At 42.4% G+C, this 144179-nt stretch overlaps 1 long non-coding RNA gene across 1 annotated transcript; it reads right to left on the bottom strand.

The window, feature by feature from the left end:
* Positions 1-44855: 44855 nt before the first annotated feature.
* On the bottom strand, positions 44856-136141 carry LOC140068884 (uncharacterized). Its single transcript, XR_011848610.1, has 3 exons — positions 135955-136141; positions 89936-90003; positions 44856-45576 (listed from the first exon to the last, which is right to left on the bottom strand). It is a non-coding gene; the product is annotated as an uncharacterized lncRNA (long non-coding RNA).
* Positions 136142-144179: the final 8038 nt, after the last annotated feature.

Genomic DNA, 144179 nt, shown 5'->3' with positions numbered 1-144179 from the left:
AGAAAAGTTCATCTCATGTGGCAAAAACAAAAAACAAACAAAAAAATTATAGCCTGTACAATGTGACAATGCAGATCTGCTCTGGATGGCGCCTTCTTCCCTTCTATGCCCGGCCGTGCGCCCATACAGCAGGATACCACCACATACGGGGGATCAGTGTACTCAGGAGAAATTGGGTATCAAACTTTGTGGAGCCTTTTTTCATTTGATCCATTTCAAATGTTTAATTTTCCACCCAAAATGAATGTATGATTTTGTTTCAACCCCTAAAGAAAACCTAAAGGGTTAAACAAACTTCTTAAAACTGCTTTTTCATACATTGAGGGGTGTAGTTTCCATAATGGGGTAATTTACCAGTCTAGTTATTATTTAGGTCTCTCACAGTCACACAGTTACAATTTCAGCAGGTCAATCCAAATACGGGTTTTGGTGGCCCCAAATTCGGAGCCTCATAACATTCTAGTAAAATATGTGGAATCTTAAAATACCATGCAGACATAAAGCAGACATTTGGGAAATGTAAGTTATGAATTTATTTGAGCGTTATGACTAGCTGCATCAAAAGTAAAGGATTTAGAACTTTGAAAATAAAGATTTTTTCGAAATTTTTGCCAAATTTTGTTTTTTTCATAACTAAACAGAAAAGATTTCATCCAAATTTTTTAACTAATTTGAAGTACAATGTGTCATGAGAAAACAATCTAAAAATCCCCTGAATATCTTAATGCGTTCTAAAGCTATAACCACTTATAGTGACACAGGACACAGTCCCGAAGAGGTTAAGTTAATATTACATAGATGGTAGCATGGTAAAATTTCAAGATTTCTTACAGCCAACTTAAGACAAAGTAATACTGCTAAACTATAATGGATAAAAGTATTTAATAAAGCAAATTCCTTCTTTATTAAAGTCACTTTATAATTAAAAGGGCAGACAAATGGATTAATTGATCGTTATCTTCCATTATTAACATTTTACTTTTCCTCTTCATTAAAACAACATCACACCTCTTGACCATTCACTTACATAAAAGGACACATGCATTAGGGGATTAGACAACACAGGGATAAAATGAAGTGAAAATAAATCCCATAAATTCTGGATTAAATCTATGGAGTCTATGTCTATTGTTATATATTAGATGACGCTAAAACATATTAGGGGAGATATATCAATCTATCTATTCCAGAATTCAAGAGTGATTTGCACCTGAAATGCTGTGCATGACGATTATTTATTAGACCATTTAAAGGCAGTTTTTTGTCTGAAAAAGGAGTATGGCCACCAGAAAAGGGTGCTTGGTGGCCGAAAAATCAGTTGATGCACCTAGTGATGTTTACACAATAAAGATCATTTTTAACCCCTTACTTTACAATTTTATTCAGTTTTATTGCTGTTTTAACTCATATCAATCAGTGATGGTCATTGTAAAATTCCAGAGTGTGGGTGGGGATTCTCTAAGCAGACACTTCATGATTCCCCTGTGCTGTGAGATGTTGTGTGCTGACAATGTGCTTAGATTATCAGGGTTCAAGGTTCCTGTACACTTTTATTTAGCTAATGAACATTCTACTGGTATCTGATACATAGAAAAATAGAGATTAGACCAATCAGCGGTGACAGATGATGAGATCTATGAGATGGATATAAAACACAATGACACTCTCAGCCCTGCTAACTCACCTAATTAATAAAACACACAGTCAGAAGCTATGCATGATAAGAATCTGACCAAAGTCAAAAGATTTACAGTTGTAAACCACCAGGACTCATAAAAGAATTGGAATAATTTGACTAATAAGTTTGGAATTATATCTGTAAAATGCAGTATTTTTGTTAATAACAGTGAATGGGGGGAGATTTATTAATTCTGCCGCAACCTTGACAGTGGGCATATGAGATGCGACAGTGGAAATCATAGCCCTATGTATTAAAGTAGCACACAGCATTAAGTAAGTAATGCGCAGACGGAACTAATCAGTCGGGCGCCATAAAAATGCAGACACAAATGAGATGTGCGCCAAAATCTAACATGGGTTGCGCCTGTTTTTCTTTTTCTTTTGATTTCAGAACATTTTTTTCCTGGTCTGTTCTGCGCCAAAAATTGTGCCTAAAAAAGCAGCCAAACTAAACATGAATGTGGCAGATGTGGAAAATCTAGGCCACACCCACTTGCGTCAAAAAAAGACGGACGAGTCGGAAAAAACTGGCGCAAACGCATTATAAATGATCCATAACACTTTGGCGCTTAAAAAAACTAGAGTTCCCGACACTTTTTTGGCTCATATATAATACATCTGCCCCAATGTGTTATTTTGTTATTCTGAGAATATTAAAGAATCTTATTTTTGTGGGACTATGCCTTTATTTAGTCTTACTCCACAGCACCAAACTAATCCAGAACCCTCAATATTTGTGTAATATTTTCATATGGTTAAATACTGGGATTCTGTAATTTTCGGTACTGAGTGACTTCAGCTTCTGTACAGACTCTTAGTAGCTGTCTGCAGGGGAATTCCCATAGGAGACATCAGGCAGGGAATACTTTGTATATATGTGTGGGGTCAGGGAATCATTTTAATGGATGTGTCAGGTAGAGGTAGTACAGGAGCCATTCATAAGGGAAATGCCATGAACTGTCCAAATATGGTGTTTCTACATCTCCCATGGCTTCCCCAGACACAAGGCTCCAAATTATTTCATGTTAATCAATTAAATAACTTTTTGCCCAGTCAGGCATTTTAACTCACAACCTCTACTATCTACCATGCCATAGATATACAGAACCTCTACCCACTAGACTATGGACTTACTGGTTATTAATGGGGAGGATTTTTTCTAACTACAGCTTCCTTAGAATTACACTGTGACACAAGCCCAATTTATTGGTATATAGAGATTTATCTTCTCAGAGATCTCTGTATACCGGTATCACTACATGACTTTTTTAACATAGAATTAATGCGGTTAATGTAAAGTAATAAAAATGTAGATGACACAAAATAAATGATACATTTTATATTACCATTACCGGGACAACCTTCACCTTGATCGTTAGTGATCGCATGCGTTTCATTGGAAGCACATATGTGTTTGGGTTGAGCCCACCCCAGACATTTGCATTGCGTTTCTAAATGTAATGTAAACACACCCATTAGATCGAATGCATATAATACTTTTTTCTTTTTTTTTAAAGTATCATATTGCATTTTGAGTATTGTGATACTTCTGCGAATATCAGTATCGTACTCAAAATTCTGGTATCGGTACAACCATACTGTGGATTCTGGCTTTGCTCTGGTCTGTTCACCAACACTTTTTTGTGCAACTGAAATTATTATTGTGTTATCTTTTTTATATACAAATTGTGGCTAATCATTTTCCGTGATTGAAGAGCTTTACGTGGGTTTGTGCTGACGTGAATTGTACATACTTTTCATACATATGTCTTTTTAAAGAAAATCTACTATATGAATTTTACATATTGCTGTGTGCCTCCTGGATCTGTACCCATTCCTCTTTTCACTTCTAATACCTTAGGTTTTGAGAAAAACATATTTTTAGATTAGGCATGGGCCTCAGCATTTGTGTATCCAGGCCATCATAACTTCCCTAACAAGCCATTTCACCTAGCAATGTCAAGGCAGAGATTTCTCCCAACTATGTTGCACTGATACTTTACTATTGGATCCCTTGTTTGTGCCCATCCTGGCATTTAAAAGTCAGTCCTGAGCACCTATCAACGATATTCTCCCAGACCTTTGATCAATTAGAAGCTACCTCAAGGAGAAGCAAAGAGGGTCACCTCAAATGTCACTTGAACATAATGGACCAAGATATTTTGCTCTTTGGCGAATTTCTGTTTTTACACGTTACATTAGGACTGAAGAAGGAAAGGTTAGCACATTTATAAGACATCAAATTATATGTGAAAGTAACAGCTCCTGCAGTACACTGCTTACCAAAAAATAAAATGCCAAAGGTCAAGCAATAACATAAATGTCTACACACAGACAAAATACACCTGTTACTCCAGAGGGCAAGAAACTAGAGGTCTTAATGTAACTGAATGATCCACCAAGTGTTAGACACAACATCACTCTATCAGGGTTTGTTATTACATTTACTCCTAGGACACCTTAAGAGTACTTAAACTAGAAGGAAGACATTTTATGTTTCAAATGGTGGTGGCCTTCAGGAAATAAAGAGTTTTAAAAAGGTTAAGAAAACCATGTATGGTCTATTATATAGAGAGGTAAAATCTTTTTTATGCCGTTAATATAGTTTTTCTATTTATACAGTAAATGGAATCAATTTACCCTATACATGGTGTGACTGGCCCATGAGAGGAAGAGGGGTAGAGAGGTAGAGGGTCTAGGCTCTGACATTAAAATGGAATTAAAGATTTTTATTTTTTTTTGGCTCGCCATTATTTTTTTTTTATTTGAAAATGATTGCATACAAAAAAAAAACAAACAAGGGTAAAGGCTCCAGTTGTACAGTATCTATATAATCACATTTTTATATGAAACAGGCTTCTTTTCCCGAACAGCCTTATACAACTTATACATATCATTCCCTCCCTCCCCACCCACCCCATCCAATCCCAAGATTACACATTACACCGATCTATCTATCTGTTTTTTTTTTCATTCCTTCCATATTGCCCCTTCTTTCTCATCTATTTTGCTAGATTCATATCTCCGGATTTTTTCAACCAAATTACACCAGTTGCAAATATCCGTTTTTTTTAACCCCCTTCCAATTTTTTACCAAAATCAGTCGTCCTAAGAATAACAATTTAGTTGCTAATCTTTTTTTTATTGTTATTTCCACCATCTTCTATGATATGTATCCCAGGACTCCCAGAATAGGGTCAAAGGGAAGATCCAGTCCCACATTTCTCTAGATGTCCCCAAATATTTCATGCCATTACTCCATTACATTTGGGCAAAACCACATAATGTGCGCAATATAGGCAGACTCTTTCTTGAATCTGCTTTCAGTCCTGCTTTCCATAATATATATGGTGAATAGTACACTCTGTAGAGAATATTTAATTGTATTACCTTAAAATTGTCATTCATTGGTACCCATTTAACCTCATTACAAATCTTATCCCAGTGTTTTTTGCTTAACCCATTTATACATCTCTCCCATTTCTCTTGACTCACGTGCACCACCTCTTTATTAACTTCATTCAAAATATCCTTATATATTCTCGATTTATTCTTCTTCCTATATTTCATAGCATATATATTAGATATTTTAGTGTGAGTTGTAATAGTGAATAAACTTATATTAACTTCTGCCTGTATGGTGTGTTTTAATTGTATATATCTAAAGTAATCTACATCTCTTAGTGCAAGTTTGTGTTTCAGTTCTTCAAAACCTTTTATTTTCCCTTCGTGAAATAATTGTGTACCGTACTTTAATCCTTTTTTTACCCAAAACCTGGCCGCTTCAAATTTCAATAATTCTCCCAAGTGTATGTTTCCCCATAACGGAGTCCATTCAGTTGATCCGTAGACCCCTAATATGGCCTTATATTTATACCACACCCGATGGAGCATTACCACTGTGGGGGTGAGCTTTCTCTCTTCTTTTGTTCAATATGCCAGACTCTAATGCAGAGAAAATATTCTTGTAAAGAAAAGGAAAACACGGTCCAGCCAGGCTCCAGACACCGAAAACTTCTTTATTTAGTGCATATTAAAAGTTTTGCACTCCACTCAGATAGACAAAATGCCTACGCGTTTCGGACGGTGGTCCCGTCCTTAATCATGGCTACATTACAAAGACATGGTCACACATTTAAAGCCCAGTGCTAACAACGGCACCTCCCCTCCCCCAACACCCCAAACACTTCCGTTACCGGACATTAAGTTATACAACAATAATTAATCGGGTTATAGAATAACCAAAGATATCTTATCTTGTCACACAAGTTTAGGAGTCCGAAAAGGTGAATAAGACAATCCCGGCATCACAGACAAATCGTATTCGGTCACGTGGCTTGAATCACGTGACGCGCCCGGGTCACATGGTCTTGTCATGTGTCACGCTATAGGTTGCTTGGTAACCCGTAGATACATGCGTCTGATTGGATTCTTCTTTCACAAAATATTCTTGTAGCCTCCCTCCTGATATTCTAATATCCTTTTGATATAATTTGATTCCCTACATTCACCAATGAACCGAATCTGTGATGCAATGTAGTAATGAAAAACGGATTGTAGGGCTACTCCTCCCTATCTTTCCACAGAAATTCCTGTTTTATCCGGACTCTTGACCTCCCCCAAAGGAGTTTATTCAGCATTGATCTCAATGTTCTAAACCATTTGTCCTCCACCCAGCAAGGGCAGTTAGATATGACATAAAGGACCTGCGGCAGGACCACAATTTTGACCAATCCAATCCTGTCCCCTTTACTCAGGGGAAGTTTCCCGCATGTTCGAACTCTCTCTCCCAGTTTGTTAATTAAAGAGGCTATATTTAATTTAGGGAAGTCTGCGACTCTTGTACTAACCTTAATCCGCAGATATTCAAATTCACCCTTCTATTATCTATTAAAATCAAATCTACAGTGATAGGCTCCGGGAAGTAATCGATTTTACACATAATAGACTTCCTCCAGTTAATTTGAAGTCCTGAAACTCTAGAGAAAAGCTCTATTAAGTTCATGACTTTGGGAACCCACGTAATCGAATCCTTCAGGGTCAACAAGACGTCATCTGCATACAGAAGGATCTTGTCATCGGGACCCCCACAGCCACAACCTGATATTTCCTTTTCCCCCCTAATTACAGGTGCTAATGGTTCTATGAAAAGAGTCTCCCGTTAATTTTTACCTTAGGGTTCTCATAGAAGAGCTTCACGTTGTCAATAAATTTACTTCTCAGATTGAATTGCTCCATTACCTTCCAGAGGAAGGCCCAAATTGGATAGCACCATATAACCTTTTTAGATTATTCTTAATACAGCGGCCTGGGAAAAACCCTGATTGGTCCTCGTGTATTATGTCTGTTACTACTTTACTCAACCGATTGGCTAACAATGGAATTAAAGATTTTAATGGTGTTACAAATTAAAGCAAGTCCATTAGAGAAAGGAAGTGTAGAGAGAAGAACACAAGTGCATCAGAAGTAAGGGCTCCATGAAATCACAAGGAAAAGGTTTGAAAAGTCTGCAAAACGTATGAAGTGTCCAACACAATGTTGTTTTACTTTTGGCATGATATGAGACAAAGAACTTTGTATCTAAGTTTTGTATTTACCACAAGGCATTGCTGACACAGTCCCTAGAGGGGCCATCAGAGGGGACAGCTGTGCAGTGAGGACATTTAATTCTGTATAAAAAAAAACTTGGTGACCCCAAAACAAGATCGAGAGAGCTGCACAGGACTGTTACTCCAAGGTCCCATGTGTCGCCTCTCCTTGACTTATCATCATTCCTATGTCTATAGAAGAAGTCAGAATGCTGTCAGCAGAGAATGCGGAAGACTCGGACATAGTGCACGCACGGGATAGGTAAGTGGCTTTATTAATTTTAAATGTGGGCACTGTATATGTCTTAATTAGGACATATGCAGTGTCTCCATGATTGCTTAGGTTATTGTCTTAGGGTTAGTGGGTAGGGCTAGTGATCTAGGGTTAGTGTCTTAGGGTTAGAGGTCTAAGGTTATTGGCTTAATCAGGTTAGTGGCCTCAAGTTAGAGGGTTAGGAAAATGTCTTTGAGTTAGTAGCTTCAGTTTAATGGCCTCGAGGAAGTGGCTAGGGTTATTTGCTTTGGGTAAGCGGATTAGGGTTAGTGGCTGAAGTTATTGCTTTAGGGTTAGAAGGCCTAGAGTTAGTGATTTTTGCATTGGCAGACTAGGGTTACTGATTTAGACTTAATAGGCCAGGGATAGTAACTTAGGGTTAGAAAGCTAGGGTTAGTAGCTTAGTACAACACAGCATTCATTTGTGTTTTGTAAGTGGCAACATTGTTTACCCTTTAACAATTACAGTAAATACTAATATTACCATACACATTTTGCTATTTAGCAAATGCATGTGATGCATAAGATGATGTGTTTTGTCCAATGTGTTGCAAATGATACTCCTTATCTTTCACAACCATCTCAGATTTTGGCTTTAAAAACCATGTAAAGCCTCCTGAACGTGTTTGCATATGTTCAACAATTTTAGGCCCAACCAAGCATTTTTAATTAAAGAGTTAATTCTTTTTTCTTTAACATACCAGTATATACTCATGGTTGAGATTTTTTATTAATTTTTTTTGACCAGACTGTGATTTGTGAATTTCACTTTTGTAATGTTGCTGTATAATAACTTACATACTTTACTAAGGCCAGGGCTTAGGGTGAGCTGGTAAAAAAGGCTAACCCTAACTGCTTTACCCACAATCCATTACCAGCCACCACCAGAGGGGTGGGTAAGAACCAGGTACAAATACAATACAAATATTGCGAAGAGAGAACCTGTTTTGGGCTTTCCTAGTCCAATGATACTAGCCTGCAGCCTCCAAAATTCCAAATCCATGTATAGATGATCAGGTACTGAATTGTACTGTAACAGGGTGGGTTTTTGGCCTTATTACCAGCTACCACTAAGCTCTGGGTGTAGTAATGAGCACCGGTGCAAAAGTAAACTGATTAACCATCCTATTTAAAAAATTCTATGACATCTATGTAGTCCACTGCAATTTTATTCCCCTGCCTTCATCCAGTACTGCTCTTTTTGAGTAACATGCCAGTGAAATGTAGTAACTCCATATAATATCTGATACACACTAGCCACACATCTGATACACCCTAGCCAGGGTACAGGGACTTCTATCTAATTATAGACCCTGCACTGTACCGAGATGTGCGGCTATAAATAATTGTGGCAGATCTACAGTCTCCCCTTAGATGTGGAAGGGTCTCTGCACTTTAAGCGTTAGTTTATTGCACAGATGACCATTTGTAACCCAGACAATTCAAAAGAATGGCTGGATGGATCTTACATTTACATTAAGCATAGAGATGAGCGAGCACTAAAATGCTCGGGTACTCGTTATTCGAGACGAACTTTTCCCGATGCTCGAGTGCTCGTCTCGAATAACGAGCCCCATTGAAGTCAATGGGAGACTCGAGCATTTTTCAAGGGGACCAAGGCTCTGCACAGGGAAGCTTGGCCAAACACCTGGGAACCTCAGAAAAGGATGGAAACACCACGGAAATGGACAGGAAACAGCAGGGGCAGCATGCATGGATGCCTCTGAGGCTGCTTAATCGCACCATTATGCCAAAATTATGGGCAACAGCATGGCCATGACAGAGTGACCGAATGAGGCTAGATAGCATCTAAAACATGCAATAATTGACCCTGACACTATAGGGGACGGCATGCAGAGGCAGCGGCAGCAGTGGCAGGCTAGAGAGTCTCATGGCGACATACCCTAAATGGACTCAGGTTTCACCAAAGGAGGTGAAATGATTTCCTATGTGAACAAAAGGTTGACGGTATATTTAGTCGATAACACAGCATGGTGGCGACATAGTGACCAAGTTCCATAACGTATCTGGTGAAACACCCGAAAAATGAGCCTGACACAGCTCTTTTGATAAGGGGACGACATGTGGAGGCAGCCATGGAGACGACTTCCATGATTAAGAGCGACAGTATGGGGCATTCATATTGCGCTGCTATGATTGCAACTTCAGGTCTCCAGCATGGCGGCGACAGAAGGGCCGAGTTCCACTATGTATCTGGTGAAACACCTGAAAATTCTGCCTGACACAGCTCGTTTGATAAGGGGATGATGTGCTGCATATCCTCTCGTGCTCCAGCATCTGGGGTATAGAGAGTTGAAATGAGACATTGGTGGACGCTGTGGAGGATCATGGAGGCAAAATGGACAGGAAACAGCAGGGGCAGCATGCATGGATGCCTCTGAGGCTGCCTAATCCTGGGATGGAGCTGGCGGTCCACTGCCAGGCGAGCTTTCGCCTGTCCAAGCCCCTGTCTCTCGGCTCCTCCCCACCCAAAATGGGCCTGGGGGCCAGAAGCGTTTACTTTGAAAAAATTATAATTTTAAAAGCAGGCCGGGTCGTTTGAATATTTCACCTAGGAAAAATGGAATAGCATAGTGGTTCTACTTTTAATTGTTTTTACGGAAATGGTTCCATGATTAAGAGCGACAGTATGGGGCATCCATATTGCGCTGCTATGATTGCAACTTCAGGTCTCCAGCATGGCGGCGACAGATGGGCCGAGTTCCACTATGTATCTGGTGAAACACCTGAAAATTCTGCCTGACACAGCTCGTTTGATAAGGGGACGATGTATGGAGGCAGTGAACTAGTAGTAGATTAAAGGTGCTGCAGTTAAAACTATGTTAGTTGGATATTGAGATGGAGCTGGCGCTCCGCTGCCAGGCGAGCTTTCGCCAATCCAAGCCCCTGTCTCTAGGCTACTCCCCAAACAGCACTTCTAAGAACCTTTTGTATAAGATCAAGTGTAGTAGCGTTCTTATAAGTTTAGGATATGGCGGGTGAGGGGAATGTAAACAGATGCGCAAGAAGCGCTGAAATAATATTGGTAAATGATAAAAGTTTGCCAGTATATTTTGTGGATTACACAGCAGGGTGGCGACAAAGTTAACAAGTTTGATGTGGAAGCCATGAAAACAACCCGAAATTCTGCCTGACACAGCTCGTTTGATAAGGGGACGGTGTATGGAGGCAGTGAACTAGTAGTAGATTAAAGGTGCTGCAGTTAAAACTATGTTAGTTGGATCTTGAGATGGAGCTGGCGCTCCGCTGCCAGGCGAGCTTTCACCAATCCAAGCCCCTGTCTCTAGGCTACTCCCCAAACAGCACTTCTAAGAACTTTTTGTATAAGATCAAGTGTAGTAGCGTTCTTATAAGTTTGGGATATGGCGGGTGAGGGGAATGTAAACAGATGCGTAAGAAGCGCTGAAATAATATCGGTAAATGATAAAAGTTTGCCAGTATATTTTGTGGATTACACAGCAGGGTGGCAACAAAGTTAACAAGTTTGATGTGGAATCCATGAAAACAACCCAAAATTCTGCCTGACACAGTTTGTTTTATAAGGAGACAATGTATGGAGGCAGCTATATGGACGACTTTTGGAGGCAGCTATGGCGATGACGTGTGGAGGTAGCAATGGAGACAACGTGTGGAGCCAGCTAAAAAGACGACATGTGGAGGCTGCTATGGAGACAATTTAATTTGGATAGTGCCTGTATGTGGCAGTCCAAAAAAGTTTTCAAACCAGAGGAGCAGGTAGGTGGTCCTCCAGAAAAATTAAATAAATTGATTGCCTGTATGTGGCAGTCCAAAAAAGTTTTCAAACCAGAGGAGCAGGTAGGTGGTCTTCCAGAAAAATTAAATAGATTGAGTGCCTGTATGTGGCACTCCCAAAAATTGCTTAAAACAGAGGACCGGGTAGGTGGCCCTCCAGAAAAATTAAATACATAGAGTACTATAGCTAGAGCCAGTTGGCCCTGGCAAAAAATAGCCAGTTTCCTATGCTTTAGTGTACAAAGAGGAGGAGAAGGAGGACAATGAGGAGGAGGAGTGCATACATTATTCAGGTTGAGCTTCTTTCACCTGGTGGAGAATGAAAATCCGGAGAAATCCAGGCTTTATTCATCTTGATAAGCGTCAGCCTGTCAGCGCTGTCAGTCGACAGGCGTGTACACTTATCGGTGATGATGCCACCAGCTGCACTGAAAACCCGCTCGGACAACACGCTAGCGGCAGGGCAGGCAAGAACCTCCAAGGCGTACAGCGCCAGTTCGTGCCACATGTCCAGCTTTGAAACCCAGTAGTTGTAGGGAGCTGTGTGATCATTTAGGACGATGGTATGGTCAGCTACGTACTCCCTCACCATCTTTCTGTAAAGATCAGCCCTACTCTGCCGAGACTGGGGACAGGTGACAGTGTCTTGCAGGGGTGACATAAAACTGGCAAAGGCCTTGTAAAGCGTACCCCTGCCAGTGCGGGAAAAGCTGCCTGCTCGCCTACTCTCCCTCGCTACTTGTCCCGCAGAAGTACGCCCTCTGCCGCTAGCGCTGTCAGAAGGGAAATACTGTTTCAGCTTGTGCACCAGGGCCTGCTGGTATTCATGCATTCTCACACTCCTTTCCTCTCCAGGGATGAGAGTGGAAAGATTTTGTTTGTACCGTGGGTCCAGGAGAGTGAATACCCAGTAATCGGTGCTGGAATAAATTCTTTGAACGCGAGGGTCACGGGATAGGCAGCCTAGCATGAAATCTGCCATATGCGCCAGAGTCCCAACGCGCAAGAATTCACTCCCCTCACTGGCCTGACTGCCCATTTCCTCCTCCTCCAACTCCTCTTCTTCTGCCCATACACGCTGAACAGTGAAGGACTGAACAATAGTCCCCTCTTCTGTCTCGCCAACATTCTCCTCCTCTTCCTCCTCATCCTCCTCCACCTCCTCCGATATGCGCTGAGAAACAGACCTAAGGGTGCTTTGGCTGTCAACAAGGGAATCTTCTTCCCCCGTCTCTTGTGACGAGCACAAAGCTTCCGACTTCATGCTGACCAGAGAGTTTTTCAACAGGCCAAGCAGCGGGATGGTGAGGCTGATGATGGCGGCATCGCCACTGACCATCTGTGTTGACTCCTCAAAGTTACTCAGCACCTGACAGATATCAGACATCCACGTCCACTCCTCATTGTAGACTTGAGGAAGCTGACTGACCTGACTACCAGTTCTGGTGGAAGTTGACATCTGGCAGTCTACAATCGCTCTGCGCTGCTGATAAACTCTGGATAACATGGTTAATGTTGAATTCCACCTCGTGGGCACGTCGCACAACAGTCGGTGAGCGGGCAGTTGGAGGCGGCGCTGCGCTGCCCTGAGAGTGGCAGCATCTGTGCTGGACTTCCTGAAATGCGCACAGATGCGGCGCACCTTCGTGAGCAAATCAGACAGATTGGGGTATGTCTTGAGGAAACGCTGAACTATGAGATTTAACACATGGGCCAGGCATGGCACATGTCTCAGTCTGCCGAGTTGCAGAGCCGCCACCAGGTTACGGCCGTTGTCACACACAACCATGCCTGGCTTCAGGTTCAGCGGTGCCAGCCACAGATCAGTCTGCGCCGTGATGCCCTGTAATAGCTCTTGGGCGGTGTGCCTTTTATCGCCTAGGCTCAGCAGTTTGAGCACCGCCTGCTGTCGCTTAGCGATGGCACTGCTGCTGTGCCTAGAGCTACCGACTGATGGCGCCATGCCCACGGATGGTAATTCGGAGGAGGTGGAGGAGGAGTGGGAGGAGGAGGAGGCATAGTAGGCCTTTGAGACCTGGACCGAGGTAGGCCCCGCAATCCTCGGCGTCGGCAGTATATGAGCAGCCCCAGGGTCAGACTCGGTCCCAGCCTCCACCAAGTTAACCCAATGTGCCGTCAGCGATATATAGTGGCCCTGCCCGGCAGCACTCGTCCACGTGTCCGTGGTCAGGTGGACCTTTTCAGAAACAGCATTGGTCAGGGCACGGATGATGTTCTCTGACACGTGCTTGTGCAGGGCTGGGACGGCACATCGGGAAAAGTAGTGGCGGCTGGGGACCGAATACCGAGGGGCGGCCGCCGCCATGAGGTTTCGAAAGGCCTTGGTCTCTACCAGCCTATAGGGCAGCATCTCCAGGCTAAGCAACTTGGAGATGTGGACGTTGAGGGCTTGGGCGTGTGGGTGGGTTGCGCTATACTTCCTTTTGCGCTCCAGCATCTGGGGTATGGAGAGCTGAACGCTGGTGGATGCTGTGGAGGATCATGGAGGCGAAGATGGGGTTTTCGCACGGGAGGTGTTTGGGCCGTGGTCCTAGCAAGGGGGCTGACTAGCAGATGACACAGGGGAAGGAGCAGTGGTGTGCCCGGCCGGAGGTGAACGGGCTTGGTGCCATTGAGTGGGGTGTTTAGCATTCATATGCCTGCGCATACTGGTAGTAGTTAAGCTAGTAGTGGTGGAACCCCTGCTGATCCTGGTTTGGCAAAGGTTGCACACCACAGTCCGTCGGTCATCCGGTGTTTCTTTAAAGAACCTCCAGACTTCTGAAAATCTAGCCCTCGCCACGGGAGCTTGACTACGGGCAACATTTGGCGCTGATGCACCAGCTCTGGCCCTGCCTCTCCGTCTGGCCCCACCACTGCCTCTTCCAACCTGTTCTGCTATAGGACTCGCCTCCGTCTCAGAAGCACTGTGTTCACCCGGCCTATCAACCCAGCTTGGGTCTGTCACCTCATCATCCTCCGATCCCTCAGTCTGCTCCCCCCTCGGACTTCCTGCCCTGACAACAACTTCACCACTGTCTGACAACCGTGTCTCCTCATCGTCCGACACCTCTTTACACACTTCTTCCACTACGTCAATAATGTCATCATCACCCACAGACTGCGACTGGTGGAAAACCTGGGCATCGGAAAATTGCTCAGCAGCAACCGGACAAGTGGTTTGTGACTGTGGGAAGGGTCCAGAAAACTGTTCCTCAGAGTATGCTGGTTCAAATGCCAAATTTTGCTGGGAGGGGGCAGACTGGGGGGAAGGAGGCTGAGGTGGAGGAGCTGGAGGAGTGCTGATTTCGGTGACATGGGTGGACTGTGTGGAAGACTGACTGGTGGACAAATGGCTAGAAGCATTGTCCGCAATCCACGACATCACCTCTTCGCACTGTTCTGGCCTCAACAGTGCTCTACCACGAGTCCCAGTAACTTGAGACATGATGAACCTAGGGAGTGTAGCTCTGCGGCGTTCCCCTGCTCCCTCATCAGCAGGTGGTGTCTCACCCCGCCCAGGACCACGGCCTCTGACCCCTGCAGTAGTTGGAGGCCCATGTCCACGCCCTCGTCCTCTACCCCTAGCCCTCGGGTTAAACATTTTCCAAATTAAAGTGTAAACTTTTAATTTTTTTTTTTTTTTGTGTTTATTTTTTTTTATTTTAATTTTTTTTTCAACAAAACGATGCTATCCTATTGATATGGCTAGTTTCTAACCTACACTGACAGCACACAACTGGATTTTGTGCTGTGCCAGATGACTTTGAGCTATAAAATGAAATAAAGGTAAAAAAATAAATAAATCAGCAGACTCTGCCTAATTCTAATCAAACCCCTAATAAATTGTCCCACTTCGGTGTTTGAGGTGGATATGCGTGTCACTAAGAGCTAAACACAGCGGTCGCAGGTCTCCCAGCAAATTCCTCACAATATGGTACTAGCTGCACTACTAATGCCAGCAAGCCCAGCCACAAGCAAACAAAAAAAGGAAAATATAATGCTATTGTAGGCCTAAGTAAGCCGTTGGGGTTCTCCTATGGCTATTTTGTAGCCTACACTGAAAGCACACTGCTTTGCAAGATGAGTTTGAGCTATAAAATGAAATAAAGGTAAAAAAAAAAAAAAAATCAGCAGACTCTGCCTAATTCTACTCAAACCCCTAATAAATTGTCCCACTTCGGTGTTTGAGGTGGATATGCGTGTCACTAAGAGCTAAACACAACGGTCGCAGGTCTCCCAGCAAATTCCTCACAATATGGTACTAGCTTCACTACTAATGCCAGCAAGCCCAGCCACAAGCAAACAAAAAAAAAGAAAATATAACGCTATTGTAGGCCTAAGTAAGCCGTTGGGGTTCTCCTATGGCTATTTTGTAGCCTACACTGAAAGCACACTGCTTTGCAAGATGAGTTTGAGCTATAAAATGAAATAAAGGTAAAAAAAAAAAAATCAGCAGACTTTGCCTAATTCTACTCAAACCCCTAATAAATTGTCCCACTTCGGTGTTTGAGGTGGATATGCGTGTCACTAAGAGCTAAACACAACGGTCGCAGGTCTCCCAGCAAATTCCTCACAATATGGTACTAGCTTCACTACTAATGCCAGCAAGCCCAGCCACAAGCAAACAAAAAAAAAGAAAATATAACGCTATTGTAGGCCTAAGTAAGCCGTTGGGGTTCTCCTATGGCTATTTTGTAGCCTACAATGAGAGCACACTGCTTTGCAAGATGAGTTTGAGCTATAAAATGAAATAAAGGTAAAAAAAAAATAAATCAGCAGACTCTGCCTAATTCTAATCAAACCCCTAATAAATTGTCCCACTACGGTGTTTGAGGTGGATATGCGTGTCACTAAGAGCTAAACACAACGGTCGCAGGTCTCCCAGCAAATTCCTCACAATATGGTACTAGCTGCACTACTAATGCCAGCAAGCCCAGCCACAAGCAAACAAAAAAAAGGAAAATATAACGCTATTGTAGGCCTAAGTAAGCCGTTGGGGTTCTCCTATGGCTATTTTGTAGGCTACAGTGAAAGCACACTGCTTTGCAAGATGAGTTTGAGCTATAAAATGAAATAAAGGTAAAAAAAAAAAAAATCAGCAGACTCTGCCTAATTCTACTCAAACCCCTAATAAATTGTCCCACTTTGGTGTTTGAGGTGGATATGTGTGTCACTAAGAGCTAAACACAACGGTAGCAAGTCCCCCAGCAAATTCCTCACAATATGGTACTAGCTGCACTACTAGTGCCAGCAAGCCCAGCCACAAGCAAATAAAAAAAAAATGTATAACGTTATTGTAGCCCTAAGAAGGGCTGTTGGGTTCTTGTAGAATCACTCCTGCCTAACACTATTCTAATAGAACACCCTAACGCTTTCCCTGACCAGCAGCAGCTCTCTCCCTAGCGGCATCCAGACACAGAATGATCCGAGCAGCGCAGGCAGGGGCTAGTCTATTCCAGGGTCACCTGATCTGGCCAGCCAACCACTGCTATCGACGTGTAAGGGTACCACGTCATGCTGGGTGGAGTGCAGAGTCTCCTGGCTTGTGATTGGCTCTGTTTCTGGCCGCCAAAAAGCAAAACGGCGGGAGATGCCATTTTCTCGAGCAGGCGAAGTATTCGTCCGAGCAACGAGCAGTTTCGAGTACGCTAATGCTCGAACGAGCATCAAGCTCGGACGAGTATGTTCGCTCATCTCTAATTAAGCACCATTCGGCCATTCATTTCTATTGACTGCCACAAGGAATGATGACAGGTGTGATATTGCCATGAAATCCCACATCAGTTAGTATGGGGGATGGCCTCATCTGAACACTGACAGAAAAATAAAAGAAAATGATAACAAAATAATGATGAAGCTGATGTTCTCTTCTTCAAAATTAACAGTGACATCTGAGAGCCAGAAACTTAGCTAGGGCCATGACCCTTCATTTCCCTGCATGGTACAATAGAAAATCCTCTGATCCAAATACAGTTAATGAGGTTTTTTTTAAGATACTTTGTTGGAATTCAGAAGTTTCACTGAATATTTCAGCATTGTTAAAAATAGAGTAGTGTTCTTTCCGAGTTGTGTTTCCAGAGAACCAGAAAGTAAGTTATAGCCCATCATTGCTACAGCTCTAGAAACTGAGACTAGCGGACTGGACAATAGCATGCAAATCCTAGTGTCTTCTAAATTTAAAATGGTGAAGAATTTTATAGAAAGTTCCGTTTGCTCTCATTTGTAAGCCTGGTAATCTCACTCTATCTATACAGTAAGCTTGGTTTTGTTACCATTTCTATACAGTTAGCTTGTTACTGTTACCATTAGAGATGAGCGAGCACTAAAATGCTCGGGTACTCGTTATTCGAGACGAACTTTTCCCGATGCTCGAGTGCTCGTCTCGAATAACGAGCCCCATTGAAGTCAATGGGAGACTCGAGCATTTTTCAAGGGGACCAAGGCTCTGCACAGGGAAGCTTGGCCAAACACCTGGGAACCTCAGAAAAGGATGGAAACACCATAGAAATGGACAGGAAACAGCAGGGGCAGCATGCATGGATGCCTCTGAGGCTGCTTAATCGCACCATTATGCCAAAACTATGGGCAACAGCATGGCCATGACAGAGTGACAGAATGAAGCTAGATAGCATGTAAAACATCCAATAATTGACCCTGACACTATAGGGGACGGCATGCAGAGGCAGCGGCAGCAGCGGCAGGCTAGAGAGTGGCATGGCGACATACTCTAAATGGACTCAGGCTTCAAACCAATGGGTGGCAGAGAGGAACCAAAGGAGGTGAGCAAGAAGCGCTCAAATAATATCGGTACATGATAAAAGTTTGCCAGTATATTTTGTGGATTACACAGCAGGGTGGCGACAAAGTTAACATGGAAGCCATGAAAACAACCCAAAATTCTGCCTGACACAGCTCGTTTGATAAGGGGACCATGTATGGAGGCAGTGAACTAGTAGTAGATTAAAGGTGCTGCAGTTAAAACTATGTTAGTTGGATCTTGGCATGGAGCTGGCGCTCCGCTGCCAGGCGAGCTTTCACCAATCCAAGCCCCTGTCTCTAGGCTACTCCCCAAACAGCACTTCTAAGAACCTTTTGTATAAGATCGAGTGATGTAGCGTTCTTATAAGTTTGGGATATGGCGGGTGAGGGGAATGTAAACAGATGCGCAAGAAGCGCTGAAATAATATTGGTAAATGATAAAAGTTTGCCAGTATATTTTGTGGATAACACAGCAGGGTGGCGACAAAGTTAACAACTTTGATGTGGAATCCATGAAAACAACCCAAATTTCTGCCTGACACACCTCGTTTGATAAGGGGACGATGTATGGAGGCAGCTATATGGACGACTTTTGGAGGTAGCAATGGAGACAACGTGTGGAGGCTGCTATGGAGACAATTTAATTTGGATAGTGCCTGTATGTGGCAGTCCAAAAAAGTTTTCAAACCAGAGGAGCAGGTAGGTGGCCCTCCAGAAAAATGAAATAGATTGAGTGCCTGTATGTGGCAGTCCAAAAAAGTTTTCAAACCAGAGGAGCGGGTAGGTGGCCCTCCAGAAAAATGAAATAGATTGAGTGCCTGTATGTGGCAGTCCAAAAAAGTTTTCAAACCAGAGGAGCGGGTAGGTGGCCCTCCAGAAAAATTGAATAGATTGAGTGCCTGTATGTGGCAGTCCAAAAAACTTTTCAAACCAGAGGAGCAGGTAGGTGGCCCTCCAGTAAAATGGAATAGATTGAGTGCCTGTATGTGGCAGTCCAAAAAAGTTTTCAAACCAGAGGAGCAGGTAGGAGGCCCGCCAGAAAAATTGAATAGATTTAGTGCCTGTATGTGGCACTCCCAAAAATTGTTTAAAACAGAGGACCGGGTAGGTGGCCCTCCAGAAAAATTGAATAGATTGAGTGCCTGTATGTGGCACTCCCAAAAATTGTTTAAAACAGAGGACCGGGTAGGTGGCCCTCCAGAAAAATTAAATGCATAAAGTACTATAGCTAGAGCCAGTGGGCCCTGTCAAAATATAGCCAGTTTCCTCTGCTTTACTGTACAAAGAGGAGGAGAAGGAGGAAAATGAGGAGGAGGAGGAGTGGATAAATTATTCAGGTTGAGCTTCCTTCACCTGGTGGAGATTGGAAATTATGAGAAATCCAGGCTTTATTCATCTTAATAAGCGTCAGCCTGTCAGCGCTGTCAGTCGACAGGCGTGTACGCTTATCGGTGATGATGCCACCAGCTGCACTGAAAACCCGCTCGGACAAGACGCTAGCGGCAGGGCAGGCAAGAACCTCCAAGGCGTACAGCGCCAGTTCGTGCCACATGTCCAGCTTTGAAACCCAGTAGTTGTAGGGAGCTGTGTGATCATTTAGGACGATGGTATGGTCAGCTACGTACTCCCTCACCATCTTTCTGTAAAGATCAGACCTACTCTGCCGAGACTGGGGACAGGTGACAGTGTCTTGCTGGGGTGACATAAAGCTGGCAATAGCCTTGTAAAGCGTACCCTTGCCAGTGCTGGACAAGCTGCCTGCTCGCCTACTCTCCCTCGCTACTTGTCCCGCAGAACTACGCACTCTGCCGCTAGCGCTGTCAGAAGGGAAATACTGTTTCAGCTTGTGAACCAGGGCCTGCTGGTATTCATGCATTCTCACACTCCTTTCCTCTCCAGGGATGAGAGTGGAAAGATTTTGCTTGTACCGTGGGTCCAGGAGAGTGAACACCCAGTAATCGGTGCTGGAATAAATTCTTTGAACGCGAGGGTCACGGGATAGGCAGCCTAGCATGAAATCTGCCATATGCGCCAGAGTACCAACGCGTAAGAATTCACTCCCCTCAGTGGCCTGACTGTCCATTTCCTCCTCCTCCAACTCCTCCAACTCCTCTTCTTCTGCCCATACACGCTGAACAGTGAAGGACTCAACAATGGTCCCCTCTTGTGTCTCGCCAACATTCTCCTCCTCTTCCTCCTCATCCTCCTCCACCTCCACCTCCTCCGATATGCGCTGAGAAACAGACCTAAGGGTGCTTTGGCTATCAACAAGGGAATCTTCTTCCCCCATCTCTTGTGACGAGCGCAAAGCTTCCGACTTCATGCTGATCAGAGAGTTTTTCAACAGGCCAAGCAGCGGGATGGTGAGGCTGATGATGGCGGCATCGCCACTGACCATCTGTGTTGACTCCTCAAAGTTACTCAGCACCTGACAGATACCAGACATCCACGTCCACTCCTCATTGTAGACTTGAGGAAGCTGACTGACCTGACTACCAGTTCTGGTGGAAGTTGACATCTGGCAGTCTACAATCACTCGGAGCTGCTGGTAAACTCTGGATAACATGGTCAGTGTTGAATTCCACCTCGTGGGCACGTCGCACAACAGTCGGTGAGCGGGCAGTTGGAGGCGGCGCTGCGCTGCCCTGAGAGTGGCAGCATCTGTGCTGGACTTCCTGAAATGCGCACAGATGCGGCGCACCTTCGTGAGCAAATCAGACAGATTGGGGTATGTCTTGAGGAAACGCTGAACTATGAGATTTAACACATGGGCCAGGCATGGCACATGTCTCAGTCTGCCGAGTTGCAGATCCGCCACCAGGTTACGGCCGTTGTCACACACAACCATGCCTGGCTTCAGGTTCAGCGGTGCCAGCCACAGATCAGTCTGCGCCGTGATGCCCTGTAATAGCTCTTGGGCGGTGTGCCTTTTATCGCCTAGGCTCAGCAGTTTGAGCACCGCCTGCTGTCGCTTAGCGACGGCACTGCTGCTGTGCCTAGAGCTACCGACTGATGGCGCCATGCCCACGGATGGTAATTCGGAGGAGGTGGAGGAGGGGTGGGAGGAGGAGGAGGCATAGTAGGCCTGAAACACCTGGACCGAGGTAGGCCCCGCAATCCTCGGCGTCGGCAGTATATGACCAGCCGCAGGGTCAGACTCGGTCCCAGCCTCCACCAAGTTAACCCAATGTGCCGTCAGCGATATATAGTGGCCCTGCCCGGCAGCACTCGTCCACGTGTCCGTGGTCAGGTGGACCTTGTCAGAAACGGCGTTGGTCAGGGCACGGATGATGTTGTCTGACACGTGCTGGTGCAGGGCTGGGACGGCACATCGGGAAAAGTAGTGACGGCTGGGGACCGAATACCGAGGGGCGGCCGCCGCCATGAGGTTGCGAAAGGCCTCGGTCTCTACTAGCCTATAGGGCAGCATCTCCAGGCTAAGCAATCTGGAGATGTGGACATTAAGGGCTTGGGCGTGCGGGTGGTTTGCACTATATTTGCGTTTCCGCTCCAGCGTCTGGGGTATGGAGAGCTGAACGCTGGTGGATGCTGTGGAGGATCGTGGAGGCGACGATGGGGTTTTTGTGGCAGGGTCCTGGGCAGGGGGCTGACTATCAGCTGACACAGGGGAAGGAGCAGTGGTGTGCATGGCCAGAGGTGAACGGGCTTGTTGCCACTGAGTGGGGTGTTTAGCATTCATATGCCTGCGCATACTGGTGGTAGTTAAGCTAGTAGTGGTGGAACCCCTGCTGATCCTGGTTTGGCAAATGTTGCACACCACAGTCCGTCGGTCATCCGGTGTTTCCTTAAAGAACCTCCAGACTTCTGAAAATCTAGCCCTCGCCGCAGGAGCCCTCGCCACGGGAGCTTCACTAGTTGACACATTTGGCGCTGATGCACCAGCTCTGGCCCTGCCTCTCCGTCTGGCCCCACCACTGCCTCTTCCAACCTGTTCTGGTCGAGGACTCTCCTCTGTCTCAGAAGCACTGTGTTCACCCGGCCTATCAACCCAGCTTGGGTCTGTCACCTCATCATCCTCCGATCCCTCAGTCTGCTCCCCCCTCGGACTTCCTGCCCTGACAACAACTTCCCCATTGTCTGACAACCGTGTCTCCTCATCGTCGGACACCTCTTTAGACACTTCTTCCACTACATCAAGAAGGTCATCATCACCCACAGACTGCGACTGGTGGAAAACCTGGGCATCGGAAAATTGCTCAGCAGCAACCGGACAAGTGGTTTGTGACTGTGGGAAGGGTCCAGAAAACAGTTCCTCAGAGTATGCCGGTTCAAATGCCAAATTTTCCTTGGAGGGGGCAGACTGGGGGGGAGGAGGCTGAGGTGCAGGAGCTGGAGGAGTGCCGATTTCGGTGACATGGGTGGACTGCGTGGAAGACTGACTGGTGGACAAATTGCTCGAAGCATTGTCGGCAATCCACGACATCACCTGTTCGCACTGTTCTGGCCTCAACAGTGCTCTACCACGAGTCCCAGTAACTTCAGACATGAACCTAGGGAGTGTAGCTCTGCGGCGTTCCCCTGCTCCCTCATAAGCAGGTGGTGTCTCACCCCGCCCAGGACCACGGCCTCTGACCCCTGCAGTAGTTGGACGCCCACGTCCCCGCCCTCGTCCTCTACCCCTAGCCCTCGGGTTAAACATTTTGAAAATGAGAGTTATAACTTTAATTTTTTTTAAACTTTTTTTTGTGTTTTTTTGTTTTTTTTTGTGTTTTTTAGTTTTTAAAACCAAACGATGCTATCCTATTGCTATGGCTATTTTCTAGCCAAGTATGAAAGCACACTACTATGCCAGATGAGATGACGCTGAGTTATTAAACAAAATAAACGTAAAATAAAAAAGGAAATGGCAGACTGTGCCTAATTGAAATCCAACCCCTAATAAATTTTCCCACTTCGGTCTTTGCAATGGATATGTGCGTCACTAAGCGCAAAACACAGCGGTCGCAAGTCTCACTACAAATTGATCACAATTTGCTAGTAGATGCACTGCAGCAAGTACAGCTACCAGCAGATCAACCAGAAATCAAATATATATAACGCTACTGTAGGCGTAAGTAAGCCGTTTGGATTCTCCTATGGCTATTTTCTAGCCAAGTATGAAAGCACACTACTATGCAAGATGAGATGACACTGAGTTATTAAAAAAATAAACGTAAAATAAAAAGTAAATGGCAGACTGTGCCTAATTGAAATCAAACCCCTAATAAATTTTCCCACTTTGGTGTTTGAGGTGGATATGTGTGTCACTAAGAGCTAAACACAACGGTAGCAAGTCCCCCTGCAAATTACTCACAATATGGTACTAGCTGCAAATAAAAAAAAAAAAGTATAACGTTATTGTAGCCCTAAAAAGGGCTGTTGGGTTCTTGGAGAATCACTCCTGCCTAACAGTAAGCTAATAGAACACCCTAACGCTTTCCCTGACCAGCAGCAGCTCTCTCCCTAGCGGCATCCAGACACAGAATGATCCGAGCAGCGCGGGCAGCGGCTAGTCTATCCCAGGGTCACCTGATCTGGCCAGCCAACCACTGCTATCGACGTGTAAGGGTACTACGTCATGCTGGGTGGAGTGCAGAGTCTCCTGGCTTGTGATTGGCTCTGTTTCTGGCCGCCAAAAAGCAAAACGGCGGGAGCTGCCATTCTCTCGAGCGGGCGAAGTATTCGTCCGAGCAACGAGCAGTTTCGAGTACGCTAATGCTCGACCGAGCATCAAGCTCGGACGAGCATGTTCGCTCATCTCTAGTTACCATATCTATACAGTAAGCTTGTTACTGTTACCATAGCTAAACAGTAAATGTGGTTCTGATATCATCTATACAGTTAATTTGTTTTTGATATTGTATAAATACAGTTTGCTTCTGTATAAATACTAACAAGTATTTGGCCAACAGTGTTCTAAAGATTATAGGCAGAGGTATTAGCTTGATGGCACCAATATGGCGCAAAAGTGGATAGTACCGAGAAATGTTCACTTATTCTATGCTATTTGTGTACAACTGTCGCTTGAAAATTGGAGAGGGTTCCTGCGTGTTCCTTATCAACTATTCTTGAACATACTTGTAAAGTTGAGTTACTTAATAAAAACTTTTTAAAATCCAAAAAAAAAGTGGGTAGTACCAACACTAAATATGGCCATGCCCACAGCAGCAACCACCAACCTGGTGTAGCAAACGGTCCTTATTAGAGATGAGCGAACCATTCAAGATTTGATTTGCTAAAGTTTCACCACATTTTTCAAAATATTTTGTTCTGGTCTGAGTAGAATGGATCAAGCTCATGTTGCTCTAATTGTTCTGGAAATTGGTAAATCACCTCATCAACTCCTCTATAACACCTCTACAGAAGTTCTCCTTAAGGCTCATTAAGACCACCTTGTAGCTGTGTGGAGACTTTTAGCCATTGATGCTCCACTCTGGGATTCTGTAAAATATGCAAATAAGCTTTCCACGATGGGACATGGGAAAACCATACCAAAGGTAGCAAAAGAGGCACGGTTTGCCTGTCCCATCCTGGAAAGCTTATATTAGAGTTCTAACCCGGGTGCTGACCCAAACCCTAACACTGATCCTAACAATAATGATAAAAATTAGTAGACAATTTATGAAACTTTTTATAATATATACAAATTTCCAGGACAATTGGAGCAACATTGGTTCCTTCAAAGTGAATCCGAAAAAATTTGGATTTTGTTTGCAAACTAGGCAGATCTCCGAATCTACAATTCGACATAAAGATTCGCTCATCTCTAGTCCTTACATTCACATAAATTTGTCCATGGAACCTGAGAACACAAAGAAAGTGAACGCTGTATTATGCCAAGGCTAAATTAGAAGTTAAGGGTGGAAAAACTGCCACAGAGGTTGGTACAAAGCCACCATATGTACCAATATACATCACATTTATTTGCCATATTCCTCATTTTGCTGTGGTCTCTTATGTTGTGTTTGGCTTTATCATCACCCTTCATAGACGCACAGAGATGCCCTTCAAGTACTTTATTTTCTTACGGTATTTGATGTCATGCGTTTGAGTAACATAATATAAAATGTAAATGGTATTATGGTGGGCACACATGTGAGCCTGCCATCAGAACAAGCAGATAAGGCAGTGATTTATCAGAACCATGCAGATGAGGCCTGATGGGAATTTAAGCTGTCACCGTGCAGATTTGTCCTGTATGCAGCAATGCTATTACCTCTGTCTGTGCCTAATTCCTCCTGTGTATTTCATGTGCATCGCTGCCTTTGTTTATTTTCCCTATAAACCTCTGTAGTGATTTTCATGCTCCCTGACAAGTCCTGTTTTTAGCATAACTGGGATATTTTAATACAAGCGAAAGAGCTCAGATTGATGGCTCACTGGATTTCTTGTGACATTCCTGTATAGGAAGAAAATCATCTTTTGAATGCTAACCTAACTATATCATTACAGGTCATATTCTGGCTTCAGTAGGGATGAGGCTAATGGCTTTATTGATGCAGATGCATTATTTTTTTTCTGCTGGTTGGAATAAACCAATATAACTTGCCGCCAACCAATTCTATGAGTTCTGCTAGGTAATGCAGCCGACATGAACCGGTTCCCTACAACTGTACTGTTTTGAAGGGGTTGCTCATAACTTTTTTTTCATATGCCCATTGTAATTTATGAAAATACTTTTTCTGACCAACTTACTATGTATTACAGTCTGTGCATTATCTTTGTGGTGTGGCAAATTTTAAGTCTACATTCACACTTGAGACATCTGAAATTACCTTGCCAGGTCAGAAAATCAGGCAACAAAATTTGTGCAAAACCATTGAACTTCGAGAGGATAGTGGAACTTTTCATTTGATTTATGCAAAATTCTGTAGAAATTTGTGCAAATTTACCAATATACTTGTCTACATTTTGAGTAACAGCAGTTGACCATCAAAAACCAAGAATGAGTGAAACAACGCAAACACTTGAATAAAATGTGTTAAATGTCCCCCAGAGATGTTGTTTTTTTTTAATATCTTTTTACCAAACTTACTGTACTTTTAGAAAGCTTTAAAGGGGAATTCCCACAAAGACAAGTTTCTTATATGTACTCAGGGTAACAAAATACAACATTCTCTAATTCACTGTTATTAACAAAAATACAGCATTTCACAGATATAATTCCATCCTGTCTCTATCAGTCCTGGTGTACAAAATTTCAGTTGCCCCTAGACACGACCCTGTAACTTCTGACTAAAGGTCAGGGGAGCCATCTTAGATTTCTGTGTGACGGGGTGGAGCTGAGTTTCTCTCTGTCTCTCTGCTTCCTGCACTCTACCCCTGCAGTCCAGGACAGAGCTCACTCACACAGCAGGTCTAGTGTGTGGTGTAATAGCAGAGATGTAGGAGAGCTGTGTCTTGTGTGCAATAGGGATCTAAAGGATCTCATCATCTCTGATCTGTCCCATCTCTCTTTCTATGTGTTGGATACTAATACAATGTTCAGAAGCTAAATTATAGTGTATATAAACCTGTACCCTGATAATACTGGATAACGACACTGTCAGCTCACAGTTGAATCGTAATGTGTCTGCTTAGAGAGTCCCCGCCCACACCCTGGAATCTTACAATCAGTGATAGGAGCTAAAAGAGCAATAAAACTGAGTAAAATTAAAGGGTTAAAATGGTCTTTATTGTATAAACATCATTAGGGGATTGAAATTTGAGGATTTTCTCTCATGGGAAAACCCCTTCAAGCCTTTAACAGCCCAGGTGGGATAGGCACTACTCTGTATAAGATACAGGGTCACATCCCAGTGGCATTCCATATAGATAGGCTAGAGAGGGAGAAGCTGCAGCAGGAGATAGGGACAGTCCGAGGAGAAGGCTACCATAGTGATTGACAGTTAGAAATTTTAAGGGAAATTACTGTGTATACCCCTCTTCTAGTGCAGTGTCAATAACTGCCTGTGTATAGCCATACAATCTTATAGCTTAGTGCCAGTAACTGTGTATGTATACCCATTCAGTCTCATAGCGCAGTGAAGGTAACTGTATAAGTATACTCATACCATCTTATAGTGCGGTAACATCACACTCATACAAAGTTATAGCGCAGAGACAGTAACTGCATGTATACACTCATACCATCTTATGACAGTAACTGGCTGTATATACCCCTACCATAGTGCAATGATAGTAACTGTGTGTATATACTTCATACTCATACTCATAGTGCAGTGACATATACATGTGTATATCCCTCTTATCTTCTGGTGCAGTGACAGAAACTGCATGTGTATACCCATACCATCATATAGCACAGTGACAGTAACTGCGTGTATATACTCATACCATCTTACAGTGCAATGACAGTAACTGCGTGTATATACTCTTACCATCTTACAGTGCAATGGCAGTAACTGCGTGTGTATACTCATACCATCTTATAGTGCAGTGAAAGGAAACTGTGTGTATATACTCATACCATCTTATGACAGTAACTGTGTGTATATACTCATACCATCTTACAGTGCAATGACGATAACTGCGTGTATATACTCATACCATCTTACAGTGCAATGATACTAACTGTGTGTATATACTCATACCATCTTACAGTGCAATGACGATAACTGCGTGTATATACTCATACCATCTTATGACAGTAACTGGGTGTATATACCCCTACCATCATATAGTGCAATGATAGTAACTGTGTGTATATACTCTTACCATCTTACAGTGCAATGATACTAACTGTGTGTATATACTCATACCATCTTACAGTGCAATGACGATAACTGTGTGTATACACTCATACCATCTTATGACAGTAACTGGGTGTATATACCCCTACCATCATATAGTGCAATGATAGTAACTGTGTGTATATACTCTTACCATCTTACAGTGCAATGACAGTAACTGTGTGTATATACTCTTACCTTTTTATAGTACAGTGATAGTAACTACCTGTGTAATCCCATAACGTTTTACACTGCAGTGACAGTAACTGTGTGTATATATCCATACCAATTTTTTACAATTTTTTAAAGTACTTTCCTTACCCCATTTTTTTGCATGTCAGTTATCCCTATTTTGCAGCCCTCTACCCCTTACTACCCTCATTTTAGAGCCATTTGGGGTCACAAATCTAGTCAAACCTAAAGGTTAAATATATATATATATATATATATATATATATATATATATATATATATATATATTAATATATTTCTCAGTATCTTTAATACATAGCTCTAAATTCCTTGCCTATGCACATCATTCAGTGATACAATTCTCGCAGCATGCATCCACCAGTAGGATGAATGTAGGAGCTTATTTATTCTGATGTACAATAAGGGGTGTCTGAGATTTTTTTCTAAATTGATCAACTGGAGGAACAAAGAAATACCCTATTCAGTTTCCATCTGCTTGAGTCGACGCCAGTCTGGTCACCATAGAATGGTGCTCAGCCAATCTCTTTAAATAAATCATTCTTACTCATATATATTAAGATATAAAGGGGCTCTACAGGGGGCACTAAAATAAAATACAGTCATTTGTAGCTCCCTGCTTACCCACCGCTATTGTAACAACATTCTTAGTCCCTGCTGTGCTGAACTACCTGTGTGTCATCTATGTGGCGCTCATTCAATAAGTGTAGAGTTTATGTAAGTATAAAAATTTCCTTTTAAGCTCCTTACATACTGTCACTGAACAAATTATTCATAGACTAATCATTCTCAATGTTTTAATTTTTTTTTTTCCCAATCCTGATGATGCAAATTCAGTTACAACGTCCTAAAATCTCAGACAGAAGTCCACGTCATGTGTATTGGATGCCTGGAGCTACCAGCCCCATTAGATAATGTTAGTGCAAAAACCTGTTCTAAATAGTCAAAGCGTTTCCCAGCTATTACTCAGCATCATTTACTATATAGTTACAGCATGTAATAGTCCAGTTGGAAATGGAGCATCTAGTGCCTTATGATCTGTTATGGAATAAGCATTAAGAACCTAGTACGTGGTAATGTGCTCTTCTCAGGGGGCTCATCATAGTCCCTCTGAACCAGCTCTTTCATCTTTGACATATTTAATCAGTGCACTCCACAGCCATCATGATGACTGAGATGTCTTGGGGGGTTAAAAGCACATTTCCCTTTTAAAGCCTAATTCAACTGGGAGTGTGCGAGAATTGGATTTCTTGAACGGTTGTTTGAATGTTTACATGTTCTGAGTTGGTTTCATGGGTATTTCCTTGTATAAATCCATATGATGCCCTATGCAGACCTCTGGGTAATGATGCAAATCAGTATTCAAATGCTGGGGAATTAGTGATCCAATATCACAGTCTAACTTCTAAAACATTGTATATATTAAATGGTCCCTGAAGTACCAAGGAAAGCGTCAGAAGTTACTTAACTCAAAAATGTCTTATTTAGTTTGGCGGGACATGTAATGCAGCCATAAATGCCAAAAGAGATAAAGGTCACATGAGACGTAGTTATTCAGTAACTGGTACACACACCATGCCACTCTGTTAAGTATAATGGCACAAATAGCACATACATGAACAAAATTAACTTAAAGGGAAACTATCATCAGAAGAAACAAGTTTTCAAATGACCGGTGCTCATAATCCCAACATCAATTAATGCACAGTTCCTCCTTATTTGTACACCACTCCAAACACGAAAGATCACTTTCGGGAATAAGTCACCATTCAGACAAGAAACCGCTATATGTTCACTTCTGTCCCAGTCTCCTCCTTTCACTGTGTATAAGAGACATATGCAGACATAGTGTAGACAGTTTCAGAATTTTAAAAACTTTTATTACAAGTTCTACTCACATAGAAAGGTAAAAATGCGCATATCAAATTTTTTCTCCACGAGGACGCCAATCTTTGCCCGTCCCAGAGTTTCGCCTCTCAGCTTCTTTGGGGGCATCAGAAGACCCTATCATCAGACGACCCTTTTTCTGCCTCCCCCTTGTCCACATCGAGAATCGTGTACACATTGCTGAAGAGTTTTTATAGTAAAACTGTCTTTTTTGGAAAAAAAATATAAGTTGGATGAAAGTTTACTTTTCTGTATGCAGAGCTGTGTTCCTAGTCCCATGAGAGTGGCCAGTGAGGAGTGGTACTCTCCCCACCCTCAGGAAATGGCTCTGTCATGCATCGATTTCCAATTTTAAAAAACCTTCATGTCCCCCATATTTTCCCCCCTCCCCTGTCGCTTCCCCCATCAGGAGATCATATACATCTTCCCCACTCCTCACTGGCTACTCCCATGGGACTAGGAACACAGCTTTGCATACAGAAAGGTAAACTTTCATCTAACTTATCTTTTTTACTGAAAAAGTCAGTTTTATCATGAGAACTCTTTGGCAATGTGTACATTATTCTCTATGGCAGTGATTGCAAACATTTTAGAGACCGAGTGCTCAAACTATAACCAAACTCCCCTTATTTACCATGAAGTGCCAACATGGAATTTTAAGCAGTAACTTATTGCTATCTGTTCTTCCACATCTCTATATCGAGGCTACACATACAGTCGAAAGAAGGAGGGCAAATTCAGACTCTCATTGTAGCTTCTCTCTAGGGTCTCTCTGTAGAGGAAGAATGAAGGGTCCAGCAGGAGGACCTCCAAAGATAATGCAGCCCTTTCCACACCTTCTCACTTTTCCCGCTTTTCCAAACAGCCAATGAAGTGTCGCTTTAAAATAGCGCTTAAGTTGCAAGGGGCTGCAGGAAGATTTGGTGGATTTGTTCCTGTCTGGTGAGTGCCCACAGAAATGGCTCAGAGTGCCACCTCTGGCACCCGTGCCATAGGTTCGCCACCACTGCTCTATGGGAACATGGGGGAGCCAAAAAAAGGGCTCTTGATGACAGGTTCCCTTTAAAAGGAACCTGTCACCAGATTTTACCCCACTAAACTACTAGTCCCCTCAGAGTATGAAATATCCTTTCTAGAATTCCCACTTCTAGAAATCTCACACATTCATCTATAACAAATCTCCCCTAAAGTCAGGCAAACACGACTCTTTTCATCCCATTTTCACCTGAGATGAGTCAGGTATAGTTTTTTGTGTCATATTATAGATAAGAATTTCTTCTTTCAGATCCCATCAAGCTTATAGTTCTATGAGATACAGAACTGGACATGCAGGCAGGTAAATAATAGGTGAGAACTGGATCTTTATCTTCGGCTCACATTTCCAACATTGGGGGTCATTTACTAAGGGTCCGATTCGCGTTTTCCCGACGTGTTACCCGAATATTTCCGATTTGTGCCGATTGTACCTGAATTGCCCCGGGATTTTGGCGCACGCGATCGGATTGTGGCGCATCGGCGCTGGCATGCACGCGATGGAAAACGGGAGGCGTGGCCGAACGAAAACCCGACGTATTTGGAAAAAACGCCGCATTTAAAAACCGAAAATGTGTCGCTTGGGACGCACTTACCTTCACCTGGTCCAGCTCGGTGTATTCCGGCGCGTTCAGATGATTTTCAGCGCAGCAGCGCCACCTGGTGGACGGCGTAGGAACTACCTTCATAAATCCCGTCCGGACCCGAATCCTGTTCAGAGAACGCGCCGCTGGATCGCGAATGGGCCGGGTAAGTAAATCTGCCCCTATGTCTTTAGCTCAGGTCCCTCTGTAACTAAGAGTCATCTATAAGTCGGGTGTTCCTAAGTCAGAGACTGCCGTATTGTAAAATAATGCTATACAAAATAGAAGTAAAGTGGCACACATGCTTAAAGAGAAACTATAATTTCAAAACAATAATAATTTGGTTGGAGGGGCGATGAGCTGGGTGTGTAGTATACCATTAGCAACACTCAATTTGGAAGTTTCAAGTCTGTATAACATGTGCTACACAGAGTGTAAACACAGCTTCAATAGCAGCAGTGGTTGTCTTCTGTAAGCTACCTCTGCACTACATGTCACATGAATATGCATATTATCTAATTTGCTAAATGCTAAACAGCTATACTCTCCCTGCCTTCTAACTATGCAATACACGTGTCACAGTGAGAGCCCCTGTAGTTAATACTAGCTGTTCTCTGTTCAAGGCACATGTCAAGCAGACTGCATATAGACCTTCCTTAGCAATGCTCAGCACAAGTGGTGCTAAGGAGAAACATTTGATACTTTAAAGGAAATGTGCCATCCAAATCTATCATGGATAAACCAGGGACACTTACTCATAGATCCAGGAAACATAACTGTGGTCATCTCCACAAACTAATATGTGCTATGTTATCCGGATAATGCATACTGTGTGCTCAGCCCAACAAGTGAAATAGTAATTATTTACTAGACCTCTAGGCTAAGTGGATGACTACAGTGCTCTCAAAGCATATCCAAAGCCCATAACTCCACTAGGGAGGATAAAGTTGCAGTCCTGGAATAGGCAAAGCATTATCATGGAAAGTACAGCTTTGTCATTTTATAAGATATCCTGTCTTATCTAAACAACAGCTCTCCAAAACTAGTAGATTAAACATACAACTTTATTTTAACTTGATTAAAATAATTATTAGATGCACATCTACATGAAAGAAGGACAGATCAGTCCCTTTTCCGGTAGATGTACATCTAATAATTTTTTTAATCATATTAAAATAAAATTTTATTGTTAATCTACTATTTTTGGAGCACTGGAGACACCATCCACTTTGTTTGCTTCATCTTCTGCTGCTGACATGGTAATCCTTTCCTCCTCCTCCTCTCCTTGTACAGCATTACAGATTATGAAGATTACTGGTGAGCTGAATATTATATTTTTATGAAAAATATTTGTTGTCTTGGTCTTATCTTAAAAAACTCCTTTAAGATATCTAATTCATAAGATTTCCCTAAATATCAGAATGCCAGGAATCATGAAAAATAAAGGGCAAAAATCTTAATGTACAGTAAATGTTAAGGTGAATAGATTTTTTTCCATAAAACCTGTGATTATCATTAGTAATGCTTTCTGCCTCTGTAGCTGTAGTCTATGGGGCCTCCTATGGCAGCTTTTTAAGGCTCATCAGCTTCTGAGATGCGTTTTTAGGTCAAATATTTGCAAATGACACTGCTATGTAAAACATGCGATGAACCAGACACTGAAACAGCAATAAACTGTGATTATGAAAATGATATTCATAATCACAGATGCATTTTATTTTTCATATTCAGCGGCTCTTCTGGAAATTACATAACACAGACTTTCTAGGATGATTGGCTGCAGTTTATAACATATAATCAACAGTACCCATAAAAAATTGAAGAATTCAGAAGAAAATAATCTGATCATTTTTGAACGATTGAATTAAATGTCTTTTTTATCTTTAAAGAATTTACATCAAAAGCATGGACACACAGCCCGATTGGCCCACACATGGGCTCAGGCTTTAATATAAAACATAGTTAATCCTGTACTGTCAGTATATAGATTTAGAGTAGAAGCTCCCCTTTTTCGTGGTAAAGCTTTCATAACTATATGCAGTCCCCGACTTAAGGACATCCAACTTACAGTTGACATGTACCATATATACTTGAGTATAAGCCAACCAGAGTATAAGCTGAAGTACCTAATTTAAAACAAAAAACAAAAACAAAAAAAAAAATGGAAAACCTATTGAATCGAGCATAAGCCTAGGGGGGGAAATGAATTGGTCTTAGCCTCCAGTCAGTCTAAAGCTGACCAGTCCATATCCCCAGTATATAGCCTATCAGCTTCTGCCCCTCCAGTATATAGCCTGCCAGCTCCTGCCCCCCCAAGTATATAGCCTGCCAGCCCCTGACTCCCAGTATATTGGCTTCCAGCTCCTGTAATATATAGCCTTGCCAGCCCTTGCAGTCTATAGCCATCCAGCAGCATGTAGTATACAGCCAGCCAGCCCCTGTAGTATACTGCCTGTCCATTCTCCCAGTGTATAGCCTGCTAGCCCCATAGTATATAACCAGCCAACCCCTGTAGTATATAGCCTGACAACCCCTGTAGTATATAGCCTTCCCATATACCCAGTATATAGCCTGCCAGCCCCCATAATATATAGCCTTGTACATAGCGAGTCCCTGTAGTATATAGCCTGCCAATTCCCCCCCCCCGTGTATAGCCAACCCATTCCCCCCAGTATGCCAAACCTGTAATTTAAAAAAATTAACACTGTACTCACCTTTACGACGCCCCCGAAGGTCCTCTTCTTGCATCCGATGCCTCTTCGGGTCCTTTTTGGGTCCTTCGGCTCCTCTTCGGGTCCCCACGCTCGGCCGGCACACAGAATGATGTCTGCTGCTTGCCAATGTCATTGTTTTTGAGCCACTTGCATTGCAAGGGGACCAGATGAGGAGCCGAATTTTTTGTGTGGCATTAAACGTACAAAATATACTTTTACCGGCTTACATACAAATTGAACTTAAGGACAAACCTACAGAACCAGAATTGTGTACTTGATTTGGGAATTGCCTGTACAAGAAATGCGATACGGTTGGATTTTTGTGATTATTGCAGATCATGGGGGCCATTTACTAAGGGCCCGAATCGCATTTTTCTGCTGGGTTACTCGAATTTTACCGTTTTGCACTGATTTTCCCTGAATCGCCCCTTGTTTTTGGCGCATGCGATCAGATTGTGGCGCATCGGTGAACCCCGCTGCTGGGTCGCGAATGGACCGGGTAAGTAAATCTGTCCCCATATGTTTAAATTTATCCCAATGGAGAAATATTGCATGATGGCCTCACTAATTGATTTTACCTCCAATACAAGATATTATAATACAAAGTCTAATCTTTGCTTTCCAGAAGATTATTTTTGCTGATAATATTGTATGGCAGTGGCCATATTGTAAAAATTAGACAGCGTAACTGAGCTGCATCTGATTCTAATCCATAACAGTTGGTAGTTTGTCCCATCATTTCTTCATATCTCACCTTCTGGAAAGAGTCTTGGTTGTTTTTTTATCTTGTGAAAGTACACGCAGAGTGGATAAGCATGGGTTTACGACACAGGTAATGAAACTGGTTCAGCATAATTTTAGCAGATCTCTCTGTGCCTCTATAGCATTTAATATAAACATTGAGTATTATTTGGTCCATTGCATTTATATTGCCCTTTTGGACATCTTGAGTAAATATCCCCAGCACGTACATCCATTCCGTACCTGGATTTGTACTCCTGCTTTAATAACAGTTTCTACAGTACATTGTCTTACATAGCAACCAAAGCCTAAAATAGAATGACATAAAATCACATCCAAAGTCGTTTATTTCCATTAAAGAAAATTCAACTGACTTCAGAAAGCAAGTTCTTCTATTTTTATTTACTGTGGTGATGTGAATTCAACAACCAACAGGGTCGAGTTTTATAATTATCTTTCCGGAAATACATAAAGTGACACAAAATCATGGTGTAGTAATTACAATGGCCGTTTCTGTGAACACTTGTCTAAAGGTGAAAAAATACTAAAAAAAATAACAAAAAAACATTACATGATGTCTTATTTTATCATTCAAGTGAATTGTACATGGGTTATTTAAAGTGGAAACATAATTCTTCTTTCGTTTTCATCCCAACCTATATTGTGCTTTATGCCAAATATGAGGGGAATTTATAAAAACAAAATAATACCGCCATTTTTCTCTAAAGTTTGTGTGTGGTATTTCCTTTGTGCTTTATATAGTATAGTAAAGACCTAAATATCAAAAATGTAAAATCTTTTTTTATACACCTGATGTAAAAATGTTGTAACTCCATAACTAAAGAAAGAGACCAGTCCAGTGCACTTAACTACCAAGCAGTCTCTAATCTCTCTTTCATTTCCAAACTCCTGGAATGCCTGATCTATTCTTTACTAACCCGTTACCTCTCAGCTAACTCCCTCTTCGACCCCTTGCAATCTGGTTTCTGCACTGTACACTCCACTCAAATGGCTCTTTCCACAGTCTCCAATGATTTCTATGCTGCAAAATCCAAAACTGACTACTCACTCCTCATTCTTCTGGATCTCTCGGCAGTGTTTGACACTGTTGACCACCAGCTCCTCCTTAGGATACTCTTAGGATACTTAACTCCATTGGCCTGAAAAACACTGTACTCGCTTGGTTTTCTTTCTAGCTCTATGACTGCACTTTCAGTGCATTCTTATCTGGATCTCTTTCTTCCCCTCTTCCTCGTACTGTCCTCGGTGCTCATTCCTAGGTTATGTCTCTAGCTGAAACTTTCTGAAACTGAACTTCTCGTCTTTCTGCCATTTATTAACCAACCCAACACTGACCTCTCCAATTTTGTTTGTGGTATTAGCTTAATCTCTAGGCAGAAAGCCACCATCTTAGGGTTTGGTTGAACTTGCAATGTGGAAATCATTTGCATGCTCTTTCTGCATGCACCTCAAAAATATTTCCAGAAAGACCAATTTCTTAGAATGGAAACTTCTGCAATTATTATTGCTGTTGTCTAGTCTACTGTAACTCCTGCAGACAGGTCTTTAAAAATAATCGCTACATGGATCCCTCCAGTCTGTGCCTTTCACCACCCTACTATCCTTTCTCATCTCAGTCTATTACCTAACCCATGCTTTTTCATCTGCCAGTGATCTAAGATTATTCTCATCTTGAATTCAAACCTCCTACTCACGTCTCGAGGAATTCTCTCGAGCTGCACCAATTCTCTGGAATGACCTAACATGGACTATCAACTAACACTTAGCTATCATAGCTTCAAATGTGCTCTTAAAAACCCATCTCTGGGTTTAGTTTATAATAAAGAAATGACTTACATCTTCCATCCTGCTAAACTCCCCTGGCAAAGGACAGCAAAATATGCCCCTCTAACAAGCAACAAGAACTCTTTGTATCCGGCTTTCAAGGGTATTAGACTAAAAGGGCATTGAAATCCAGGAGGGTCTGAAACCTGTTAACCCTACTGATCAGCTGATTTCCCCTTTAAGCCTGTAACACAGTAGGTGACTGGGACAATTTTCCTTACCTTCACACTATGAAAAAGCTTATCTGAGATTGCTGTCCCGAATTTTCGTCTACCTGATAAAATGTGATTGGCGGTAATTGGTGCGGCTGGGCAGAAAGAAAGCTCTGCATGCTAATGAGCTCATGTGCATTGATTAATATCAAGAGGGTTGTACGTATTGAATAGTAACTTTGTTTATTTTCTTCTTTGTCATGAGGATGTGATTTTCTTCTTCAATAACTCACTAAAGTAATGATGCCGCTTGATGGGAAATGTATGAGGTTCTAAAAGATCATTTATTCTCAGAGAGTGCACCAGTGAATAAAAGAGCCAAGAATACATTACTCCATGGTGGAAGTTGTCTCTGCTCTCTGCTCTTCTTGTATGAACCATGGTGAGTCCTATAACCAGCTAAACTATTCAGTAATCACCATCTTCATTGTCAGGGAATGTTAACCACTATCTATTTATCATTGTACAGCAAATATGGAACAGTAAACCTGTACATTATTTGCAGCCATAATCGGTTCATATATTAGGTCTGGAATTGTGTGCTGTCATCAAGTATTGCTGGAAATAGCCACAAATGGAGATATCGTTCACAGGAATGGATGAGGTAAAAATCCTAATATTGATTGCAACCCAATTTACAGCACATAAAAATAGTAGATTACTTATTACTTAAACTTTCACTGCCAATTTTCTATTGCAATTGTGGATTTTTGAAGTGATTCTCCTCTTGTAAAAGTGGTCTTCAGATGGTAAAATGATAACATGGAATAACTAGGCTAATTGGGGAGGAGGACTACACAAGCCCCTAGCACCCAAAAGCCTCTGTTTGCTGTGTAGACACATAAACTGTTGGCTGTATTATCCTGCAGTGATTGGAATTGTAACTACAGTCACAGCTTGCATTCACTTTAAATGGGATCTGCAGTTGAAGCTCCACCACTACATGGACACTGCATATTCCACATCAAGCGTTTGTGCACAAGTAGAGTATATGTAAAGCAGTAATCACAGTGAGAGAAGACTTTTCAATATTCACTTAACACATAAAGGAAATGTACCATTAGAACCACTGCCTGTGTTCTGCACCCTACACTGTCCTTATCTAATCTTTTTGCCCCGCACTTTTCTTCTATGTAAATTAACTTCAGAGAATACTGGGTCATAGAGTAGCTCAGCTACTCCATGCCCCTGTAGCCTCTGAAGTGCTGCCTTTCTTTGTATCCCCAAAGGCTCTTCAGCCTGTGCCCAAGCAAAAAACTTCTGGCTCGTTGTCGTCTCACCGCCCTCTCCTTTGAAGCATGTGCACGGCATGGGAATAAAAGAAAGATATAGTTTTAGTTTAGTTAGATAATTTGATAAAGACAGTGTAGGGCTTAGAATGGTGGTAGGTTTCCTTTAATGTCAAGTTTTAATATATGAAATAAAGTGAAAGATTGGGTCATTCTGTAGTTCAGATGGATAAAGATATTGGGGAGAATTTATAAAGACTGGCATATAGAATTCCAGTCTTAAAATTTCCCCTGCTGGTGTTCTGGCACTCATATCCACTAAGAGGCACCGGCCTTTTAGTGGATACAGGCACAAATCGGACCTAGTAGAGTTTTCTACCAAATTAGTGGGGGCAGGGAGATTCCTATGGGCATAATGAATATCCCCCATTCTCCCAATTACAGACATGTACTGAATGATGTTCTGCAGAACTGATTTCAACAACAAATTGACTTACTTACAAAAAAGTCTCCTATAGCAACCTATTCCTCACTAGGATTCTTTTTTTACAGCTATATTCTAACACTTTTTATAATAAAACAATAGTTTGTTTTTAATTTAGTGTTTTCTTTTTGTGATCTTAAGTAGTAATCTTCTGGAAATTAGTGAAAAAATAATACCAGCGTCCCCTATGGAACAGTACAAGGAGAAAGCAAATGGTGGACCGGGAAATTAAAGTAGTCCTGGAAAAAAATCTAGAAGTGACAGCATTCTTTGGGTGAAGTCAAAACAATTAGAAAGGGTCAAATAATGTAGGTGATGTTAGAAAACTCCAACTCCACTACAGATGCTCTTAATACAAAACAGGCACAATTGTTTTCCAGTAAGTATGAATAATGTACAATCTTGCTGCCTCACCACATAAACAATGCTTCTTACAACCATATTCAGATCTACTTGACAAAGGTCGATATGTCCTCATATCAACCTGCATTAAGAATCCTACATGTATACCTCCAACTACCTATGAGTGTTTGGTACCTCCATTTCTACCTTCCTTTCCTCCATTTCCTCCTTAATACTGAGAACTTTGTATAGATAAGAGCTGAAGGTGCTTTCCCCTCATCTATAAGAGCTTTCCCCTCATCAATGACTGGCAGGGTGACACTAGAAGTAGAGCCGGAGGTGAGACAGGGTTGAGTCCACTGCTGTACGTGCATGCCATAGACTTGTTTCAGCGGTCATTGCATGGGTGTAGTTTTTCAGGGGCTGCCAAGCCCCACTCCTTGCCTTTACATGTGGTCCCCTATGCAGTTGATGTAACTGGTGATATCTGAGCCTTATCATATGGAGATGTTGGCTGCAGCCATTAGAACTTACTAAGAAGCCTTTGTTTCTCTTTTCAACCTTGAAAAGAGCTGAGCTCTCTGAACTTTGAGCACTGTTCCTCATTTTGATCTGCCACAGTTAATCCAAGTCAGATAACTTCCCAAAACCCATAATAAATGTAGCACACAGCATTGCAGGCAGAAGTAAGTAACACCAGAATTCTGGTATAGACAGGTTTATGAATCTTCCCAAAACAGTTTTCCTACACTGATAAAGTGGAGCTGGAGGGTTCAAAGCAGTAATGGCCGTCATTTTTTAGACAAAGTGCCCAAACCGTAACCGAAAACCTAGAGAAGACTAAAGGCAATACTTTTTTAGAAGGCATTTTAAGGAATTCACGGATTGATTGATTTATATATAATACAAAAGCTGTATCCATTGATTAGGGTTTAAAAAAGGCTCTCAATGCCTATCACATCAAGTGTTAATCTATTGTCATAGGATCAATTGTCATTTCTTTTGGAATTGTAATTTCTTCTGGAATTGTACCCTCCCTAGTTGTGTCAAAAAGGTATTGAACTATCAGTTTAGGTTCAGCTGATTATGACCTTCTGTGAATCAATCAGTGGAACTGAAATGCAATATTGATTGATTTTCCATCAATCCATAGATAGAATGGGTCCATTACTCTCAACAAGTGTTTTGCTGAAGCATGGCAGCTAATGGGTTCCACTCAATATAAAAGTCTTGCATGATGAGAGGAGGTAAATGAACTGTGCCAAATGAGTTCTACAGTAAAAGATCTATCTCCTGAATATCTTATAGTCCACTTCTCCAGCCATGTAACTCAGTTTCTTCAGAATCATATTACATATCACAGTGCTAAGTACAAAATACACATTTTAAATATATATTTAGTGACTGCAAACTATGTTGAAGGTAACAATATTGCACATAATGGTTATCCTACCTCAGGCAGTTACACCTGCCTGATTAATTAAAATGATTACAGGTAGATTAGCATTAGATAATAACATTAGTATTAGTGGGTCAGTTTAATTAAGATGCTGTTCCTCACACAGCTTTTATCACCTCAGTGTTAGCACAATATGGATATGGGTATAGAGGATATGATTTCTGTCCTTATTTGGGGAGGAAATGGAGAAACCCTGATTAAAGTTATTTCATCTTTAATATCCCAAAGAGAAAGGAAAACTTGCCATTCCAGACTTTTTTTTCTTTATTTTCTAGCTGATCACCTTACTTTTTAATTACACATTTAGGCACCTTTAGGATATATCAATTGTATCATGCTTTGCAATCTATTAATTATAGATTGAATATGATATGATAATTATAGATTGAAAATAGAGTACCGTATTTTTCGGATTATAAGGCGCACAAAAATCCTTTGATTTTCTCAGAAATCAAAGGTGCGCTTTAGTAGTCCAGTGTGCCTTATATATGAACCATATTTACAGTCAATAGATGCCTTGAACAGTGCACAGGTCTGCCACCTGCTGGCCAATCATCCTTATAATTAGGTGCGACTTATAATCCGGTGCACCTTATATATGAACCTAGACGTTTTAGCAGGCATTTATTGATGGTCTGCCTTATACTTTGGTGCACCTTATAGTCCGAAAAATACTGTAGCTTGAATGTTTGGAATATATCATGAGATATCAAACACAAAAATATAATGTTTCAGGGTTATATACATATTCAAACATTAAAGGGTGCAGGAATGGCAAGTTCCCTGCTAGAAGGAGTTGGGATTCTGACAATGGGTTTATGCCAGGTAACATTTGGGATAAAATATATCAGAATATACGTTATTCTTCCGTAAGTGATAATCACAGTTTAACATCATACAGGCTATACTTTACTATTTCTAGATTAAAAATGGATGCGGGTCGTAGTAGTGCTTGTAAAAGATGTTACACAGAGGAGGCAGTCCTAGCTTGGGCGGAATTTGGTCTAGGGTAATTGGGCAAACAATCTATTTAAGTCCTGCACCATATAAGGTGACTGAATGTATTGGGAAACTGAAATACTGGAATAAGATATGGAATGTGATCTAAATTTTAAATCCTTTTTTATTTTGTTTTTTTTTTTCTCTCTCTCCTTCCTTCTCCTCGGCCAGTAAGGGGATAGAGTTGTGTAAAGAAGAAAAAATTGTAATATTAACAATATTTAGAAAATATAACATTATGTATTACATTTTTACGTTTATTCAAAGATGCTTGTATATTTATATTTTTTATACAATAAACATTTATTGAAAAGAAGAAAAAAAATATGCATCAAGAGTGACTACTAATTATGTTGATGGTGGAAATAATATTGACCATAATAGTTACCCTCCCTAAGGTAGTAACCACCAATTAAAATATATATGTTTTTTAATTCAGGAGGAAGATTTAAGGACTTAACTTGTATTTGCTACTGATACATTAGCATTAGATAAAAACATTAGTATTTTTTTTTAATAATGAGGTTGGATTTCAAGTTTTTTTCTGGTTAACGTTCTGGAGGCTCAGGTGTGGTGTGTCAGATACAGGGCATCCTAAGCTTTCTTCATGGCAGAAGCATAATATATTTGTTAAGAGGGGCCATTGCTCATCAGAGAACACTGGTGCAAGGTACCACCTGTCAGGCATAGAAAACTCAAAGACAGTCTGGGGCATAGGCAGGCAGTAATTAGGCAGAATTGTATATACAAGCCACAGATCAAGGCAGGCAGAACCCAAGGTACAGATAGGAGATAGGGACAGGCAGAGGTAAAGTTTCCAGAACAGAATACAAACACAAAGTCACAAACTAAAATGACAATACCAAAATATGAAACTTGTCTTGCAGAATCCAAGCTTCTCAGGGAAATCAAGAGATATTTTTTTCATAGCTTATGAAGCTTGAAGAACCAACATAATGATATAAAATATTGCACTGTGTATAAATGATATGATTCTACAAATCATATTATACAAAAAGTCAGACTAAAACTAGACTTTGGCTAAACCTATTAAGCTTAGGGGTCTATACCCCTGCCTGTCCTGACACAGCCACTTTTGGCCCCTGGTCCCAACATTGTTGTTCTATTTTTTATTGTTGCATTTTAATATGGAACCCAAATATTGTGACCAGGGGCCAAAGGTAGCTAGGCCCTTAAGACCCCTAAGCTTTATAGGTTAAGCAAAAGTCTAAGTCTAGTTTTAGTTTGACTTTTACTGTAATACGATCTGTAGAATCATTTATACACAGTGCCATCTTTTATATCATTAAGTTGGTTCTTCCAGCTGCATAAGCTATAAAAAAAAATCTCTCTTTTGACTGCCCTGACAAGCCGAAATATATCTACCGCTGTGAAAGACATAATAATAAAGACTTGCTTAGGTGTTTCTCCTTAACAAATTGTCTTGAAAGCAAACAGTTCATGAAGTGAATCAGTGTGAATCTCTAAACAATCATTACAGCATCTCAAATCCTCATAGAACATCTTCAGCGTTCATTAAATATTTGCACAGTGCTGCGGGTCTCATGTCAAAGAATATTGATGACCAGTCCAACTGAGCAGATTGTACTTGTTTCAGCTAAAACTTTCTGAGGTGGTAAGTGGATCTCCAAAGTGGTTTGAAATTAATTTGACTTTGGAGAAATTAACTTAAGCTGAGGAGGAGTCTTAACTGTTATTCAAATGTGTGTCATATTTTAGTTCTATACTTGAAGTTCTTGAAAAATGGCAAATCCTTAACAATTAGCCAAATAAAATATTACTGAAAACCTAACCCAAATACAAAGATTATACATCCAGAAGCAGTGTGTCATAAAGTAGCATTTTATTCTCTATATACTGCCACACAATTATATTGCAGCATATTTTAAGAGCACTTAGACCCCCTTGAGTTAAAACACCCTGGAGGGCCTATGAAAATAGTGAATGAATTGTTTTTTCATTTTCATTTTTCACTCCTCATCTCTAACTTTTATATTTTTATATGTAAAGAGCTGTGTGATGGCTTGTTTTCTGTGTAACAAATTGCACTTCATAGTGATGGTATTTAATATTCCATTCCCTGTACTGCGAAGTGGGAACAAAATTCCAAATGCAGTGAAAATGGTGGAAAAAATTGCATTTGCACCGTATTCTAGTGGGCTTGGATTTTACGGTTTTCGCTGAGTGCCCCAAATGACATGTCTTATTTATTCTTTGACTTGGTGCGATCACGGGGATAACAAATTTCTATAGGGTTTATAATGTTTTCATTCATTTACAGAAATTAAAACCTCCTGTTAAAAGTTTTGTAAATGAGTAAATGAGGATTTTCGTCCTCATTCATTACAATGTGTAAATCGCACATTGCAATGAATGGGTTAAAAAGAAACAGCCTCATGGCAACCGATTGCTGCCCCCCATGATGTCACGGGGAGCGACGATCTTCACCAAGGCGGGGCCATGTTTTTGAAGCTGACGGCAGCTTTTTCAGCGATGATGAACGGGAGATATCTCCTAGATTATAGTGATCTATAGCTTAAAGGAGATCTGTCATTTGGATTTTAAAATAAAAGTGAAAAAAATCGTGCAACTGCGTTTTTTGTCATACATTAAATAGTGCTATAACCTGTTCTCTGTCATCAGAGAAATAAAAAGTTATGGCTTTCAGAAGGAGGGAAGTTAAAAACAAAAATGCAAAAACAAGCAAAAAAAACAATGGCATTCCCATCTATGGAATTTAGTAACACTTATTATATTATCCTGAGGTATACTACTTTACTCTAGGTTTACTCTAGAAATACGTTCTTGACCTAGACACAATCTAGAGAGAGCGGATGGACTCTAAGGCACCAAGAACTCTCAAAATGTTTATATTTCCATATTTAAAAGCGAAGTCTAGATTTTATAAAGAATATAAGGTTGGTGATGATGGAGACACCATCACAGTACACTGTAGTGGCTCCTACACTAATATGGCTTAGAATGGCATTTAGAATTGTAGATTCAAAATAGAGAAAGATTTATAGAAGATTGGGAGATACATTAATGATAGATACTCATGTACTGCTTTTTAATATGTCATGTTACAAATCTTAATGAAATAAAACTATTTTAATTGGAATATTGCAATAAAAACTGATAAAACATCATCATAAATTAATTATATGGAACACAAATATGATTTTTATTTGAATGGAGAAGGTCATCATAATTCTGTTATTTTACATTTGGTTTGACAGAAAAAAGGAAATGAGACATAATAATTATCTTGACCAAGCAAATGGTCATTAAACCTGCATCACAAGGATTTGTAATAGAACCACAAAAAAGCTTTTTGTTTGCATTGGGTCAAAAGCTCAATTTCTTCAGAATGGTTGTTTGTGATCCAAAATTAATGATGAGAATTTACGGGCTAAAATTTAAGAATCTTGAAGGATATTAATCAGTGAATGTGACATTGTGTCTCCGTCTCTGTGATGTTTTCTTTCTACATCTACAAATTGACTCATTTCAAATAAATTTACTGAAGATGGATGGCAGCGATTTAAAAAGGGGACCGGGGAGTTTGCCTGGCACTGGCTGCTTATTATGTATTAATCTAAGAAGAACATTCATTTTGATTCTTTTTCTTGTTCAGTCCATTCATATACTTTTTAGTTCTTTTTATTAATCAAGCATGAGAATTTTTTAAAGCTTCCTTTCAAGGTAAAGAAGAATGCATGGAGACCACTATGGAATACTTCTTTGAAATTAAGTACCTATAATAGAAACATGGGTAGACTACCTTTGACCTGTGATGATTGGTGCTGGTATCCAAATTCCCAAGCCAAGGCAAAGGAGTCTGTTGGAGCTTATGGTAATTTGCCCTGTGATACTGGCATAGCTAAAGAGGAGGTAGAGGAGGTAGAGGCAGGTAGAGGCAGTTACTTCTTGAATGTAGAAACCTTGATTGCAGGGAAACACATACGGTACATTTCTCTGGGTTTTCGATCAGGGCCACAGGTGGTGCTGAGAATTGAGAAGGGTTATCAACTAAGAAAAAGTTTTTGTCTCTTTTAACTTACATTTCATTTTGACAAAAAGGGTGAGTGGCAATTGCAAAGCTCAGACCACTTGCTCAAGGTGAACCATCCTATAAAATGAAATTAAGGACAAATACACTAACTAATCATTAGAAAATTCTTTATTGTGCAACTTTACATAGGAGTAACTATATGTATATAATTGTTTGGTTACAGTAAAGATCAGAGGTAATAAAAGTCTTAATACCTGCATTATGTGTTTTGAGCACATAACACATGAACGGTTATGTGTGGTTCAATGCATAAAAGTCGACCCTTACTTTACAATTTCACTCAGTTTATTACCATTCTCAGCACTTCTACATTTCAGCTACACACACATACTGTCAGCTCTACTATAAACCTCCCTCCCTCTGCCCAGGATAAAGAAGTTATCTGCCTGTAGCTTGTAGCTTTCCACTCCTCACGCTGTGTACTTGCCGGCAAGAAGTCAGCGTCTGTGTCAGTGTGTGAGAGCTCCGTCCTGGAATGCAAGGGGAGGGGCCCCTGCAGGGAGCAGATAAAGAGAGAAGTTATGAAGCAAGAGGGCTGCTGACCCTAAAGTCAGAAGATACAAGGTCAGAAATCAGGGAAAAACTGAAATTGTGTACACCAGGACTGATAGAGACAGGTTGGAATTATATCTGTGATATTTAGCATTTTTGTTGATAACATTGAATTAGTTATGTGATTACAAATGTGTTATTTTGTTATCCTGAGTACATTTAAGAAACTTGTCTTCATGGGAATACCCCTTTAACAACTCCTCTATTGACCCCCAACACTTGTAGTCACTTATGACATCTACCTTGTGGTAGACTTAGCAGCTTACCATTTGAAATACTTGAAGGACTCCAGGATGAAAGGATCATTTGGCTTCAGATGATTATGTTATCTATAATCCACCCAATGCTCACCCCACTGCAACCTCCCACACCATACAGTAGGTCATTAACATACTGTCATGAGTGAAGAACTCATGGGATAAAATCACAGACTATTGCATTGCAAATGCTACAAGTGGCTACCTGGCCAAGAAGTGCTCATTTAAGGAAAGTTTCATTGCTAAACATAAGAGATTGAGAGTAAATGATTCTAGTAGAAATGGAGTCACAAGAAATCCAGCATGAAATTCAGAGTTTGGAGAGTTATAAGTGAATTCATATTCTTGAAAAATAAGACGTCCCCTGAAAATAAGACCTGGTGCTGCTTTAGGAGCAAAAATTAAAATAGGACACTGTCTTATTTTCCGGGAAACACGGTAGTGGAGCTTAGAGACTCCAGACATTTAAAGCATTACAAAGAATTGTCATCACTCACAACCTTATGACATAACTGGCAATATTAGAATTAACACAAGCTTCTGCTTAGACTACAAAGAAAACGACTTTATGGTGAAGAACCTATTCTGCAGGTGTCACTAATGCAGCTTTATATATTTTCTATGCATTACACAATGATTTTCTGGTTTGAAGGAAATTTTACAGAACAAAGCCCAGAGAATAGCTCTTGTATTTTATAGCTGATTAAACATCGGTAACTGTGGAGTAGGCTATATTGTCTGCAATATTAATGCTAATATTAATAGGAGCTGAAAATTGCTCTTTGTGTCGACCCAGGGAAGCAATGTGTGTGCAGATCATCTATTTAAGGGAACAATATTTCCAAAATGATTCTTTTTTTAATTAAAAGCATGAAAGTGAATACAATGAACATTGCAGTGTATGAGAAATACCTGCAAAGGTTTACATGGTTCAGAATTATTTATTGACTTTTCCTATGCTACACACAAACCCACAGCATGAAACTACCACTTCTATCCCACATATATGGACAGAAAAATACTACTACTCCTATTATGCATGTACAGATACAGCTAAGAATTGCTGTGCACATCCTACATTTAAGGTCCCCAGTATAGTGCTATGCAGGGCTGGTGTGAGGAGGAGAGGGGTGCAAATTGGCAACTGTCCAGGGTCTCTTTTCCCACAGCGGCCCCTTTTCATGGCATTTTTTGTAGTGGCAGCTTTTACAAAAAAAATGCTACTGAATTTCCATTATGAAATTTTATTAGCGGGGCTATGCTGTGTCAATGTTCATTTTTAACATTATTCCAGAATTTGGAGCCCTACTTATAATTTAATAAGATACTACTATAATGCAAATATGGGTAGATCATAGTAATCCTGTTTGTATAACTTAAACCTGCTCATATGCTGGGTCTTCTCTTAAGCTGGACATTGGTCTTATCCTGGGCACAGAAAAGTACCACTACTCTTCATCCAAAAAATTACCTTATAAATGATTACAGTACAATCAAAATAAGTTGTAGAACCAGCATCTACCAATATAAGGCCAATACATGGCGATGACTATTACATTACATTGCTGAACAGCTAGTAACATAGCTTACCAGAGATTTCTATTTAATGCTTCCTGTCTGTGTATAATTCATTACCATATTTGTGTACCTCAACCAATAACAGGTAATAATTTACAAAGAATAGAAGAAAGCAGTGTGGCTCAGTCACAGAAATCAAGCGTTTCCTATGATTGTATTATATGAGTTTTTCTAGAACCCTTTGATTCTGAGATTCAATAGGAACATTTACACAAAGGCTTGAAAAGACAATTCTATTGTACGCTCTGTGTGTGACATCAAAGTATGCCACCTAGTGTCTCCAGCTTCTTAGCATCTAAGATTTGTCTCTTGATATTATTTTCTCCTGAAGTGACTTGGAGTTTAGTGTCTATATTTTCACTGTTGTTTTTATAGTCTTTAGAAATTGCTACCTTTTCCCCAAGCCTCAAAATGTTAATTGTTATAGATATATTAAAGTTTATTACATTGCTGTTGCTAGAAATGAATGACGTTATATTGTGTCAACCATTACTTAAAGAAAATCTACCACCAGGTTGAATGATTATAAACCAATCACACTGACATACTGGTGTGTGTCCTCTGGCAAAATCCTCTCTATTTTAAGCTTTGTATACCCTTGTTTTAAAGGCAAGAAAGGCTTAACAATTATGCAAATGAGACTTGGGACTCCAGACTCTATTAACACCCATGGAGCCAAGAGCCCCGAAGACTCAATTGCATGCTTTTAAAATCCTTTTTTTTAATAAAAACCAGGGCATAATAAGTTAAAAGAAGAGCAGATCCTCCCAGAAGGGGAATACACAAGTATGTCAGTGTGCTCAGTTTACAATCCTTTATCCTGGTGGTAGATTTCCGTTAAAATATACCTATGGTTTTGTGATGAGTTTAATAAAATTATAATATTTTTAAAACTATTAGAATGATACCCATATTGTGTTGCTTTCAGAGTCATGACATTTATTTCATATTTCAGCTCAGAAATAGAAAGGATATTACTTTTACTTATGCGTGCCCTGAAACTGTGCTTAATGCATTCTATACTTTTTTCTAAGGATATTCCATTTGAAGGCTCCAGTGAATGTGCATATCTAGCACATGCGCAGTTCACATATGCCAGCCACCTCACTTGCTAGAACAGGACAGTTTCCAGGGAATGCGCAGTAGCGAGTCGGCACTGCTAAGTCCTCTTCATATAAAAGCAGCATTGAAACTACTGGACATGCCCGGCAGCTGTCCTGTTCTAGTGAGCCAGGAGCCGGCATGCACTAGCTATGCATGTTCACATTTTCTTGGCAGGTTTGGAGGCCAAGAAGCACCTTTCTAGGCCCTTGCGCGGCCACCGCTACTGACAAGCAGCGGTGGCTATATCTTATGTCATCACAGGGCCGTTGCTAGGGGGCAGGTAAGCCCTATCCAGAGTCTATAATGAGGATGTAGGTAGGTTTTTAAAAAAAAAAATTGAAGAAATATTTTTTTTCTGTTGGGGATTAAACCAAACCTAGTGGGATGAGAGTAACCCTTTAAGTTACCCTACAAGCAAAAGATATGGATACACAGTGATAACCATCAAAGAGTGGGGAGACCGGTACTATAAAGACAGGTACTATAATGGTCTACACTGAGGAAATAAGCAAATGGCTACTTAATGGTAATTATTAACCTTTCAACCAGCTTTGTAAAAGTACTGTATCTATTTCTGCCCATTATAGAACTTTTTACTTCTGCTGACTTTATGTCTATTTGCAGTTGTCTAAGACCTGGTGGGAGAAGATATTAGTTTCTATGGTGTCTTCCATATGTTACTCACAGAATCTTTTCCAGAACACTATTTCTTACCATCAGGAGGATCATATAGAATATCATAGAAATAAACATGGGCATAACAAAAGACATTTTGTAATGTCCATTAGTACGTTTCAGCAGCTCACATGATGTGTTGATGGATTACTAGCAGCTAGATTTATTGCTAGGTCCTTACAAAATTGGGGGTACAGGTTCCAATAAATGTTTTTCTCCTTAAACACAAAAATGTATATCTATTTTGAAAACAGTATATATAATACATATTTTATACCAAAACAGCTATATAAAGCAATTCAATCATACATTTGGTAGATAACTCAATAATAGCAGCTTAGATACAGCAGCTCAGCTTTGCTTTGGGTATGGTAGATGCCTCTATAATATTGAGAAGCGACTACACTGCATTTACATCTAGTGAAGTCTTTTCTGAATGTATTGAGAAAGGAGTTATAGGTGAATAACATAACATTGCGGCTAAATATTTCTCTATATCCTCAGTTACTTAACCATATACTGACCTACTGCTACATCTGACATCAAAAGGTTAATTATATCCTAAGGTGAGGGGAACATCTTTGGCAGATTGCAGTCATAAATCTTAACGTGCACAATAAGGTTGAAGTTTTCATGATGCTTAAATTGCTAAAAGTCAGAGGAGATCAAAGTGCTTTAGGGTGGCTTGTGAGCCTCTCTGGTTGCAACTGTAACCTCTATAATTACACCCCTAGGATTAATGCCAATTAATGAGAGTTATTTGGAATGACAATGCTCTTGATTGAAAAAAGATGTTAAAAAAACAGATGTAAACTTTTTAATAATCAATAACTGAAGAAATAAAAGATGAGAAAGGAGATAGAATAGTATGTTTCAAATAATAGTGGTAGTAGCAAGAAAATATAAAGTAATGATAACAATGGTAAGAAATATCAATAAATAGCACATATAGAAACAGATTCTTAAAATGTGTAGAATTATTTATTGTAATTATTATTTAGCATTATTAGTAGCAGTAACATTTATCATTTGTTGTAAAAATGTGTTATTATTATTATTGCTATTTATTTTTGAATTATTAGCAGTTATTGATGTTGTTATCAATTACTATTAGAGATGTGTGAATCATTCAAAATTTGTTAAGTAGAAGCTCGGTAGAATTTTTCAAAATTCACTTCAGGCCCTAATCAACATTACTCTAATTGTCCTGGAAATCCTGGTTGTTTTAGTATTGAACCTCCGCTTCTTCCCTAAAACACAGATTTTTAACAGAAAGCTCCTACAAATTTGTTTTCCCTTGCCCATCCCCCTCTTTAAGTTTGAGATGAACGACATTGTTAGCTAGCCACTAGAGATGGGCAAATTTATAAAAATTTGATTCGACCCGGTTCGCTGAATATTCACAGAAAATCTGATTTGAACCGAATCGAATCACGGCATGTGACATAACAGTATGTCACATGCCAGTTGCGAGTACATGGAGAGGGCTCATGGGCTGAGCCCTCTCCATAGCCGGTAAGTCATTGCTTCATATTGCAGCAAAGGCTTACTGGAAACACCCGCATGAAGCCGACGGCAAAGCTGCCGACGGTTTCAAAAAGATGGCGGCTTCAAAAAGATCGTTGCTCCCCGAGAGGTCATTGGGGAGCAGCAATCCATCGCCATGACAGCCTTGGGTCTTCCGAAGGCTTCCTTGGTTTAACTCCTTCATTAAAATGTGCGATCAGCGTTTAACCCCGTAGCGGAAAATAGCGCCCAAAGTCGAAAAATATAAAAAATTCAATAAACAGTGATCAAAAGGTCGTACAGTCCTAAAAATGATAGCTTTGAAAACGTCAAAAGATGCACAAAATTACACCACCCACAGCATCGTACACCAAAGTATAAAAAAGGTATTTTTTGAGGAGGAAAACAGTGAGGAACACTATGACCATACTGTGAGGAACACTACAGCCACACAGTGAGGAACACTACAGCCACACAGTGGGGAACACTTCCTCCATACAGTGAGGAACACTACCACCATAAAGTGAGGAATACTACCGCCATACAGTGAAGAATACAGCCATACAGTGAGGAACACTACCGCCATACAGGGAGGAACACTACCGCCATATAGTGAGGAATACTACCGCCATACAGTGAAGAATACAGCCATACAGTGAGGAACACTACCGCCATACAGGGAGGAACACTACCGCCATATAGTGAGGAATACTACCGCCATACAGTGAGGAACACTACTGCCATACAGTGAGGAACACTACCGCCAAACAGAGGGGAACACTACCACCACACAGTGAGGAACACTACTATCAGACACTAAGGGACACTACCACCACACAGTAAGCGATACTACCGCCATACAGGGAGGAAGACTATCACCATATGGTGAGGGACACTACGCCCATACAGTGAGGAACACTACCGCCATACAGTGAGGAACACTGCCGCCATACAGTGAGGAACACTGCCGCCATACAGTGAGGAACACTGCCGCCATACAGTGAGGGACACTACCCCCATACAGTGAAGAATACAGCCATACAGTGAGGAACACTACCGCCAAACAGTGGGGAACACTACCACCACACAGTGAGGAACACTACAATCAGACACTAATGGACACTACCACCACACAGTAAGCGACACTACCGCCATACAGTGAGGAAGACTATCGCCATATAGTGAGGGACACTACGCCCATACAGTGAGGAACACTACCGCCATACAGTGAATACAGCCATACAGTGAGGAACACTGCCGCCATACAGTGTGGGACACTACCCCCATACAGTGAGGGACACTACCCCCATACAGTGAGGGACACTACCCCCATATAATGAGGAACACTACCCCCATACAGTGAGGAACACTACCGGCATACAATGAAGAACACTACCCCCATACAGTGAGGAACACTACCGGCATACAGTGAGGAACACTACCACCACACAGTGAGGAACATTACCGCCATACAGTGAGGGACACTACGGCCATACAGTGAGGAACACTACCGCCATACAATGAATACATCCATACAGTGAGGAGCACTACTGCCATACAGTGAGGAACACTACCTCCATACAGTGAGGGACACTACCCCCATATAGTGAGGGACACTACCCCCATACAGTGAGGAACACTACCACCTCACAGTGAGGAACACTACCGCCATACAGTGAGGAACAATACTGCCACACAGTGAAGAACACTACTATCAGACACGAAGGGACACTACCGCCATACAGTGAGGAACACTACTGCCATACAGTGAGGGACACTACGCTCATACAGTGAGGAACACTACCCCCATACAGTGAGGAACACTACCCCCATACAGTGAGGAACACTACCCCCATACAGTGAGGAACACTACCACCATACAGTGAGGAACACTACCGCCAGACAGTGAGGAACACTACTATCAGACACTAAGGGACACTACCGCCACACAGTAAGGGACACTACCGCCATACAGTGAGGAAGACTTTCGCCATATAGTGAGGGACACTACGCCCATAAAGTGAGGAACACTACCGCCATACAGTGAATACAGCCATACAGTGAGGAATACTACCCCCATACAGTGAGGAATACTACCCCCATACAGTGAGGGACACTACCCCAATACAGTGAGGGACACTACCCCCATACAGTGAGGAACACTACACCCATACAGTGAGGAACACTACTGCCTTACAGGGAGGAACACTACCGCCACACAGTGAGGAACACTACCGCCACACAGTGAGGAACACTACTATCAGACACTAAAGGGACACTACTGCCACACAGTAAGGGACACTACCGCCATACAATGAGGAACACTACCGCCATATAGTTTGGGACACTACGCCCATACAGTGAGAAACACTACCACCATACAGTGAATACAGCCATACAGTGAGGAACACTACCACCATACAGTGAGGAACACTACCACCATACAGTGAGGAACACTACCGCCACACATTGAGGAACTCTACTATCAGACACTAAGGGACACTACCGCCTTACATTGAAGAACACTACCGCCATACAGTGAGGGACACTACACCCATACAGTGAGGAACACTTCCGCCATACCGTGAATACAGCCATACAGTGAGGAACACTACCACCATACAGTGAGGTTGTATAGTCCTAAATATGATAGCATTGAAAACATCAAAAGGTGCACAAAATTACACCACCCACAGCTCCGTACACCTTTCTTCTTATATTTTGATAGTTCTCTGCCCCATGTAACACGTTGTGCATGCGGCCATTTTGCTAATGAAGGAAAAAAAATTTGAAAAAAGATCGAAATTTGATCCCACGAATCACTGTAAACTTTGGATTTGTGACGAATCAAATTTTTCTTGAAATTCTAAACAAATTTAGAATCTACTACTAGCCACCCTTTAGAAAGAATCATCCACCCTTTACTAATCAAAAGGCCCTAGAGGCCTCCCTTTACTAATTAAAAGGCCCTAGAGGCCTCCCTTTACTAATTAAATGGCCCCAGAGGCCTCCCTTAACTAATAAAAAGCCCCAGCCTCCCTTGACTAATAAAAAAAAAAAGACCCTAGCTTCCTTCCCTATACAAATAATAACCTTATATACTTACCCTTGATGTCTTCTTCCGCGTACCTTCACTCCTAATGACGATCCGCCCACCTTCTGTAGCTCCTGCACCGCATGCCTCTGGTCACATGACTTACGCGACCTGACGTCAGGTCGCGTCAGTCACGTGACATGGGCCGCGCGGTGCAGGAGCTACAGAAGATGGGCGGATCGCCGACGCGGGGCTTGTAGGTAAGTATGGAGGCAGAAACACGGAGGCGCGGCGGCAGCGCTACACAGGGGCACTATAGTTCGGGGAACTTTTCCCGCGGCACACTTAACCATGTGTCGCGGCAGACTAGTGTGCCGCGGCACATAGGTTGAAAATCACTGAACTAGAGGACATGTTTTTGTCACGCAGCCTATTGCTTTTTTTGTTTTTTACATGCTTTTTGGTAATCTTTTTATGCTGAGAGCTTAGACATGAGCACCCACTGTACCTATTAATCACCTGCTCACAATATACAGCCTGACATTTTATGCTTGGCATACTATATACTCGATAGAGGGCAAGGTTCTATTGTTTGCAGGCTGAATGTGATGTCCCTGATAAATTATCCCAGATTGACTTTTACATTTAATGCTAATTAGAAGAAGCCAGGGCCAAAATTAAAAATTAATTTGCTTACATTGTTTCTGAAAACTGTTCGTGTTTACGGAAAGACTGAAGAAAAATGCAGTTGACTTACGGTCCAGTCTGCAGCAGTCTTCAGGGAAGGCAGGAAAGGCGTTTGCCTCGGGCACAGTTTGACTTCAGGGGCACAAGTACATCTATGGATATGATTATCTATGTTTTGCTTTCTTAGCAAGTCAAATGACTCAGGAATCTTCTATTATTTATCTTTAGTTTTATTTTACTAAACGTGAGGTTAATAAATGTGTTTTCTTCACATATTTCAATACATTTAAAGGAAAACAGTTATCAAGACTGATAAAACAAATGTTGCTTAATGCAGAATCCTGCATGTGGGGATTTATGAATCTCTGTGTCATATTCTTCACCCTCCGGCCCTGCAATAGGCATTACTTACTGGTGAGAAGCTGAACTGCTCTTTCCAGTTCTTGGATGACATCATACGTATGGGGAGATGACTGAATCTATTCATTGTTTTGTATGAATGTGGCATTTTTCAGGAAAAACTAATTGGAATATTTTCTGATTCACTTCAGGTGAATCTTTTAAAATGATGATTAGCTATTGCTGTCATTTATCCCAATGCTTAGAAAGTGGGGATGGGTGAGAAAAAATGAATAATAAATTGTTAAGAATCTACAAAACAAGATAGACTAAAAGTCTATTCAGATAGACTAAAATTTGATTGGTTCAGACTGATTTGATTGCGACCAAATATCGGTTTACAGATCTTTCTGCTTTTCCTTTTCACTCCCCAACTTCCTAAGCTTTTCTGCTTCTCAAAACCATGTTTATGTCAGTGTATGATGGAGATTCTCTGGATAAGCTGTATAAGTCTTACCAGTCCTAAAGTTCTAAATAGTATATTAGTTTAAAAGCAGTAGGATATGCACCCATTATACCACTTTACTAATTTTGGCTTATTATTACTCCCAAGGGCATTATTCTTGTGAACCAGTTGGTTTTCATCTATTTTACTCCTTTAAAGGGTTCTGGACTTTGCTGTGAATCACCTTTTGGTCCCCTCTTGGAGTAGTCCCAGTATGGGTGGCAGCTGGCCCAAGTGGGTCTAGAAATATCTGCACAATTCACCAGGTGTGAAGCAGAGATTGGTCGGGAACAAGTTGGAGTCAGGGAAGGTAAAAAACTTACTGTGCTAAAGATCAAGCTGTAAGTCAGGGCAGTATTTCCGTGGTTGGAACTAGCTAGGGTCAATACAGTTGGGCAACAGGTTAGAATGCAATTCATAAAGATAATAAGAGAATATGCCAGAATTAAGATCATAGGAAATAGTCAGCAATCAGGACACCTTACTTTGGAATCAATGGAACTAGCACTACTGTCAGTAGAAATTTCTCAGTGGGTAGGTGAAAGACTCCCTTCAATAAAGGGATGGTACTATGACATATTCACTTTTTTTTACAGAAATAAGACAATTTCTACTACTGTTTTTAAATTATTAAAATCTGCCAACCATAGTTGTAAACGTGGTGATTAAAAATCACCCATTAGTCAAGTTAAGATAACATCAAACAACCAGATGGCTAAAATGAATGCATCAGGAGTGGTATGTGCTGAAATCTGTGCATAGAAGGTTACATCTTATGCTAATGATTAATCTTTAAAGTGTTAATTAGATGTTCAGGTCTAAATCAGGTGTGGTGACTAACCAATCAGTGTCTACCATATGTATGTGTGCGGAATGAGAGAGGATGTGTTAATAGTTTGCAAATTGCTATTTCTCTACAAGTCATTAATGAAAGGCTAACCTTTTCCCCAGCAAAATACATCTTTGTAAAAGCTTCTGCATCAAACCCTGCTTTTTAGCTTAAAATGATAAAGACGGTTAGAACTTAAATGTCTACATGAAAATTTAATTTGAGTAAAACACAAGTACAATAAATTAAAGAAAGCAAAAACGGGCAGAACAACAGAATATAAATAACCATAGGTAACAATTTTTCCAAATGCATTAATTCATCATTCGCTGATCACCAGCCCAAATTTTGTGTAGACACCAAAAAAACTGTGAAGCTGTGAGGTTTACAGGTATATATATTACAGTCACTCAGTTACAAGTATATATCTGTATATCTATCTATACCCATACATTGTTAGCCCCGTTGCGTTTGTTGAATTTGCATCATAGTAACTAAAGTTGGAAAAAGACATCAGTGCCTCAAGTTGATAAATCCAGAAGAAGGCAAAAACCCTTCAAGGCTGATGCCAATTAGCCCAAAGCAGGGAAAATGTCTTCCCGACTCCTAATCAGAATAACTCCCTGGATTAACAGAAACTACCTACAAAAAGTTGTATTCCCATAGGATGCAATAGTATTTCTCTCCAAAAAGTCTTCCAGGCTTTTCTTGAACATTAGCAGACAACATCTTGCAGCAGAGGATTCCATAGTTTCACTTACCAAAAAGATCCCTTTCTAAAGTGATGGTTAAACCGCCTCTCCTCTAGGTGTGAAGGATGCCCCCTTGCCCTGGCCACAGGCCTAGGAATAAAAAGATCTTTAGAAAGATCCTTGTACTGTCCAGTCAGATATTTGTAATTGCAATGAGGTCTCCCCTTAGTAGTCTACACAGTACAAAGAGATTGTGGTGAACTTCAGCAAGCACCGATTGTTAACCCTATATTAATAGATATGAAGTGGAGACAGTGGTGATGTATAAATATCTCGGGGAAGATCTTGACAGTTGAAAATTTAACTGTGGAAAATTGTATAAGAAGGGCCTGTCTTGTTTATTTTTCTTGCACAATCTGAGGCCGTTTGAAATAAGAAATGTAAGAAATGACTTTAAGCGTTTTATAATACAGTGTTAGCTGGTGCAATGTTTTATTGCTCGATTGTTTTGATTCAGGAATGTGCATTAGGGACATTAATACATTTGACAAGGTTATTAGAGTCAGTAGTGCAGTTGGTACTAAGCTTGAAAGTTTTTCAGGTGTGAATTAAAGTAGGTTATTGGTGAAATTTAAGGCAATTATTAATGATGCAGATCATCCACTATATGAGACAGTTAATGCTAGGAAAAGCTTGTTTAGTGGAAGATAACATCAAAAGAAAATTTGCACAGAGCGTTATCAAAGGTCTTTTATTACGTTTGCTATTGCACTTTATAACAAGGAACTTAATGGTTGTGGAAAACCATTAAATACCGTCAAGGAGATTGATATGCTTTTTTACGTTGTGCTGATTTTATTGTATGTCTTTAGTGTATGTTTTATTTTGTGTATATTACTGAAGCAAAAGAATTTCCACTCAGGGATTAATAAAGTTTTATCTAATCATCTAATCTACCTCTATCCCTGCCTATTTGCCTAACCCTCTTCTAATTCACAGGTGACAACAGGATGACAGTCCCTACTCTGCATATAGTACTAGAAATAGCTACTTTCGCTGCCCTGGCTGCTGATTGCCTCAGCTGTCCATCACTCAAACCACACATGAAAACCAACAGCTCAGAAACAAGATGCAAACACCCAGCTTTCCACCATCTCATACCCAACTGAACCAAAGCAACTAATTCTGCAGAGCAAGCTGTCATTCAGAGCCTTCGGTGGAGCAGAAAGAACATTTTGTCAAGAATGTCTTGACAAAAATGTTCTCTTTATCCATTTCCAGAAGTTTCTGGCACTCAAGAATTGCCTAAGCTGATGGAAGTTGGTTTGAACTTTTGAATGTTGTATCCCCTTTAGGTTGGGGCAATAGGTCTGTTGCTTTATGGCAATGATTCTGTAAATCAAATAAAAGATAAAAGGATAATTGAACATCAGTATAGGTGAAATACATATATATATATGTATATATATATATACACACACACATTATTTAAAACAAAGGTTCCAGACAAGGCCATGCTTAGCAGGTTTAAGCATAGCAATTAACAGCACAACTCTGGATAAAACATCAAGTGTTTATAACCACAAAAAACTTCTAGTCTTTACAATTAGTGGAAACATTGCAGGAAGAGAAAACATTGAGAAGAGAATGTGCTAATACCGAAAATAGGAAAGCACTGCATTTGGAATGAAATCCACAATAGACTAATTAAAGGTCTTAGAAAAATTAGGAATATAACAACAGCAGGAACCTGGTGGGAGACCCAGTTAAAACCAATGCATAGGGCATATAAGGTCTTTAATATCCCTCAGAGAAGAATAAAAGGGATATATAAGTAAATATTGCAGAATTGGAAACATAAAGGCCCAGTTACTGCACTGTATAAGGTTCTGTCCTAAGTTGCTACCTACTGGGATGAGATAATTAGGTGCATGAATGAGGAAAATGAGAAAGAAGAGACAACTTTAATATAAATTTGTGGCTGCGTAAATTTTATTAGTCTGAAAATATGGTAAGTAAAGGGTTCCATCTAAGGCCTCACTCAGACGGCCTGGTTGCATGATTTGGGACCAGATCATGGTCCCCCATGGACCTCTATGACTTCCGCTCACGGCGCAGTGCACACACAGTGCATCACCCCACTGTGACCAAGTTGGCTGATCTTCGGCTTATGGAGGGATGGGTGGTGACGCGCACTAACCCCTCCCACTTCTTCCTTACTACCCTGTGCTTTCCAGGGATCTGGCTTGGGTGAGCACACAGTTATGGGAATGAACCCCAAGACTGCTGGTCAACAAGAAAGCAATAAGGAATACATGGAGATAATGGGATGCCAAAAATTTAAAAGAAAAGTACCCATTTACTTGGTGTAGCTCATTTATTTAAGATATATACTCCTAGCATATACTCAGCACAGGTCTACTGTGTATTGGCCCATGCTGTATTACTAATAAAATACTGCAGTGCCATTGACATAGAATTTTGCTTTTCACATCAAACTATTATCATTTAATGATGTACAGTAAATATTTCTAGCAGTTTGGGTGGTATCGATTGGCTCAGGTTTAATAGCGAAGCTTTGAATGAATGGCACAGTGCCAGCATAACGAGGCCTCCGGAGTGGATCGCTCTTACTATTAGCTTTTAAGAGGGTAACAGGATCATTTAAGAAGAGTTCCTCTGTATTCTGAATTTCATGTAGGTTTAAAATAAATGCAATCAGATTAAATGTCTGTTTATTTGCCTTGTAAGGTAAAAGATAAAATGTGCCACAGAGAATTTGACCTAATTCATCAAGTGAAGGAACAAAAATGATACATGTGGCATGCCCAGGGAGTGATTCCATCATTTACAGGAGTTTTCAGGAAGTACAAAGTATTCAAGTGACAATTTTCTTTGACAACACTTACGACTTCTGTCTTCTGTCAGTTCTGTATTATAAAGCAGACACTAACCTTAACCAAAACACAATCAACTGGACTGTGAAGGATGAAAACTCTTAGCTGCTAGTACATAGAGCCAGGGAGTATTATAATTAGTCTCACAGGCGGCTGGTAGCTTCAAACTTCAAAAGTTAAGGCACATTTACAATATTTTTTTTTCCCTTCAAGCAAAATGTTTGACAACTGCCTTTTGTTTATGTATTGAACGCAGTTGTTACATACAGACAATCCCTTCTCTAAAGATGGATACCCTCCCTCCATTTCTAATACATGTTAAAAAAAGTATCACCTACTAGCTCTTCCGATGAATGTGCAGACAGTTCAATTATATGAGAGGTTGGTAAATACATGCTCAGTGTATTCCTTCTTTAGCTTATGGAGGTGATTCTACAGAGTTATGCTTATTGATGACATCTACTCAAGAAAGCATAATATATCTTTTTTTTCTCAATGGATATACTTTTGCAACACCCCTGCTGATGTATAGGCAAGGGAGTGCTTGAGAATGAGGCCCTCTACCTATAGAACCCCTCTAGTGAGTCTTATCAGCTCATAAGGAGAATCCCATAGGTCTTAGGCACTCAGCAGTGGTTTATTCTGCCTGAACAGGCAAGGGTCAAATCTGTAAATCTGTATGTAATTCTTGTTATCCAATGACGTTCCAATTAGAGATGAGCGAGTATACTCGTTACTCGGACGAGTATCTCGCCGGCTCGAGATCGAGCATTAAATTAAGTGAAGAACAGTATTTTTATTACATAATAAAATAACCCAGATGTTTACTGATGTTTTGCTTGTAAGAACACATTGAAATAACACTATTCTTCACTTTCCAGGTGTTCGCGCGTGTCTCCCGCTAAGTTAGGAGATGTTCGGAACATCTGGAATGTGAAGAATAGTGTTCTTTTAATGTGTCCTGCACTTAAATGTTCGTGTTTTCACTGTTTTTAATGTTTTAATTCTATTCTTCACTTTGCAGCTGTGCGCGCGTATCTCCGAACCTATCGGGAGACACGCGCGCACACCTGCAATGTGAAGAATAGAATTAAAACATTAAAAACAGTGAAAACACGAACATTTAAGGGCAGAACACATTTAAATAACACTATTCTTCACTTTGCAGCTGTGCGCGCGTATCACCGAACCTATCGGGAGACACGCGCGCACACCTGCAATGTGAAGAATAGAATTAAAACATTAAAAACAGTGAAAACACGAACATTTAAGGGCAGAACACATTTAAATAACACTATTCTTCACTTTGCAGCTGTGCACGCGTATCTCCGAACCTATCGGGAGACACGCACGCACACCTGCAATGTGAAGAATAGAATTAAAACATTAAAAACAGTGAAAACACGAACATTTAAGGGCAGAACACATTTAAATAACACTATTCTTCACTTTGCAGCTGTGCGCGCGTATCTCCGAACCTATCGGGAGACACGCGCGCACACCTGCAATGTGAAGAATAGAATTAAAACATTAAAAACAGTGAAAACACGAACATTTAAGTGCAGAACACATTTAAATAACACTATTCTTCACATTGCTGATGTGCGCGCACATCTCCGACATTATCGGAAGACACGCGCTAACATCTGCAAAGTGAAGAATAGAATTAAAACATTAAAAACTGTGAATACAGGACCATTTAAGTGCAGAACACATTGAAAGAACACTATTCTTCACATTCCAGATGTTCTGAACATCTCCTAACTTAGCGGGAGACACGCGCGAACACCTGGAAAGTGAAGAATAGTGTTATTTCAATTTTTTCTTACAAGTAAAACATCAGTAAACATCTGGGATATTTTATTATGCACTGTTCTTTTAATGTTCTCTTTTACTAAAAAAATGCTCGGGTCTCCCATTGACTTTAATGGGGTTCGTTATTCGATACGAGCACCCGAGCATCGGGAAAAGCTTGTATCGAATAACGAGCACCCGAGCATTTTAGTGCTCGCTCATCTCTAGTTCCAATCTATAAGCTGGAGTTTGATTGGAGAATGAGCATCACCTGACCAGGGAGTAACAAAACCCCTGGACAGGAAGTGACAAGTCCTTTTGGAACCCAGCTCCTGACTGAGGAGCATCACCTTAGAGCACAATCTCTCGCTACAGGCCTTGTAGGCCTCAGCTATCAATATAGAACCCACTGAGAGAAGGAGACAGTGCCTGTGCACCACTAGCACAGACACACAGAACAGTCCCCCTAGGATTAAAGCTGCAGCTTCCATACCTGGACATGGCTACCTCCCAGCCTGCACCTACTAGCAGGCTGTTGAATCTACTCCTGAGGATCACTCTCCATGACCACTCCAATAATCCTGCAACTGTTCTGAAATCGTTTGGCCCGTTGCCTGCAGTTGTTCCAATAAAGAACCGTGAGTTGCACAACGTTGCCTCCATCTGGTCCCTGTATACAGCTGTACCATCAAGAGCTTTTTCAATCTACTACCCAGGGACATATACTACGGACACTAAGGGGTTGCCCCAGGGAGATTCAGTACATCAGCCTCTCCCTCTCTACAATTTCTTGCACACACCCCTTGCTGGAGACCTGCCAGGCTCTAGGACAGCCCTCTGGTCCCTATAGCCAGCACCGTGACCACAGCGTGCCCTAGGCCGCAACCGTCATCCACTCTGGTATTCTGGGCCCTGGCTGCCTCCAGGCCCCAAGAAAAAGGCTAGGCCCCGGTGGGGGATGTTGCACATTCATTCACAATCAATGCAGTGTAGCCCAGCTCCCATAAAATTAAGGGAACAGACTCTAAACAAGAAGTGTTTTGGAAAAGATGAGAAACAAATACTAGATCAAACTTAGCACCATAATGGGGTGAAACGCCCACATTTATCAAAACTAGTGCAGTCTGTACTATGTGGAGTTGTGCCTGTGGAGTGTGCCAGATTAATCAAAACTGGTGCACAGTCTTTATTAGGTGGCCCCAGCACTGCTCTGGAAGTGTGAACCTTTTTTGGTGCACTTTGTTCATGATTGTGGCACATGTCAGTAATAAATATGGCGCAATCTCCAACTAAGCACTAACACGCCCCTTTAGGTGCACATTCTTTTCAGTGTAAAGTCAGACAGAAAACTGTAGCAAACACTTTAATAAATGTGGACCAATGTTTTGATCTCTGCTATGATACCATCTAATATTTACTCCACTGGTCACTTGGTATCCATTCTGTATCCTTTTGTAAAGATAACATTACTCCACTCTTATAGACGTAAAAACTGAAGATAAATGGCTGTCGTCTAGACCAATAATAGGATTCCCGAGTTCTGCAAGATGTGAAACTCTAAAACAGCCTTGGACAGATTAATAGAGGAGCTTGATGAGCCGTGACCTAGGGATCTTCTGCGAGGGACTCAACAGCTAATCAATAGGAACACAAATGTTTCAGTACTCGTATAGAAAAGGATACAAAGGACACCACTAAGCTAGAACTCAACAAAGCTTCATCCAAGAAGAATAGAAGAAGTTACATTTGTGGAGATAAAAGTAAATGAGTCCATTAATAAGATAATGGTTTTAAATTTTCCATCCCATAAGAAAAAGTGAATATTTATGACGTGTGTACCAAGCAGTTTCACAAAACACCAAGTAACTCCACGTATAATGACCTGACATGTCCTCCACATGGACTTACTAACAAGTCTCCTTTACTGGAATGGTAGCAGATAATATTCAGAGGACTAGTCCTTATCAGTATCATGAGGAATATATTTTTTGACCAATGGAACATTCAGAGCACATTCACAACGGTGCTCAGTCCTTGATGCATGAAGTATTCGTGGAAATCAAGTATGAAGAGGGGACATAATGTATGAAGAGGGGACATAAAAGAATGGCTTAGAGGTTTTATGTTAAGGTGGGCTTCTTCCGGACTCCTATTGAGCACTGGAAACCCTGAGGATCTCTCAGTCATCAGACACAGTTTCTGTAAATCTTTTCAGCCATACATCACAGTAACTATAATTGACACTTGAAATTGTTACTTTCTATAACATGTGAAATGACTTAAAATTGGCATTAACCTCCAACTAGGAACTATGACTTATTAATTTAAGAAATAAATTAATCTACCCTGTCGCAATTAATGTTAAAGGTTTAATTTGCTGTCTTAGAAGAGAAGCCAGCATGTTCTGACCCTCCCATCAGATGATGAAAAAAATACTAGGAAGGAATCATTGATCAGTTTTTTTTCTGATCCTGAGGTATGTTCAGTGTTTAACATCCCTAGCAGTTAGATTAAGTTATATTGGTACAATCCATTATCCATTATTGGGGCTTATTTACTAAGGGTGCGCAGACGCACTTTCATCAGACTTTCCGGATTTTGCAAGGCTGTAACAGCTATTTAACCAGGGATTGTGTCCCACACGATGGTCTTTTGGTGCAGCTGCACTGGCTTTCATGCGACAGAAATTGAGGGTTAGCCCGTCAGACGATCCGACTGATTCGGACTGAGCGTGGGATTTAACTTTCAAATTGTGTCACAATATCAAGCACTTACATGCACCAGGAAGAAGAAGGTGAACTCTGTCTGATCTAAGTGGGGAAGCGACACATGCAGGATATCTGGCGCACGATCTTAGTGAATCGCGGCACAGTGCATTATCGTCAGATAATGCACTTTCTGTGAACTCCTCTGGACAGGTAAGTAAATCTACCCCATTATGTTTAGTTAAATATAGATTCAACAACTTGTCTACACTACAATGCATTTACAATCACCAATTTTTGCACAGCCGCTCTCTGTGACTAGGAACGTCAAAGACTAGGTTTTCAGCCATAATTGGTTATTATAGGCAAGGAGTATAATCCATCTTATGTGTGAGGTAAGATGGATACAGAGATAGGGGAGATTTATCAGAAATGTCTGAGGTAAAACTGTTCCAGTTGGCCATGGAAACTAATCAGGGATCAGTTGTTATTTTATAAACAGCTGTGGGAAAATGAAACTTGAGCTCTGATTGGTTGGTGTGGGCAACTAGAACAGTTCTGCTCTCAGTCACTTCTGATAAATCCCTCCATAGACAAATTGACAGTCGGAAACAGTTAGAGATAGTCAGAGACAATCCGAGACAGACAGTATCAGAAACAGAGACAGTCAGAGACAGTTAGAGACAGTCAGAGACAGAGACAATGAAAGACAGAGAAAGTCTGAGAAAGTCAGAGACAGAGACAGTGAGAGAAACCCAGAGATTATGGGGCAGATTTACTTACCCGGTCCCATCGCGATCCCGCGGTGCGTTGTCCGACGAGGATTCGGGTCCGACGTGATTCACTAAGATCGTGCGACCGAGTTCCTGCATGTGTCGCTTCTGTGCCGTTTTAAATTCCGTGATTTTCCGAATCCGTTGGGTTGTCCGATGGCCACGCCCCCAATTTCTGTCGCAAGCCAGCGCCCATGCGCCACAATCCGATCACATGCGCCAAAAAACCAGGGCAATTCAGGGCAAAAGAAAAATATTCGGAAAACCTGACGAAAGTGCGGCTTTTGGACTCTTAGTAAATGTGCCCCAGTGAGTGACAGATAGGGACCGACCGAGTAAGAGACAGAATTGGTCAGAGACAGACACAGTCAGAGACAGTCGGAGACAGAGACAATCAGAAACAGAAAAGGTCAGACAGAGACAGAGATGGTCAGAGACGGTCAATGCCAGAGACGGTCGGAGACAGAGACAGTTGGAGAAAGAGACAGATAGACTAAGACAGATAAACACAGACAGACACATACAGGCAGAGACAGTTAGAGACACTCAGAGACAGAAATGTTCAGAGAGAGAGAGATAGATAGATACAAATAAAATGTTTTTTGCTAACCCATTCTATTTTGTTATAGCTAAGAGCAGTTATTTACTGTCCTGGACAATGCCGGGAGCTACAGCCAGTATATTTATAATAAAGAATGGAAATGCTTGGGGTACCATAAATTCTAGAGACTTGCTTTATCTATTTTATCCATCCCACAAATGAAAATGTGCCATGTTCCATACAATAGAATCTAGGACATTAACATGTTTCTTTGCTAAAACTAAAATGTCTATAAAAAAGGAAACATATAATTTCCATAATATAGTTTGACATTTGTTGTCCATCTGCTTACCAAGTAAAAAACAGAGGAAATGCCAATGTAAAGCCCTGTCTGCAGCCTATAAAACCCACAGCTCTATCCCGTATCAAAAAGTTATTTGTATCTTTGGAATTAATTAAATGTTGAGGCGAGGGGAATATTTCTGTGCTTTGTAAGTAAAAGGCAAATAAACAAAACATTTTGCATGTGAACAGGACAAATTCGGCAATGCAGAAGAGACTAGCAGACGGGAAACACTGTTTAGTGAATCCAGCCCAACTCTCAGGAATGTGATAATCTTGTCATTTTGTTAATGGAGATGAAAGAAGATACAGAGTGCTCCCATTCTGTCATGTTAAATTAGCATAAATTATATTACCTCTCTTCCCAACTGTCTCTATCTATTTACAGTGGAACGTCTTCTGAGCTTTAGGGGCACGTTTCATAAGGACCAGATTTGCACCCCGTTTCTTGTAGAAAGCAGTTAGAAGTCTCGACCATGCACCAATGACCTCTGCACACCTGCACAAGTTGCTTTCAATATGGGGATAGGACATGGAAACAGCATTTAATAAAACCTTAAATCTCATTTATTGAAGCAATATCCAGAGCCACAGCAGGAGAATATGGTCAGATCTTTTTCATTCCAAATTACAAGCTGTTTTCTCTACTGCTTCCCTTACAAACTGAAAGTCTTAAGAAAGTGAACATTAGCATAACGGCTTTTCAGCCTGGGGTACCCTTCAAATCATGTGATGTTTGGTCAAGACAAGGTGGAAACATCAGTTAATGACATCTTTTCTGAGACTATTTTAAGTTTTAAGAGCAATGTAGGAGAAGCAGTGGTGTGGAGATGCAGGAGATTCAACAGCAACCAGGTCCTCAGAGAGTAGGCCCAAGGATTTCACTGTTAAATATCATGGTGACACCCGGGGCCCCCTGACTCGTGCGCTGCATTGCAGTGTCCCACTTATGGAGGGGTCCCTGCAGATCGTGAGCCCCCTGCAGCTCGCTCTCCTTTCTTTTCCCTTCTGAAGTAGTCGGCAGTGAGAGGAGGGGTCAGAGATCAGCAGGAGATTGTGCTTGGCTCTAATTACACAGGAAATGAAAATAGAGCTTCCTGTATAACCTTCTGCATCCATGTAGCTGCCTGCAAGCTGGATCCACAGCCCTCCTGAGAATACTGAGTGCCTGAATACTGGTAAGTATAGGTAAGAAGTGTATGTATAGTTGTGTGAATACATTTACATAACGTTTATGCATGTGTCTGAATGCATGTGTCTGTGTGCAGGTGCCTGGGAATGCATGTGTCTGTGCATGTTTGCCTGTGCTTTTTTGTGTCTGGCATGTATATTTGCATACATATTGCTACATATGGCTGCATGTATATGTTCGTGCATATGGCTACCTATGGCAGCATGTATATGTGCTTGCATGTGTCCAACATGTATATTTTTGTGCATACAGCTTTGTATATGTGTGTGCATGCATAATTGGAGGCTTCTGGACATTTCATTAGTGAGGGGAGGTGGTTGGACATTTCAATAGTGATTGGATGCTGGCAATAGTAAATTAGGGGGATTGCTGCTATAGTACATATGGTATATAAGTATGATGCTGTGTATATGTGTGTGAAGCATATATGTATATTTTCAATTGAAATGTTCAGGAGGGGGGTAACAAGAGTTTAGGTATGGTGCCCTGACTAATGTTTGCACCGGGCCCCACTGTTGTCTTGTCTGAGGAGAAGCATTCATTTTTGACAATAGTTTTGCTATATCTTCTGCTCATATGAAGTACAGGCGGTCCCCTACTTAAGGACACCCGACTTACAGACAACCCATAGTTAAAGACAGACCCCTCTGACCTCTGGTGAAGCTCTCTGAATGCTTTACTATAGTCCCAGACTGCAGTGATCAGCTGTAAGGTGTCTAGAATAAAGCTTTATTGATAATCCTTGGTCCCATTACAGCAAAAAATGTTTAAACTCCAATTGTCACTGGGGCAAAAAAATTTTTTGTCTGGACCTACAATCATAAAATATACAGTTTTGACTTACATACAAATTCAACTTAAGAACAAAATTCCGGACCCTATCTTGTACGTAACCTGGGGACTGCCTGTAATTGATAAATCTGTCCAATGCAATAGCCCAAATTTACTAAAGCTTCTGTGCCAGTTTTCTAGTGCACGTTCTTTTCAGTGCAAACTGCTTGCACATGTATTTAATAAGTGTCCACGCCACATTTGTGACACAAATTTCTGTACTCAAATGGGCGTTCTGGTGCTCAGTCGGACCGTGCGCCACATTTATCATGCAAAGTCTCAGAATTGTGTTGCGCGCCCTATGTTAAATGTGCACCAAAGCAAAGTTATACTATGTGCAGTTTGCACTGTTTTTAGTGAATGTGTGGCAGTGACTTCTATCCATCAGCTCACCTTTCTATTATAGCCCTGGTCATACAGTAAGCCTAGTTTACCTGCAAATGGCAGAAGGGCAAAGGTTACGGCTCAATTCTTGGACATAGGCATAGTAGGTGCAGAGGTAGAAGTCAAAATCAGGCACCTTAGATAGGCATCTGCCACGATAGAAGACATTATTATTTTAAGTAGTAGATGGTATATATATTGGGCCAAAGAGATTTAGGTCAAGCCTTACAAATGGCACCTGCCATGTTAAAAGAAATTATCATTATTAATATTCTATTATTGTATTATGTATTATTGTAGTAAGTAGTAGATGGTATGTAAATTGGGCCCAGAAGATTTAGGTTAAGTTCCAAATATCAGCTCTATGGGCAATGTGATGCTGCATATGAACGTAAAGTTAAATGGAATGGGTCTGTGGAAATTTCTGCATAATATTTGGAATAGCAGGGCTCATTTACTTAGGGCTCAGTGGCCGCATTTCCGTCATTCTTTTGTTTTGCGCCAAATTCTGCCGGGATTTTGGCGGACATGATCGGATTTCAGTGCAATTGTGCTGGCTTTCATGCAACAGAGATAGGGGGGCATGGCCGTTGGACAACACAACGGATTCTGAAAAACACGCAGAATTTAAAAACCGAAATGTGTCGCAAGAGCAAGCACTCACATGCATCGGCGCAGCAGCGACACCTGCTGGATATCGGGTGCAAGACCTTAGTGAATCCCGGTAGAACCCTAATCCTCGTCGGACAACGTGCCGCGGGATCGCGCCTGAACCGGGTATGTAAATAAGCCCCAATGTTCTATAAAGATCATAGATAGATAGGTACAAGATTTTTACTGATTATGAATTTAGAGGTAGCAGACAATACTCATGAACATACCCTCCTCTAATCACCAGCATTGAATCCCTTTACATAAGCTGTGTTAAGTCTCATAACTTTTAGGATTGTATACTACATCTGCACTTCATTCCAAATAGCAACATGCAGAAAATCTGTAGACCATAATTGAATATAGAACAAGGCGTTCCACAAGATAACCTAAATTAATCAGGTCTTCAAGAAAGAAGCAATGGACGGAACACACTTAGGGCTCATGTACATGACCCTATGAACTAGCCACAAAAACGGCAGCTAGCTTATTGGAAACTATTAACTTCTATTATCCTGCGCTGCAAATTATAGAGCAAGTCCTAGTCCTGCGTTCTTTGCTCAGCTTCTATGAAGATGGGGGACCTCTCTCATCTTTGTTTCTTGAGTAATACTTGCACAATGCTGGCCACAGAGCCACCAGAGGTGGGACACTCATAGCAGTGACATGTCCACATGGCCATCACCAGATTATCTCTATAGCAGTGTATACAATGATGAGAAGAAGTAAGCTATTTGCTTGAAACCATGGCAGGCAGCCAGGCTGAACCAAACTGACAAGTCATGTCTTCATTCAGCAAGCAACAGTTTTATGATGAAGCTTGTCCAGAGATCAAGTGTAAGCTATTCTTAAAACGAGCTGACATGGTATGCTAATCCTGCCGGGAAATGTGCCACTTCTCTCCTCTGGATCTCAAGAAATAAATACGCACTCTGGCCTGTTATTTTCCTAGTCAGACTAGTTTATTGGTAATTTGGAAATGAGACCCCTTAATAGAAATTGAAGGGAATCTTCTCCCGCTTGGTAAGACTGTGCATTTTCTGTAAATCTAGTCATGCCAGGCCTTGTATGAATCATTTATATGTGGAAAGCTGATCCTTTATCCCCCACCGCATACATTTATGACCTGTAATATGTAATAAATAACTGATACAATGGAGCCCTCTCTACTAATTCACTACCACTGTAGTTTCCCAATGCAATAATGAGGAGTTTACTATGGCATTTGGTCTCTACATGGAAAAGTTGCGGCAACAGAAATAGTTTAGCAAGTTTGGCCTAATCTCATTTAATTTATTTTGTAGTAATGTAGTCTTCATTAGCAAATGGGGAACCCCAACCTGCATGCTGAAAATACTCCTTTTTATATATGATAGTAGAACTTAAAAGCTTGTGTACATAAAGTTGATTGATTGTTAACGTTCTTTGATTTCAATCCCTACTGCACAGGCTCGGACTGTTTCACAGGTAAGCCCAAGAGCTGGGTGGGCCGGCAGCCCCTACATCAGTGGTGCAAGCCAGAGTACTCTTACTACACTTCACACTTCAAATATTTAGCATGCAGCAAAACAACCATGCTAAGTACTAGTATATTAATATGAGGAGATTAAAGGATATGTACCACCAGGATGAAAGATTGTAAACCAAGTACACTGATATACTGGTGTGTGCCCCCTCTGGCAGGATTTGCTCTTATTTAAGCTTTTTATGTCCTTTTTTTCAAGAAAAAAAGGCTTTAAAACTCATGCAAATGAGCCGAAGGGGCTGTAGTCTCCATTCACACCTAAGGTGCCATGAACCACGCAGGTTCATTTGCATAATTTTAAACAAGTAAACAAGATGGATGCCCATTCCACAGAACGACTTTAAGTCCCAGCATACTCAGCTCCCACAAAGCAGTCTGTGTGCCGTCACAGATTGTGGAGCGCAGCTATTGGCCTATGTGGATGTGCACACTTCAAGCTGTAGAGTACGAGCGGCCATGCAACATACAGTTCTGTGCACGCATGAGCGGCAGAAACTGAAGCAAGTCTTCTAGTCGTTACCGGGAAGATATGTAAGTAAAAAGAAGTTCAGTGCTAGTTACTACTAATTTTATTATCAACAAGATGGTCAGAAAACACTAATAATATTAGATTAGTTAATGTTCACATTTTAGCTTACATACAGCATCAATAACAATGTCTATGGCCCCTTTACGTAATAAATAGAGATGAGCGAACATACTCGTCCGAGCTTGATGCTCGTTCGAGCATTAGCGTACTCGAAACTGCTCGTTGCTCGGGCGAATACTTCGCCCGCTCGAGAAAATGGCATCTCCCGCCGTTGTGATTTTTGGCGGCCAGAAACAGAGCCAATCACAAGCCAGGAGACTCTGCACTCCACCCAGCATGACGTGGTACCCTTACACGTCGATAGCAGTGGTTGGCTGGCCAGATCAGGTGACCCTGGGATAGACTAGCCGCTGCCCGCGCTGCTCGGATCATTCTGTGTCTGGATGCCGCTAGGGAGAGAGCTGCTGCTGGTCAGGGAAAGCGTTAGGGTGTTCTATTAGCTTACTGTTAGGCAGGAGTGATTCTCCAAGAACCCAACAGCCCTTCTTAGGGCTACAATAACGTTCTACTTTTTTTTTTTTTATTTGCATCTAGTACCATTTTGTGAGGAATTAGCAGGGGGACTTGCTACCGTTGTGTTTAGCTCTTAGTGGCACACATATCCACCTCAAACACCAAAGTGGGAAAATTTAGTAGGGGTTTGATTTCAATTAGGCACAGTCTGCCATTAACTTTTTTTTTTACGTTTATTTTGTTTAATAACTCAGTGTCATCTCATCTGGCATAGTAGTGTGCTTTGATAATTGGCTAGAAAATAACCATAGGAGAATCCAAACAGCTTACTTACGCCTACAGTAGCGTTCTATATATTTGATTTCTGGTTGATCTGCTGGTGGCTGTACTTGCTGCAGTGCATGTACTAGGCAATTCTGAGCAATTTGTAGTGAGACTTGCGACCGCTGTGTTCTGCGCTTAGTGATGCACATATCCATAGCAAAGACCGAAGTGGGAAAATTTAGTAGGGGTTGGATTTCAATTAGGCACTAACTCAGTGTCATCTCATCTGGCATAGTAGTGTGCTTTGATACTTGGCTAGAAAATAGCCATAGGAGAATCCAAACAGCTTACTTACGCCTACAGTAGCGTTCTATATATTTGATTTCTGGTTGATCTGCTGGTGGCTGTACTTGCTGCAGTGCATGTACTAGCCAATTCTGAGCAATTTGTAGTGAGACTTGCGACCGCTGTGTTTTGCGCTTAGTGACGCACATATCCATAGCAAAGAGCGAAGTGGGAAAATTTAGTAGGGGTTGGATTTCAATTAGGCACAGTCTGCCATTTGTCCTTTTTTATTTTACGTTTATTTTGTTTAATAACTCAGTGTCATCTCATCTGGCATAGTAGTGTGCTTTCATACTTGGCTAGAAAATAGCCATAGCAATAGGATAGCATCGTTTGGTTTTAAAAACTCAAAAACACAAAAAAAAACAAAAAAAACAAAAAAAACCAAAAAACACAAAAAAAAACAAAAAACACAAAAAAAAGTTAAAAAAAAATTAAAGTTATAACTCTCATTTTAAAAATGTTTAACCCGAGGGCTAGGGGTAGAGGACGAGGGCGGGGACGTGGGCGTCCAACTACTGCAGGGGTCAGAGGCCGTGGTCCTGGGCGAGGTGAGACACCACCTGCTTATGAGGGAGCAGGGGAACGCCGCAGAGCTACACTCCCTAGGTTCATGTCTGAAGTTACTGGGACTCGTGGTAGAGCACTGTTGAGGCCAGAACAGTGCGAACAGGTGATGTCGTGGATTGCTGACAATGCTTCGAGCAATTTGTCCACCAGTCAGTCTTCCACGCAGTCCACCCATGTCACCGAAATCGCCACTCCTCCAGCTCCTGCACCTCAGCCTCCTCCCCCCCAGTCTGCCCCCTCCCAGGAAATTTTGGCATTTGAACCGGCATACTCTGAAGAACTGTTTTCTGGACCCTTCCCACAGTCACAAACCACTTGTCCGGTTGCTGCTGAGCAATTTTCCGATGCCCAGGTTTTCCACCAGTCACAGTCTGTGGGTGATGATGACCTTCTTGACGTAATGGAAGTGTGTAAAGAGGTGTCCGACGATGAGGAGACACGGTTGTCAGACAGTGGGGAAGTTGTTGTCAGGGCAGGAAGTCCGAGGGGGGAGCAGACTGAGGGATCGGAGGATGATGAGGTGACAGACCCAAGCTGGGTTGAGAGGCCGGGTGAACACAGTGCTTCTGAGACGGAGGAGAGTCCTCGACCAGAACAGGTTGGAAGAGGCAGTGGTGGGGCCAGATGGAGAGGCAGGGCCAGAGCTGGTGCATCAGCGCCAAATGTGTCAACTAGTGAAGCTCCCGTGGTGAGGGCTCTTGCGGCGAGGGCTAGATCTTCAGAAGTCTGGAGGTTCTTTAAGGAAACACCGGATGACCGACGGACTGTGGTGTGCAACATTTGCCAAACCAGGCTCAGCAGGGCTTCCACCACTACTAGCTTAACTACCACCAGTATGCGCAGGCATATGAATGCTAAACACCCCACTCAGTGGCAACAAGCCCGTTCCCCTCCGGCCGTGCACACCACTGCTCCTTCCCCTGTGTCAGCTGATAGTCAGCCCCCTGCCCAGGACCCTGCCACAAAAACCCCATCGTCGCCTCCACGATCCTCCACAGCATCCACCAGCGTTCAGCTCTCCATACCCCAGACGCTGGAGCGGAAACGCAAATATAGTGCAACCCACCCGCACGCCCAAGCCCTTAATGTGCACATCTCCAGATTGCTTAGCCTGGAGATGCTGCCCTATAGGCTAGTAGAGACCGAGGCCTTTCGCAACCTCATGGCGGCGGCCGCCCCTCGGTATTCGGTCCCCAGCCGCCACTACTTTTCCCGATGTGCCGTCCCAGCCCTGCACAAGCACGTGTCAGAGAACATTATCCGTGCCCTGACCAACGCCGTTTCTGACAAGATCCACCTGACCACGGACACGTGGACGAGTGCTGCCGGGCAGGGCCACTATATATCGCTGACGGCACATTGGGTTAACTTGGTGGAGGCTGGGACCGAGTCTGACCCTGGGGCTGCTCATATACTGCCGACGCCGAGGCCTACCTCGGTCCAGGTCTCAAAGGCCTACTATGCCTCCTCCTCCTCCTCCTCCCACCCCTCCTCCACCTCCGCCTACCATCCGTGGGCATGGCGCCATCAGTCAGTAGCTCTAGGCACAGCAGCAGTGCCATCGCTAAGCGACAGCAGGCGGTGCTCAAACTGCTGAACCTGATGCGAGGCATGGTTGTGTGTGACAACGGCCGTAACCTGGTGGCGGCTCTGCAACTCGGCAGACTGACACATGTGCCATGCCTGGCCCATGTGTTAAATCTCATAGTTCAGCGTTTCCTCAAGACTCAGCGTTTCCGCCCAAGAGCTATTACAGGGCATCACGGCGCAGACCGATCTGTGGCTGGCACCGCTGAACCTGAAGCCAGGCATGGTTGTGTGTGACAACGGCCGTAACCTGGTGGCGGCTCTGCAACTCGGCAGACTGAAACATGTGCCATGCCTGGCCCATGTGTTAAATCTCATAGTTTAGCGTTTCCTCAAGACAGGTGCGCCGCATCTGTGCGCATTTCAGGAAGTCCAGCACAGATACTGCCACTCTCAGGGCAGCGCAGCGCCGCCTCCAACTGCCCGCTCACCGACTGTTGTGCGACGTGCCCACGAGGTGGAATTCAACATTAACCATGTTATCCAGAGTTTACCAGCAGCGCAGAGCGATTGTAGACTGCCAGATGTCAACTTCCACCAGAACTGGTAGTCAGGTCAGTCAGCTTCCTCAAGTCTACAATGAGGAGTGGACGTGGATGTCTGATATCTGTCAAGTGCTGAGTAACATTGAGGAGTCAACACAGATGGTCAGTGGCGATGCCGCCATCATCAGCCTCACCATCCCGATGCTTGGCCTGTTGAAAAACTCTCTGGTCAGCATGAAGTCGGAAGCTTTGCGCTCGTCACAAGAGAAGGGGGAAGAAGATTCCCTTGTTGATAGCCAAAGCACCCTTAGGTCTGTTTCTCAGCGCATATCGGAGGAGGTGGAGGAGGATGAGGAGGAAGAGGAGGAGAATGTTGGGGAGACAGAAGAGGGGACCATTGTTCAGTCCTTCACTGTTCAGCGTGTATGGGCAGAAGAAGAGGAGTTGGAGGAGGAGGAAATGGGCAGTCAGGCCAGTGAGGGGAGGGAATTCTTGCGCGTTGGGACTCTGGCGCATATGGCAGATTTCATGCTAGGCTGCCTATCCCGTGACCCTCGCATTCAAAGAATTTATTCCAGCACCGATTACTGGGTATTCACTCTCCTGGACTCACGGTACAAGCAAAATCTTTCCACTCTCATCCCTGGACAGTAAAAGAGTGTGAGAATGCATGAATACCAGCAGGCCCTGGTGCACAAGCTGAAACAGTATTTCCCTTCTGACAGCGCTAGTGGCAGAGGGCGTACTTCTGCGGGACAAGTGGCGAGGGAGAGTAGGCGAGCAGGCAGCTTTTCCAGCACTGGCAGGGGTACGCTTTACAAGGCCTTTGCCAGTTTTATGTCACCCCAGCAAGACACTGTCACCTGTCCCCAGTCTCGGCAGAGTAGGGTTGATCTTTACAGAAAGATGGTGAGGGAGTACGTAGCTGACCATACCATCGTCCTAAATGATCACACAGCTCCCTACAACTACTGGGTTTCAAAGCTGGACATGTGGCACGAACTGGCGCTGTACGCCTTGGAGGTTCTTGCCTGCCCTGCCGCTAGCGTCTTGTCCGAGCAGGTTTTCAGTGCAGCTGGTGGCATCATCACCGATAAGCGTACACGCCTGTCGACTGACAGCGCTGACAGGCTGACGCTTATCAAGATGAATAAAGCCTGGATTTCTCCGGATTTTCATTCTCCACCAGGTGAAAGAAGCTCAACCTGAATAATGTATGCACTCCTCCTCATTGTCCTCCTTCTCCTCCTCTTTGTACACTAAAGCAGAGGAAACTGGCTATTTTTTGCCAGGGCCAACTGGCTCTAGCTATAGTACTCTATGTATTTAATTTTTCTGGAGGGCCACCTACCCGGTCCTCTGTTTTAAGCAATTTTTGGGAGGGCCACATACAGGCACTCAATCTATTTAATTTTTCTGGAGGACCACCTACCTGCTCCTCTGGTTTGAAAACTTTTTTGGACTGCCACATACAGGCACTCAATTTATTTAATTTTTCTGGAGGACCACCTACCTGCTCCTCTGGTTTGAAAACTTTTTTGGACTGCCACATACAGGCACTATCCAAATTAAATTGTCTCCATAGCAGCCTCCACATGTCGTCTTTTTAGCTGGCTCCACACGTTGTCTCCATTGCTACCTCCACACGTCATCGCCATAGCTGCCTCCAAAAGTCATCCATATAGCTGCCTCCATACATGGTCTCCTTATAAAACGAACTGTGTCAGGCAGAATTTTGGGTTGTTTTCATGGCTTCCACATCAAACTTGTTAACTTTGTTGCCACCCTGCTTTGTAATCCACAAAATATACTGGCAAACTTTTATCATTTACCGATATTATTTCAGCGCTTCTTGCGCATCTGTTTACATTCCCCTCACCCGCCATATCCCAAACTTATAAGAACGCTACTACACTTGATCTTATACAAAAGGTTCTTAGAAGTGCTGTTTGGGGAGTAGCCGAGAGACAGGGGCTTGGATAGGCGAAAGCTCGCCTGGCAGCGGAGCGCCAGCTCCATCCCAAGATCCAACTAACATAGTTTTAACTGCAGCACCAACTACTACTAGTTCACTGCCTCCATACATCGTCCCCTTATCAAACGAGCTGTGTCAGGCAGAATTTTCAGGTGTTTCACCAGATACATAGTGGAACTCGGCCCATCTGACGCCGGCCTGCTGGAGACCTGAAGTTGCAATCATAGCAGCGCAATATGGATGCCCCATACTGTCGCTCTTAATCATGGAACCATTTCCGTAAAAACAATTAAAAATAGAACCACTATGCTATTCCATTATTCCTAGGTGAAATATTCAAACGACCCGGCCTGCTTTGAAAATTATAATATTTTCAAAGTAAACGCTTCTGGCCCCCAGGCCCATTTTGGATGGGGAGGAGCCGAGAGACAGGGGCTTGGACAGGCGAAAGCTCGCCTGGCAGTGGACCGCCAGCTCCATCCCAAGATTAGGCAGCCTCAGAGGCATCCATGCATGCTGCCCCTGCTGTTTCCTGTCCATTTTGCCTCCACGATCCTCCACAGCATCCACCAATGTCTCATTTCAACTCTCTATACCCCAGACGCTGGAGCACGAGAGGATATGCAGCACATCATCCCCTTATCAAACGAGCTGTGTCAGGCAGAATTTTCAGGTGTTTCTCTAAGATACTTAGTGGAACTCGGTCTATCTGTCGCCGCCATGCTGGAGACCTGAAGTTGCAATCATAGCAGCGCAATATGAATGCCCCATACTGTCGCTCTTAATCATGGAAGTCGTCTCCATGGCTGCCTCCACATGTCATCCCCTTATCAAAAGAGCTGTGTCAGGCTCATTTTTCGGGTGTTTCACCAGATACGTTATGGAACTTGGTCACTATGTTGCCACCATGCTGTGTTATCGACTAAATATACCGTCAACCTTTTGTTCACATAGGAAATCATTTCAGCGCTTCTTGCTCACCTCCTTTGGTGAAGCCTGAGTCCATTTAGGGTATGTCGCCATGACACTCTCTAGCCTGCCGCTGCTGCCGCTGCCTCTGCATGCCGTCCCCTATAGTGTCAGGGTCAATTATTGCATGTTTTAGATGCTATCTAGCCTCATTCGGTCACTCTGTCATGGCCATGCTGTTGCCCATAATTTTGGCATAATGGTGCGATTAAGCAGCCTCAGAGGCATCCATGCATGCAGCCCCTACTGTTTCCTGTCCATTTCCATGGTGTTTCTGTTTACATTCCCCTCACCCGCCATATCCCAAACTTATAAGAACGCTACTACACGTGATCTTATACAAAAGGTTCTTAGAAGTGCTGTTTGGGGAGTAGCCGAGAGACAGGGGCTTGGATAGGCGAAAGCTCGCCTGGCAGCGGAGCGCCAACTCCATCCCAAGATCCAACTAACATAGTTTTAACTGCAGCACCAACTACTACTAGTTCACTGCCTCCATACATCGTCCCCTTATCAAACGAGCTGTGTCAGGCAGAATTTTCAGGTGTTTCACCAGATACATAGTGGAACTCGGCCCATCTGACGCCGGCCTGCTGGAGACCTGAAGTTGCAATCATAGCTGCGCAATATGGATGCCCCATACTGTCGCTCTTAATCATGGAACCATTTCCGTAAAAACAATTAAAAATAGAACCACTATGCTATTCCATTATTCCTAGGTGAAATATTCAAACGACCCGGCCTGCTTTGAAAATTATAATATTTTCAAAGTAAACGCTTCTGGCCCCCAGGCCCATTTTGGATGGGGAGGAGCCGAGAGACAGGGGCTTGGACAGGCGAAAGCTCGCCTGGCAGTGGACCGCCAGCTCCATCCCAAGATTAGGCAGCCTCAGAGGCATCCATGCATGCTGCCCCTGCTGTTTCCTGTCCATTTTGCCTCCACGATCCTCCACAGCATCCACCAATGTCTCATTTCAACTCTCTATACCCCAGACGCTGGAGCACGAGAGGATATGCAGCACATCATCCCCTTATCAAACGAGCTGTGTCAGGCAGAATTTTCAGGTGTTTCTCTAAGATACTTAGTGGAACTCGGTCTATCTGTCGCCGCCATGCTGGAGACCTGAAGTTGCAATCATAGCAGCGCAATATGAATGCCCCATACTGTCGCTCTTAATCATGGAAGTCGTCTCCATGGCTGCCTCCACATGTCATCCCCTTATCAAAAGAGCTGTGTCAGGCTCATTTTTCGGGTGTTTCACCAGATACGTTATGGATAGAGATGAGCGAACATGCTCGTCCGAGCTTGATGCTCGGTCGAGCATTAGCGTACTCGAAACTGCTCGTTGCTCGGACGAATACTTCGCCCGCTCGAGAAAATGGCAGCTCCTGCTTATGAGGGAGCAGGGGAACGCCGCAGAGCTACACTCCCTAGGTTCATGTCTGAAGTTACTGGGACTCGTGGTAGAGCACTGTTGAGGCCAGAACAGTGCGAACAGGTGATGTCGTGGATTGCTGACAATGCTTCGAGCAATTTGTCCACCAGTCAGTCTTCCACGCAGTCCACCCATGTCACCGAAATCGCCACTCCTCCAGCTCCTGCACCTCAGCCTCCTCCCCCCCAGTCTGCCCCCTCCCAGGAAAATTTGGCATTTGAACCGTCATACTCTGAGGAACTGTTTTCTGGACCCTTCCCACAGTCACAAACCACTTGTCCGGTTGCTGCTGAGCAATTTTCCGATGCCCAGGTTTTCCACCAGTCACAGTCTGTGGGTGATGATGACCTTCTTGACGTAGTGGAAGTGTGTAAAGAGGTGTCCGACGATGAGGAGACACGGTTGTCAGACAGTGGGGAAGTTGTTGTCAGGGCAGGAAGTCCGAGGGGGGAGCAGACTGAGGGATCGGAGGATGATGAGGTGACAGACCCAAGCTGGGTTGAGAGGCCGGGTGAACACAGTGCTTCTGAGACGGAGGAGAGTCCTCGACCAGAACAGGTTGGAAGAGGCAGTGGTGGGGCCAGACGGAGAGGCAGGGCCAGAGCTGGTGCATCAGCGCCAAATGTGTCAACTAGTGAAGCTCCCGTGGTGAGGGCTCTTGCGGCGAGGGCTAGATCTTCAGAAGTCTGGAGGTTCTTTAAGGAAACACCGGATGACCGACGGACTGTGGTGTGCAACATTTGCCAAACCAGGCTCAGCAGGGGTTTCACCACTACTAGCTTAACTACCACCAGTATGCGCAGGCATATGAATGCTAAACACCCCACTCAGTGGCAACAAGCCCGTTCACCTCCGGCCGTGCACACCACTGCTCCTTCCCCTGTGTCAGCTGATAGTCAGCCCCCTGCCCAGGACCCTGCCACAAAAACCCCATCGTCGCCTCCACGATCCTCCACAGCATCCACCAGCGTTCAGCTCTCCATACCCCAGACGCTGGAGCGGAAACGCAAATATAGTGCAACCCACCCGCACGCCCAAGCCCTTAATGTGCACATCTCCAGATTGCTTAGCCTGGAGATGCTGCCCTATAGGCTAGTAGAGACCGAGGCCTTTCGCAACCACATGGCGGCGGCCGCCCCTCGGTATTCGGTCCCCAGCCGCCACTACTTTTCCCGATGTGCCGTCCCAGCCCTGCACCAGCATGTGTCAGACAACATCACCCGTGCCCTGACCAACGCCATTTCTGACAAGGTCCACCTGACCACGGACACGTGGACGAGTGCTGCCGGGCAGGGCCACTATATATCGCTGACGGCACATTGGGTTAACTTGGTGGAGGCTGGGACCGAGTCTGACCCTGGGGCTGGTCATATACTGCCGACGCCGAGGATTGCGGGGCCTACCTCGGTCCAGGTGTTTCAGGCCTACTATGCCTCCTCCTCCTCCCACCCCTCCTCCACCTCCTCCTCCGAACTACCATCCGTGGGCACGGCGCCATCAGTCGGTAGCTCTAGGCACAGCAGCAGTGCCGTCGCTAAGCGACAGCAGGCGGTGCTCAAACTGCTGAGCCTAGGCGACAAAAGGCACACCGCCCAAGAGCTATTACAGGGCATCACGGCGCAGACTGATCTGTGGCTGGCACCGCTGAACCTGAAGCCAGGCATGGTTGTGTGTGACAACGGCCGTAACCTGGTGGCGGCTCTGCAACTCGGCAGACTGACACATGTGCCATGCCTGGCCCATGTGTTAAATCTGATAGTTCAGCGTTTCCTCAAGACATACCCCAATCTGTCTGATTTGCTCACGAAGGTGCGCCCAATCTGTGCGCATTTCAGGAAGTCCAGCCCAGATGCTGCCACTCTCAGGGCAGCGCAGCGCCGCCTCCAACTGCCCGCTCACCGACTGTTGTGCGACGTGCCCACGAGGTGGAATTCAACACTGACCATGTTATCCAGAGTTTACCAGCAGCGCAGAGCGATTGTAGACTGCCAGATGTCAACTTCCACCAGAAGTGGTAGTCAGGTCAGTCAGCTTCCTCAAGTCTACAATGAGGAGTGGACGTGGATGTCTGATATCTGTCAGGTGCTGAGTAACTTTGAGGAGTCAACACAGATGGTCAGTGGCGATGCCGCCATCATCAGCCTCACCATCCCGCTGCTTGGCCTGTTGAAAAACTCTCTGATCAGCATGAAGTCGGAAGCTTTGCGCTCGTCACAAGAGACGGGGGAAGAAGATTCCCTTGTTGATAGCCAAAGCACCCTCAGGTCTGTTTCTCAGCGCATATCGGAGGAGGTGGAGGTGGAGGTGGAGGAGGATGAGGAGGAAGAGGAGGAGAATGTTGGCGAGACACAAGAGGGGACCATTGTTGAGTCCTTCACTGTTCAGCGTGTATGGGCAGAAGAAGAGGAGTTGGAGGAGTTGGAGGAGGAGGAAATGGACAGTCAGGCCAGTGAGGGGAGTGAATTCTTACGCGTTGGTACTCTGGCGCATATGGCAGATTTCATGCTAGGCTGCCTATCCCGTGACCCTCGCGTTCAAAGAATTTATTCCAGCACCGATTACTGGGTGTTCACTCTCCTGGACCCACGGTACAAGCAAAATCTTTCCACTCTCATCCCTGCAGAGGAAAGGAGTGTGAGAATGCATGAATACCAGCAGGCCCTGGTGCACAAGCTGAAACAGTATTTCCCTTCTGACAGCGCTAGCGGCAGAGTGCGTAGTTCTGCGGGACAAGTAGCGAGGGAGAGTAGGCGAGCAGGCAGCTTGTCCAGCACTGGCAAGGGTACGCTTTACAAGGCTTTTGCCAGCTTTATGTCACCCCAGCAAGACACTGTCACCTGTCCCCAGTCTCGGCAGATTAGGGCTGATCTTTACAGAAAGATGGTGAGGGAGTACGTAGCTGACCATACCATCGTCCTAAATGATCACACAGCTCCCTACAACTACTGGGTTTCAAAGCTGGACATGTGGCACGAACTGGCGCTGTACGCCTTGGAGGTTCTTGCCTGCCCTGCCGCTAGCGTCTTGTCCGAGCGGGTTTTCAGTGCAGCTGGTGGCATCATCACAGATAAGCGTACACGCCTGTCGACTGACAGCGCTGACAGGCTGACGCTTATTAAAATGAATAAAGGCTGGATTTCTCAGAATTTCCAATCTCCACCAGGTGAAGGAAGCTCAACCTGAATAATTGATCCACTCCTCCTCCTCCTCATTTTCCTCCTTCTCCTCCTCTTTGTACAGTAAAGCAGAGGAAACTGGCTATTTTTTGACAGGGCCCACTGGCTCTTGCTATAGTACTTTATGCATTTAATTTTTCTGGAGGGCCACCTACCCGGTCCTCTGTTTGAAACAATTTTTGTGAGTGCCACATACAGGCACTCAATCTATTCCATTTTTCTGGAGGGCCACCTACCTGCTCCTCTGGTTTGAAAAATTTTTGGGACTGCCACATACAGGCACTCAATCTATTCCATTTTTCTGGAGGGACACCTACCTGCTCCTCTGGTTTGAAAACTTTTTGGGACTGCCACATACAGGCACTCAATCTATTCCATTTTACTGGAGGGCCACCTACCTGCTCCTCTGGTTTGAAACATTTTTGGGACTGCCACATACAGGCACTCAATCTATTCCATTTTTCTGGAGGGACACCTACCTGCTCCTCTGGTTTGAAAACTTTTTGGGACTGCCACATACAGGCACTATCCAAATTAAATTGTCTCCATAGCAGCCTCCACACGTTGTCTCCATTGCTACCTCCAAAAGTCGTCCATATAGCTGCCTCCATACATCCTCCCCTTATCAAACGAGGTGTGTCAGGCAGAAATTTGGGTTGTTTTCATGGATTCCACATCAAAGTTGTTAACTTTGTCGCCACCCTGCTGTGTTATCCACAAAATATACTGGCAAACTTTTATGATTAACCGATATTATTTCAGCGCTTCTTGCGCAGCTGTTTACATTCCCCTCACCCGCCATATCCCAAACTTATAAGAACGCTACTACACTTGATCTTATACAAAAGGTTCTTAGAAGTGCTGTTTGGGGAGTAGCCTAGAGACAGGGGCTTGGATTGGCGAAAGCTCGCCTGGCTGCAGAGCGCCAGCTCCATCCCAAGATCCAACTAACATAGTTTTAACTGCAGCACCTTTAATCTACTACTAGTTCACTGCCTCCATAATAATAATAATAATAATCTTTATTTATATAGCGTCATCATATTCTGTAGCGCTTTACAAATCATAGGAAACAAATACAAATGTAATGTAACAGAGCACAACATTTGTATGGAACAACAGGAGTGAGGTCCCTGCTCGCCAGAGCTTACGGTTTATGAAGATGATGGGGTAACACGAGGTAAAAGAATATTTAATGGTCAAGCCATTCTTCTTAGGGAATAGAACAAAATATAATAAATGGAATTGCTGTCGCTTGAACCACTCAGCCGTCATCTTATATACCAGGTCCAGGGTGAATGGGACTGCAGAGAAGTCTGGTGCCTGTTGGTTGCTGGATAACAGATGGGAGGACGACACAGGACGGGTTAGTAGAAGAGTTAAAACTTCATGCAGTTAATGAGTGTTATAGGCTTGCCTAAAGAAATGGGTTTTAAGACCACGTTTGAAACTTTGGAGGTTAGGTATTAGTCTGATAGTCCGGGGCAGAGCATTCCATAGAATTGGTGCAGCTCTAGAGAAGTCTTGGAGACGCGAGTGGGAGGTCCGCACTAGGGTAGAGGTTAATCTAAGATCACTGGCGGATCTAAGAGCACGGGTTGGGCGATAGACTGAGATAAGAGAGGAGAGGTAGGGGGGTGCAGCATTATACAGAGCTTTATGGATGAGGGTTATTATTATTTTAAACTGTATTCGAAAGGAGACTGGCAGCCAGTGCAGCGACTGGCATGAACTGTAAGCATACATGGTCCCCTTATCAAACGAGCTGTGTCAGGCAGAATTTTGGGTTGTTTTCATGGCTTCCACAACAAACTTGTTAACTTTGTCGCCACCCTGCTGTGTAATCCACAAAAAATACTGGCAAACTTTTATCATTTACCGATATTATTTCAGCGCTTCTTGCGCAGCTGTTTACATTCCCCTCACCCGCCATATCCTAAACTTATAAGAACGCTACTACACTTGATCTTATACAAAAGGTTCTTAGAAGTGCTGTTTGGGGAGTAGCCTATAGACAGGGGCTTGGATTGGCGAAAGCTCGCCTGGCAGCGGAGCGCCAGCTCCATGCCAAGATCCAACTAACATAGTTTTAACTGCAGCACCTTTAATCTACTACTAGTTCACTGCCTCCATACATGGTCCCCTTATCAAACGAGCTGTGTCAGGCAGAATTTTGGGTTGTTTTCATGGCTTCCATGTTAACTTTGTCGCCACCCTGCTGTGTAATCCACAAAATATACTGGCAAACTTTTATCATGTACCGATATTATTTGAGCGCTTCTTGCTCACCTCCTTTGGTTCCTCTCTGCCACCCATTGGTTTGAAGCCTGAGTCCATTTAGGGTATGTCGCCATGACACTCTCTAGCCTGCTGCCGCTGCCTCTGCATGCCGTCCCCTATAGTGTCAGGGTCAATTATTGGATGTTTTAGATGCTATCTAGCTTCATTCTGTCACTCTGTCATGGCCATGCTGTTGCCCATAATTTTGGCATAATGTTGCGATTATGCAGCCTCAGAGGCATCCATGCATGCTGCCCCTGCTGTTTCCTGTCCATTTCCGTGGTGTTTCCATCCTTTTCTAAGGTTCCCAGGTGTTTGGCCAAGCTTCCCTGTGCAGAGCCTTGGTCCCCTTGAAAAATGCTCGAGTCTCCCATTGACTTCAATGGGGTTCGTTATTCGAGACGAGCACTCGAGCATCGGGAAAAGTTCGTCTCGAATAACGAGTACCCGAGCATTTTAGTGTTCGCTCATCTCTAGTTATGGAACTTGGTCACTATGTTGCCACCATGCTGTGTTATCGACTAAATATACCGTCAACCTTTTGTTCACATAGGAAATCATTTCAGCGCTTCTTGCTCACCTCCTTTGGTGAAGCCTGAGTCCATTTAGGGTATGTCGCCATGACACTCTCTAGCCTGCCGCTGCTGCCGCTGCCTCTGCATGCCGTCCCCTATAGTGTCAGGGTCAATTATTGCATGTTTTAGATGCTATCTAGCCTCATTCGGTCACTCTGTCATGGCCATGCTGTTGCCCATAATTTTGGCATAATGGTGCGATTAAGCAGCCTCAGAGGCATCCATGCATGCAGCCCCTACTGTTTCCTGTCCATTTCCATGGTGTTTCCATCCTTTTCTGAGGTTCCCAGGTGTTTGGCGAAGCTTCCCTGTGCAGAGCCTTGGTCCCCTTGAAAAATGCTCGAGTCTCCCATTGACTTCAATGGGGCTCGTTATTCAAGACGAGCACTCCAGCATCGGGAGAAGTTTGTCTCGAATAACGAGTACCCGAGCATTTTAGTGCTCGCTCATCTCTAGTAATAAACTTTCCAGATTATTTTTATATATTGTAGACAAATTGAATGACTGAGCTAATATATAGATGAAGTTCCTAGGCAGCCAGTATAATTCACCCTCTTGGCCTCAACTTCTCAACTATGTTTCACCAATAATATTGTCGCATCTTGTTGCTGTATGTGGCCCGGTGTGGTGTGGGTATGTATTCCTGGCTCACAGAGAAAAGAGCTGGTCAATAGTCCATTGACAGACGTCCAAGGACCATCATGGTGCTACACAAGTGCTAGGAGATTCTATTGAATATTAGGCAAACTATGCTGCAGTGTAGTATTGGGCCAAAAATCTGAATTTATTGGTGGCCCTTACCATTATATTCCAAAACTACAACCACAAGTCTCTTGCTCTGTACTCACAGCATCATAGACCAAAGGACAATAGATATGAAGTCCAGCTGAGATTAACAATGTCTTAGGTCCCTAATGAAACAAAAAAAAAAATTAAAGAAAAAGTATGTTAAGGGATTAAATAGTCTTTAACGTTTTTTTTTTTAGCTCAGTTTAATACCTGCAGTCCTATGCAAATACCTTGTAATGCATTGTGATATCATTTTAAGCTGTGTTACTTGTGGTGATCAATCCTGCTGTATGGTTAACAGCATCCTTTTAGGTCCTAAAGAGTTATATTACTAAGGTCTAGTACCTGGAAAATGGAGATGCGTGAAAGGTGAGGAGTATGGATTGTATACATTAGATGCTATTAGGTGCACTGTACAGGTTGATGTCAGCATTGTTGGCTAATATAGAATAATAATAAGGGAAGCTAATGGTCTTCAGCGATATACTTGTATATAAATGCATTACTGAAGAGAAATGGCCTCTCAAGGTCCCATCTCAGGCAATGCTTTGTATGTCATAGGTCTAGATCGAGATGATACTTAGATGTTACTAGAAGATCTTTTTGACTACAGCATATCTCCCATGGAGCAATGTATAATACATCACCAAACAATTCTAGCACTTTGATCTGCAACTTTCACTCAGCTAATTTTTGTCTAGGCCAGTAGTGACTAAAGTCTCTAGGACAGGAGCAGAGATACCATTGGTGTAGCCTTAAGCAGGCCACTGTCGGCCCACACAACCCAAAACCGCTTCTTGCTGTCCATTAGTTTCCATGTGAATCTTTGTTCAGAAGAATTATATTGCTAAAAATTAATATAATATTGTTGAAACGGAGATACATACTGATTGTGCTCTGCGAAAACATGGGATTTTATGGGTCTTGTAACATCTGTGTCCACCACTACGATAGCTTTGAACTAGGCTTTAAAGGATATCCCAAGGAAAATATCTTATGATGTGCATACATTTAGGAAGCATATTTATTTTTTTATTTTATATATTTTATTATTATTTAAGTGAGCACAATCATTAAATGAATATTATATACCCCAGTTCTTCTGAAACTGAATATGACCAATACACTAATTCCCCACCATAAGGAAATGAAAACCTGAGCCCATGGACAAAGAGTTACAAGATTAGAAAAATATGAATGCTGATTGGGAATCAATCTCACTCACTTCAGAAGAGTTATAGAAAATATACCATCAAAATCAAGCATCATAAAACAGGGACACTTACTCATAGGTCCAGGCACCGTGACTGTAGTAATCTTCTTATAGTTGTTTTCCTGGCCTCTTTGCTAATACAATAAACTTTTAAAATTACGCTAATAAGTCTGAGGGGCTCCGGGAGCCCCTCCGTGATGTTTTTCACTGGTTGTTACAATGAACAGAGCAGGTCTCCCCTTGCATTTTCTCTTGCTGATAGATTACACAGGCAGAGGGAGGAGGGAGAGAGCTGGAGTTTGGGTGGGACATGTTCTGTTCATTGTAACAGCCTGGGAATTTACAGCACTGGCACTGAGGGGCTTGGGATAAACCCACTAGAGCCCCTGAGGTGCATTAGCATAATATAAAAGTTGATTTTTAGAAGGAAGGAGGCCATGGATAACAAGAATAAGATGAAACCACAGTTATGGTGCCTGGATCTATGAATAAATGTCCCTGGTCTATTATGATGGTAGATTTCATTTAGATAGCAGATAACCTGTCAGATTTTGTACTGTTTCTAAAAGCTAAGTTTTTCTAATCATGGACAATAAGAAGCCAATTTGCTAGTGTGCCCCCCCAAAATATTGCAAAACTATGTCCTTAATCAGTCACGTGGATGATGAGCATGACCATATAAGATATGCTTTTTATTATGCTCAGCATTATTATTTGTAATTGTTTTATATCATTTTTTAGTCTTGCCAAAATCTATTTTATATTATGTGGATGTAAGGTGCAATGGTCACTTTATGTTGTATTTCCTATGTTTTTATAGCGGCAAAGTATTTGTGTGGAAGGCGCTGTAATGTTCAGTGAACATGTCCCCATGGAGCATTGAATGCAGATCTGCCCGGCCTCCACTATACATCACATGCTTAAATACACCTGTTCAGCATAAAACAATTCCTGTAAATCCTGTTCAAACATTGGCAGATATGTTATGATCATTCCATGACACACGTATCAGCATACTTTACTTCAAGTCACGTAAATGGTCCAAATCAGCCATTGAGGTCACTGGCCCACAATTATCAAAAACAGTTGAAACTGTACTAGGTAGTAAAGGGTGCGCCGAATTCATGAATTGTGGCACATGTTTTTCATGAATCTGGCGCCCCCTGCAATGCTGCGACAAAGTGAACAACCTTTTTTTTGGTGCACCTTTAACAAACCAGCAGAATTATAAATTCTTTGCTGGGGAAATAACATCATAAAAACTGTGTAATCTTAAGACTGGTTTAGATAAATCATCTAAAAACTGCAACATATTGAAATGACATTGAAAAGCTCTTGTAAAATACTGCAATAGAAGTATAAATGTGTAAATGTAGCAGCAGAAGAGTTAACTGGAACAAGGTCTCCAGTTCCTGTAGCTGTGAATGTCCGGCATCAATCCATCACTAAGTGCAGGTACTCTGCAGCACTGGGAAAATCTAACAGATTATTAAGCTAAGCAGAACATTGACACATTGCTAAATCAGCACAGGGTCACTGATGCAAAATGCGCCAACAGCAACGTGCACTGAAGAGACATCTGAAGAACGGTACAGAAGAGCCTGACACTCCAAGAATGCAGGGCCCCCAGGTGTATACTGGCACTGAATGTGCTAGTCCAGAAAGGATCAAATACTACTAAGACATACTGTATGATGTGGTCTTTACATGTCTTTACATCCTGTGGAATACTTCAGAGCTGAATTAAAACTTCTGCTGGTTTTCTGTTAGCTGTAGGGTTTTAATCGCTCCTCACTGCCACCTAATGGCTCCCCATGTGCACAAAGCTTGAATGACATTCCTTTCTTCACTAAATCATTGTACACCGCATACTTTTTAAACACGAATACTGCATATATAACACATTTCATTTTTTAAAAATAATTACCAAATAAGAAAATCATATAAGGTACTTTATGAGTCTTCAAAGAATCTTACCCTTCCCCAGTTATCAGTTCCCACATTGCTCCAGTACTTCTATATTTTGGCACTGCAGCTGGCTGGAAGGCAAGTAACCTCTCATGGTCAATGGAGGAAGTGGCATCCCTTGGTTTCAGCAGGCCTCATTGGTCGAGGTTGGTTTCGACAAAAAAATAAAAAGTACTGGAGTGTACTGATACCATTCTAGCTCTCAGATTCCATAAACTAATTACTTACATCTATTGGTCCAACATCTATAGAACATGCTCTGCTGGAGAATTTGTATAAAATGCTTCTACAATGCCCTAGAAAAAGTAAGAAAATGAGTTAAAGAGAATTTGCCCAAAAACTTAACCAACTCAAAATAAATACTTCATTAAAAACCATGATTAAAAAGCAATGCCCTTACCCCTCAATGGTTCCTTGCAATAGCTACAATGTTAAAGAATCAGTTTTTAAAAACTCATATGCAACTTACCTGATGGTAGTCTAATGATAGTAATGAGTGTCTGCATATGCAAGGTTCCCTGTATTGCCCTTCCTCCTTGTTCCTGATGTAACTAGCACTTAAGGACCATTTGCCAATATTCAACTACAGACATACAACTCACTTTACTTTTACTTTCAGGGACAGTAGGAAGGTGGGTGAGAAGGTGGGGTATAAAGACTATGTACGGAATCTGTTTGCCTCCATGACTGGGACAGAAAACATCAATAAAGGCTTGCTTTAGAAGAATTGTAGTTCTAATTCCATGGCATTAGTGGAACATGTATAAAGACATCTAAAAGGTAATGTGTGAGGTTTGTGGGGAGTGGCCTAGTGACAGGTTCTCTTTAAGTGGCAGTGTGCTTCCTTTCCCCCCACTGGCTTGCTATCTGTTGTGCTGATGTGATGTAAAGACCCAATTTAGGTTGTGAGACTAAGCCACTCTTGTCTGAGTCACTTTTATGGCAAGAAAATTTGGATAAATAGCTTACAATTAAGTGCTGTAATGGTTGGCTCTACCCAAACACAGTACAGCCTTTTGTGCTCCCATTTGTCCCATCCAGTTTTAATATCTATTTGTGCACCAGCAAATACTTGATATATTCTATACATTTACAACACATAACATTTTAATAACTTTTTCTTCATTCCCGCCTCAGTTGCCTGAAAATCACACTTACATGAAGCCGTTTAGCGAACTTCAATCCATTTTTATGTACTTTGAATGCTCTAATATTCATTTTTATCTCTGTAGCAGTCAGGTAACAATAAACTCTCGTGAATTGGATATGAGGACTGTAATTCAATCAGAGGGATTTGCTGCAGTTCATAAACCACTTGATCTGCGTTCCTTTAAAATTGATGACATCAGCGGAATCCTCAATAGGTTTGCAGATCTGCATCCAGAGTTTTTCTCTGTGGTTGAAATGCCGCCTCCTCATAGTTGACATCTTCAAAGTCATTATGACCCCGCATTCCTGAATTTTCAGGCTCAGCTTTGTACAATGACAGGGTTATATATAGTGCAGCAATATTCTATGTGTAACTTATTATCTCATGAATAATTGTCTTGAATCTAAATCTTAAATGTAAATGTCAATTTAAAGCATTTATAGCAGAATATGTTATTAATGGCGTATAGCTTACCTCTAGAATCCTTACTTATGAGTAGAAGAGGAGCCTGATGCCAAATCCTGGGTTCTTACAGGAGAGCCAAAGGGATGCATCTCCCCACTAAATTTAAAGGGATTGTCTGAATGTAATGTGAATAGACCATGAGTACTGTGGTCTCACTGTACAGAAGCTGTACTTGCTTGTGTAGTTCTGTATCTATTTACTTTTTTTGGGATAGAGCAACCATCATGCCATATTACAAAATGACGTTGGCCAGTGATGTGGAAGCAGCACTCACTGGAACATTGCAGTTTCTTCAGACTGCCGTTCTGCAGAAATATCCATTATACAGTATGTAGCATCTATCACAAAGTGATGGCATTGATACTGAAGAAGAGACCAGGAGTACTCACATATTTCCTATAAGCATCCACTAACTATAATAAAAAGAATGTGAAACTGCTACCTCCGTTACTTTACAGAAATCCAGATATCCTGTTTGAGGTAACTTTTCCACCTGGATTTCTGAAATAATATGGAGGTAGCAGCTTCACATTATTTTTATTGCTTTTTTGGGACTTGGTGTTTTTTTGGCACTGGGGTCATAGTTCCGCTTTTGTTTCAATGTGATCCTCGAATCACTTCCACTATTCTTGGCCCTAGCAGTACACCGTAGAATAATAAAAATAGTATTCTTTGTCAGATCGGTTATGGTCCAAGGAGCCAGTTTCTCATTGATCAGAAGAGCAGGGGGCTAAAGGTGCGACTCGATGAAGTGGAGTAGCCAAGAGTATAATCATCTAGTAAGTTAATGAAAATAATTAGAAGACATTTATAAAAGCTCAAGTCGGAAAACCCTACTGTTAGCCAGAGAGTGACTGACAATGGGAAAAGCAGATGAACTGTATGCAGAGCTGAGACTTTCTACTGGACCCAATCAGTTGATTCTCATGTCGAAATTACAATAAATTGTGCTGAAATAAATTCTGTAACAAAACTATTACTATTGCTAAGCAAAGCCAATAGAAGTAAACATTGTAGCGTTCAATCTTTTTGTCTCCTGCTGTCTATGACAATCTCAATATTTTTAGTTTATTAGGTCTTTAAACTTGTTCATTGGTGCCAGCACTGCAGACAGAAGACACTAATCTTAGGCACTTTCTTTACTATATGTATTGTAATATGTCTCAAGGAAATCTTAAATCATTATTTTGGAGAGCACCGTCAGCTGAATGTAGAAGGCAGTCTCCCTAGAATAATACTGCCTTGGCAGGCAAATGATTGCAGTCTTAAATAATGCATGGCTTTTGAGGAAGGCATCACTATATACACAAGTTACATCTAAGCAAAACGGCCCTTTAAAAGATCCTCTCCCCTATAGCCCTGGCTGCAAATTTATAAGCCTCCCACAGAAATTCAGATACTGGTGATGACTGTAAGACTCCTCTGTCGTTGTGGAATCTGGAAAGTTTTGGATAACATTTGTTAAATGTTTAGTTTATTCTGTCAGACAAATATAATATTCACCTTTGTTCTTGTTCTAACATAGAGTTGACTATTTATCAGGTGAAATCCAAGAAGCTTGTGAAAATACCTCTGTCTTATCTTCTATGTTGTAGGAATCCAAATCCTGAGAGAAAGGGTTTAGTTTTAATTTCCTGTCAGGATTATCATTCACACTTGTTCTTCATTTAGGAACTGCCCTTCATTATAGTTATCTGCAAATGACTTTATTAATGTTGAACTCATAACTGAAAATTCCCCACTACTATAACTGCATGCATAGAATAGAAAATAAAGATGTCATCCCTACATTACTTGTTTGTTCCTCATTTTCCACCTTATATATCTGTCAGACCTAATGATCTTTAATATTGGCTTTGTTTTTCACGGGCGTGGTTCATTGATTTGCACGGATGCCTCACAAAGCCATTGTATTCGATGGGTGTTTTCACCTTGGCTTATATTTTCACTGATCTGTTGTCCATGGAAAAAATATTTCTATTATTATGTTTTTCACGGATGCAGATCACGGAAGGCAATAGAAGTCTATGGGTCCGCAAAAAAACTGATAAAACATCCTTTTTTTTCACTGATGAGACTGAAAAACCATGTGTGATGTTTTCAAAGCCATGTTAAACCTTCAGTTTTTTAGAGGACGTGGAAACAAAACAGAAGAAAAACAGAGACACAAGGGAGACAAAATGCATTGATTTATATTGGCAAAAAGCTCTATCTTTCTTTCACCTGTCTACAGAACATTTTTCCAGAAGGATTGCGGTTTTTGAAAGTACTCTTAATCTTAAGATCAGTTGTTCCTTTGTATGCCATTTCAACAGCAATGGTTTCTTCCTTAGTCTTTTCCCATAAAGCTCTTCTTGGTTTAGTCTGTAGTGCATGACCACAGACAGTTCTAGGTTGGCCTTCAGGTCTTTGGATGTTTAAAGTTGTGTTCACCATTCACACCAGACCTTGAATACATCTCTTGTCAATTAACCTCTTTAACCACATCCGGGGAGGTTCTCGACAGTTCAATGCTTGTCAGACTTTTTAATAATATTGTGCAAGGTTAAAACTCGGATACCAAGGTCTTTGGAGATAGTGTTATGCCCTTTGGAAGTCTTGTGTTTGCTAATAGTGTCTTCACTATTGTGATAAAGGAACAGTGCCTACCATGTGGCTTTTTAAAACACTGAAGTCATTGTTCATTGACCAATTCATGTCACATGAGCATCAACAATTAGTCAAATTCTCATGTGAAAATTGCTACAGCAAGTCAAAATGCTTCTTTACTAATTTCATGTAAATGGTGTCAATACCAGTGTATCAGTATTGCATAAAGTGGCTAGTATCTGACTATATCTGATTATGCTCTCATAATGCAAGAAATCCAAGTTAATCCAAGTGAATCCAAGTTTAGGATGGTCAAGTTATTCATTGACCTATGTGATCAGTGACCTATTATTAGTCTTTCCCTTCAGATACTTTTCCATTTACTATAGAGAGAGGATAAGTAATGTAATCTAAATGTAAACTGTATCTTGTAAAACAAAGACAATGAATGGCAGAGATTACAGCCAAGCATTTGGTATCCAAGGTATAAAGCTTACAAAGGTTTTACACCTGGCGAGATGCTGATTGCCAGGTTTGAATCTATGACATCCTGGGAAGTCTAAGCTGATGCCACTTAGCCTCGGCCTCTCTTCTTCTTCTTTTTTGAGAAGGTGGCAATGTTAGGAAGTGTATGCAGAGTCAAATGTTAAAAGCCTCTTTATGTTGTTTTCTACTTAAGAACCAGATTTGGAACAGTTCCCATCTACGCTCATAGACCATGCATTACAGCTAGTGTTCATAGCTCCCCTGATACTGCATGTCTATGTGATTATACAGCAGAACCAGCTCTGTGAGCATTTATATAAGATTACAACAGTGAGATGGGATACAAGCCATATGTGTGTACAAGGAGGTGCCGTGAAGAAAGTTCCTCTTTGGGACTGAAATTTAATTCAGCGATTTCTAATATCTGTTTTCTAATACCAAAGAAAACCAAATGCTGTCATAAAAGTACTTCAGTTTACATGATGAAGAAAAGACAACCTATGCAGGTGCCCATAGATTGACTTTCAGTATAGGAAAAATATCATTCATTATAAAAAAATACCCATTTAACAGTGTTTATTACAAAGTTGCTACAAGCTGCTACAGACTAGATCCCTGAGCTTAGAATTACACCCGGGTGTAATGTTCTTTGGGATGCTGTTTGATTTACAGCCTCTCCTATGGGAGAGCTAGAGGCCTGGACTTGTTGGCTTCTGAAGTGGCGTCCATTCACGCCACATGAACCCGTTTGCATAATATACTTGTACTTGACTTTATCTTATTCTACTGTGATTTTGCTGTTATTCTGATCTTTGACTGAAAATTGATTTCTTTTCTGTTTCATGATTTTGTACTTTGCCAACATATTTATTTTGACCCAGTTTATTAGTTTCTGTGGCTTGGCGTATGTCTTCTGCTTGTTTTTATGTTTTTCTGTGCTATGCTCTTCTCCAGAGTAGGGACTAGAGATGAGCGAGCACTAAAATGCTCGGGTGCTCGTTATTCGAGACGAACTTTTCCAGATGCTCGAGTGCTCGTCTCGAATAACGAGCCCCATTGAAGTCAATGGGAGACTCGAGCATTTTTCAAAGGGACCACGGTTCGGGAATAAAATGTGTTATTTAATTGAAAAAGAATGTCTTTTGATAAGTTAGCAGATGTATGCAAACATCTGCAATCTATTCTTCACTGTTCCGCGCGTATATTATCTCCCGACAAGTTAGCAGATGTGAAGAACAGTGAAGAATAGAATAAAAACAGTGAACATAGGATCATTTAAGTGAAAAACACAGTGAAGAATAGATTACAGATGTTCGGCACATCTGCTTACTTGTCGGGAGATACGCTGTCCCGGGATCCGCTCCTCTTCTTCCACTGAAGTCTCCCCGATGTCTCCCTGCTGCCCGATGTCTTCCTGCTGCGCGCAATGTCTCCCTGCTGCGCCCAATGTGTCTCTGCTGCGCCCAATGTGTCTCTGCTGCGCCCAATGTGTCTCTGCTGCGCCCGATGTGTCTCTGCTGCGCCCGATGTGTCTCTGCTGCGCCCGATGTCTCCCTGGTGCGCGATGTCTCCCCCGTGCTGCCGTTCCGCGCGTATCTTCCGACAAGTAAGCAGATGTGCCGAACATCTGTAATCTATTCTTCACTGTGTTCTTCACTGTGTTTTTCACTTAAATGATCCTGTGTTCACTGTTTTTATTCTATTCTTCATTGTTCTTCACTGTGTTTGTTTAATTAAATGCTCGATCTCGAGCAGGGGAAATACTCGTCCGAGCAACGAGCCGTTTCGAGTACCTTAATACTCGAACGAGCATCAAGCTCGGACGAGTATACTCGCTCATCTCTAGTAGGGACCATCGCCCAGTTGTGTCTGCAGTTTAGTGCAGGGCCAGCAAGTATGCATGGACTGTGAAAACACTTGTTCCTTGTCTTGACAGTCCAAATGTCAGAATGACTGTTAGAAGTAATAAAATTCTTAACATATTTTACCCTTAAAGTGAATAAAAAGTGAACATCACTAAAATAAAGTTCTTTTTGCCTTCCAATAAACATGAATAAAAAGTGCTTATTAAAGTGGTATTAATGGGAACAATGGCAGCTTGTTACACTTTGGCCAAAGAAAAATATTTGTCAAAAGATTGTATTTTTAAACATAACAGAAGCAATATAAATTTGATATCACTGTGTCATATTGATTAGCAGATTTTAGGCAATGTATTATTCTCACCAACCAGCCAAGATATTGCAAGATATACATATTGGGGCTTGTGCTGACAGAAAGGGGACCAAATAACATTTTTGCCTGTAGCTATGGCCTAAGAAACAGTCATTCATTTGCTGTAAAGAGTAAGAGAACGGAAATTGCCTCCTCCTACTGCTACTCAAGCCAGTGGATAATGTTACCACCTCCTTTCACCTCTTATGGGTATGTGGAGTTGTAAAAGACAATATTTTGATTTCTACTCATGCAAATTTTAAAATTTAGTAAAGAAAAATTTACTTTATATTTTTTTATACTACTTTCATCTATTTAATGTCTAGTTGACATTGCCTAAATGTATAATGTTAAATTATAATTTGTAATTTATTTCTATAGCTTAAACACTGATATTTGTAATTAAAATATAAAAAGTAAAATTTTTAAATATTTAGTCTCCTGATTTTTTTCTTTTAATTGGGAAAAGAGTGTTAATTGAATCTGTCTTCAAAATTATCACCATATAATTTATGGTAGAATCTCACTTTAAATCTGATACTGCTAACACAAGCTGTGTGCTGCGTATGTGAATTCTGCAATGTAGGTATGATTTTTAGCGCATTATTCCAGCACAATTATGCTGTCTTTTTTGTGACTTAGGTAAGATGCCATAAATTCTCATTGATACAACCAGAAACATTAGCAAAAGTTTAAAAAAACTTAAGTGAAAAAAAGTACAGCATCTAATAAAGCAGGAAAAGATGAGAAAATTCATATACTGTATAGTTTTATGGAAAACAATCAATATATTATAAATTATCATCCAAACCGGAAAGTTCAGGTTTGTACTGGACTTTGCAGGTTTGGGTACTCTGGACCCAACCCGGGCTTCATTAGAAGTTCAGGTTTGTGCACGGGTTTGGCACAACTCATCAATGGTGGCCAAAATCGGTGCTAAACTCTTCAATGCAAGTGGCATTTAAATCACTGTGGCCCCATGCAGCTGGCACTAGAATACCTACAGCAGGGGTGCCACCATTTGGGGAATATCATTGCTACCCAAGAACATAATTTGGATGACTAACATGCATGGGCAGCTGGAATAACTTAAATGCCACTGACGACTTTGCCAGCTGTATTTAGTCAGTTAACAACTGCAATCAGAGACAGCACTCAATCATGGTTGGGACTGGTGGGGGTTTGGGTCCGGTTCCTGGACCCAAACTGGCTTTTTAAAGTCCACTCAACATGAATTAATATATTTTATTTATCCTTTTATATTGGTGCTTATTTTGGAGGCCAGTGAGATGTCTTATCATTTACAATCTCCTTTCCATGCATAAGACAGTTTTTTTAGTGAATAATACTGGACTAGTGAACCCAAAATAAGCAAGAATGTAGCAAAAGATAATTTTTTTTTCCGAAAGCCGTATACCAGTCTGCTGCTTTCCTCCTGACTCTCTGAAGTTCACAAGCAGATTTGACAAAATCTAAAAAACAATAGCTTCTGTGAAAGAACTCATGACTGAAGGTACGTACTATGTTATAGGCAACATTTTGAATACTTTAAGCCAAATTAAATAAAAAATGTAACTACCAAGATGACTGAGAAAAAAAATCTTAATGCAGTTTAATGACAATGAAGATGCTAAAAAATAAAGAATGAAATTCTGCCATTAGGACAGAACATATACTTGTCCACCAACATGTACTCTGGACTTGATAATTAAAATCTTCTTAGGGGGAACTTCAGGGCATTTCTTATTTGGGGGGGGTGGAGGTAGGGGAGTGCAGGGCATTTCATTAATTGGGGGCTGTAGGGCATTTTCTAATTGAAGGGCAAGCTCTGTACAGCACTGCGGAATCTGTGTGCGCTATATAATTAAAGAATCAAAGAATTAATATTATATAATTATAAGGGGCTGTGAGACATTTCATTATTAGGGGAGCTGCTTAAGGTAATTTTATTATGTGGGCTGCATTGGGGCATTTTATTACAGGGGAGAGGTGCATGTGGCATTTCATTTCTGGGGGATGCTTTGACCAATGCATTTTCCAGCCTCAGCTTATACTCAGATTGACTTATATAAGGTAAATGTAATTAACTAAAAGCATATCTGAATCTAGAAGTCTGACAATAAATGTTTAGTTTTTATATCATTTTCTTATAATTTTTCATTGAAGCTTAATGACTTCATTTTTTTGTATCCTCTTATAATATAATATAAATAGAACCTGTAATAGCTCAAGTATAACATTAAGTCTGAACATTTCCAGTTCATATATTTAATTACAGAATCTTTCAGGAATTCATGCTTAATGCTTGTATGTTAAATGTAATTATATATTTAAATTCTAATTGACTGTAGTCACCACAAGAGGGAGCTCAGAATCATTCTGTGTACTGTTTTACTCTGGATTTTAATATTGGAAGGTAGCTCCTAGAATTCCTCTCAAGTTGTCTAAAGGGATCAGAATTATAATAACTAAAGTAAATAAAGATCAGTTTCAATATTATTTGCATTAATGTATACACAAGAATGCATATTTTCATGACAATTTCTCCCAATCCGGTTTTGCTACAAAATCTATAAGGTTTGCAACACTAAAAAATTCTTTGGGGATGTTGTTCTGCTTTTTGAGGATGCTGTGACTTTATGATGGTAGCTGCCCCATCCTTGACTGAAAAGTTTTTCTTGTAAAGTGATCAGCTTTTCTGTGGTGGATTAAGACATGCTGCATCTATCAATTGTGACATTTTAAATGTCACAAGAGAAATTGTCAGAAATGCATTTCACCCTTGCTTCCAAAAACAATCTATTTCTCAACATCATGTTATGTGACATTTTTCATGATTTTCTGACAAAACCTTGAGCAGTTCCCTGTACATTTAAAAAAGTTTCATTATCCCATAGTTATGAGGGTGTGTACAGTTGGCTTTTTGGGGAAAAAAAACTTGGCAACCAACTTGTATAAAAGCTCACCACTAATGACAGTTCTCCCCATCATTAACTAGGCACACGTTAGGGCAAGAGGGTATCAAGAACGACTTGAAATACACTGGTCTTGATATGTGCCCTCCATTAAATTAGTTTTCCATCAGTTGTACAGTGATTCTTCAGTTTTTTTCATGGAAAAAATTACAGAGCTTGCAGTATTTTTTCTCCGTTTAAAAAAACCTGATTTTGAACAGATGATGCCATACTGACCGGATGAACGAATGAGATGTAGACTGATAGTAAGTGTCAGTTTTTACATTATTTTATATGAAGAAATAGACAGATATAGATAGACAGAAATAGTACATATAAAATTGATGACGGATAGAAAGATGAAAGATGGGTAGGTGAATAGGAATGAGAAATTGATAGGTAGGTAGGTAGGTAGATGTATAGATAGAAAAGTGAGATAGATAGTTGATAAGATGAATAGATAGAAAAGAGAGATTGATATGAAGGTAAAAATTAGACATCTATTAATGGCTATATTTATTATTATGATAGATAGATAGATAGATAGATAGATAGATAGATAGATAGATAGATTGAAAGTGAAAGTGAAAGTTCAAAGTTTTATTAACTGTAAGAAAAAAAAAGGTTCTTCAAAAAAAAAAAAAAAGGATACTAACTGAAAGATAAGTTTCAGCTTTTTTTTAACCAGAAAACGTTAGGGTGTCAGTTAAATTAACAGACACAATGTCATCAGTTGCTGTCAGTTTAACTACCTTTATTTATCATCCATTTTTTATTATATAGAGATAAAGAATGGATATGCCGACGGTAGTGTGAACCTAGCCTGATTCTGACAGTCTATAACTGCTCATAAGTGATAGGAAACATTTTGTTTCATTTAGCCAACTTTCATTATATCAAAAGAATTTTTCCCATACCAACAGTAAAGTAATCGTATCCATAAACATATTCTAAACAGACTTTGAAGCGTTTGGTAATCAGGCTTTCTTTGATTTCTGAGTGTCCCTCAGCCTGCGAAAATACATCCCGTAAACAGAGCCTGAAATAGTTCAAGTGTAACATTAAGTCTGAGCACTTCCATTTCATATGTTTAATTAAAGCATCTTTGAGGGGCTAATGCTTTAAGCCGTAACGTTACATTCAAGCTTAATGTATGGTATAATCAGACGGCGGCCTGTGGGTCGCAAGTAGCTACAAGCTGATAAATTCTTTTAGCATATTAACACGAGATTGAATATTTTAACTGCCCTCTCTGCATATATTATTTACTTAATTTGATATTATCATGCCGACACTTCACACTGGGTCATGGAGGCTGAACTCTTAGTAGATGACTGAGCCCAGACTGCTCTGCTTGAGCTTGTAGCTACAAAGTCTTGAGCATTGATGGTCACCAGCTTAGAAAGCTAAATATATTTAAATCTTAACTTATTTTGTAAGATCAACATGTGAAACAATAGCATTATACTAAATTTATATTATACTTGTTAGCAGAATGTATATTGTTCTCTGGTTGATCATACTTAAGTATGGGAATAAGACAGCATCTCTATTCTACACTAGCATACTATGAGACACACTCATTATTATGTAGGACAAGATTCTAAATATTAGATTACATCTGAAAACTGAGAGGAAACATAGGGAAAAATATAGGGGGGATGTACTATTGTTAGGTTACTGACTTCAAAATGTCTAAAATTGTCATACTTGCCGATTCACACCAAATTTGCCACTCTTTACTAGTCCACTCCAATTTTTCACTTCAATCAACTTTCTCGACATCTTTCATATGATACTAGATGAGGTAGACAGATGTATGAAGTGTGATTTTTCAAAATGTTGCTAAGCAAGGCACAAATCCACTTCAGGCCCACATTTGTCCAATGACATGCTGGCTATTCAGAATAACAAAACCTTAAGGGAGACACTGTGCGTGCCTCACCCACCATCAGGAGCGGTAAATGTACTCAGCCATTACCCAGACCTTTCACAATTTTGTTAGAATGACACAAAGACCATACTGTATCTACATAACAACCATACATAGCACTGCCTCCAGCTGTCCACATAAGGTTGTACTGAGGCATCATGGTAATGATTTTAGAATACAGTGATAGTTGAATAAGAAAGTGATAACTCGCCACTTATACACAACTCGAAATTAAAGCATGTTTATTTACAACAGAAAGCAATCCACATAGTTAGAATATTCGATCAAATTATGACCTCACATGTGGTTATCTCCGAGATTTTCTGGACGCTTCACCTTGGTAGTGGTACAAGCTGGCCAAACTTCTCTCTTCTATTTACCCTCCAACAATCCATTTTCTGAAACGTCAAACTATGAGGATTGCTTTCTGAGGTACATAGAACTCTGCACTCATAAACAACTTGAAATCAATGTGTTTATCTCTTTCTATATGACCAAATGATCTGCTCATTCTGTCATCTCAACCGGATTAATAACAGAGAACGAAGTCAGAAGTCAAGCTCTGTTCCTTGTGTTGTGGCTGGTCATGGGAACTGCAGTAATTAGGAGCTAAGCTGCAATTCATTGGACCGACCACTATACAGAGAGCTGAGCTGCACATAAAGCTTCATTCTTTGTTGTTGTTCTGATGCCAGCAGCTGCAAAAGTAGAGTGATGGATCCTCATTTATCCTATATCATTAGCACAGGGAAAGCATATCACAAGCCTGCCATTTTCTTCAAAAGACTTAATCTTTGTTGGATGTATAGTTGGTCAAATGTGTGAAAATAATTTATGCTTAAAGAATTGTTTTATGAGTTATAATAGAAATGATGAAACAACAAAAAACAATATTCTATGCAGCAAATCAAATTAGCATCAGCCATCTTGTATATAATCATATTAGCATGAGTCAGCTTATATGTAATCATTATCCAACATCTTGTCTGTATATTATATTACATATATTCCTGTACCTGCAGAGGAAGCAGCCCATCACAAATGGCCCGTAGTTACCTTTTTTTTTTTAACTTTTTTTTTTCTTTCTGTCGTTCTATCATATATGATTAAGAACTGTATACATATAAACAACTGTGCAGAGACCAATACAGGCGGTCTGCTACTTAAAAACACCCGACTTACAGACAACCCCTAGTTACAGCCAGACCTCTGAATTTCGGCAATTTAATGTACTTGAGCTTAGGCTACAATAAACAGCTATAACAGTAATCAATGATGTCTGTTATTAAGATTTATTGTTAATCCTGGTTCTTATGACAATCCAACATTTTTAAAATCCAATAGTCATAGAGACCAAAATCATTTTGACTGGGGTTACAATTATAAAGTATACAGTTCCGACTTACATACAAATTCAACTTAAGAAAAAACCTACAGAACCTTTCTTGGGCACTGCCGGTACCGAGAGCTTTTTTTCATAAACATTTGTGTGTCTGTGATTGGTCACATAGCTGCAGCTAATTATAAACCCCTTTACTAATAAATCACCCGTCTTTTATGGGAGTATGGAGATGGCTCTCTGGCTGAACCCTCTCCATACAAGCCAGGTGTTTGCTACATATTGCAGCAAACACCCACCGGTAACACCTGCGATCGGTGGTAGCTGGATCATGGATGTTAACCATTTGATTGATGCCAGCAAAGTCAACAGTGGCAGTCTAAAGCCAGTGGCATCATCATATTGGCTTTGATCGTCACTCCCTGTGACATCATCTGGGAGTGATGATCAGCCAATGATGACAGCCTGGAGTCTTTAAAAGACTGTGGCACACTTTTACAAATCTATAGAAATCAGTAGTAATATCGTTCAGACAAGGGTTAAAGTATGAATAACTGTGAAGAAATGTGTAAAAAAAATATAAAAACACCTAAAAGTTCAAATCACTTTCCTTGCCTTAGAAAGGATATAAAAATAAATAAACAAGTACAATCATAAACATGTTAGGTATTGCCAGATCCCAAAAATTTTGATCTATGAAAATATTATAATAGCCATTCCTGGCGTTGAACCCTGTTACAGCAAAGAGTGCCCAACTATATGTAATGTAACTTTTTTTTGCCATTTTGCAACATATACCGTATATACTCGAGTATAAGCCGACCCGAGTATAAGCCGAGGCCCCTAATTTCACCACAAAATACTGGGAAAACCTATTGACTCGAGTATAAGCCGAGGGTGGGAAATGCATTGGTCACAGCTTCCCCAGTATATAGCCTGCCAGACCCTGCCCCAGTGTATATAGCCTGCCAGACCCTGCCCCAGTGTATATAGCCTGCCAGACCCTGCCCCAGTGTATAGCCAGCCCCCTGCCCCAGTGTATATAGCCTGCCAGCTCCTGCCCCAGTGTATATAGCCTGCCAGACCCTGCCCCAGTGTATATAGCCTGCCAGACCCTGCCCCAGTGTATATAGCCTGCCAGACCCTGCCCCAGTGTATATAGCCTGCCGCCGCTGCCAGACAGATTGCACAGAAGATATACAGGGGTCACCGGAAAGGTGAGTTTAGATATATTTATTTTTTTGACTCGAGTATAAGCCGAATTTGGGGTTTTCAGCACATTTTTTGTGCTGAAAAACTAGGCTTATACTCGAGTATATAAGGTAATACTTTATATGTAATAAAATGTCATCAAAATGTCATGTAGTAAGATAAATTGATATATCTCAGCACTAAACCTCACCACCCAGGCTACTGTAATATGCAATGTAAAAAATAGTGGAGGTGCTATCGGTGTCTAGCGTATACTAGAAATAACACAAGTTTTAATACAAATAAAAAATGAGTAATACACATGTGCATTTAACACTAATGACATGAGTAAAATGGAACAGTATCTGTAGACAGTAAATACATAGCATTAATCATAATATAAAAATGCTTTATAAGATCACAGGCAGGGCAACACGGTAAGTAGGTAGTATATGGGCCCATGTACCGACCATACCATGTATCTGAATGAGTTATTTTGACCCAAGGTAACAATGATGTTCCTAAATGCTGGGATGATTAATACAATGTTGCAGATCAAAACCAAAGTTCCTTCACGAATGGATAGTTGGTCACAACAAAAATTGTATATATATAAATGTAGTGGAATATCAAAATCGTCAGAAAAGTTAACAGACATTACGTTTTGTGGCAGATGTTTAAGTCAATATCTTGTATCTTACAGTTTGTAGCTGACAAACGGTTTGAATATCATCAGGCCAAGTTGTGAATCACGCTTATTCCAATCATGGGGCTGTTTGCTTGTACTCGGCATCCTCCAAACGCGCGTGCGCATGCATACTTACTCAGCCAGCTTCGGAATAGAGTCTTAATACAGCGATTGCAAGCCGGCTGAGTAAGTACGCATGCGGGATTGAAGGATGCCGAGAACAACCAAAAAAACCCCATGATTGGAATAAGCGTGATTCACAACTTGTGCTCTCACAATCTATAGTCGGCCTGATGACATTCAAACCATGTGTCAGCTACAAACCATGAGTTACAAGATATTGACTTCAACATACGAATATTAGAAGTAGAATTCTGTCCAGTGAACACTCTTTGTCTCCTTTCATTCCTCTCTTCATTAATGGTCTATGGTCCCTTAGCCAATTACAATGCCCCTACAAGTGAGACTAAATTAAGGTTCTGGTGACCATGAGGTCCGGTGGTCCTTTGAGGCCATTCTTAAGGTTACTCTATATTCCTGAAATGTCATTTTAATGTGTACAGTAATAAAGTAGACCACAGCCCATCTTCATAATACAAGTATGATCGCTGGTCAGCAATATTGTTAAGGTCATGGAAACATTTACAATTCTTTCATTATTCTCTATTTTTAAATCCATTTCTTTTAAAATCAGATATTTTTTCCTTTACCACCAAAGGGTTTTTTCCTTGCTTACAGAAAGAGCAGCAAACTCAATTGATTTCATTTGACTTTGTGTAAGACGAGATATATAAGCAACTTTGTAGTTTCAGGGATATAAAGTGACCTCGGTTCAGCAAGGTCCACTAAAATTACATCTCACGGTGCACTTATGGGATAGCGTAAGCCTGGGGGAAGAACATTGTCATTCAAAAGTCAATTTTACTAAAGCATTAGGAAAGCACATTCACACTAATGGTTGTACGGTCAATCAGAAACAAAAACCTGCTGGAAAATAGATCTGCTCCATGGTTCGCTGCTGCTGCAATTTGATCAATATTGTTTTTGAATGTGTCTTCTCCGGTTTATCTGTAACATCTTCTATAGGGAATAAGGCTACAGCCTGTGTTAAAATTGTTCCGTTATGAACAATTATATAAGAAGCAACTAAGTTTGTCTCAAATAGATTCCCAGCCAGAGGGCCTGAGCTCAGACACAACATAGAAAGTGCTTTATTCTGCTCAAAAGGGAATTCTATTTAACTGACTTCAGCCTCTACTACTTCTGTCAAGAGGCTCTCAAGTAAATTAAATTGTCACAAAACAGCAGCTACATTACTATTGCAATCACTCCAAGATGAGGTACCTTGGGTTTTGATACACGCAAGGTAAAAATTAATTGTGGATTTGTGTTTCTTCTGTTTTCATTTTTAGGGAACTTGAAAACTTGAACGTATAAAAATATTTAGTTTTAGGCTTTTTGCGCTCTAGCAATTGGGTGGGTTTAAAAAGCTACTTGTTGCTTTTGTTTATGGTTCAACATCAGGTTTTATTGACTGTTGCATGATGGTACAAAAAGTAACAAAATATTGTTTGGTTTGCAACATGTAGAAATGCGTATACATTTACAGTTTTGGTGCATATGTACTTTTATAATGGTATACATCGCTTTTGGTAAACAGTATAAACTTGTAAGAACAATAACAACAACAACAATTATCCAAACGACCATACGGTCTATCAAAGGTAATTGAAAAACATGAAAATGGGTGACAAACATAAGACAAAACAACACATGCAAGGAATTAAGGGTTAGAGGAAGGGAAAAAGAGGGGGGAGGGTGGACCGTGCATTCTGCCTTACACCTATGTTTGTGAGTCCTGCACACTGTTACCTGAGGTTAACCAATCACGCAAGGCAGGGGTATCTCGGGGGTTTGAGCGATGTTTCCCTTGTAAATAGAGTTGTAAAGGTCGAAGACAGCCCGCCAAAGATCCCGAATGGGACCACACTCCCACCAGATGTGAAGCATGGAGCCTGCTTCCTTACCACAGCGCCAACAGATATCCGGGACAGAGGGGAACATTTTATGTAACTTCACTGGAGTCCTGTACCATTGAGTCAAAATTTTGTAGTTCAGTTCCTGCATACGACAGGAAATGGATGACTTATGCGTCAAGATTAACGCTTTTTGCCATTGTGCAGGAGTGAAGGATTCATTAAGTTCTCTCTCCCAAGCCCCTGCACAATCCGGGCGGGCATCCGCCATATCCAACCGTGTCAGCATGGAGTAGACCAAGGAGATCGCGTGTGGAGGTGCCGTCTTTGAAAGGCAGATATCTTCAAATGGGGTATTGGTCAGGAATTGTTCTACCTTTCCCAGTGAAGCGACATAGTCACGGATCTGGAAATATAGAAGCCATCTGGTGGGTGGGACTCCAAGTAAGGTCGTCACCTCCTTCTGGGCCCTGATACCTGTGTCCGTGACAATGTCTCTCATTCTGGGAAGATGTGGTAGGTTTGTGTGTGCTAGTGAATAAAGTCCAGCAATAACTGGGTTACCAATTAGTGGAGTGAGTGGGCCTGGTATATTGATTAGTCCCGAGGCGCGTGCAAATTTCCGCCATGAAGTTAGAATGAGTGTTAGAAGGGGAGAGAAGTCTGCATTAGGTGGCAGTGAAGGCCACCAGAATGCTCCCAGGGCTTGGGTGGGGCTCTGCTCAAGCTCCATCTCAACCCAAAGTTTCGAGGAACGCTTGTGGAAGATGTCTAGAATATAAGTGGCAATTGTTGCCTTGTAGTAGCTATAGAAATCGGGGAGCCCTGTCCCCCCATCAAGTTTATGTTGTGTGAGGGTCGTGTGCCTGATGCGTGGGTGTGAGCCTCGCCATACGAACTTTTGAGTTATGCGTCTGAGTCTATCAAAGTATGACTTGGGGAGGGGAATGGGTATAGTTTGGAAAAGATATAAAATGCGGGGCAGTATGTCCATTTTCAGGACATTAATCCGCCCAAACCATGATATGGGTAGTTGTGCCCACTTCTCTAAGTCCTTTCCGATAGTCTGGAGTATAGGTTTATAGTTGAGGTCAAAAAGCAAGGTCATGTCAGAGGGGATACGTGTGCCCAAATAATGTATAGATTCCGTTGCCCATTTGAAGGGGAAATTAGCCTGAAGCCATGCCTGCTCGATTGCAGGGAGGGAGACATTTAGAAGTTCTGATTTGTGCATATTAATTTTAAAATTGCTCACCTCTCCATAAGAACTGAATTCCTTCAATATTGCGGGTAATGACGTATTCGGGGATGTGATGTATAGTAATAAATCGTCTGCAAATAATGATAGCTTGCAATGTTTCCCGCCCACCAGGAGGCCACGAATGTCAGGGTTAGATCTCAGTGCATTTGCCAGGGGTTCCATTGCTAGGAGATAAAGAAAGGGGGATAGAGGGCAGCCCTGTCTTGTCCCGTTTGTGATGCGCAGTGGATCGGAGAGAGTGCCATTGACCCGAACTAAAGCTGTGGGGTCACGATATAGTGCCAATATGGCCTGCAAAATCCTGGGACCTAGACCGAGTTTCCTAAGAACTCCCATCAGGAAGTCCCATCGCACCCTATCAAAAGCCTTCTCCGCATCCACTGTGAGGAGGCATAGTTTATTACCCTTTTCTCGTGCTTTCGCTATCAAGGAAATTGTTTTCACCGTATTATCTTTTGCCTCCCTTCCTGGAACAAAGCCTACCTGGTCTAAATGTATGAGATTTGGGATATGAGCTTGGAGTCGGTAGGCTATCATTTTTGCAAACAATTTTACATCCACATTTAGTAGAGATATAGGTCTAAAATCCCCACACGTGGTTAGGGATTTCCCGGGTTTGGGTAAGACTGTGATAATTGCTTGTAGGGATTGGGCCAGGAAGGGAGAACCACCTGCTGCTGCATTGAATACCTGCAGGAGTATAGGTATGATGTCTTCTCCAAACTGTTTGAAGAATCGTGCCGTGAAGCCGTCTGGCCCAGGACTCTTACCAGATTTCAACTCCTTTATGACCCTTTTAATTTCATGCTCGGTGAAATCCTGCTCTAGCGTCTCAGATTGTTCTTGCGATATAGGTTTGGGCCCATAATTGAATAGGTACTCCTCAATTTTCACATGTTTGGGTCTAGGGTGATGTTGAGTGCTGTGGTCTAGGTTGTACAATCGTTTATAAAAGTCTCGGAATTCATCCACTATACCCTGTGGCGAGTGAATTGTACCCTTATCTGCTGAGGTAATAGAAAGAACATGTGTGCGAGGCATCTTTGGGTGTAATGCCCTTGAAAGCCACGAACCGCATTTATCCCCATATTCGTAGTAACTTTTTCGCAATCGGTTACACGCGCATTGTGTCTTCTGGTCTAGAATTGACAGTATCTTTTGTCTCACCACCGACAACTCTGATTTGATGAGGTCAGAAGGGGATACTTTATTGTTGGATTCAAGTCGCTCCAAGTCAGATAATAGTTTTGTGAGTTCGTGTGTACGAGCCTTCTTAAGGCGAGCACCATGGGACATCAGGACTCCCCTTATATTACCCTTCAGCGTCTCCCAAAGTAAAGGAGCATTAGAGTTTTGATTGGTGTATTCTGTAATGAAGGTCTGGATGGTGTTTTTAATGTCTGCAACACATAGTGCGTCATTTAATAGGTTCTCGTTAAGTCTCCACGTGTTGATGCGTTTTGGATTGCTTGAGATCGTTATAGAACCCATTACTGGGGCATGGTCTGACCATAAGAAATTATCTATGGAGCATTTAGGTGTAGAATCGAGAAGGTGGTGGGAAAGGAACAAGTGATCTATTCTGTGGTAACTATTATGTGCCAGAGAATGGTAAGAAAAATCTTTTTCGTGTGGGTGCAGGATCCTCCATAAATCAATCAATTGCATTTCTCTCAACGATCTCCTCAGCCTATTCAACTGACCCAATGGAATGGCAGACTTACCCGTTGTGGAGTCCAGTGAAGGGTCAAAGGAGAGGTTGAAGTCACCACCCAGGATAATCTGCGAGCCATCTGCGAACTCCGCCAGCCTCTGTAACGTAGAAATACCAAATGCGACTTGCCCCTGATTAGGAAAGTAAATATTAGCAAAGGTATACACCTTATTAGCATATGACAATTTTATGAAAACATATCTGCCATTGGAGTCTGTGGATGATGCTATAATTGAGTGCTGTAGGGATTTATGGATACCTATAGAGACACCTCCAGCTTTGCGATCTGGGTGGGGACTATGGAACCAGGTAGAATAATAGTTGGTGGGACATTTGGGCATATGTAATGCACAGAAATGCGTTTCTTGTAGCATAGCTATCATTATGTGCTTGCGGTGTAGGCGGTAGAGAGTCTGGCCCCTTTTGTTCGGGGCATTAAGACCTCGTACATTAAATGTACAAAAAGAAAGTTGGGCCATTGTGGATTATAACCTGTTTGTAGGAAGGGGGGGCGATGGGACAGGGACACTAGGAGAGATACAATAGGGGAGGTATACGTGAGACACGACAGACAAGGGTTTCTAAAACCCCCTTTGTTAACAGTAACCAAAAAGTAGTGTAAAATTTAAACAAATCTATGGTAACTCGTCAGAGATTACCTTGTGTAGCCTCAAGAGCTACTATCCCTATGTGGAGGAAAGGGAAGCTGTGACCTGTGGAATCCCCCAGGTCACTCCATACCTGCCAAAATGATCCCTAAGGGATTGACAATGAGTAGGCAGCAAGAAAAAGAAGAACATTATGCAAGCAATTAAGTAATGTGTGACCAACATGTAACAAGTAAAGTCGTCACGTGTCATTCCTGTGCTTGGTCCGCAGGTGATCTTCTTTGTTTTTTCTGTTCCCTCCTTGGTTTCGGTTGCACTTTCTGCCAGGTTGAACTCGGAGGGATTGGGGGTAGGCTAGGGATAGTTGGCCAGTCCGGCAGACTGACCATGGGAAGCTCTAAAATCCCCAAGAATTGTGGCAGGTCTCCCAGAGAACGAAAAACCACAGATTTCCCTCCACGGCTGGCGGTCAATTGGAATGGGTATCCCCATCTGTAAGTGATATCTTTTTCACGAAGGAGAGTCAGTAACGGTTTTAGGGCTTTCCGCAGTTGCAACGTACGTCGCGCCAGGTCTGGTAAGATTATTAACTGTCGGCCTTTGTAGGATTATGGTTCTGCCGCCCTGGCTGCTCGCAGGATAGCTTCCTTATCTTTGAAGAAATGAATGCGACAAATAACATCTCTATGCCTAGAGCCATCAGTAGGTTTAGGACCCAATGCCCTGTGGATACGATCAATTTCAATAGGGCGCTCTTTAGCTGTAGGGAGGATAGATGCAAAGAAACCTTGCGCCCATTTTTCCAGCTGGGAGGGTTCTACTTCTTCACTCAGGCCCCTTATCCGAATGTTGTTTCGCCTGTGGCGATTTTCAATATCATCAATATGTGTCAGAATGTCAGAAATTTGGTTAGAGTGAGCCTGTATTACTTGATGATGGTCCGCTATGAGTTTGAGGGTGTGCTCCTGCGATTCCTCTATCTCCACCACTCTGGTACCAACATGATGTATATCTTGTCTCAAAACGTCCATATCTCGCTTGTGCGAGGTCTCCAGCTTGGCCAAAAGGGATTCCAGGTCTCCTTTGGTTGGTATGGGGCGCAGGTGTGCCTGCCAGTCCCAGCCGGGATCCTGTAGCATAGGATTTGGGGTAGCCATTGGTGCATATGGTGGTGAAGGGGAGGCTGCTGCCCATGCTGGTGATGAGCCCTGTGAGCCCTCTGTGCTGAAGGTGAGGCGGGGTGAGCCGCTGAGGTGAGGGGATGAAGGGTGCTCCCTAGTTCCTAGGCTCACATTGTGGCTTGATTTGGGCCATGGGGTATGCTCCTGGCTCTCCAGTATGGTTGGAGATCTAGCAGGACGCCCCTCCATTTCGGGAGTGACTCCCCTGGCCCGCATTACTGAGGCCTGCAGTGGCGGGAAATCCCCCTCCCCCATGGCAGTGTGCGCTACCGAGACCTCGGGGGGGGCTTCATATGAAGGGGAGCCTACCTTCAGGCTGCTTGGGTCTTCCCCCGTTATGGCTGCTCCGACTGTCGGGTTGTCTGCAGCGCCTGGCATAGGCGCAGGCGCTGGTCCCCGCTCTGTCTCCTGGAGCGCGGTGGCCGGCGCCTCGTGGCCCGGCGCCATCTTGGCTGCATGTGCGGCCGGACCGGAGTCCTGTGTGGAGTCCAGGAACTGGACGATCGAGCCGCGTACCGCGTCTCTTAGGTTCAGGCGGCGGTTCCCCGGCTTTCTAGGACCCATCGCTGCTCTTTCCGGATATTTTGCTGCCTACGGTGCGCTGTTTCACAGGTATGGGTGCCGGAGCTCTGTGGGGATGCGTCCTCACTCGGCCATCAGCAAGCCCCGCCTCTGTTGCTTTTGTTTATAATGGATCGATGGAAATCTAAGAGGTTCCAATTGACATAAAGGGGTTCTGTCAGGTCAAGACAAGGGCTGCAGATTGCTCTGTCCTTGCCTTATACAAATAGCGGATCTAAAAACCACTCAGGAGCAAAGTGGTCACTACAGCTACCTGGTGTCCTCCGTTTTACACTTCATGGACCCAATATCAGACAGCTCTTCAAATCTTGAACCATTTTCCCCTCAAATGTGATTATCTCTTAAAGTAAGAGAGTAGAAAAGTAGCTGCAATCAGCACATAACAAAACAGTTTGGGTAACGGACAAGATTACAAAGAGAAACATTTTGAGAATGACTTTCTTGCTTGAGCACTATGTGAAGATTGGGTTGTGTGGAGATAGGGAGAGCCATCTTGAATCATGAAGTCTTGCAATTATTTTCAAGCCTTTTTTCTTAAATAATTTTATTTTTATTTGGTTTTCAAAAGGGTAATACAAAATACAACGCATATGCACATCATATTGTATGTCATGACATTGTAAAACACAATGGTTGCTAACCCCTGGCATGTTACACATGCAGTGTGAACATATAAAGAACATATAAACTAAAGAGCAACAAGTGCCAGTCAATTACTATACAGTACAGACAAGATAGGTTCTGTAGGTTTGTTCTTAAGTTGAGTTTGTATGTAAGTCGGAACCGTATACTTTATTATTGTAACCCCAGTCAAAATTTTTTACTTGAAAATGGCTACATAGAGATAGCTGAAACGTTGTATCTTTTTCCACTGGTGAAATAAATACCACTACTTAACTTGGAGTGCTGCTTCCCTGTTGTTGGATTTATATACGCAAGGGACTTTTGAGCCAGATTCCCTGAAGCGTGCACCCACACGGATCTTAATCCAAAATACCACTGTGCCACTCCTTCAACTTTTTTCTTTATTTTGTGCCTTGCAATATGGAGCCTATGTCCCCATTGCATCTCCAACAGAGATTTGGTCCTATGTGGTTATATAAGGGCCAGGCTATATGGCGTGAGGTACCACCTGTATAGCAATTTTCTTGATGTTTCTAAATGATTAGCACAGTTAGAAGTTTGAGAAGTGGTGGATAGGGCATGTCTCCATGCATTTTCCCACTTTAGTTGGAATGGAAGTTTTCCATGATGCGTCAATGTCAGAATTTCTTTGTATCCTCTACTTATGCCTTTTTTTATGTATTTCTGTGTTTGCAAGGAAAGTGCTGTATAGAGTTTTTGTTGAATTTGTGCTTAAGTTTAGTTTATTTATGGTTTCCCTCAATCTAATACAAAAAAGAAAACCAAGTCCGCACATTGGAGAAAAGCCTCAATAGAGGGGGTGCAGAGCCTGCCTGGATCCTGGCAAGATGCTTCAATAATAAAGTTTAAAAAGTGTAGGCAGCACTCCAAAAATACAAAATTCCAAAGGGTGAGGTTTATTGAAACAGTGGCAATGTTTCGGTGTGAACCACCCACAAGCCTCAGGGTGAGCTGGTGCCTTTTAAAACATTGCTTTTAAACACATTTGTAATCCTTATATACGAAGTAGCTTCGGTGCGAGGTGCTGCGCGCTCGGTGCACCCTGCTTGTGACCATACACGCGTGACGTCACCGTCTCTCCGGCACTTCCTATTCAGGTGCACGCACGGTCGCGCGCATGGTGCCCTGAGCGCGTACCACCATGCGCTGAAGCTGCTTCGAATATAAAGATTAAAAAAGTGATTAAAAGCATTACAGTGCTACAGCACCAGCTGTGCTGAGCTGTTGCACGGTATTTAAAGCTTAGAAGTACTATTTGGAAGTGGTAGGCTTCCTTTAAATTACCTTTTTAAAGTACCCTAGAGAGTATGAAATAATATTAAAAAAATTGTATAAATGTAATATAAAAATAAACAGTAAAAATAAGAAACATGTTAGGCATCACCATGTACCAAAAAGCCCATTCTACCAAAATATAAAATAGATTATCCCTGGCTGTGAACATCATAATGGAAAATAGCGCCAAAATGTCAGAATCAACACTTTTTGGAGCACAGAATGAAAGCCATAAAAATAGAGCCCACAAGAAAACACAACAAATATATTTTTTTGTCAATTTCACCGCACCTGGAATCTTTTTCCAGCTTTCCAGTACATTGCATGGAATATGAAATGGTGACACTAAAAAGCACAATTTGTCCCGCAGATAAAAGCCCTCACACATCTCTCTAAACATAAAAATAAAAACGAGCTTGAACAAACCGAACTTGAGCAAAGGAAGTAGGAGAGAAAATACCAACAGAGAAATGCCAGAAGTTTATAGATGGTTGCATGAATTGGGATTTGCAACCAAATATCAATTAGGGGCCTTTATTGCTGCACATGCTGAATATTTAGTTTCTTCTTTGAAATTGGAACATTTAATTTGAATCCAATGTTTTATTGTTGTATTACTTTGCACCTCTAATTAAACCATCATAAGGATATAACTTTGGTACATTTCTAAAGTTATGGTACAGTCTATAAAAAAAGTAATCCACTGCCAATAATGGTAAACCGGCAACATTGTATCTTTTGTATGTTTTATTCTCACTAATTTAATTTTTTATTATAACAATTATAAGGTATGGGTCACCATTATTTAGATGGTATATAATTTATATTGAAGACATAATGATAACTATATCAGTTTGTCATCTTCATGACTTGGACTTTTACCCAATGAATGAAGGGGATTCATCATTGCAGCGAAAGCTACAAAACTAAAAGCCATAAGAAAATGGCTTCTGGAAGGAGTGGTTATATAGTGAAATAACATTCTTATTGTTGGGGTTTTGATTAAATGGATCTGCATTGATCATGGAAGTTAAGGTCACATTCCCCAACATTGATCAACTGGTGCTGCATTTAATGTATTTGAGCATGCTGGAAACAGCTGAGCCTGTCGAACCTCAGCTGATCTGATATTGATGACCTACAATATGGATATTGATTTACTCCAAATCCAGGAATTAGCAGATGTAAATAAACATCATTACAAGTTTTTCAACACTAGTAGCAAAAGGTTGATTTTAGCTGCTAACCATTCAAAGTTGCATATTATTAAATATTGAAAATCCAGGTGGGTGCAGTATATGAGTTAATAAAATTCTAACTATGCCATTATAGTGAGTGGGATTTAATTCACAATAAGTTCATGAAAAGAAAATTTAGTCACTAAGATCATATTGTGGGATTTTAATAGAAAACTATTAAATACAGACGGCTATGTCCATCTGTTTCTTTCCTAGGCTTTTCTGATAGATCTATCTTTATTTTACCGTATTGATACATGTGGCATTTGGTCTTTAGTGAATTTGCAGCTTTTTAAATCAAAAGTCTCCAAAAGTCGCAATTATTTCTAAGCTAATTTCTACATCTTAGATTTGCACCAAAATGTGCAACTTTTAAAAAAAAAAGTTACAACTTTCACATCTGGATTCAGGTGATTACTCAGGGAACACTGCAGAAAAACTAGACAATGGCAAACTTTGAAGGCAGACTGTCTTAAAGGGGTATTCCGGGAATATGAAAGTCTGACACAAAAAACCATGATGATATAAATAAATGAATGTAACAATACTCAATTTCATTAGTCACAAAATGGAGCTTAAATAGTTTGATTTTATGTTTTACAAAATTTATGGCCTCTTTATAGTAGGTGGAGTTATTACTAAGATGGAAACTACATGTTCCATGATCCTTTAGTTCTCAGTAACTCCTCCTCCCTCTTATGCTCTGCTCCCAGTGATGATGCAACAGACTTTCCTGCTCTGTTACCATAGTAATCACGTGTAACTGCCATCACCACAACACTGACCATACTGGATGCAGTGCAACAAACCGACTACAGCCAAACTTAGTGGTGATCACATGACCTGCCCAGGCAGATGCAGGACATGTGATGTGGACATGTGACCAGCAGCCATCTTTTCTCCTGTGTATGTCTGCAACGGACCGCGCGGAGGAAATTAACGGACTGATTAAAGGGCCAGTAGCATTTTTAATTCTCCATCATAGTGTATGTCACCAGCGTTTTCTGCTAAGGGGAGCAACATTTTAAATAACAACTAATTACGCATTAGCTTCTATTTTAATGACCAATTTCTATATGAATTATGCTGATTCCTGGAATACCCCTATAAGTGCAAAAAAAGGAGGTTACACCCTAAAAAGTCTCAAAAATTAAAGAAAAAGCCAAACCAAAAGTTTACTACATGTGCTCCATAATGTTTGTTTCAGTAAATGTTGCATAGTCTGATCCTGTAAAACATCCATATGTATTTATTTTACATTAAGTGTAATTAACTGTTGGGAATCGACAAGCTGGTACTCTAGACAGGTCTTGAGGCTTTGAGAACACAAAATTTCTGAAGCCTAAAGATGCCCAATTCCACTCAAGGATGAGGTGCAGATATCCATATTTGTATGTAAACAGAAATAGAATTGAAATTTAACCAAACACTTTGCATGTGATGTAGATGAGACTCAAAAATCACACAGTATCTTCCCTGAATTCTTTGGGACATTGTTTATCCAGACTGCAAACGTTTGATGTTTCCCTCAAAGTTTAGTGAATATGAGTTCAGTTGTCTCTGTGATTAGTTTAGCAATACATTTTAAACTAAGAAACGTGAAGATTAATGTCTAACTTGAGCTGTGGCTTTATCTGAAATATTTGTGCAGTCAAAGCAGAAATGATTAATCGGAGGGTGGTTATGGAGTCACAATTTGATATTCTCCAATGTGTCCCTGCTGATTATCACTGCCAAAGCATCAGAAACATATTTTAAGTCTTTTTTTTAAAGTGGTAGAAAATTTATGGGAATTTGCAACAATTTTTGCAGGAGCCACAATACTCTGATGGGTCAGACATAATTGTATGGGAAACTTATTGTCGGATTTTAGTTAGATGCAAAACAGTTTATCAATGCTGGAGAATACAATACAATAACATTACCACTTGTGGGAGATTTGGCCCAGTAGAGACTGTAGTAGAGGAGATTTGTGATGCAGTTCAAAGCAGTGACACCAAAGTTCAGTCCAAACAGGTCTCACCTGCATTTATTCAAGCAGCAGGTATTAAATAAAACAGCCTTCACATTCAGGCATCAAACATAAACAAAATCCTACTCGTCTGGGTGCTAACTAAACAGAGTTCTCCTAACTCACCACTAGAACATAAAAGATGTTGTTGCTCCCAGGACAGAAGTGAGGGCTGTGTGTGCCCTCTGGCCTCCTTTCAGAGCCAACGCTCTCAGCCCTGCTCAGTAGCTTTATGCAACCTGATTAGGCTGCTCCCACCACCTGTGTCCAAGGTGCTGAACAACACAAAACCTATCCGATCTTAACAGGGAGGTGGAATGCATTGCCCCACTACCAACCTGTGAACCCATTCCATATAAATTCAGCCGAGGAGAGTTTTAACCCCTTAAGGACCAGGCCCTTTTTTCGTTTTTGCGTTTTTATTTTTCACTCCCCACCTTCAAAAATCTATAACTTTTTTATTTTTCCATGTACAGAGCTGTGTGATGGCTTATTTTCTGCGTAACAAATTGCACTTCGTAGTGATGGTATTAAATATTCTATGCCGTGTACTGGGAAGCAGGAAAAAAATTCTAAATGCAGTGAAAATGATGAAAAAACACATTTGCGCCATTTCTTGTGGGCTTGGTTTTTACAGCTTTCACTGTGCACCCCAAATGACATGTCTATTTCATTCATTGGGTCAATACGATCACGGGGATACCAAATTTGTATAGGTTTTATAATGTATTCATACATTTACAAAAATTAAAACCTCCTGTACAGAAAAAAAATTCTTCATTTTGCCGTGTTCTTGTGTGCCGTGGAGCTGTGGGTGGTGTCATTTTTTGCGACTTCTGATGACGTTTTCAATGCTTCTATTTTTAGGACTGTTCGACATTTTGATCACTTTTTATAGAATTTTTTCTATTTTTCAAAATGGCAAAAAAAATGCCATTTGCGACTTCGGGCGCTATTTTCCGCTACGGGGTTTAACGCAGTTAAAAACGGTTATTATATTTTGATAGATCGGGCATTTTCGGACACGGCGATACCTATTGTGTTTATGATTTTTACTGTTTATTTATATTTATATCAGTTCTAGGGAAAGGGGGGTGATTTGAATTTTTATGTTTTTTTAATATAATTTTTTTTTTTACTTTTTTTTATTTATTTTTTTTACTATTTTACAGACTCCCTAGGGTACTTTAACCCTAGGTTGTCTGATTGATCCTACCATATACTGCCATACTACAGTATGGCAGTATATGGGGATTTTGCATACCATCTATTATAATGTGCAGATCGCACATTATAATAGATAGCCTCGATCATGACAGCCTGGGATCTTTGTGTGATCCCAGGCTGTCATGGCAACGGATCGCCGCTCCCCGGTGACGTCACGGGGAGTGACGATCAGAGCCAAGATGGCGGCGCCCATGCGCCGCCGGCTCTTTAATGCCGCCGGCAAAGGGTTGACAAAGGGTTGACAAAGGGTTGACACCCGCGATCGGTGCATGCACCGATCGCGGGTGTTAGCGACGGGCGTTTGCTTCATTATGAAGCTAATGCCCGGTGAGTATGAAGAGGGCTCAGCCTGTGAGCCCTCTTCATACTCCCCCATTCGCAGTAAGACGTAAGGGTACGTCTTATTGCACTATGGGGTTAAACAACAGCTCCAACAAATAACTTGTTCGAGCCATATTTCCCAGATTTACAGTGTTTGCAGCTGGACAACCACAATCTTTGCATTAAGGCCTTCTATAATTGGAAAACCAAGGGGAAACATATCTCCCATCCACAGTTAACCCATTCAGTGCCTCACGCACTGTTTAACCTTGCTACTTTAAAGGAACTATGTCTAGAGGTAAAAATTAACTTAAAATCTAAATCTATAATGTAAGATATTGTTGTGGACCATCAAATTGAATTGGAGCCCCAACTCTCCCAAAAAGGCCTCTTTTGAAATCGAAATATCCTTGTAGGTTCCTTGAAAGACAGCAAAGACAATAACTATCACTTTCAATATAAGGATATAAAACTGATTTCTTTTCAAACATGCACAATGTTGAGCTAAGCAAGTAAGTCAACCCAACACTTGAAGGGCAATAAATAACCAACCTACCTTCAAACGTGAAGGTAGGTAAAATGTTTAAGTAGTTCTCAATGGAAAGCTATGGATTGCAAAATATGATTTGTTTACTGCAAATCAAAGTGTAAACTCAGTACATCACTTCATCTAATATGATCCAATATCTGGTATATCTATTGAATCATAAGTAGGTCTTATTAAGGTTGGAATAGGCTACTAGAATTCCAAAGGGAGAAATGCTTTCATGCAATGTGTTCCAAGTCTCCAAACATATGTTAAGTCCATTTGCAAATCAATAAAAGCTACAATAAAATTCAAAGATAGAGGTTGGGCCCTTAGAATCACATCTCTAGTATGCAAAAGAATCTCTAGTCTAATAAAGCTTCAGTTTTTAATTATACAAACAACAACCCAGCAAGGAAAGAAGACTGCAATTGTACCCTGAATATCACCGCTCCCTGAATCACACAGAACAACTTGGTTTTATGAGATCAGTAAAACATTCAACAAGAGGAGGAAGAATGAGTTTATATTGAACTTTCAATATTACCCATAACAGGAAATCACTTCCAGAGACGTAACCACAGTGGTAACAGCCATTGCAGCCGTTATGGGGCCCACAGTGTGTGGGGGTTTAGACATCTGAGGTATTGCGTGTGTGTTTTCTATGCCACTTAAAAATAACCTTCCGCATCTTCTTAAAGGAGTGCTTCCGTTTTCTTGCTATTTCTGTATTGGGTGTTTATTGGGTGTATACTGTATGTGTCTGTGGTGTGTATATAATATATGTGTTTTAATATGCTATATGTCTGTATATGGTATTGCATTTATGTGTGTATTTGTTTTATGTGTGTGTAATATGTGATGAATGTGTATATGGTCTGTGTGTATACTGTATTTATGTTTATACTGTACGTCTATATACTCTATATATAAGTATATTAATATGTGGTAATATTAGTGTATAAAATCTATATTTTTAAGGGGGTTTGGGCCCAATTCAGAAACCTGCTATGGGACCCAGCATTTCCTAGTTATGCCCCTGAATCCTGCTATTGCCATAACTGACATCAGGAATAATATAGAATGTCCCCTGGAGTGAAGGTCTATATAAATCTTGTGACTTCTATTTATCAACTCCTTTGCCAATAATGCCTGCATGTGTCTCATTGGTTGATGTCCTTTCCCTATTATATTTACAAATACACATTATTAACAAGAATTAGCGATAAGTTAGTCTACCACTTAAATGTAATTTATTTGTTTGTTAAAAATCTACACAGAAATTTATAACCATATATTAACAGCCAAAATCAAAATTTTATTTTCTAGAGGTTTTAATTTTTTGCTTCTTGATTAAGGTAACACATTCAGTCCCTCAGAGCCTAATTGCATATGTGACTGTGTAAAATATATAATTACACAGTACTATTCCCTCTTAATGTCAGATGAAGGTTACTTTACAATTATGGAAATTTCCAAATGGTCTGCACCATATCGGCAATGTGTTCACTGATACTGAAGCCTTGTTGACGAACACAGTGTCCTCGGGATCGTATTACTTTCAGTATAATATTCTATTGCATGTGTTATACTTAGTTCTTGCTTTGGCTCTAAGTTGAGATTGCTTAAATGGAAAACTGCTAAAAGCATGTGCTAAAAGTATATTTACACAATAACTCCATGTGATTCAACGCCTGGATTTCTGCGTGACTAATTTTTATAAATTGTCGTAAGACACAAATATTCCTCTCTTGCCCTCAAATTGACATGGAATACTTCAGCTATAAACAATTAAAATTCTATCTCAAAAGAAATGGATTTATACAGCTTCAAGAGGGATAATAGTATGATATGGAGTCAGGCTACTTTTTCAATAGTGTTTAGCTTATATATCGGATACTCCCCCCTGATGGTAACACATGCTGTGGTAAAGCAGCAGGGGACTTTTTACAACTCGACTACAAGACAGCTTAAAGATAGCTTGACCTTGAATTGGATTTAAACTCTTTGGAATTGGACTTAGAGAAAATATTTCTAAAAAAGAAAAAATACATATTGCAAAAGTGAAAAAATAGAAAATTATTTTGACTTTTTATACAGAATCTTTGAGCATAAAAAGAAAAAAAAACATTTTCAAGGATATTTTGCTCATTATATATGGCTTAGTGAGACCTCTCTCTAAATGAGATACAGATCAGCAGTAATTCAGCAATATGGGTAACCTGAATGACAAAAAAAGAACACTCTATATTTGGACAGGAGTCATTAACTTCTTAATTATTGTGTTTTATCAACCTGTTGAAAACTTTTTCCAATTACTAAAATTCTGACAATGTAGTTACCTCCGTGTACTTTGGCCTGATATGTCAGCCTGATATTTGTAGTTAGCAAATAGCCCTTAGGAATTTTCTGTCAAAAGCGAAACATTTCTTGATGCATTGCATTTGGCTTGATCATGGATGATGCAGTGCCAGAGGTACTACACTGCAGTGCCTATAGGTAATCATGTTTTTGGTATCCACCATTTATTTTGACGTCCACATAAAAACTTTGTAAAATGAACTTTACTTGGTCATGTCTCTCACTACTACATATTATTCTGTTTACTTTTCTTCCCTCCACATAGTAAATGGAAATGGGGCTTTGGACTTATTTATAAAAATAGAATTTGGTCAGCTCTTCATGGAAAACATCATCACGGGATGCAACTGCAGTCTTACAAGGATTCAGGGAATCTAAGCTCATATATTGCTATGTTTCTTATAGGTCTTCTCCTTTGAGCCATGAAATACAGTCACCACAGACTTTAAGGGGTTTTCCCACAAAGCAAAGTTAGGCCCTGTCCACGGGAGAGGGCCAACTTGCTGATCAGTGGGGGTCTCATGCTGAGACCCCTGCAGATCAGAAGAACGATGGGTCCGACCGACCCCTCATCGCTCTGTAAGAGTAACGAAGCAGACACTTAATTGAGATTAATGGAGCAGAACGGTCATGCGCGAACAGGGAGCTGTGAGAGGTCCGACTGACCCTTTGTTTTTCGCGATCTGCGGGAGTCTCAACGCTGAAACCCTGATCAGCAACTTAGGCCTTATCCTGTGGAGTGCAGCCTATTTTTTACTCTTATCCACGAAGAGGTGGAGAGTCAAACCACTGAGAAGGGCGAGCACCAAAACTAAGCTTCCTAAAGTGGTGCACAGCTGTGAACTCGATTAATATATATGTACAGATAAACTTCCTTTTTCTATTTTATGGTCCTGGTAGGTTTCACCTTGTCTTCACAGGGGGAAGGGGTATGCGGGAGTGGAGTGAGGGGGTGCGGGGGCAGAGGGGGGTGTATGCAGGAGTGGAGGGGCTATGCGGCAGTAGAGGGGTTATGCAGGAGTGGAGAGGGGGTTTGTGGGAGTGGAGGAGGGTGGTATGCAGGAGTCGAGGGGTGAGTGTGCGGGAATGGAGGGGGTATGCTGGGTGGGAGCCCGAAGCGAACATGTGGGGCTGCACTTTGGGCAGGGAGATGTGCCGGAGGGACTGAGGTGCCGGACGGCGGTATATGGTGGGTGGCGGGAAAGATGTTGTGCCAGACGGCATGCAGGGAGATGTGGCAGGGAGGCAGGCGTGAGCTTGGGCGGGAGGTCAGAAGCATGGATGGGCGGGCAGTCGGGAGCATGGACGAGTGGGAGCTCGATGCCACCCCCTCGTCCAGCAGGTGGTGTGCCGCCTGAGAATATCTTCACATAGGACTACACAATGACCTTGACACTTAGAAAATGACACAATGACCAATGACACTTAGAAAATGATGTGCTCTTCTCTCATGTTGATCTCCAGTGTACATCCTGGTACTAGCATCTAATTTTTTTTATTGAGGTACTAAAAAAAGTTAAGTTTTATTACACATCTTTTTGTCTGGATATGGCTCTGTTGTTTTATCTTTGGATTCTTTAACCATTTCCAAGTGGCTATATGCATCCTATTTGCACATCCCGTGTCCACAAAGGATGTTTATAAACCTCATGACAGTGGCCAACTTTAAGCCGCTATATCGGCTGAACCCTGGCACAATTCTTGTGTCATGTTAAACTGGAATGTTAAACAGGTTTCACAGAACCGAAGATATATATGTACAAAAATGTTTTAGATTTTTATTTACAGTTCTCTATTTCCAATTGTAACATTAAGAGTAGATATCTCCGGCTCTGTGAAGTATCCATACACAATCCTTTTATCATATTCTAGGGGAGATTCTCCTGTTAGATGTAAGTTTTTTTTTTTTAGATGTAGGCATTTGAAGTGTGCCCCCCTCCAGCCTGTCAGCTGAAGGAAGAATATAGAAGAATCTGCAGGAAAGTCTTTCACTTTCAGTTTGCAGAAGTACATGCACCCTCTGCATCTCTAGCTGAACCTGTGAAAAGGAGATGGAATAATGATGGAATAATTCTGTATACATATATACATATAACATATTTTGGTAAAAGTTATCACTTATTATAAACTTTAATAAGATAAATGACATAAAAAGCGTAATTTGTCTTTTAGGGTAACTCTAACCGTTGGGAAACAATAGTTAAAATGTAATAAATGTGTTTTACTATGGTATCAGCTAAGTCTAAAATTTTATTTAAAATTAAAAATTTAGACCAAGAAATAAATAAATAAGAATCTTGTTGCTTGGCCAAAATATTAAAAAGATTATCTCCTGGGATTTCCTGCATCATGACCAAAAAGTACAGACTGACAGAGGCAAAACTCTTGCTTACCTTCCAACAACTACTCCTGGTGTATAGGCAGTGGAGCCAAGATGTAGCTTCAAGGCATAGGTGAGCATATTCAAGGCCTTAAAGGGGTTGGCTACTTTACCTAATGTTTTTGTAACTTGTGTAGGTGTGGGTGCCAGAATAGTTAATTCATCAATAAACATCTATTAATAGTTTTGCATGGTTTTCTTAATAGGAAGCCTCCTGTCTTTACCTCATCAGAAAGACATTAATGTCCATAAAATGGCTGCAGAGTCATGTGATCTCTATATAGACATATCACCCTGCCTGGACCTTCATCTTATATTCCTGAATACCATCATAAGGTCCTTGAAGGGTGATTGTTCAAGACCATATAGAGATCCCATGACCATCCATATGTGTCTATTTTATGGACAGGCTTTATTTATTTATGGATAGGGTTTATTTTACATATCAATCAAGTAGTGCAGAAATATTAATAATAATAAACAAAATAATTATTTTATTTATATAGCGCACACAGATTACGGAGCGCTGCATAGAGCTTGCAAAATCTGTCCCTGTCCCCAATGGGGCTCACAATCTAATCCACCTACCAGTATGTTTTGGAGTGTGGGATTAAACCGGAGGACCCGGAGGAAACCCACACAAACACGGAGAGAACATAGAAACTCTATAGATGTATACTGGTAAACTATCTTATATCCTGGCCCCCTACTAACAGACACATTACATAAAAACTAGAGACAAAATGGCCAACCACTTTAAGGATCTGTTGGTGGTTAGGTGCTATAAACTTAGGTAAAAGGCTACCTTTAAGGGTTAAAAAGTTGATACCTGACTGGCTGCCACAGTCGCCCTAAGCAATATCCTCATTTGTTGTTGACCCGTAATATTTTTTTTTTTTGCATAAACTCTATTATGTCTCCATTTATCAAGTACCAGGCAACTATTCAACAGTGACCGCAGTCATTGAAAATACTGTTACACTGGCTCAGGTCACAGTGCAGACAACACAACCTGCAGCAGATGAATAATCATCAGAGATCCATTGCCGAACAGATGGAAATTCAACTGGGGAACATTACATTTCCCTTACCACAGATGGCTAAATAGCATTGTATGCAGAACACTTACTGCCTGACTGAAGCCGAGAGAATCCTGTATATCTAGTTACAGTATCATCAGGACTTGGGACTACAAGATCAGCTGTTTAGATAAAGGGCAGAATCACATTCATCTATGAAACACAGAACCTCAGGTTCAACCACTAAACAATTGCTGTTTCCACAGTTTTTACATATCTGTGGATCAGTGAAGACCTATTAAGTATAACAATGACTTTCAGAATCTACAATACCAAGTTAAAATTCATGAAAGCACCTTTATCTTCTTTCATGAGCACTCACTGCCAGCTGAGCTACTTCTTGCCATTGCATGTCTTTGATGTAAGTCTTTTCATTATACATTGTGCCAGTCTGAGTACTTCTCCATGTCAATCCTTGGATTTATAAGATTTAAGCATCCTGTCCTAAAGTGCTAAAGAAAATATTGGGACAAACAAGCAGATTACTAGACACCTGAAATTATGGAAATCACTGACTGGGTCACCAGTCCATAGGGCAGTGATGGCGAACCTTTTGGAGACAGAGTGCCCAAACTACAACCAAAATCCAATTATTTACCGGGAAGTGCCAACATGGCATTTTAGGCAGTAACTTATTGTTATCTGTTCATCCACATCTTTCAATCCTATCGACCCCCTGAGGCCACCAATACAGTTGAAAGAAGCAGGACAAATTCAGACTCTCGTTGTAGCTTCTCTCCATGGTCTCTCTGTAGAGGAAAAATGGTTAGTCCAGACGGAGGACCTCCAAAGATATTGCAGTTCTGTCAACACCTTCTCACTTTTCCCTCAGTTCCAAACAGCCAATGAAGTGTTTCTTTAAAATAGCGCTGAGAGCGGCATCTCTTAAGTTGCCTGGTACTTGGTGGATTTGGTGAACTCTGTCCTGGGGTGATGGTCTCAGTGCCCACAGAAATGGCTCTGAGTGCCACCTCTGGCACCCGTGCCATAGGTTCGCCACCACTGCCATAGGGCATTACCCTAAAATTTTCAAAGAATTAATGCATAGCAGAAACGGGGGGTATTTACTGTAAGATGTAAGACCAGGAATTGCAACTTTTTTCCCTCCTATGCAACCTCCTTGCCTAGTAGACACAGTGAGTGACATGCTGGGCCTCGAAGTAGGCTGACACATGGTGGAGACGTCCTTCTCCAACACACTTGCCATAGGGTGGGCCATTTTACGGTTATAGCGTGATTTTACGCCAGGCAGGATGTAGAATTGATTCAGGCTGTTAGTATATCCAGCATGAGGGGGGCATCAGAGCTTGATAAAAAAAAAACCTTGATATTTACATTGGGACATAACTAGAATACTATCACCTTGGTAACCATACAGTTTATTCCAAAGTTTTTTGTGCCCAGTTGTTCAGTTTAAGCATTAATGGATATCAGAAATATGAAGCAACTACATAAGGGGCAGTAACACCAAAACAGTGTATAATAAACCAAAACACCCTACATTCACATGGTTTATCTTGGACACCAGAGCAGGGCCATTTATCTTACATGGCTAGAATAACATATCCATTGGCTTTTTTGTGTTTCTTCACATGAACAGCACAATGGCAAGTTAGGTTTTCCTTATAATGGATACTAGGGACTTTCATTTTGTATCTTTACTAGTTGACAGTTGGCCAATACTTATCATTTTAGCTAATCTTAACAATACTAACTAAAATTGAAGAAGGGGAATGCAACCTATCTTGAATATGGGAAATAATTAGGCTTGTGGGTGGGACTCTCTATAGACTTCTTTTAAATCTGACACCTCAGTGATCTTAAAAAGATTTTGCAGTAAAACTCATTTTATCAGGAAGGAGAGCTATGAGAAGAGCAAAGTGGCAAGAGAAAAGATTACTTTCCCTCGAAAACATATTTTACAAAGCTTATTGATAAATGCAAAGTTTATGAAAACGTTAGTGAGCTTTTAAAACAACTCATAAAATAAGTTTTCTTAAAGTGAGCTAGTAATACATCTTAATATTTTAGAATGACATGGGTACACAACATATGTTAAATTCATAATTGAAGATTAGCATATTTGTTTTATTAATGTTTAGGAAATGTGGTTAAAAGTACTTTACATCAAATCTTTGTTAATGACTTTATTCTCTGTTAAAAGAAATAGCACTCGAGTTTCCTTACTAATGTTTGGCGGGGGATGGCTTCCAAGCCTTATTCTTGTGTAAGTGTTCCTGTTGCACACCTGTATCTTTCTTATTCTATAAAAGCCATCCTACCTATTACTATAGTTTTCGGTTGTCAGCATTAATTGCTAGCAGATAATAGTTCTCTAAGTTCAGTATAGACACAGTGGGGCACATTTACTTACAGGGTCATCGGAGCTCACACAAAGTGCATCTATAATGCTGCGTTTGGCTATTCACTAAGATTGTACGCCCGAAATCATGAATGTGTCACTTCCCAGCTCAGGTCCGACAGAGTTCACCATCTATCTCGTGGTGCATCTTAAACATAGGGCTTGCAACACAATTTAAAAGTTAAATACGGCGCTCAGTCCCAACCAGTCGGACCTTCCGATAGAACGTCCGCTAATTTGTGTTGCAGGACTAATAGAGACAGGCTGGAATTATATCTGTGAAATGCTGTATTTTTGGTAATAACAGTGAATTAGAGAATCTGTTATTTTGTTATCCTGAGTTCATATAAGAAACTTTTCTTTGTGGTAATACCCCTTTAATTTTGTGTACCACTCATAGTTTGTTGACTAGAGAGTTTCAGGTTGAGCAGATTAAATGAGTTCACTTAAAGAGAAGATTTTATGGCATTTTGGGAAAATGTTATTTTCTTCCAAGTTGATTTTTAATGGTCACAGTTTCATTGGTTATCTACAAAGGCTAACACGGTCTTAAAGGAAATCTACCACTAGATGATAGAGAAATTAAACTAGAGATACTTACCAATGCTCCTTTTCATCTTTTTCTTGGCAAGATGATCTTGTGCCTCTCTAACTTTGACACCGTAAAAAAGAAACTTATAATTAGCAGCGTGGAGCGCGGGGACAAAATGTCCGTTGCTCCGGGCAGCTAACTATGCCTCCTGCGTGACCTTTCCAACATGGGAGAGGGAGGCATCTGTCATGCGGGTGACATGAATTTACACCTCTTGTGAGATATCACCTCACTTGAGAGGTGTGCGAGAGGCATACATAACCAGACATCTTGTACCCACACACCGGGAAGCTAGTTATACGGGTTTTTTTAGGTGATCCCGGCATGTCAAGCTTAGAGAAAGACACTAGGTAAGTATTTGTAGTTTAAAATGTCTACCAACTAGTGGTAGATTTCCTTTGAAGAGGAAAATTCACCAACTCAGACATGTGGAGGTGAACATTCCATTCTGCTACACAGATTAAGGGGTCAGGGCCAGATTAAGGTTGGTGGGGGCCCTCGGGCGCAAAGTCTGGTGAAGGCCCCCACTTAATATGACATACACATCCTGCTGCTCACTATCGACTATCCTCAGTACCACATCCACATACAGCCGCCAAGCCCCCCCAGTACCAAATCTACATACACTTCAGTCCGCACAAACCACGCAGTCCCATGTAACATACACCTCACCCACCCCCAGAAACACAGTTCCATGTAACATTCACCTCATTCACCCACAGACACGAAGCCCCATGTAACGTACACCTCATTCACCCCCAGACACGCAGCCCCATGTAACATACACCTCACCCACCCCAAGACACGCAGCCTCATGTAACATACACCTCACCCATCCCAAGACACGCAGTCCCATGTAACATACACCTCATTCACCCCCAGACAGGTAGCCTCATGTAACATACACCTCACTCACCCCCAGACACGCAGCCACATGTAACATACACCTCACCCACCCCAAGACATGCAGTCCCATGTAACATACACCTCATTCACCCCCAGACAGGTAGCCTCATGTAACATACACCTCACCCACTGATACGCAGCCCCATGTAACATACACCTTATTCACCCCCAGACACGCAGCCCCAGTTAACAAAAACCTCATTCACCTCCAGACACGCAGCCCCATGTAACAAACACCTCATTCCCCCCCAGACACGCAGCCCCATGTAACATACACCTCACCCACCCCAAGACACGCAGTCCCATGTAACATACACCTCATTCACCCCCAGACAGGTAGCCTCATGTAACATACACCTCACTCACCCCCAGACACGCAGCCACATGTAACATACACGTCACCCACAGATACGCAGCCCCATGTAACATGCACCTTATTCACCCCCAGACACGCAGCCCCATGTAACAAACACCTCATTCCCCCCCCAGACACGCAGCCCCATGAAACATACACCTCATTCACCCCCAGACACGCAGCCCCATGTTACATACACCTCATTCACCCCCAGACACACAGCCCCATGTAACATACACCTCACTCACCTTCAGACACACACAGTCCCATGTAACATACACCTCACTCACCCTCAGACACACAGCCCCATGTAACATACACCTCATTCACCCCCAGACACGCAGCCCCATGTAACATAAACCCCGTTCACCCCCAGACACGCAGCCCCATGTAACATACACCTCATTCACCCCCAGACAGGCAACCCCATGTAACATACACCTCACTCACCCCCAGACAGGTAGCCTCATGTAACATACACCTCACTCACCCCCAGACACGCAGCCCCATGTAACATACACCTCACTCACCCCCAGACAGGTAGCCTCATGTAACATACACCTCACTCACCCCCAGACACGCAGCCACATGTAACATACACCTCATTCACCCCCAGACACGCAGCCTCATGTAACATACACCTTATTTACCCCAGACACGCAGACCCATGTAACATACACCTCATTCACCCCCAGACAGGCAACCCCATGTAACATACACCTCATTCACCCCCAGACAGGCAACCCCATGTAACATACACCTCACTCACCCCCAGACAGGCAACCCCATGTAACATACACCTCACTCACCCCCAGACAGGCAACCCCATGTAACATACACCTCATTCACCCCCAGACAGGCAACCCCATGTAACATACACCTAATTCACCCCAGACACGCAGCCCCATGTAACATACACCTCATTCACCCCAGACACGCAGCCCCATGTAACATACACCTCATTCACCCCCAGACAGGCAGCCCCATGTAACATACACCTCACTCACCCCCAGACAGGTAGCCTCATGTAACATACACCTCACCCACAGATAAGCAGCCCCATGTAACATACACCTTATTCACCCCCAGACACGCAGCCCCAGGTAACAAATACCTCATTCCCCCCCAGACACGCAGCCCCATGAAACATACACCTCATTCACCCCCAGACACGCAGCCCCAAGTTACATACACCTCATTCACCCCCAGACACACAGCCCCATGTAACATACTCCTCACTCACCTTCAGACACACAGTCCCATGTAACATACACCTCACTCACCCTCAGACACACAGCCCCATGTAACATACACCTCATTCACCCCCAGACACGCAGCCCCATGTAACATACACCCCATTCACCCCCAGACACGCAGCCCCATGTAACATACACCTCATTCACCCCCAGACAGGCAACCCCATGTAACATACACCTCACTCACCTCCAGACACGCAGCCACATGTAACATACACCTCACCCACAGATACGCAGCCCCATGTAACATACACCTTATTCACCCCCAGACACGCAGCCCCAGTTAACAAATACCTCATTCACCTCCAGACACGCAGCCCCATGTAACAAACACCTCATTCCCCCCCAGACACGCAGCCCCATGTAACATACACCTCACCCACCCCAAGACACGCAGTCCCATGTAACATACACCTCATTCACCCCCAGACAGGTAGCCTCATGTAACATACACCTCACTCACCCCCAGACACGCAGCCACATGTAACATACACGTCACCCACAGATACGCAGCCCCATGTAACATGCACCTTATTTACCCCCAGACACGCAGCCCCATGTAACAAACACCTCATTCCCCCCCAGACACGCAGCCCCATGAAACATACACCTCATTCACCCCCAGACACGCAGCCCCATGTTACATACACCTCATTCACCCCCAGACACACAGCCCCATGTAACATACACCTCACTCACCCCCAGACACGCAGCCCCATGTAACATAAACCCCGTTCACCCCCAGACACGCAGCCCCATGTAACATACACCTCATTCACCCCCAGACAGGCAACCCCATGTAACATACACCTCATTCACCCCCAGACAGGCAACCCCATGTAACATACACCTCACTCACCCCCAGACAGGCAGCCACATGTAACATACACCTCACTCACCCCCAGACACGCAGCCACATGTAACATACACCTCATTCACCCCCAGACACGCAGCCTCATGTAACATACACCTTATTTACCCCAGACACGCAGCCCCATGTAACATACACCTCATTCACCCCCAGACAGGCAACCCCATGTAACATACACCTCATTCACCCCCAGACAGGCAACCCCATGTAACATACACCTCACTCACCCCCAGACACGCAGCCACATGTAACATACACCTCATTCACCCCCAGACAGGCAACCCCATGTAACATACACCTCACTAACCCCCAGACAGGTAGCCTCATGTAACATACACCTCACTCACCCCCAGACACGCAGCCCCATGTAACATACACCTCACTCACCCCCAGACACACAGCCTCATGTAACATACACCTTATTTACCCCAGACACGCAGCCCCATGTAACATACACCTCATTCACCCCCAGACACACAGCCTCATGTAACATACACCTTATTTACCCCAGACACGCAGCCCCATGTAACATACACCTCATTCACCCCCAGACAGGCAACCCCATGTAACATACACCTCACTCACCCCCAGACACGCAGTAGGATGTAACATACATCTCACTCACCCCCAGACACGCAGCCTCATGTAACATACACCTCATTCACCCCAGACACGCAGCCCCATGTAACATACACCTCATTCACCCCCAGACAGGCAGCCCCATGTAACATACACCTCACTCACCCCCAGACAGGTAGCCTCATGTAACATACACCTCACCCACAGATAAGCAGCCCCATGTAACATACATCTTATTCACCCCCAGACATGCAGCCCCATGTAACATACACCTTATTCACCCCCAGACACGCAGCCCCAGGTAACAAATACCTCATTCCCCCCCAGACACGCAGCCCCAAGTTACATACACCTCATTCACCCCCAGACACGCAGCCCCAAGTTACATACACCTCATTCACCTTCAGACACACAGCCCCATGTAACATACTCCTCACTCACCTTCAGACACACAGTCCCATGTAACATACACCTCATTCACCCCCAGACACGCAGCCCCATGTAACATACACCCCATTCACCCCCAGACACGCAGCCCCATGTAACATACACCTCATTCACCCCCAGACAGGCAACCCCATGTAACATACACCTCACTCACCTCCAGACACGCAGCCACATGTAACATACACCTCACCCACAGATACGCAGCCCCATGTAACATACACCTCACTCACCCCCAGACACGCAGCCCCAGTTAACAAATACCTCATTCACCTCCAGACACGCAGCCCCATGTAACAAACACCTCATTCCCCCCCAGACACGCAGCCCCATGTAACATACACCTCACCCACCCCAAGACACGCAGTCCCATGTAACATACACCTCATTCACCCCCAGACAGGTAGCCTCATGTAACATACACCTCACTCACCCCCAGACACGCAGCCACATGTAACATACACGTCACCCCCAGACACGCAGCCCCATGTAACATGCACCTTATTCACCCCCAGACACGCAGCCCCATGTAACAAACACCTCATTCCCCCCCAGACACGCAGCCCCATGAAACATACACCTCATTCACCCCCAGACACGCAGCCCCATGTTACATACACCTCATTCACCCCCAGACACACAGCCCCATGTAACATACACCTCACTCACCTTCAGACACACAGTCCCATGTAACATACACCTCACTCACCCTCAGACACACAGCCCCATGTAACATACACCTCATTCACCCCCAGACACGCAGCCCCATGTAACATAAACCCCGTTCACCCCCAGACACGCAGCCCCATGTAACATACACCTCATTCACCCCCAGACAGGCAACCCCATGTAACATACACCTCACTCACCCCCAGACAAGCAGCCCCATGTAACATACACCTCATTCACCCCCAGACAGGCAACCCCATGTAACATACACCTCACTCACCCCCAGACACGCAGCCACATGTAACATACACCTCATTCACCCCCAGACACGCAGCCTCATGTAACATACACCTTATTTACCCCAGACACGCAGCCCCATGTAACATACACCTCATTCACCCCCAGACAGGCAACCCCATGTAACATACACCTCATTCACCCCCAGACAGGCAACCCCATGTAACATACACCTAATTCACCCCAGACACGCAGCCCCATGTAACATACACCTCATTCACCCCAGACACGCAGCCCCATGTAACATACACCTCATTCACCCCCAGACAGGCAGCCCCATGTAACATACACCTCACTCACCCCCAGACAGGTAGCCTCATGTAACATACACCTCACCCACAGATAAGCAGCCCCATGTAACATACACCTTATTCCCCCCCAGACACGCAGCCCCATGAAACATACACCTCATTCACCCCCAGACACGCAGCCCCAAGTTACATACACCTCATTCACCCCCAGACACACAGCCCCATGTAACATACTCCTCACTCACCTTCAGACACACAGTCCCATGTAACATACACCTCACTCACCCTCAGACACACAGCCCCATGTAACATACACCTCATTCACCCCCAGACACACAGTCCCATGTAGCATACACCTCACTCACCTTCAGACACACAGTCCCATGTAACATACACCTCACTCACCCTCAGACACACAGCCCCATGTAACATACACCTCATTCACCCCCAGACACACAGCCCCATGTAACATACACCTCATTCACCCCCAGACACGCAGCCCCATGTAACATACACCCCATTCACCCCCAGACACGCAGCCCCATGTAACATACACCTCATTCACCCCTAGACACGCAGCCCCATGTAACATACACCTTATTCACCCCCAGACATGCAGCCCCATGTAACATACACCTCACCCACAGATACGCAGCCCCATGTAACATACACCTTATTCACCCCCAGACATGCAGCCCCATGTAACATACACCTTATTCACCCTCAGACACGCAGCCCCAGGTAACAAATACCTCATTCACCCCCAGACACGCAGCCCCATGTAACAAACACCTCATTCCCCCCCAGACACGCAGTCCCATGAAACATACACCTCATTTACCCCCAGACACAAAGCCCCATGCTACATACACCTCATTGACCCCCAGACACGCATCCCCATGTAACATACACCTCATTCACCCCCAGACACAAAGCCCCGTGCTACATACACCTCATTCACCCCCAGACACGCATCCCCATGTAACATACACCTCATTCACCCCCAGACACAAAGCCCCATGCTACATACACCTCATTCACCCCCAGACACGCATCCCCATGTAACAAACACCTCATTCACCCTCAGATACGCAGCCCCATGTAACATACACCTCACCCACAGATACGCAGCCCCATGTAACATACACCTTATTCACCCCCAGATACGCAGCCCCAGGTAACAGATACCTCATTCACCCCCAGACACGCAGCCCCATGTAACATACACCTCATTCACCCCCAGACACGCAGCCCCATGTTACATACACCTCATTCACCCCCAGACACACAGCCCCATGTAACATACACCTCACTCACCCCCAGACACGCAGCCCCATGTAACATACACCTCATTCACCCCCAGACACAAAGCCCCATGCTACATACACCTCATTCACCCCCAGACACGCATCCCCATGTAACATACACCTCATTCACCCCCAGACACAAAGCCCCATGCTACATACACCTCATTCACCCCCAGACACGCATCCCCATGTAACAAACACCTCATTCACCCTCAGATACGCAGCCCCATGTAACATACACCTCACCCACAGATACGCAGCCCCATGTAACATACACCTTATTCACCCCCAGACACGCAGTCCCAGGTAACAAATACCTCATTCACCCTCAGACACGCAGCCCCATGTAACATACACCTCATTCACCCCCAGACACGCAGCCCCATGTAACATACACCTCATTCACCCCCAGACACGCAGCCCCATGTTACATACACCTCATTCACCCCCAGACACACAGCCCCATGTAACATACACCTCACTCACCCTCAGACACACAGTCCCATGTAGCATACACCTCACTCACCCTCAGACACACAGTCCCATGTAGCATACACCTCACTCACCCTCAGACACACAGCCCCATGTAACATACACCTCATTCACCCCCAGACACGCAGCCCCATGTTACATACACCTCATTCACCCCCAGACACGCAGCCCCATGTAACATACACCTCATTCACCCCCAGACACGCATCCCCATGTAACAAACACCTCATTCACCCCCAGACAGGCAACCCCATGTAACATACATCTCATTCACCCCCAGACACGCAGCCCCATGTAACATACACCTCATTCACCCCTAGACACGCAGCCCCATGTAACAAACACCTCATTCACCCCTAGACACGCAGCCCCATGTAACATACACCTCACCCACCCCCAGACACACAGCCTTCACCAGCCATAGAGCTCCATGACATATACAAGTCTTGTTCCTGTCCTGTCAGGCCCTCACCTCCATTCTCATGGATAACACAGCTCATTGGAGGTTTCTGTTCTCCTGTAGTCACACATGGCAGCTTCTTCCTGCTACTTCCTGCTTTTCCCGTGAGGCTCCGTCCCCACCCGTGACATCACAGGATCACATGTTATACACTTCAGAATCCGGAGGAGGGAGGATTAAGCCACCGGAGGAGATTTCTGTGTCCCATGTGTTTTGCCTTTGCACTGTCTATGTCTGAGGTGGAGCAATGCTATGCAGCAGCGCTGCTGAGCATTGCTCCAGCTACAGAGCGTCAGCTTACAGCTGACTGTATCTGTATAGGACTCGCAGCAGAGCAGCCAGCGCTGCCCACCCAGGGAGCTCACTGCAAGCCCCTCCCTACTCCCTCAGAATGATGTGCTGAGGCACGGCCCCACTCTCCAATATCACTAACTGTGCACCGCGCTTTAAGTATACAAATATATGACTGACAGTGTCAGTCATTGTCATCTGGTGAGGGCCCCTCTGGGAGCAAGATGATGGGGGCCCCGGGGCTCGAGCCCCAGGAGCCCCGCCTATAATCCGGCCCTGTCAGGGGCACTTAGAATTTTTTGTGGCCCTACTGTCAGAGAGGAGGTGCTGGGAGGGGCATGTTTTATGCTAATCAGTTGTCTATACAGCACTTTAGAGCAGTCCAAGTGCATTCCAGAGAGAGATGAAGCTTAAAGGGAACCTACCACCACAAATCTACCTATAAAGGTAGATTGGGTGGTAGGTGGATCAATGGGACGTGAGGATAGCCCTTTTAAGGGCTAATCCTCACGTCCCCACACTTTTTTGATAACTTTTATTAGATATATATTCAAATTTACTTATGCGGCTACTGGGGCGTGGAGTAGCCGCATCTGAGGTTACACGAGGCGGCTACTCCACGCCCCGGTAGCCACTTTACCCCTCCTACTCACACATCTTCGGCGCGCAGCTCCGCGTAGCTGCGCACCCTCGTCCGGCGATCCTGCCATCTGCGCGTGCGCAGAAGAGCAGGCCCGCGCCTGCGCGGTCACTGCTCCGAAACAGGCGTGGGCCTGCTCTTCTGCGCATGCGCAGATGGCAGGATCGCCGGACGAGGGCCGAAGATGGGTGAGTAGGAGGGGTAAAGTGGCTACCGGGGCGTGGAGTAGCCGCCTCGTGTAACCTCAGATGCGGCTACTCCACGCCCCAGTAGCCGCATAAGTAAATTTGAATATATATCTAATAAAAGTTATCAAAAAAGTGCAGGGACGTGAGGATAGCCCTTTTAAGGGCTATCCTCACGTCCCATTGATCCACCTACCACCCAATCTACCTTTATAGGTAGATTTGTGGTGGTAGGTGCCCTTTAATAGAAGGACACTAAACAAAGGGGCTTATTTACTAACGGTCCCACAGCCGCATTTCGTTCAGGCTTTTCGATGTTTTTGGGGATCACGCCGCTGGGACCGGGATTTTGAATGGGGATTGTGTTGCACGCGATCGGAATTTAGCGCGTCGGCTTTCATGCGACAGAAATTCCGATACAGCGCGGGATTTAACTTTAAAATTGTCGCAAACCATGCACTTACATGCACCAGTAAGAAGAAGGTAAACTCCGGCGGACCTGAACAGGGAGCGACACATGTGGCTGAGTGAGTAGCACTTCTGCCTTGCAGCACTGGGTTCCTGGGTTCGAATCCCACCCAGGTCAACATCTGCAAAGAGTTTGTATGTTCTCTCCGTGTTTGCGTGGGTTTCCTCTGGGTCCTCCGGTTTCCTCCCACACTCCAAAACATACTGGTAGGTTGAATAGATTGTGAGCCCCATGGGGACAGGGACCAATTTGACATGCTTTGTGCAGCGCTGCGTAATCTGTGTGCGCTATATAAATAAAGAATTGTTATTATTATATTAAGGCGCACAATGTAAGTGAATTACGGCAGAGTTCATTTGTGTCGGACACTCCGGATCGGGGAACGCGCAGGACCAGGTAAGTAAATGTGCCCCAAAGATTCAAAGGATCATGCTCCATCTTTATATCTTAGCAGGCTCTGATATCAGTGTCCATAGATATGCATAGCTACCTCTACTCTTGGTGAAAAATTCCACAGCGTCTTCCTGGCAACGTAATACCTTTGGCTATAGGATAACGGACCTGAATGAAGCGTTACTCCCTGGCAGCATTACCCTGCTGCAGAATATACATTTTGAAAACCACAGAATCTGTATCTGATTTGCAGTTAAGAGACCATAGTAATAATAGATTTAGGGAAACTGCACAAGATGGAACCATAATGTTAAAATAAAGCTCCACTAAACTAACCGACCATTAGAAACACAAAGACAGGCTCATTTCAAGCTAATGTCATAATACTGAATGTTAGTTCAATTTAAGGCGCATTGATTTTTGCATCCCCCCTCCCACCTTGTATGATGTGCGTTGACATTTATTTTCCTGCATGCCGTACATTGAGAGCTTAATTTAATGTTTATTTTTGCAGCTATTTCCAGACTCGAAGAGAAAAGACCTTTTGAATTGGTTTGAAAATCATTAAATTCACCTCAATATTTTATGTACCGATGTGCAAATCCAAATCTTTAGAATTTCTCCAGCTGGCTTTAAAATGTTCTGGTGATTAGGGGCAAGTAGAACAAAGACTATGTGATTATATACTAAAAATGTTAAGAGAGACTGCTAGGACATTTTATTAGTCAGTGTAATGTATTCAGGAGATGGAAGAAATAGTAAAAATATATATCAGGGTGAAACACAGGGAAATGGAAATCACACTATTTTCCTTAAAGAACCGCTTGAGTGTTTTATTTTTGCCCATATACAGGCATAGGCTGTGACTAAAGAATACTGGATACTCTACCAGATGTTGTGGTTGGCATGCCATTTATTGGTTGTCTATCACTTGGCCCCTTATTTTTAGCTTCTTGGCCTAAATTTACCATAATGCATCTGGCTGACAGAAGAGGGGCATGGTCTCATCATACTGAATTTGCTATGCTCTAAGAGCAGATTGTTAGGTTGGAATTAAGTGGAGAGTGGAAATGTCTAACAGCTGACAGGAGGGTCCAAGATTTTGGATGCATAAAATTATAATATGACAAAAACAGAACTCTAAGCCCCATATGCAGAGACAATGTTCACTGCTCAACAACATTTGCATAAAACAATACAGACGATCCCCTACTTAAAAACTCCCGACTTACATACAACCCATAGTTACAAACAGACCTCTGGATGTTGGTAATTTAACGTAATTTTGCCTTACGCTACAATAAACAGAAATATAACAAATGTGTCTGGAATGAAGCTTTATTGTTAATTTTGGTTCTTATGACAATCCAACATTTTTAAAATCCAATTGTCACACAGACTAAAAAAAAAAATTTGGCTGGGGCCATGATTGTAAAATATACAGTTCCGACTTACGTACATACAAATTCAACTTAAGAACAAACTTACAGAATCTATCTTGTTTGTAACCCAGGGACTGCCTGTATCAGGCTCGAGGGTTGTGGATCCTATGGACCACTGCAGATGATGACACAAGCCACTACCTGGGACCGGAGTCTAAGTGGTACCCGGTTTTCACCAGAGCCAGCCGCAAAGCGGGGTGGGCTAGCTGTGGTGTGGTACCACCAGGTCATTCCACAGATGTGACTTGTCTGCAGTGGCGGCCAAGGATTGAAGTACAGGAACAGCAGACAATCTTGTGGTCAAGTCCAGGCACAGGGTCAGGGCAGGCGGCAGAGATGCAATGTCAGAGTCCAATCCGGGGTCAGCAACAGGAGGTCCAAGCAGATGGGTATGGGAACATGGCACACAGGACAGCAGCACGGAGGAATACTAGTACACAGGAACAACAGCACGGAGGAACACTGGTACACAACTTTACTGAGGCTGCTGCGTGCGCGCTCTAGGACGTGGGGACGTGCGCGGAGCAAGGCCAGGACTCGGGAGTGGGGACATTTATGTAGCGCTGGCGCTGCGCCTATGGGGAGCGAGGGCCACGGGTGAGCCCGCGACCCGCGATATGGGTCGCGGGACCACCTGTGACAGCCGGTAGTTCCAATCAATAAAAGAAACTTTGTAAAAATGGGCTTCTTTCTCTGCTTACCTGGCTACTCTCATGCCCCCTCTATTCCTGATGAAATCACTTTCCCTCACTACTGTTTGCTATCTTGTTAAAAAGAGATATGAGTTGTATAGAAAGGTGAAAATGAGAAAACAAATCACACTAACTCAGGGAGGACTGAAAATCTCTCTTGAATCCTGCAGACAGTAGCATAACTAGAGTCCTCTGGGTCATTATACCCAAAACCCTACTCTCCCCCATTTCAGTGTTTTGTAGTACAACCTCTAATTTCAAATCACTGCCCAGACAACATCAACTTATTCTAACTATTGTGACTTGAGCAGTTGGCTCATGCACAGGGCCGATTTATTGCAATCTCTGATGTTGAATGATTAATCTCATGTAGTATAAGATTGTCTCCATATAAGTCCCCCTGATAGGAGAACCTGATAAGTCAGGGGGGTTGGGGGGGGGGGTCAACTTCCCCTGGCTGTTAAATACAGCTGATTGTCTGACAGCATTTTTGGGGTCACCTTCTTTGATTTCGGTGAATCCACTGCAAAATCTTTTTGGGTTCAATTGACATTTAAATAATATATTGAGGGAGTTGCTCCCCCTTTAGTTCGTATGGAATAAACTGCATTATCTCTGAATGTAATTGCTTGTGGAATAATATCAAATTGGGATAACCTTTCCTTTTACTTATCTATGTACACTTCACTACACAATCTACCTGGGTTCAATTGCTTGTAATTGAATCTATTTTGGAGGTTACCTTCCACTTAAGTTAGTGTGAAGTACACTTCAGTATCTACTGTTCTTGGATAGATTTAACCAGCCACAGTTCTACTTGTACAGCTAAACTGAACTCCAGATGTGGCATAAGTGGAATAATATCGGCTTCAACCCTCTGAACAAAAAATGGAGAGGGTTGGGTAAGAAAGTCTCACCAGGGGGCATAGAGTGTTATATTTAGGCCCTGAGATTTACATTACAGGTTGATCATATAAGTGGGGTCGGCGTTTGTGGAGAATATTTCTCCAATAGGCAGCGATGATCTATGGTTGTAGTTGGTTCGATAATCGAGGGAGGAGAGGAGGACATCCAAGATCTAGTTAGAATTAATTTAGCTGCTTGCCGTAGGTGCTAAGGGAGCTGTGAGTTAGATGGTACTTCCTCCACTCTTTTCCAGAATGTTTGTATGACTGAGCATTCCCAAAGGTTAGGGATAATAGTGCCCTTGTGTCCACAGTTTCTTCAGCATCTAGATGGGCTGGGGTGTAGTGCCACCTAGAGAGAATTTTTAGATGTACCTGTCAGCACCTGCCCAGCAACTGTGCAACCACCACCACCAGATAAACGGTTAAGACTGAACTAGATATAACAGGGGACTGAAACTAGAGATCTAGAGATCACAGGAGAAAGAAAAAATTAACCAGCAAGGAGTCCAGACTAAACTGGGCACTTATAGGAAACTAAGCTGGGAGGGGGCAACAGTCCATTATCAATGGTAGCAAGAAAAATAATCAGAGCAGAAGGTTTTTTCAGAGGAATTGGTCTGAGTGTTATCTCACATGGCCTCATGCACTGGATGAGATAAGCTGAAATCCCCTTTCTTGGGGAACTTAGTCCTTGGGGAAATATCAGTCTCACAGCTGAGAGGGCTGTGCGGGGTTAATGACAATGCAGACTCTTTGACCAGAACTTTAACACAATCCAAAGAATACTTAGGAAACACATATAAGTACAAACATGAAAGGCTTGGCAAGATACACGGTGGTACAAGGCAGGCTCAGCAGGATACACGGGGGTCCAAGGCAGGCTTGGCAGGATACACGGTGGTCCAAGGCAGGCTTGGCAGGATACACGGCGGTCCAAGGCAGGCTTGGCAGGATATACGGTGGTACAAGGCAGGCTCGGCAGGATATACGGTGGTACAAGGCCGACTCGGCAGGCTCGGCAGGATACACGGCGGTCCAAGGCAGGCTTGGCAGGATACACGGTGGTACAAGGCAGGCTTGGCAGGATATACGGCGGTCCAAGGCAGGTCTGGCAGGATACACAGGGGTCCTGGACAGGCTTGACAGGATACACGGGGTCCAAGGCAGGTTTGGCAGAATACACGGCGGTCCAAGGCAGGCTTGGCAGGATACACGGCGGTCCAAGGCAGGCTTGACAGGATACACGGCGGTCCAAGGCAGGCTTGGCAGGATACACGGCGGTCCAAGGCAGGTTTGGCAGGAAACACGGGGGGTCCAAGGCAGGCTAGGCAGGATACACGGTGGTCAAAGGGTAAGTAAGGCTGGTTAATATGTCAGCACCTGCCCAGCAACTGCGCAACCACTAGATAAACGGTTAAGACTGAACTAGATATTACAGGGGATTGAAACTAGAGATCACAGGCACCTAACTGCCTTAGGTGGAAAGAGCAAGCAATTACAGGTCCACAGTTCACACACATATTAACGCCACCTATGGACAGTGCAGCGATTTGGCACGGACGTGATAGTACCTCAATGAGGTTACAACATTTAGAAGCTTTAGATGCCAAGTAACAAATAAAAGTAGGTGAGGTAAGTTTTTTGATGCTGACATTTTTTAGATACTGACACAACCTCTCCGAGTATGTCTGGAATAATGGAAATACCTTCAGTATATGTAGGGGGGGGGGGGGGGGTTTACTAATTGGTTTAAGAACTACAAGTAGGGAATTCTATGCTAAAATGGAGGGCCCATAAAAGGTAGAGGAAGGTTTCATAAAATGGGGTGAGCAAGCAGTACGTGGATGAGAGGGTGATTTGCATTTAGCTTTCCAAAGCTTTAGTTTTTGCAGAAGGAATGTTGTGTGGCACTGGTATAGGTTAGGTACTCCCATTCTCCCGATTTATTAAATCATCTTTTAGAATTTTGATGTTTTCCTGCATATCAGATCATTATAAATGATGCTACCTTATTCACAGTGTGTTTGTCTAAGTGACAATCTGGAAGTGTATGCTACTGCAGTAGCCTCATATCCTATAGGAATTTGATAAAAGTAACATGTCCTATAGCCCTATCCACATATGTTGTATCCAGCATGTATGAACTAGAGCCACTGTGCAGAAGTACAGGCAGCCCCCATGTGTGGGAATGAGATGCAGAGGGGACAAGACTGCTATTTACATCCCTCTCACAAATGATAGGGTCTCTGCTGAGTAATTTATATGTTCTCTTTATGATAACTTAATAACAGAGGAGCCCCCCATTGGCATTCTAGTGACAAATACCATAAATTATCTTGTAGGAAACTGGAGGATAAGTCTGAATTAGGCCAGTGAATCCATGTCACAGCTGCTGAGGAGGGGAATCAAGTCAGAACCAAATGCATCTATCTTTAAAGAAACGCTAGCAGGAGAAGACTGGAAATTGTGTATTTTATAACCTCCTATCAATGAACGGCTCTGGATTTGGTTTTGTCATTTGATGGGAAAAAGGTCATTTTGATCTTGCGGTTATAGCCTCCCAGGGGTAAACCATTCATATCAGGAAATTAGAATTTTTCTGACAGTAACCTCCCTCGACCACAAGGGGCAGCATTTAGGAGAAAATAAAACACATGAGCCATCTGCACTACAAGTAGCTGAAAAGGGTAAGAAACAATCCTGAACAAAATAAAAATCTATTTTTAACACATCATCTTTTAACCAAATTTTAGTGTGCATCACACATAGTCTTCCGCTGCTATCACATCCTGAGTAATATTCCCCACTCTGCTGCAGCTTACATCTCTTTGCTTGCCTTCTAGTTTGGAGAATTATGTGAGGTGCAGCATAATACAATTGGGAATCTTCTTTGTTTTCTGATCCGGATTTGTACCATTATAAGCTGGTTGACTTTATGTCAGAATTTAGTGTTAGATTGGTGGGGTACATAGTCACATGTTAAGCTATCCTCCTTATCATTAACCCATTTCCCATTCCCAATAAGAATTGCCTCCTATTCAGACAAGGTATAAAAAATGTTTCTAACACGCATATTAAATACAGCATGTCATTCAATTTTGGTTGCAATATAAAGGATGTGTATTCTGTACCAGTGGTCTATCGTCGGTAGAGGTTTTTTCTAAAATTCACTCGAGCCAAGTTTTTCCCCTTGCACAAAGAAAATCGTCAGAGAAGC

The sequence above is a fragment of the Engystomops pustulosus genome, chromosome 7, assembly GCF_040894005.1.
Source record: "Engystomops pustulosus chromosome 7, aEngPut4.maternal, whole genome shotgun sequence".
Taxonomy (NCBI): Eukaryota; Metazoa; Chordata; class Amphibia; order Anura; family Leptodactylidae; genus Engystomops; species Engystomops pustulosus.
The sequence above is the reverse complement of the archived record's forward strand: the minus strand, read 5'-3'. Positions and strand labels throughout refer to the sequence as shown.